Genomic DNA, 137,916 nt, shown 5'->3' with positions numbered 1-137,916 from the left:
CCTCCTTATTTGTGAAGTTTTGAATTAACAGCCCAACGAACTTACTTTCTTGTGTTATCTTAAAAGCGAAGATATTTTCATAAACATGAAGAAGTTTAGTCAGTTCATCCATTCTAACTAGACCCCTATTATCAACATAACTAAGATTCTTCTTAAAAGAATATTGCTTAGAGTTAGAACACCCCTTTCTTGCTTAGAGTTAGAACACCTCTTTCTTAATTATACCAACAGAATTAAGAGACGTTTTATATCATGACTTTGTGAGTAGCCTATTTTTGGCTTGGCTTTTACATGTATGGTTGATTCATGTTATGTACATTATATGATTTGGCTGTTTACTTTAATTGCTTAGTTACTCTTTATTTATATATTTTGTAGCTTCTTTTTATGCGAATGACAACTTATGCAAGACCGAGTACTACTTGACCGACGAGATCTATCCGGAGTATGCTACTTTTGTTAAGATTTTTACCGACCTGACTGATAACAAAAAAAAAGTTCTTTAAGAAAAATAGGTCAGATTGATGTGTAAAATCGAGTAATAAAATTTATCAAACACGAACTACTAGAAAACTGACTACAAGACACTCACAGGCAATGAACCCGTTCGTATGCAGTATAGTAAACCGGTAAATCCGAGATCGTTCACAAGGACTTTGAAAGTAATTGATAAAATAAAGTAATTCAGATTAAAAGGGGGTTTTTTGGCCGAATTGCCACTTTTTAAAAGTCAGTAAAATGGGTTAGTAATCCTTCAGGATTAATCGAAAAGAGAAGTTTGTTGTATTAAACAATAATTAAAAGGTCATCCATCTTGAATTCGCTCAACATGTTCGGATTGGACATAAAATGAAGTTCAAACCTAATTTAGTTGATTAAATAACCGAGACTCAAACAAAGCACCAACCCCATACCCGTCAAGTTAATGATTCATTCGACTCTCTTGCTTAAACTAGTTCCGTTACAAAGACCGGTACCCCAAGACATCTTTTATAACTTAGCTAATTCAACAATGGTTTTGGTTATTAAAATAACAATTACATCTACCGATTGTACCCAACCGTTAACACGTTTATTCCTATTATCATTGAATGATTATCTACCGTACCCGTCATAGATCCAATCATTTGTACCCAAACAATTGAAATAAAATATATGAAATCAATAATTACCATTAGAGACACATATAAATTACAAATCAATTCAAGATAATTTGTAAGGAACAAATACACTAAGATCACGATATAACGTTAAATGAAATCAACTTTGGATTAATAAAAGTATGCAATCCTTACATATTGTTTCAATCCATCAAGACGGATGATAAAGTGATTAGCCACTCATATCAAGATAAATAACACTAACAATTATCAAATAGATAAAATCCATAATAATATTGTATAGTAATATAGTCTTGTAATTAAGCAACTAATAATTATAAAATATAAAATGAAAGAAGTCGAACGAGTTGATGATAGCCGAATGATCTGCGGCAGCTGCTTACGAAAAAACAAAGAAGATAATCTCTTTTGTCTTATGTGGCCTTCTCTTCACCACCCTCCAGAATCTCCTTTCCCCAAAATTAATTCTCCGAATACAATAAAAAATGTGATCCCTCCAAAGGCAATATATATATCTTCCCAAAAACCCAACGTGAGCTGCTTTCTAACTGCCAATAATAACTTGAGATGGGCTTTTCTTTTCTTCTTGACCACGTGAACATCAAAGGCAATTGCCTAATTTCATTTTGATTTTGGCCGAACCCTTCAAGGAATATATGGCTGCTCTTTTATTTCTTTTCGAATGTCCATCACACACAAGGCCCAAAACACAAATGCGCATGTCTCTTTTTGTTGCTCTCGTAAACACCAACATCATGGAATTAATTCCATATCTTCAATCATACAAAATTTAATTGTATATTGTTTGTTCTTTTAACACTTTGCACGTCACTTTTATCTTTTTCTAACTCAAACCTTTGACTAGTGACTTGAGCTCAATCTTTATCCACGCGTCTTGAAAAACATCCGTAAGCACTTCTTTGACCTCAAAACGTCATTTTCTTTGGAATTATGTCATAATACTTGTTAATATCCTGAAACATTAACAAATAACATAAACACACAAAATGTAATTAAAACGACTCATAAACCATGCTAAATTAACTAAATACATTGTGAGAAATGGGTATAATATACGGCACATCACGGATTCGGTGCGAAAGTACATTAAGAGGGCATTTGGTGTTCTTTAAAAGTAGTGGAAAGTTATTAGTTTTTCAACACGATATTAGGACAAAGAGCGGATGTAAGATGTGATCTATGTATGTATCATTCTACATAACATGATCTTGCAGAACTAGGACAAAGCCTTTCTCCAAGACTATGACCCGGAAGACCTTCTTTGGATCCAGAGTATTGGATGCAGGAAACTCTAATGGATCAAGAACTTGAAGGTGGCCAAAAGCAGAGAAACGCACAACATGCTCTTGGCGGATTTGGTGGATCATGTATGGACGACCCGCTCACGATATGAGGATGAAGATGATGTTCCCAACATCAATGACTACGTTAGTGATGACAATTAGCCTTTTAGTTTGTCTTTTAAAACTTAGTGTCTTTATTTTTTGCTTATTTTTAACTAGGATGTTCTAAAACTTAGTGTCTCTTTTTTGGTTGTTTTTAACTAGGAGATTCGCAACCGTGCATTGCGGGGTTTGTAAGAAACCAAGAAGTAACACGTAGTAGAAAACCTGAATGGAATGTGATGTGACAAGATCTGAATAAAGTTACGGGTAAGCTACCAATAGTAACTCGTCATTGAAAAAAACTTTGATATATGAAATAGACAATTATTCCCACTACTACAAAGAAAAAATAATAAAAATTTTCATTATACTAATTAGAAACCGAAAGAGAAAACATGTGTAAAAAACAAAGAAGTTACATATAGTTTTATACTCGAACACGACCAGATATGATAAAATCCGATTAGTGGTAAAAAAAATTAACATTTTTAATATAATTATTTAGAAGCCTGATAGGAAAAAAAATACAAAAACAAAAAACGTAATCCATAATAAAAACCCGAATAGAATGCGATTTGATAAAAAAAAATCCCAATAATAATATGGAGCGTAATAGGTAGGAACAGTAATTAGTAATTACTATTCACAACCTATTGTGTTAATATAGTATATTTTATATATAGTATATAATATATAGTGACTGTTTAATGATACTTAATGAAACTTAATTAGTATTTTGTGCTTTCAAGCTCCTAGTCGCATTATGTGGTCTTGAAGCTTAATCCAAAAAGCATCGAGTTTCACAATTTCAATATAATTGCTGCATAAATAAAAATTGAACGAAGTATAATTGTTATTAATGTATACACTACATACAACTCAAAAGAATAATGTCGAAAATTGCCAAGTTATATCTTATACACACGTAATTCAACTACGTTATTTAGAATGGAGGAGAACGAAAGGGCCTGCCACTAATGTAATGCGAAGAATACGAAGGGTGAGGTTGAGGATAATGGACAGCCCCGGCCTTGAGCATGTGCAAATGGCACAATTATACAGGGCCTCGAAATATCATGGGCACCAAAATTTTACACATATCTTAATTCCTTAATGCATGTATTAGTCCAATTGGGTAGTAAAAGCCCAAACCTTAGTCAAATACTCACAATCCAATACTTTTTAGTCTTTAGAATTGTATATGTACTAACGATCCTATTCTATCTTTCGATATTTTCGACTTTCCCATGCAAATCGCATAGATCCAAACACAAATATAAGTAAAATTAAACTTGGGAAAATGATTTATGATGTTAACATCATCTTTGTTGGATGATGTTGCTCTCACAAACTCACTTACATCAATTTCTACACATGTTAAAAAGCCCTCCATGATTTTAATGGTTTGTGAGAGCAACATCATCCAACCAAAATAATGTTAACATCATCCAAGTTATCCCCATTAAACTTATATTGATTTACTCAATTTGATTATTATTTTTTATTAATTTCTATTCTAACAATTTTATGTTATTTTATTTTGATTTGTCAATTTTAATGCATTTATCAATTAGTTATATCCATTGAAAGACATTATTGTTATAGTTGTCTTGATAAGTTTATAAATATCTACTATCTATATGGATTTTAATTTCTTTTGGTGTTTAGTGGGCACCTCTCATATTGTCGAGCAGGGTACCTAAAATCCATGAGACGGGCCTGATAATGGACGATGTTCTTTATCTTTTCGATTCCTTGGTTGTATAAATCGAAACCAAAAACCAAACCTGAGTATTGTTCCCATGATTACCAAGCATACGCATGTGATGCATATCATCAAACAACATGTCCTCATTTATACTTAGATCCTTCGATGTTTTTGTGTGGGATTGAAATTTTCAATAATATTACTGTTTTGTGAAATTGAGAGCTAGAAAGAACAGAAAGTGGCGAGCATTTGGGTCTTTTTATGCAATTTATGGGTGTTTTTTGTTTCAAAATATAACTAGTGAAACGAATTGAATCGTATGGTGTTGTGTCAACGGTTCGTTTATTTTGTTGTATTTTGAGAAGTTGTATATAATAGTTTTTTTTTTTTTTTGGACCAAAGGGCCATGCTAATCTTCTCTATATGGTTCCTTCATGTATTTTGAGAAGTTGTATATAAAATTGAAGATCGGCATCTTCAAGATCGGCCTTTAAGGTCATACAATTACATACATGCTAAGTCCCTTGTTGAGGATCCCGGTCTTTGCTGATTTGGAGAAGGCCAGTGTTCTCTTTCCAGCCAATATCCTAAGGTCGATTATTAAATTTAAAATACCAAAGCGGTCTAAATATTTCCGGTCTGTACAAACTTTCCCCATTCTCAGTTGACCAGCAAAATCAATGTTATGAAGTACAATTTTAAGTTGGAAAAAGTAAGATTAAAAATACAAATTTGATTTTGTTGGATATAAGATTTAATAATTGCATAATCAGCTCAAAAATGTGGATGAGGTTTAACCACCAAAAAGATATCTAGCTGCTTGTTCTTCATTGACATCAAAAAACTTCAAAGCTTGTGTAACTGCCTTTCTAGTGAACCAATTCAATATAAGCTTGAATGATATGCATATGCGTGACCACATATCTTAGAATTTAAGTTATACAGATTCTTTATCTATCCTTTTTGTTTTTATACTGTCAATTCCCACTAAGAAGTGATATTTACGCCCTGTTTGTTAATTTTCTTATAAAAACTTTACTCAATTTCTTAACTTAGAGGTTTGCAAAGTTGAAGGTGTTTGTTTTCCTTTCGGATCCAGAGGACAAAAACTCTAAAACATATCAAAACCATTCATTGGATTAGTATTATAGTTTAATTAGTCTATTAACATGAAACAACAAAAATACTTATCAAAAAAGTTTGTAATAGACATTAGAGAGAATCTTTTGCCAAATAAATTAGATACTTATGAAAATTTTTTACATCCAAATAAATATCATCACGTACCTCATAAGTGAGCCGGAAGCTATAATTAGGTAAAAGAGAGTCCAAAAAACCCACAAAACCTATAAAAAAGCTAATAACTCATAGAAATGGTTTTTTTGGGCCAAATGCTTACTCAAACCGCCTTTGGCATTTAAAAATGTGTTTTTCGTTTCAACCGTCGTTTCAATGAATCATTTGCTAAATAAATTTTTTTAGCAAAAGTTATGCTCATTTTAGTAATGAAACATTCTTTCAACTTCTATCTTAGCCCTCCAAAATCCAAATTCACAAATATTTGTTCTTCTATATTTGGGCTCATATCAAGAAGCAAGCAAATTGGTTTGTGTCCCTGCCTTTTATTATTCATATACCTAAATTATTTGCATAGCCTAGTGTAATTTTTTTTAGGATAAGTACCCAGAAATGCAGTCAACTAATGTTCAAAAGTTATTGTGTGCACGAACTTTATGTCAGCTTTATTGTATTCAGAAAACTTGTTTAATAGTCCTATATCATGCAAAAGTGACCGGGTCAAAAGTTAGTCGGTCACCACTTTCACGTTGACCCGTTGATTACTTACGTGACATGCACACAATAACTTTTTGGGATTAGTTTATGCACACAATTAAAAAAAAAACAGATTATTTTTTTTCAAACCCGCCGGAAAACTGCAAATACTCACCGAAAAACTTAAAAATCCGATTAGACCTTCGTTTCTTCGAATTAGACCACGAAATTGACACCAAAATACTCAAAAATCAGCCGCGAACAAACCCTCGGCAAAAGTTAAACCAATTGAGACTCGCCGCATAATTCATCAACTCACCGAAAAACTTAAAATCACCATAACTTTGTTGTTTCTTTGAGTTTCGAACAACAATTTTGAGCAGTTTGATGTTGGTTTCAAGTCGAAACTCGAATAAACAACAAAGTTATGGTGATTTTAATTTTTCCGGCGAGTTGGTAAATTTTTCGGCGAGTCTCAATCGGTTTAACTTTTGTTGAGGGTTTGTTCGCGGCTGATTTTTGAGTATTTTGGTGCGAGTTTCGTGGTCTAATTCGAAGAAACGAAGGTTTAATCGGATTAATTTTGAAGTTTTTCGGCGAGTATTTGCAGTTTCCGACGAGTTTGAAAAAAAATAATGTTTTTTTTAATTGTATGCATAAACTAATCCCAAAAAGTTATTGTGTGCATGCCACGTAGGCAGTCAACGGGTCAACGTGAAAGTAACCGGTCCCACATAGCCATAATCCCGTTTTATGTTCACAATAACCAAAACTTCAAGTTTCGTGAACACAATAAAGCTGACCTAGAGTTCGTGCACACAATAACTTTTGAATATTAGTTGACTGCATTTCTGGGCACTTATCCTATTTTTTTTATATATAGGGATGCGTATTGGATTGTGTTGAAATAGACATTATGTTGAAGAAGGGCGACCTTGCTATAATCACCATTTTGTGGAAACTCGCAAACCGTGTAGAATAGATATCCATTCAGTGACGTGAAAAATCCACAACTTTTGTTTACTTTTGGCATCCAGTTACTCATTTCTTAATGACTAGTGAGATTTGGATAATAGTTAGGGTACTTCTTGATTGCATTTAGCAAGATACCCGGCTTGCATAAGGGTGGGAGAGCGCCTTGCCATCTTTCCTCTCTTCTCTCCGGTTTTTCTCCTCCTCCGCCCGCTGCCTAATGATAGGAATGTCTCACCACTCCTCCCTCCCCACCTTTTCTATTTAATTTTACTTTCTACTTATTTTATTTCAAATAATAACTAAAACTTTTTATTTAATAATTTAAGACTAATACAATATTAAACTAAAACAACAAAATAAAACACCAAACTACAATCTTAAACGAAACTACAACACAATACATAAATAAACTAGCGATCGAGGCCCGAGATGAATGTGCGATGAATATGGTCAATGAGATCCATCCGAAGATCTTCGTGAACGCTTGAGTCCTGTATCTCTGGTCGAGCAATCTGATGGTTGTGGTGCGATCGGGGGATCTGGAATATAATCAGGACATAATGCGTGGTCCTCGTCTTTTAAAATCATTGTTGAAGAAAGGGTTCATGATTGTTGTTTGATAAATATATGTGTATATATGAAAATATATATGTTAAATGAACTTTGTTGCCGCTGCTGTGTGAAAATAAAAACATATCAGAATGAAACGATTGAAAGAAAGAAGAAAGGAGAAGAAGGAAAAGAGGAGCACAAATAACCGTTGCATTGTGGGCCCCATTGATTTCTTTTTTTTTTAAAGTTGTTCAAAGGTTGAATAGTTAGGCACCAAGTTGCTCCCCATCATACCGGTACCGAAGAGTCAGAACGGTGTTCAATCCGGTACCGGATGGGTACCGGTTCGGTCCCTAGGACGCCCCGTCCAACTTAATGGGTTGCGGTTTGTGTCATGTCAACTAGCAAACCCTTTTTTGTTCATATCTTAATTTTACATTACCAATAATATATGAATTTGCTCTAATTTGAGAAATATCGTTATATATTACATTAGTTTAATTGTTTAATTAAAAACAGTTTAGTAAGTTTTATGCATAGAAATTGACTTGTCAAATTCGTGGCTTGGGCCACTTTAAACATGTTTGACTCAGTTGAGATGAAGTAACCCAAAATGACCATTTTCAAGTAAACGGGTCATCATCTCCCGAAATCTCGTCCTCTAATGTACTTAAATTGAGGTTGATTGCAAAAGTTCAATCTAGTAATGTATACAAATTAATAGGGGAGTGTATATATGCGTTAGAGAATTAACTTGCATTTTTAACCCTTTGAACTGTTTAAAAGGCAATAAATGATAAACTTGTGAAATGGAAAACTTCTATTATGATTATTCATCTACAAATAAATTGAAGGTAGCGTACAGGTAATGGTTGGTTTGTTTTCCATATCTGAAACAATAAGGAGGGCCTCTTGTTCGAAAGTTTTTTCCATTTTTAGCAAATTGATCCTAAAAGTTTCATTTCAAATACGACATGCAATTACCGATCAGTACTAAATTTATGACTTGTGTGCGTAAAACAGGGAATAGATAGGGAGTAATCTGATAGATAATGTAACTAACTACACATGGTTAACTAAGATAAAAATGTTTTAGAAAGTGAATAAAAATGGCCATTTATTTTTTCATTCCTTTAAAAAAAAAGTAGTACGCATGAGTTTGCAAATAATTTTCTAAGAACGAGTAATTATGCTTCAATTGCTCAATGAGTAATTATGCTTCAATTGCTCAAGTTGAAAACGATAGAAACTTGTAAGACATTTTGTGGTTCTTTCATGTTTTTAATGTCATTAATAAATTTATTGGAGAGCATATGCGGTTTGCGTATTAATTAATTCGAAGACACTCCACATCTCCACATGATATATTTGGATATAGTGTTTTCTCACCATCATACACAACATTTATTTTGTGTATATGGCTTCCAAATGATAGATTTTGTTATAGAGGTAAATACATGTTTGTTACATATTGTCCGCCACATATAGTCAAAATGATGTTTTTTAAAAAGATGATTACCAAAATGACATGTACTAAAAAGTATTTAGTTATTTACCAAAGTGGTAAAAAGAGTTTTAGAAAAATATTTATCAAAATGATATTTTTGATAAATTTAATTTGTATCATTCAACTACAAGCTCAACTACTCAATTATGTTTTTTTTTCTCTTGCTACTTCTTAATTGATTTTCATATATTTTAAATGATATTATGGCTAGGCTAGTATTTATCTCAAAGACTTTTCCACGTTTTGCCAATTTATACCACTTTACAAAACATGATAATGAATTTAGACACTTAAACGTTGAGCTTGGTAATTTAGACTATCTAAACAATCATATATTCACCGTCTTTGAGAGGAGACTCTAGAAGAATCCTGAGCTGATTCAGTTATCGCTTCCAAGAGATTAAACGGAGCTCGATTACAAGGTCCTAGAATAATAAAATTATTTGTGTTGTTGGGGTTCAATCACTTTTGTAATTTGTCTTTCTTATTGGTAAAAATTTCAGATTCAAATAAACGATAGAAAATGTTACATTTGTAACTTTTGGCCCGTTGACATTTGTACAATGTAACACTAGTGATATTTGACCTGTAGACTAATGAAATTTTTATTTATTAAACTTGAATCAAATTATGTTTCACAAATGAATTTTTAAGAACGCTAGTGTAATTTTTGATTTTAGGCATTTACATTATAATCGTGTCTAGATAACTAGCTTGTGGCTTTAGAGGACTAAAATTCTACTTATTTTCTCATCCCCAAAACCGGCCCCACATACCCCCACTTCAAGATTTTTGGTTCCCTCCCTTCCACTCATTCCTTATCTTCTTATCTTATTTCTCTCTCACACACTCCCTTATCTCTTTATTCTTCTTCTTCTCTAGAAATCCAAGAACTTCATCTCCATCTCCATGTTCTTCTTAATTTTCTTCATTAGTTTCGGATTTAATCATCAAGGTGGTCAAAAAATCATTAGTATTTTGTTCAATAATAATAATAATCATAAAATGTTCAAGGTTTTTTTTCATCTAAAGTTCTCATCTCTTTCATTACTTTAAATTTTGGATTTTTTGCTTCAAGGAGATTTTGGTAAGTGTTTTTGCTCTTTAAGTACTTGATTTATGATGTATGTTTGAACTATCAGATCCTTTGATGTTTTGATCAAAATCCTTAAAATCTAGGGTTAAGGTTAAAAGTTTCAAATCAAAAGAGGGGTTTTTACTTTGGCAAGAATATGATTGTCAAATGGGCATGATTTTACTTGTTGGAATCAAAAATGATGTTTAATTGGTGTCTAGCTTAGGCAAATCTTTGAGTTTTGTTGGAGTCAATTGGAAATTAGGGTTTTAAAAAAGGGTTTTCCGATTTTGAAAAAGGGGGTTTTCGATTATAATAGGCTAATATTTTTCTCGAGCCTTTTCCATGTTTTGCCAATTTAGATCACTTAACAAAATGTGAAAATCAATTTAGACACTTAAACTTTGAGGTTGGTAATTTAGTCTATCTAAACAATCATTTATTCACCGTGTTTGAGGGGGGACTCTAGGTGTATCCCGAGCTGATTCAGCTATCGCTTATCGGATATCAAACAAAGCTCAATTACAAGGTCCTAGAATAATAGAATTATTTGTGTTGTTGGGGTTGGATCACTTTTGTAATTTGTCTTTCTTATTGGTAAAAATTTCGAATCCAAATAAACAATCAAAATACTTCATGGTGTTATCGTCGTTGTTTTGACATCTTATGAGACCATTGAGTTTACTAAAGTTATATTCTAGAATACTATAATATGGTTAAGAATTAGCATAGTATCCTATTTTGAATCTATGATCAAAATCAATTTGAATTTAATGAATGAGAAAGAAAGGTGGTTGAGAAGTTTAGTTTTTAGTCTAATGATACAAAATTAACCAAAAACACTATTTTGGTAATTTTTCTAGTTAGACAAAACATGGACCACTTTGACAAATACCTTTTAAAACACATTACATTGATAAATTTTTTTTCTTTCTAAAACCACTATTTTGATTAACTACTAGATGATGTAAACAAAAGTTGTTGAATGTAACGAATAATGAACTTTTCTTTGTCATGTTTGTTGGTTTCATTTATGAAAGGTATTAATGAAAGATTTTTTAGAGCGATTGGTTTCATTAAAGGTGAGTTTATCGAATGGCTGACAATGTGTATTAAATGAAAAAGAGAAGTTACTGAATGAAATGAATGTTATACTTTGTGTTGTTAGACAATGGGCAATAGATCAAAGTTGTTGAGTGTAATGAATGTTAATGTATTATATTTACATTATTCTTTTTAATGGTAGATGTACTCTAACTTATAATTTTTTAAAAATAACTTAAACATATTAATTAGTAAATAGGATATAGACATGCATTATATATTATAAATCCATAACATTTTTTACATGTTATTTTCTTTTGTAAATTATAAAAAACCTTACACAAGAAAAAATGTTTTTACATCACTAAAAGCTCCCTATTAATTTTAATACTATAACTTAAAACTTACATGAATACTATGTCAAATGTATCAAGATGCATATGAGTTTTATTTATTATTAGGTAACGTTTAAATGCATCCATAAAAGTGATGGTATGTAAAATGAAACACTAATTAAGGTTGTTCAATATAAATAAATAATGAAACCTTTTACGATCACCAAATAAATTGTGTCCTATTAGTTGATACTTTGTGCTTGCCCTCGCCGCCCGGCTCCTAGTGAATAGTCACCGCACCCCCCGCCCCACCCCCATAAAAGCCAGGGTCACCGAGAACAATTGTAGTAATAAAGGAAGAAATGCAAACCATAATCGATCTCCTAACCACATCAGGTTTCGGCACCAGGACTACTGTTGGAGGTCCATATGTTAGGTAATGACTAGATTCGTCGCATCTTGTTATTCTCTAATGTATACACTTTTGTTAGGTGTAGGAAGTTATCGACTCACTACCATAATGAGTTGAGAACCTTACATTTTTCTAATGAATACCGAAGACTTCATCACGGTATTTTGGGAATATGTACACTATAACACATCACAATGGTGACTCGGTTATCATTCTAGGAAAAACTCATAACTAAGGTTCCATTCATCTAGTTAAGCACAACTAAGAAGGAGGTGTTCTAACTCTAAGCGATATTCTTTTAAGAAAAATTTTAGTTATGTTGATGATAGGGGTCTAGTTAGAATGGATGAACTGACTAAACTTCTTTATGTTTGTGAAAATATCTTCGCTTTTAAGATAACACAAGAAAGTAAGTTTCTTGGGCTGTTAATTCAAAACTTCACAAATTAGGAGGGATCATTTAGGCTAGATCCTCATGCTCAGTCGTTTGATGATACAAGTTTTTCCGTGGGTAATCTTCTTCATTTTAGGATTGATGTGAATCCACTAGATATCGATGCAAACTGGTTTTTTCTTACAATACGTGGAACCCTTTCATGATCGACTAATGTAGCTTGAGTACAACTTTGACAGGAATGGAAACCAAGGGAATGGATGGATATCCTAGGAGGTTAGGTGAACGGACAACTTAATGCATGGAACCCTTCATCAAGGTGAGTTTATCACTACATTGGAACTCATGGACTATTCACACAGGCTCGTAACCATTCATAAGAGGACCTAAGCTGTTATAAACCAATTTCATTAAAGGAACATGAATGCTTATTGACAATGTCTTCAACAGCATCCGCAACGATTATAAACCGCGCATATCCAATGCAGTGATAAACTTTACCAATAAACCTAGTTGGGTGAAGAATCTTCATAAAATAATCAGAAACAAATTGTTGTTCATCAAATGTCATATGGAAAGGGGGTTATCCCATTCCCCATCCTATAAGATTTCAACCTATTCAACCACTTGGGCTTTCCAACCATCCTCTTGGGATTTTAACCCAAAAGGATGGTTGGAAAGGCCAAGTGGTTGAGCAAGTTGAAATCTTATAAGACATAAAATGTGATAACCCCCTTGCACTAGTCACCCCAGGTCATTTTATTACTTTTAGGGATGGGGTCCCCATCTAAATGACATTTGATGAACAACAACGTGTTTCTTATTATTTTATAAAGATTCGTCACCCAACTAGGTTTATTGGTGGAGTTTATCACTGCATTGGATCTGCATGGTTTATAATCATTGTGGATGTCGTTGAAGACATTGTCAATAAGCATTCATTTTCATTTAATGAGATTGGTTTACACCTCCTCAGTCCTCTTGTAAATGGTTACGAGCCCATGGGAATAGTCGATGAGTTCGAATACAGTGATAAACTCACCTTGATGAAGGGTTCCATGCATTAAGCTGTCCGCCCACCTATCCTTGTGTGGTATCCATCCATTACCTTGGTTTCCGTTCCTTTCAAAGTTGTACTCAAAGTACATTACTCGATCATGAAAGGGTTCTACATATTTCAAGAAAAAACTAGTTTGCATCGATATCTAGTGGATTCACAACAATCCTAAAATGAAGAAGATTACCCATAACAAAACTTGTATCATCAAACTAAGCATGAGGATCTAGCATAAATGATCCCTCCTTATTTGTGAAGTTTTGAATTAATAGCCCAACGCACTTACTTTCTTATGTTATCTTAAAAGCGAAGATATTTTCATAAACATAAATAAGTTTAGTCCGTTCATCCATTCTAACTAGACCCCTATCATCAACATAAATAAATTCTTCTTAAAAGAATATTGCTTAGAGTTAGAACACCTCTTTCTTAATTATACCAATAGAATTAAGAGACATTTTATATCATGACTTTATGAGGAGCTTATTTTTGGCTTGCCTTTTACATGTACGGTTGATTCATGTTATGTACATTATATGATTTGGTTGTTTACTTGAATTGCTTAGTTATTCTTTATTTATATATTTTGTAGCTTCTTTTTATGCGAATGACAAATTATGCAAGACCGAGTACTACTTGACCGACGAGATCTATCCGGAGTATGTTAATTTTGTTAAAATTTTTACCAACCCAACTGATAACAAAAAAAAGGTTCTTTAAGAAAAAACAGGTCGGATTCGGTGCGAAAGTACATTAAGAGGGCATTTGGTGTTCTTTAAAAGTAGTGGAAAGTCATTAGTTTTCCAACACGATATTAGGACAAAGACCGGATGCAAGATGTGATCTATGTCTGTATCATTCTAGATAACATGATCTTGCAGAAATAGGACAAAGCCTTTCACCAAGACTGTGACCCGGAAGACCCTTATTTGGATCCAAAGCTAGTATTGGATGTAGGAAACTCTAATGGAACATCAGATCAAGAACTCGAAGGCGGCCAAAAGCAGAGAAATGCACAACGTGCTCTTAGCGGATTTGGTGGATCATGTATGGACGACCCGCTCACGATATGTGGATGAAGACGATATGCCCAACATCGATGACTACGTTAGTGATGATGATTAGCCTTTTAATTTGTCTTTTAAAACTTAGTGTCTTTATTTTTTGGTTATTTTTAACTAGGAGGTTCTAAAACTTAGTGTCTCTTTTTTGTATATTTTTAACTCGGAGGTTCGCAACCGCGTGTTGTGGGGTTTGCAAGAAACCAAGAAGTAACACATAGTAGAAAACCTCAATGGAATGTGATGTGAAAAGATCCGAATAAAGTTACGGGTGTAAGTTACCAATAGTAACTCGTCATTGAAAAAAACTTTGATATATGAAATAGACAACTATTCACACTACTACAAAGAAAAAAATAATAAAAGTTTTCATTATACTATTTAGAATCCCGAAAGAGAAAACATATGTAAAAAAACAAAGAAGTTACATATAGTTTTATACTCGATCACGACCACATATGGTAAAATCCGATTAGTGGTAAAAAAAAACATTTTTAATATAATTATTTAGAAGCCCGATAGGGAAAAAAAAAATACAAAAAACAAAAAACGTAATCCGAAATAAAAACCCGAATAGAATGCGATTTGATAAAAAAATCCGAATAATAATATGGAGTGCAATTGGGAGGAATAGTAATTAGTAACTACTCTTCACAACCTTTTGTGTTAACATAATATTTTATATATCTATTAACCCTTATAAAGAGTATTAGATTTCTTAAAATTTTGCACTTTTTTTCTTCCCAAAATACCCATATTTAAATATAAAACCCTTATATACCCTCATTTTCCCATTCTTTTTAATCATTACACATTCTCATCGACTTTCTATAACCCTTCGCCGTTGCTCTCTTTCTCCACCGCCACAACGCGCGGGTACTATACTCGTAGTATATAATATATAATGACTGTTTAATGATACTTAATGGAACTTAATTAGTATTTTGTGCTTTCAAGCTCCTAGTCGCATTATGTGGTCTTCAAGTTTAATCCAAAAAGCATCTAGTTTCACAATTTCAATATAATTGCTGCATAAATAAAAATTGAACGAAGTATAATTGTTATTGATATATACACTACATACACTACTACAAATTTTGAGGAATAGAGATCGGTTGAAAGAATAGAGACCGGTGTTTCTCCAAAAGAGTGGTCTATAAACATTTACAACCGGTCTCTATTGGCAGGTAGGAATAGAGATTGGTTGTGAAAAGTATAGAGACCGGATGAGTATAAAACAGGTGGTCTGTAAACCTTAAAAAAAATAGAGACCGGTTGTTCTCTACCCAAACGGTCTCTATTCCTCATATAAAAGGCATGCACCTAACATGCAGCCATACTCGCAACGTCTTTTTTGCCAAAAAAAAATATAGACCGGTTTGTCTGTAATTAACCGGTCTCTATTCATCTATTTTGACTACTTCCTCATAATTCTCAACAGAAGAACGATCGTGCAGCTTTTCATCCTCATAATCCATTCTTTCTTCTTCCTTATTTCTCATAATTCTTCTTTTCTTTTTAAGCTTAAAATCTCTTCAAAAATTCAATATAACTACATTCAATACCAACCATAATTATCACAAACAACAAAATTTATTATACTTCAATATTTATAATAACCTCTAGTGTTATTTTGATGTCAAAGGTATATTATCATATATACTTATAAATCAATCTTATATTCTCTGTGAATATATTATCTTTTATATATATTATTTGTATTGTGTGATATAAAATTGTATTTTTATTTTAATTAGGTGGTTTTTCAAATTTATAGGTTCATTTGAAGATTGTTGCGGTATAAATTTAGTTAGTGGATTCGCAAGAGGTATATTTATACCACAACCTATATAACTTACGAATAATTATTTATTTATGTTAATTAATTTATCATGTCATGCATTCATATAGTATAAGGTCCACACCGTATGCCTTAGGTTTATACCCGTCCGAAGTTAACCTATTAGAGGTTAACTTTGGATTGTCCCCATTTGGGATTGCTTTTTGAATACTTTGTCTCATTTAGGATGTGAATGATGTGTTAACAAATTGTGTGTTTAAGGAAAAATTGGCACCATTTTCCCTTGCTCCTTCGGGTTGGCGTTTTATACGCTTACTTGGGGAGTTAAGGGGAAATGCTGCCAATTTTTCCTAAAACACTCAATTTGTTAACATGTCACTCACATATGAGACAAAGTATTCAAAAAGTGGGTTAGGATGACCACCTACAATAATCCAACCGTACGTTACACGTATCATATCATACATGCATTTTATTAAAACATGTTACTTTATATTTATACAGATGGAGCGTAGACGTAGATGGATGTATGAGATAACAAGGGTTGCTGAAGAGAATCAGAAGAAGAATTGTAGAGAAAAAAAATTTGTTGTCCTTGTAAAAGTTGTCAAAATTTATTATTATTGTCAATATGACTTAACTTATTATTATTGTCAATATGACTTTTTTTTTGTATTAATTTACATTATACATATATTGTCTTTTTCTTACTCAGGGCTTTACATAACAGTATTGATACAGACTTAGAGCGAAATGGATGTGCTTTCTTAAACCCTTTTTTAGTTAATGGTTCAATGTGTCAATGGCAGCCGATGGTGGTTGAAAATTATTTAAGGGAGTTCTTATGTCAACCTAACATAAGAAATTATCTATTGCCGTATCATCAAGGGTATGTACCATCAATGAATGCTCAATTTGTAATACCCATAAACTATATATTTGATTTGTGTTATCTTTGTGTAGACTAACCGGTTAATACTTTCTTACATCATTAGGGGTCACTGGTCGCTTTTTATATTGCGTCCTAATGAATTAACCGGGTACATTCTAGACTCCATACGTAAAGGAAAGACCGAAGACCACTATCGGTTACCAAGCTTTGTAAAAAAGTAAGATTTTATGTTATATTTGTATAGAATTTACAATTGTTTTGTTTGACAAAGTATTAACACAACATTATTTTTATATGATTTTAGGCTTTTTAAAGGTTTTAGTTGGATCTTTCCCAAGGTAAACTTTTATCTTCTACAATTATAATCAACTTATAACAAAACAATTACTACTTAGCATTCTAACAAGAGGTACAATATTAATGGCACACAACCCGGCCTTACGATATGTTTTTGTTTTCATAGGTATAAATAAATCTGTTCTTGTGTTAATCATTAGTCTTAACGAGTCCCCGTTTTATTGTTGTTAGTGGTCATTTAGAAGATAACTTCATTAGCAGGAAATAGCATGGATGATACTATTAATATTAATAAAACGATAGTTTTCGGGTCTTAAATAAATAACAGACTAACGAGATTGAAGTCTGATTGTATAGTCATGTGATATTGAGTACTCATGTCACTGGAAATAAACATAAAGGATAAAAATAAGCCATGTGCAGGAGCTGATATAGAAATTTAACGCATGTTTTCTATTTGTATGCTTGATGTTCATTATATATATGATTGTCACTAAAATTAGGTCCAACAACAACAGTCTAATTGGGAATGCGGATATTACGTGATGAATTGGCTATATGATTTTGTAAAGTATCAACAATATTCGTTCCCGGCTTATGTAAGTAATTTGATATGTATTATATTATTTAATTTGGTTTTTGCAATTTGTTTTCTTTTATACACAAGCAATAATAATGTTGATTTTTTTCTTATATTTGTAGATACATTGGAATGATACAAGACCATACGAGCTCTCACAACTAGATGACATGGTTAAATTTTGGACAAAAGCAATTCCGGTTCCAAAGGACTAAAGTATGGACTTTGCATTAAACTTTGACTTTATTATTAGAAGTTTTATATGACTTTAGGAACTTTAACTTTGTTTAGTTTATGGAGATATTTAATTGTGAATTATATATTCTAGTTAGTAGTTTGATTATATATTCTAGTAGTTTAATTGCCAATTATGTAGATTTTGCATTAGGTACTAGTAGTTTGGATTTGGTATATTTTTTAATGAGTACCAAGTTTGTTTTGGATGTTTTGGTATGATTGTTGAGACTTGAGAATATGTAAAGAGGTTTGTTTATGTTTTGTGTGTTTTGGTATGAATGTTGAAATGTAAGAGCATTGGTATAGCAGGTGCCATGGCAGGTTTGAAATGCATGCAGCAGCAGGTTTTTTTTAATTTATGAAAATTAATAGAGACCGGTTGAGTAAAAAAATAACAGGTCTTGAAAAAATTGAATAGAGACCGGTTAGATATAAACAAACTGGTCTCTATGTGTTTGGCGGGAGGATATTAAACGAGCGGGAACAAAGAATAGAGACCTGTTATTTTGTAAACAACCGGTCTCTATTATAAGAATGGTTGTCAACCGGTCTTTATTCTGAAGACCAGTAGTCATAGAGACCGGTTGTTTAACCGGTCTCTATAGTCATTTTGACCGGTCTCTATCCTCTTTTTTTTGTAGTAGTGATACAACTCAAAAGAATAATGTCGAAAATTGCCAAGTTACATCTTATACACACGTAATTCAACTACGTTATTTAGAGCGGAGGAGGAGAACGAAAGGGCCTGCCACTAATGAAATGCGAAGAATACGAAGGGTGAGGTTGAGGATAATGGACGATGTTCTTTATCTTTTCAATTCCTTGGTTGTATATATGAAACCTGAGTATTGTTCCCACCTTACCAAGCATACGCATATGATGCATATCATCAAACAACATGTCCTCATTTATACTTAGATAGATCCTTCGATGTTTTTGTGTGGGATTAAAATATTCAGTAATATTACTGTTTTGTGAAATTGAGAGCTAGAAAGAGCAGAATAGTGGCGAGCATTTTGGTCTTTTTATGCAATTTATGGGTGTTTTTTGTTTCAAAATATAACTAGTGATTGTTTCTTCACATAGCTAGTGAAACGAATCATATAATGGTGTGTCAACAGTTTGTTTGTTTTGTTGTACTTTGAGAGGTTGTATATAATACGAGTAGTTTTTTTTTAGGGAAAATCTCATATATCATTTTTCTAAACATTAAAATAATATATTTACCCATTCAAACAACTTAATATCTTATTTACCCAATTTAAAGCTTAAAACTTTCAAATTTACCCATTTCATTAATAAAATCATTAAAATTACTAATAACCATAGATTAATTTAATTATCAACAATTATTATACTATTTAAAGGATCAACTTTTTTTTTTCCTTTTTCTCGTGACTCTATAAATTAACCACACTTATTTCATTGTTTTACAGAAATTATACAAAGCAGTTTGTTAAAAATCAGGACCTATGTTCTACTTTATGTAGAATAGACATTTTACGTAGTTGGTATAGAATTTTGGCTAATATATCCACCATGTTTTTTTTATATACTCAGATAATAATAATGAAAAATATAGTTTAGTAGAAGACAACATAAAAACGTTACATGTACTAGATTTAAAATGATTTTAAAGTCTTACAAATCAATAATCCAATAAGAGTTTGAGACCAACGTATTCGGTGATATGCAAAGTTATGTATAACATAATGCAATTTCTTTCATAATCTTTTAGTTTAATGCTGAAAAAGTTAAATAATTATTTTACCTTTCTAATTATTAGGGGTAAAATGAGAATTTAGTTTTTTTAATTTACGAAATGGGTAAATTTGTGAATTTTAAGGTTTGGTTTGGATAAATATGATATTAAGTTGCTTGAGTGGGTAAATATGTTATTTTAAAGTTTAGGAGGGGGATATATGAGATTGTCCCTTTTTTTTATGAACCAAAGGGGCCATGCTAATCTTTTCAGTATGGTTCCAATTTTATCTGATGTGGACCGTATATAATAGTTTTATTCTCCACCATTTATTTTCAAGTTATATTAATTGTTTGTGCCATGTAAACGTAATAATGTATAAACACCGAATGTTGCTGTTCAGGGAAAAAAAATAAAAAACACTAATCTTTATGTATAAAAAATTTATACAGATTTTATTATGGAAAGACTTTCACAAAGTCATGTACAAAAAATTTATGTTTGTAAAGCAGATGACAGAACATTAATGTGTTGATTTGCAACTCTTAACAATATCAGATGCATTCAACCTAACACTACATCAATGAAGATGATGAAGTACAATTTTAAGTTGGAAAAAGTAAGATTAATAATACAAAAATACAAATTTGATTTTGTTGGATATAAGATTTAATAATTGCAAAATCAGCTCAAAAATGTGGATGAGGTTTAACCACCAAAAAGATAACTTTGCTTCAAACTTGGCCCCGTCAAATCGAAACAAGCATTAAACATGAGATTTTATGTTCCACTTGCATTTACCTTGGATTTCATTAGAGAAATCAATTTTGACCCATTTACTTATAACTTATCAATGGTTAGGGTTGGTATCTAATTGCTGGCAACAACAACAACAACAACAATTGCTATAGAAACGGGCCATAAGTCACCCATTGTGTATATTAACTGAGATATTATTGATTTAATATAGTTTCTAAAATCATCATCTTTTATAAACTTACTGTACATATTTATTGCCTGCTGGGAGATGTCAAAGTAGTGCTTATTATAAAGTGTTTATTTGCTTTAGAAGATTTGTAGCTTTCTTTCACTACAAATAACGTTGCATTTGTTCACACTTTTAGTTAGCGTGAACAAATTAAAAATTTTGTCACGTTTTTATGTGTGTAAAATTATATAGAAATAAAAGCGTGTAAAACTAAAAGTCACAATTATTTTGAAACACCTTATTTGTTTACGGTAACTTTTTGAGGGATTGGAAGTGAAGTAGGACAATTAGTTACAATGAACATTTATTGAACGAGACGATGTCAAGCGTATATGCATTTAACCCTTATAAATGATAAACTTGTGAAATGGAAAACTTCTATTATGATGATTCATCTACTAATAAATTGAAGGTAGCGTACAAGGAGGGCCTCTTGTTAGAAAGTTTTCTCCATTTTTAGCCAATTGACCCTAAAAGTTTCATTTCAAATAGGACATGCAATTACCGATCAGTACTAAATTTATGACTTGTGTGCGTAAAACAGGGAATAGATAGGGAGTAATCTGATAGATAATGTAACTACGTACACACGGTTAATTAACATAAAAATGTTTTAGAAACTGAATAAAAATGGCCATTTATTCTTTCATTCCTTTTTTAAAAAAAAGTAGTACGCATGAGTTTGCAAATAATTTTCTAAGAATGAGTAATTATGCTTCAATTGCTCAATTTGAGATACCCTACTCTACTTTTTGTGTGCATTTATAAAGTACAATGGTTAATTTTAGTGTCAATAGTTTTCCTTTGTTATTTTATTTTTTTATATTTGGTAATTAAAATGTTCACAATACTGGTTCCTTGGGCATCTTATGACGAGATCAAAATTATGACTTTGCTTTTCATTTCTATCTACGATCGGCATTAATGATGGATGGAATTGGGCAAACAATTTCTTCTTACGTTCGAAGAGGATGAGTTACTTAAAGTACTTCAATGAAATGATTACCAAAATGACATGTATTAAAAAGTATTTATCAAAGTGGTAAAAAGAATTTTACAAAAATATTTATCAAAATGATATTTTTGATAAATTTAATTTGTATTATTCAACTACAATCTCAGCAACTCAATTATGTTTTTTTTTTTTTTCCTTCTCTTGCTAGTTCTTAATTGATTTTCATATATTTTAAATGATATTATTGCTAGGCTAGTATTTTTCTTGAGACTTTTCCACGTTTTGCCAATTCAGACCACTTTACAAAACGTGATAATCAGTTTAGACATTTAAACGTTGAGGTCGGTAATTTAGACTATCTAAATAATCATATATTCACCGTTTTTGAGAGGAGACTCTATGAGAATCCCGAGCTAATTTAGCTATCGCTTCTAGGAGATTAAAAGAAGCTCAATTACAAGGTCCTTGAATAATAAAATTATTTGTGTTGTTGGGGTTCAATCACTTTTGTAATTTGTCTTTCTTATTGGTAAAAATTTCAGATTTAAATAAACGATAGAAATTGTTACATTTGTGACTTTTGGCCCATTGACTTTTGTACAATGTAACACTAGTGATATTTGACACGTAGACTACTAATGAAATTTTTATTTATTAAACTTGAATAAAATTATGTTTTGCAAATGAATTTTTGAGAACGCTAGTGTAATTTTTGATTTTAGCATTTACATTGTAGTCGTGTCTAAATAACTAGTTTGTGGCTTTAAATGACTAAAATTCTACTTATTTTTATCTCATCCCCAAAACCGGCCCCATATACCCCCACTACAAGATTTTTGGTTCCCTCCATTCCACTCATTCCTTATCTTTTTATATTATTTCTCTCTCACACACTCCCTTATCTCTTTATTCTCTTTCATCTTCTCTAGAAATCCAAAAACTTCATCTCCATGTCCATGTCCATCTTCATCTTAATTTTCTTCATTATTTTCGGATTTAACCATCAAGGTGGTCAAAAAATCATTAGTATTTTGTTCAATAATAATAATAATCATAGAATGTTCAAGGTTTTCTTCCATCTAAAGTTCCCATCTCTTTCATTACTTTAAATTTTGGATTTGTTGCTTCAAGGAGATTTTGGTAAGTGTTATTACTCTTTAAATACTTGATTTATGTTGTTGTATGTTTGAACTATCAGATCCTTTGATGTTTTGGTCAAAATCCTTAAAATCTAGGGTCATGGTTAAAAGTTTCAAATCAAAAGAGAGGTTTTTACTTTGGCAAGAATATGATTGTCAAATAGGCATGATTTTACTTGTTTGGAATAAAAAATGATGTTTATTGGTGTCTAGCTTAGGCAAATCTTTGAGTTGTTTTTTGGAGTCAATTGGAAATTACGGTTTTAAAAATGGGTTTTCCGATTTTGAAAAATGGGGTTTTCGATTATAACAGGCTAATATTTTTCTCGAGCCTTTTCCATGTTCTTAACAAAACGTGAAAATCAATTTAGATACTTAAACTTTGAAGTTGGTGTAGACTATCTAAACAATCATTTATTCACCGTGTTTGAGGGGGGACCCTAGGAGTATCCCGAGCTGATTTAGCTATCGCTTCTAGGAGATCAAACAAAGCTCAATTACAAGGTCCTAGAATAATTAAATTATTTGTGTTGTTGGGCTTCAATCACTTTTGTAATTTGTCTTTCTTATTGGTAAAAATTTCAAATCCAAAGAAACAATCAAAATACTTCATGGTGTTATCGTCGTTGTTTTGACATCTTATGAGACCATTGAGTTTACTAAAGTTATATTCTAGCATACTATAATATGGTTAACAAGTATAATATCCTATTTTAAATCTATGAGAATCATTTTGAATTTAATGAGTGAGAAAGAAAGGTGGTTGAAAAGTTTAGTTTTTAGTCTAATGATACAAAATTAATCAAAAACACTATTTTGGTAATTTTTCTAGTTAGACAAAACATGTACCACTTTGACATATACCTTTTAAAACACATTACATTGGTAAAAAAATTTTCTTTCTAAAACCACTATTTTGAGTAACTACTAGATGATATAAACAAGAGTTGTTGAATGTAATCAATAATGTACTTTTCTTTATCATGTTTATTGGTTTCATTAGTGAAAGGTATTAATGCAAGATTTATTAGGGTTGTTGGTTTCATTAATGGTGAGTTTATGGAATGGCCGACAATGTGTATTAAATGAAAAACATAAGTTACTGAATTGAATGAATGCTATTCTTTGTGTTGTTAGAAATTGGGCATTAGATGAAAGTTGTTGAGTGTAATGAATATTATTAAATGTGACATATATCGACATTATTCTTTTCAATGGTAGATGTACTCTAACTTATAATCTTTTGAAAAAAACTAAAAGATATCAATTAGTAAATAGGATATAGACATGCATTATATATTATAAATCCAAACATTTTTTACATGTAATTTTCTTTTGTAGTTTACATTATAAAAAACCTTACCTTAAACCAGCAAAAACGTTTTTAAATCACTAAAAGCTCCATATTAATTTTAAAACTATAAATTAAAACTTACATGAATACTATGTCACATGTAACAAGATGCATATGAGATTTATTTATTATTAGGTAACTTTTAAATGCATCCATAAAAGTGATGGTATGTAAAATGAAACACTAAGGTTGTTCAACATAAATAAATAATGAAACCTTTTACGATCACCAAATAAATTGTGTCCTATACACACATCTTCTATTTATCAAAATAAAAGACTTATACTCTCATCTCATCATCTTTCGCAACTCGATCTTCATCATCATCTTGTTGCTATTTATCCTCTATTAAAATGATAGATTCTATTGATGGCAAGAAAAAAACGTTTAATCCTCAAGAAACATGAATGAACAAGCTTTATGTGATAGGTATGTTGCTTCCAACCAACCATTTTTTTGTTCTTTTATAAAGGAAATCTTGGAATTTTATTTAGATAACAAACTGGGGGTGCTTGGTTGAAACCAAGTAATGTCAATAGAAATGGCAAAGGAAATATAATAGGTATCCTTTAGTATTATAAAAGTCATTGATAGTGCTTGGTTTAAATTGAATAAAAGCGGTTTTTGGTATCATTAAATTTCATAATATAAATTATAAATACACATCTATAACAAATAAAACCATTGATCTTAGTACATAATGAATATACATCAAGGCCGACCCAATTGTATCAAAGGGTTAAACATGAGCTTTGTGTCTCTAAAAACAAAGGGAAGTAATAATTGTACCATTTGTTTTAATATTTTTACAGGTACAGTACCTCATTTATTACTCACAACTTTTTTATTTTAGATTTTTTTTATTACTCATAAATTATAATAGCAATAGCTTTGTGATCCTTCAATCCTTCATAGTGATACACTAGTAACTTAAGCCGGCAAATTTGATCCCGTTCAAGGCTACTTAAAAGCTTAAGCCGACGCTAGTTATATCGATATTTATTATTATTATTATTATTATTATTATTAAAGTGTACGTGCTATATAGCTATATAAGATGGTAAGCTATAAAATGTAGAATTGAATTGTAACTGCCATAGAGTAAAAAAAGTGGGACAATGGATTTCAATACCCTAAAATTGTAGGTAATGGAGTATGGGCCAGTATCGAGAAATGATTATTTATATTATACCTAATCAACCATGTTTTTTCATGTCTATTCCCATTACCTATGTGTTAATACCTCTAACCAGGCACCCCTTAAAGGATATACCCGTATTGAATTTTACGGAATTAAGGTCACATGATAATAAAGAGTCTAAATATTTATTAACACATCCCCTTTCCTAATGTTGTATTCTCGAGTTGTTTTATGTATAGAAAGTGAAGGGAAACAAAAGAAAAAAAGTAAATAAGACATTTTTGAGATTTTTTTTAAGGATTATGACACCTGAGTGTAACCAACTATGACTCAATGGTTATGTAGTGTAGTGACATTTCAAACGGGCTATCTGATGTATGTACCTTTCATTTTTGTTTTTTTTAATGTATCTTACTGGATAACATCCTATTTGTAACCGTTAATGCCACGTTGGACGTAAAAAAGAATATGGATTAAGGCACTCGAGTGTAACCAACTATCAGCGAATGGTTATGTAATGTAGTAACCTCCGAAAGTGTTAATGATAATAAGAACCTCTCTGTTTTGTTCACTCGATGTGTGCGAAAGTGTTAATGATAATAACAATCATTTTTCCATCTTTCACTTTTTGATGGTGACAAACCATGATCCCAAATTGGATTGTGTTATGATCACCCCATCATCGTTACCCATAAAGATCCGGCCATCCCATCTCCACCACCATCAAGATCCAGCAACGTTGGTTTACAATGGGGTAAAAGGGAGTCATTTTGACAAAGGATGACGACGGTGATTGTCTGGGTGGCGGCTGACATTTGTTTATTTTATTCGTGGCAGTTAGCGGTGGCACGTGTCCAGATGTGGTGACGATGGAGAGATGGTCGCACCTCTTGAATGGAAGAAAAAATAAGGCCGAGACCACCCACTACAACCTCGTCGGAGTCTAGGACCATCCACCATCTATCTCGCCGGAGTTCACAACCCACAACCGTAACCATGACCATACAACAGGTCAATCGTTACATGAAAATAACAAAAATGAGAGATTTTTACATCAGATAGCCAGTTTTAAAGATCACTATATAACATAACCATTCAGTCATAGTTGGTTACACTCTAGTGCTATAATCTCAAAGTAAAATTAACATTGTCACCGACTACCGGTATAGTAGGTTAACGAGTACATTAAACGAACAAAAATGAAAGATACTTACATCATATATCCAATTTAAAAGGTCACTATATTACATAACGATTGAGTCGTAGTTGGTTACACTCCAGTGTCATAATCCTTTTTTTATCATAAAAAAGGAAAAGACTTGACAAAAAAAATACCCTTTTTTTCTTCCAAACTTTTAGGCCAATTTGGCCGGATGCCAAAGGAAAACTCCGTAATCTATACAAAATGACAAATCTGCCCTCACTATATATATTTTTAAATACATATTAGGAAGGACATAATTGCAAATCAAAAGTTAATTTTTTTCTTTTCTTTAGCTTTCCGTTTTACTCAAGAATGTCTTTTGTTCTTATAGTTTTTTTTCTTTTCTTCTCCTAACCATTCCTATCTTTTCTTTGTATTTTATACTTGAGAATGTAGTGTAATAGAGGAGCCGGGATGCTGATCTCATAAAAGCTCATGTGTCAAATGCTTAGCCTTGACACATCATAAAGTGTATACAGTCGCCTATGTCATGTGTGTGTTTTTATAAATAAGATTTTTTATAATTTTTCTTTAAAAAAAAAAACTGTGTCTATATAGTATTGGGCGGGCTCTTGGGGGAGGTTACTGAAAATTTGTCACTCTCTCCAAGAATAATTACACTAAATCAATCTTCTTCGATACTCTTTCATTTCCAATACTTCTTTATCTCCTTCCACATATAAAATTATCCCTTTGATTATATTAATTCCTTATTTACATATTGCGGATGAACTTTCCAACAGATCTAATGGGTTTTAAAGATGATACATGTTTCATTACTAAGAGATTTCGATTCTTCTTTCATCTTATGTTCAAAGTTCTGTAACAAGTATGAATCTTTCAAATTCGTTTCCAATCTTCTTTTTCATCTTGCTTCAAATCTGTTTGTATTTGATATTTTTGCTTCAAATCGAATCATGTATTTATGTATCACTTTCTGCCATTGTTTGATGCTTCTAGGTTTTCGGATTTCAACTTTAGACAACATAAGTCATGCTCTCCATTTAAGAGTCATCGACTATGATGATTTGTTTGAAAACAAAGAAAGTTGAAGGTATAGGACAAAAGCTTTGTTTATGTATTTGATTATCATGGACAAAAGCTTTGTTTCATAGCAACTCGATTTTATTTTAACCTTTTGCTTAGGGTCCTAACTTGATCATACATCAGAAAGAAGCGTGTCTTGATGAGATGGGAGAATCGTGTCAAAAAGATCTTGCAGAAAATGGTAAGCAGCCTTTAGCTCGTCTATCTTATGTTTCAAACTCGGGCAGTTATCATTTTTCGAAACTATAAGTGAAAAACTAACAGTGAGAACTTTTGTGGTAGAACATCTGATATCTTTTATAGGTTTGGCCAAAAAGGTGATCCAAAGTAGGGTTTATGGCATATGAATGTAAGCACCTATGACCAAATGGTTATGTAATGTAGTGACCTATTCAAGTGGCTATGTAATGTATGTACCTATGTTTTCTTGGCTATACTATGTAAGGTTCTTTTTATTTGGGTCAATCAATGTAAGAACCTATGTATTTTTTTTGGCTATACTATGTAAAGTCCGTACATATTTTACATAGTATAGCCAAGAAAACATAAGTGCATACATTACATAGCCACATGAATAGGTCACTACATTACATAACCATTTGGTCATAGGTGCTTACATTCGTATGCCATAAAACAATAAAGAGCTGAACAACATGTAATCTAAACTTCTTTCTTAGTTACAGTATCCTTCACTATGCATTATGGAGATGATTTTACTAGTGACGGCTTGGTTTAATTTAGTGGATAATGATCCGACTTGAGAACATGTTGTTTAGTAGTTGTTTCTAATCGACCCGAAAACTGGGTTTTTATATATAAAAATCACTTTTTCATTCAAACAATTTTTTAGATTGTCTGCGTTTTACTAACGTATTAATCTAATAATCACTTCAAAACGTATTTTCAAACACCTTATTAGTCATTTTCAACGGAGCTTTTTACTATTTAAAAAAGATTTTACTGTGAAAAACTTTTTAACAATAGGTTGAAGAATATCATGTTTTTGAAAGAACTTAGACTCTTTCTCTATTTTTTCTTTCTATTTAATACAATATATAAAATACTTCATTTTAAAATTTACAATATAAGCAATAGCTTTATGACAACCCTTTTTGAAAAACCTATAACCAACAATAGAAACATTCATAGTTCCATAGTATTAGCCATAGTCCCAGAGGTGATGAAGTTTTAGGGAAAGGATATTGTCAATTGATGTTCTCTTTCCTCAGGCAATAAATTATCAACCACCTCAAACTCGTAATTGGTCCATCCATCCCTTCAAAAAACACTCAGCATACCCTAAAATCATCAAACTTTTGTGATGCGTTAGAGTCCAAAAATCACCAAAATCATGACTATGAAAAGCCCTAAAATCATCACCAAATCGTAAAGTTCCTTACTCCCGATTACACCGATTAGATAATACCATAGATCTAACCACATACTACAAGACATATCATACCATGATATTACATATTAAGTCCCTATTAGCACCTATATATGTCCTAGCGGAGGGAGATTCTCTACGGTGAGCGCTCTTTGTGCCTGCTATGGTTGGCATGTGGGAATATGCTACGATTGGCATTCCTTCTTTGATTATGATGGCGACTAGCTATGAGCTGGACAATGTGCACGATGGAGGTTCGCGTATGGTGAATATGTTAGGATTGATATTCCTTTTAGTTTACTCTTTCTATAAACGATTACGATTAATTTTTTATGTTTTTCAAGCTTTCTAATTTTTGATTTAATGCCTAGTCGTTGTGCACCGTCTTTGGCGCACTCTCCTCCCCTTTAGTCAAGCCGACCGGGTCGCCATCAATTACTGTCGGCATTGAAGAAGAAATGCTAGTCTATCGTAGACCCTTACGCTGATGAGCGTCAGGACCACTTCTTCCAAGCTATATATTTGGTTCTAAAAAGAATTTAATTAGACATGAGGACCACTGTTGGAGGGCCATATGTTAGGTACTGACTTGATTTGTCGCATCTTGTTATTCTCTGATGTTTACACTCTTGTTAGGTGTAGGAAGTTATCGACTCACTACCATAATGAGTTGAGAACCTTACATTTTTCTAATGAATACCGCAGACTTCATCAAGGTGATTTTGGGATATGTACACTATAAGACATCACAATTGTGACTGAGTTATCATTCAAGGAAAAACTCGTAACTTAGGTTTGGTTCAACTAGTTAAGAACAATCAAGATGGAGGTGTTCTAACCCTAAACGATATTATTTTAAGAATAATTTTAGTTATGTTAATGACAGGGGTCTAGTTAGAATGGATGAAACGATTAAACATCTCAATGTTTGTGAAAATATCTTTGCTTTTAAGATAAGACAAGAAAGTAAGTTTGTTGGGCTGTCAATTCTAAACTTCACAAACAAAGAGGGATCATTTAGGCTAGATCCTCATGATCAGTTTGATGATACAAGTTTTGTTGTGAGTAATCTTTTTCATTTTGAAATTGCTATGAATCCACACGATCCAAACTGGTTTTTCTTATAATATGTGGAGCCTTTTCATGATCGAGTAATGTACTTTGAGTATAGCTTTAACAAGAAATGAAACCGAGGGGATGGATGGATACTCCACAAGGTTAGGCGGGAGGACAACTTTTGGAGTAGGGAACAAGCTCACCCTCTTGCATTGGCCCTTCCATACCATTTTAATACTTTTAGGGAAAGGAACCCCATATACTTGACAATTGGTGTAGAATTGTTCCTAAATATTTTTATGAAGATTGGTCACCCATTTCAATTTTACTTTACTAAATTTGTATCATTGTATTAGCTCTACCCAATTTATGGCTATTTTGGATGCCATCAACGAAAGTGTTAATGAGAGTGCATTGGCCTTTACTGGAATTGGTTTACACAAGCTTACCCCGTTATTGGATGGTTACAAGTACGTTGGGACGGTCCCTAATCACCTTTACGAACAGAAGAAGAATTGATTCGATAACATAAAGTGTACCAATTTGAAAATTATACTTGTTTTTCTGTAAACTATTGAAACGGAAAGCTAATGGGTACATAATGTATTGCTATGACACACTTAAAGGAAAGTGGACAAGATTCTTAAATGATTTATTCACTAGCACAACTTTCCTAACAAGCCTAGCTCTCTAGGGTTTCCTTTATGTGTGTTATAACATTAAATTATGTATCTACTAGTATTCCGTTTCAATAGTGTTGCGACAAAACAAGCATAAATTTCAACTTGGTACACCTTTATGTTATCCACTCGATTTTTCTTTTGGCGGCAAAGGTGATGAGAGACTGTCCCAACGTGCTTGTAAACATCCAATAACGGGGTAAACTTGTGTAAACCAATTTCAGTAAATGCCAATGCACTACTTGGATGGCATCCAAAATAACCATAAATCGAGCAGAGCCAATACAATGATACACGCCACCACTAAAGTCAAATGGAAATGGGTGGCCAATTTTTAAAAAATATTTAGGAAAAAATTCATCACCAATTGTCAAGTAGGTGGGGTTCTTTTCAAAAGTAATAAAATAGTATGGAAAGGCCAATGCAAAAGGGTTATCTTGTTCCTAATCCAATAAGTAGTCCACCCACCTAACATTGTGTGGTATCCATACAACCTCTCGGTTTCCATTCCTGTCAAAGCTATACTCAAAGTACATTACCCGAGCATGAAAGGGCTCCACATACTGCAAGAAAAACCATCTTGCATCGAGTAGATTCAAACAATCCTAAAATGAAGAAGATTACCCACAACAAAACTTATATCATCAAACTGAGCATGATGATCTAGCCTAAATGATCCATCCTTGTTTGTGAAGTTGAGAATTAACAGCCCAACAAACTTACTTTTGTGTGTTATCTTAAAAGCAAAGATATTTCACAGATATAGAGAAGTTCAATGAGTTCATCCATTCTAACTACACCTCTATCATCAACATAACTAAAATTCTTCTTCAAAGAATATCGCTTAGAGTTAAAACGTCTCCTTCTTGATTGTGCTTAACTAGTTGAATCGAACCTGAGTTTTTCCTGGGATGATAACTGAGTCACCATTGTGATGTGTTATAGTGTACATATTCCCAAAGTCACCTTGATGAAGTCTTCCGTGTTCATTAGAAAAATGTAAGGCTCTCAACTCATTATGGTAGTGAGTCGATAACTTCCTAAACCTAGCGAAAGTGTAAACATAAGTGAATAACAAGATGCAACGAATCAAGTCATTACCTAACATATGGCCCTCCAACAGTGGTCGTGGTGCCCGCTTGCTGTGGTTGAAGAGATCGCTTATGATTTGCATTTCGTGTTCAGTTACCATAATTGTTTCTATGGGGGAGGGTGCGGTTACTGTTCATTGGGAGCCGGACAGCGAGGGCAAATTTTTGTTACGTGTAATTAGGAACTGCGCAAGTTTTTTGAACATTTATATCTAGAGTACAATCATTCTTGTTTATGACTTAGGGTTCTAGAAATCGTTGTTTGAATGCAGGGACCACAGGATTGATATGGGCTATTACTTTAGAATTCAAGAAATCTCAGTTTTTTGTACTGTCATACCATTTTATTAATTTTAGGGAAAGGAACCCGATCTACTCCACAATAGGTGAAGAACTTGTTCCTATATATTTTAAGAAGATTGGTCACCCATTTCCATTTGACTTTACTGTGTGTATCATTGTATATGTTCTGCCCTTTTTATGGTTATTTTGGATGCCATCGATGACAGTGTTAATGAGAGTGCATTGGCCCTTACTAAAATTTGTTTACACAAGCTTACCTCATTATTGAATGGTGACAAGTGATGAGAATTCATTTTGTGATTATTTTCCATATCTTTTGGCCGTGTTTGAATGTCTAAATGAGTTTATATATATAAAATTTTGGTACCTAATTGGATTACATGTTATATGAGGTTCACAATGTGTGGGAGAAAGGTAAACGCATTAACTCAACTTAACATGAAACCGCAAGACTTTTAGACAAAGACTAGCAAATAGAACATGAAGAATTTGAGGCCAATGTGAAGCAAACAACCATGTGTTAGTATTTTGGGCAAAACTTCTTCATCCAGACTTCTTTTATCACGAGTAAGCTGTCCACGGAATCGCGAGACAGAGATCTACAACTTTCATGTTGAAGCTGAAGTTCAACGCCTCAACTTTCCAATAGCTCCGCTGATTCTCTCCAACCAGCGAGAACATACAAGAGCCACACCTAGGTCGAATTTGGAGCATCTTTAAGGTATTTTAAGAAGATCATCAGCCAATCATCTTTGTGATTCAACATCATTCGGTTAATTCTTTCTTTGTCTTTCTAGTTCTTTTAAATAGATTGAACATGAATTATTCTTATGTCTTTTGTGTGGATTTGAACTACTTTAGGAGTAGTTAAATACTTTTGCATCTATTTGGATAATGTGATCATGTCATGATATTTATATTAGAGTGAATCTATTTTGCGAAACATTAATCGGTCTGACTTGGAACCGAGCAAGGATTGAGAACTAATGATTTGATTCAAGTCTACATGTGTTTTATTAAATTGTTTTGATTGATCTGGCGAACGGAAACGGGATTCGGGTGATTGAAACAATTAGCGTCTAGTGAATTTAACAAGGATCTTGACTTACATAAAAGATTAAGTCATAGTGAATCTAACAAGGAACTTGACTTAAATAAAAGATTAAGTCATAGTTACAAAACTCAGGTCTTTTAATACATAACATTGAATCTAGTGAGAATCTGTCTATAGAGTGGTGTGAGTCTAACGACAGCTCTACTAAATAGTTTGGTAAATCTAACAAGAATCCGAACGTGAGAAAAGTTGTTCGACAAACTAAATTGTTTTATAAATGATCATGGCATGTGAACGGATCCAAGTAGATGCAATGTTTTAAGTATTTTAGTCTTTCATTTTTAGGTTTTACATGCTTCCTCGCTAGACCAAGCGGTTGGACACTTGCTAGATTAATAGGTTAATTTGCTTTTAGTTTTATTTAAATCGTGACAAAACCCCAAATCCTAGAATTACACTTAACTACATTTTTAGACATAGTCCTTGCGAATGATCCTAGTCTTACCTATATGCTATATGAGCGATCGGGTCCACTATCCGTGAGTGAGTGTAGTAGAGAAGTTTAGCTTGTAATTTATAAATTTAAAACTTGTTTGAAAATAAATAAAACATTCTTGCTCATCAACAAGCATGTTGGGATAGTCCTGGCCTGATCACCTTTACGGATAGAAGAAGAATCGAGTCGATAACATAAAGGTGTACCAAGATGAAAATTATGTCTTTTTGTTGTAACACTATTGAAACGGAAAGCTAGTGGGTACATAATCTATTGCTACAACACACTTAAAGGAAAGTGGACAAGATTGTTAAATCATTCCTTCACTAGTACAACTTTCGTAACAAGCCTAGCTCTCTAGGTATTTCTTTTAATTGTGATGTAGCAATAGATTATGTACCCATTAGCTTTCCGTTTCAAAAGTGTCATGGCGAAAGCAACATATTTTTCAACATGGTACACCTTTATGTTATCGACTCGATTCTTCTTCCAGCCTTAAAGGTGATCAAGAACTGTCCTAAAATGCTTGTAACCATCCAATAACGGGGTAAGCCTCTGTTAATCAATTCAGTAAAGACCAATGCACTCTCATTAACAATGTTTGATGTTTGTCATTAATTTGAACTGCTCAAGCTTTTCTTGCAATATTATCTATGAGAAAGTGAATGAATGTAAAATATCTAGGTATGTCGCCTAAGGATATTCGCCGTGTTTTATATCTCCTATAGTTTTAAGCTAAAACACTGACCTTGTTAACGAAGGCTTATATATGGAAGTATGCAATTAAATTATACAACATTTTTCAAGTTTTTAAAATTTGAACTTTTTAATACTTGTAAAGACTTTTAAGGTTCTAACTTCATTAAAGTTAGATAACAATGCACGTTATAACCCCATCTTTATTTATTATCAAACTATATATGGTGTTGTTTTAAAGAAATCAATGTGTGTCTCGACATGATTACTATTCACTAGTTTAAGAAACAAGGTTCTTGCAAGTTGCAACCATGTATGTTGATTCAAGATACTCGGTTATTGTAAGTCTGATCAAAGGCAATCCGCAAGCACATTCTAGTTAGTTAGCTAGTCAATTTTAGCAAAAAGATACTCAACCTGCAGTTTCTTGGCCTGTTGAACCTCTTTTACAGTCATCCTACCTTCCTTACTTTAGTAGTACCCGCTCATAAAGTTCTCCATAGCTTGACACTTCCTTCATTTGACACTTTTCGTAAAGCTCACCAGCAACATCATCTTCCAGTATTCTTTTTATTGAGTTCACTAACAGCATATTGTGTCTCGAACCCATGGTTCTTGATTAACCATTGTTCCATTCGATGAACTGCACTAGACCCCTCAACACTGGTCCTGGTGAATGCTACAGACCAACATCTAGGTACATTTAGTGTACACTTTGTCGCCCCACCTATCTGTAATTTTAAATACCATGAATGCAACATTAGTATGTGATTTTATGTCTGTACAGGTATAAAGAGATCCTACAATAGTCGAGGAGAACTTTATGTGTCTCCTAGTCTCCTATTCATATGGTAAGTTTTTGTTCGGTATAAGCTAATGCTACCTCATATTAGAGTCTTTGGAATTGGCTTATGTGGGCAATGGCTTAGTAGTGTTCATTCCATCGAACAAACTAGTAAGTTTGATCTTTATATTCGGGCGGAAGAAATAGGATTTTATCTTAGATTATCTTTGTTATACAGGGATGCCTTGTCACTAGCAGTCTAGCACCTGAAAGTCAGCTATATACATCCATATGGCCAACAAACATGGGCTTATGTTTTTGAGATAGTTAAACTTGGTTTTGCAGTCGTTAACGATAACTTTTGAACCCGTTATGAGAATGTTGTAAACTATTTTATAAAAGCAAGTGAAAATAGGACTGCATAAGTTGGACCTAATTCGTGAATATGAAAATGCTCATAATTTTCTAAACAACTTGCTACAAATCTGTTTCCTAATTTCACAAGGCTATATAATAGTTTGTAAGTATTATGGAGATATAAAATATCTCCTCAAAGATTTGTGTTTGTTTCACAAGGTCCCTCATTAGTATTCCTACAAGATAGGCTTGAAAGATAAAGAAACAAGGAAAATAACCAACAATGATTTGTTTTTATACAATTTTTTCTTCTGTTTTAATATCTTTCTGTTGAGTCATGAATTCGTTGAGAGACTCAGCGAGGCATTTCATCAGCGAGCTCTTAGCGACCTACATTATCTTCGAGTTAAAGGATAAGTTCAATGACTCACCGTTATATTTGTAAGTCAAATATGAGCGGGAAAATGAAGATAAGAAGAATGGTCCCAAGGACACGTGGTGGACGATCAAGATGAAGTCATGTGACCTTGTACAGACTTAGTACTAAGGAGTTTCTCTTTCATGCCGTTTTGGGAAACAAACAAGATGAAGAATGAAGAACTCTGCAGATCTGAATCATCTTCCAATAGATGGTTGACAACCTTCATGTGTCCACATCTATTGGGTTGTCATGTGATTCTTATTTCTGCCTATATAAAGAATCACTTGACCTAGCCGCAACAGTTAGTTAGTATGTGCTGTAGGAATGTGAGCCATTTTAGATGAGCAGACAAGAAATAAGGGTTTTTAAGAAAGAAAAAGTTTTGAAAATAAAGACTTAATTAAAATACTAATCTAGCAAACACCGTTTCAGATCAGTTTCAGTGTATCGAAACACTGCTCTGATACCAACTGAAAGTCCCACGTTTGCACAGATTAAGTTAGGTTACAATTAATGTAAGCTTAATTAAGTAAACACAAACAAATAAAGTAAACACATTTAATCATATGTATATTAATTAAACGGGTCCTGGAAGGAAAGGATGTTATTGCATATCGAGGGTATTGAGCCATACCTTATGACCATACTAAAAACTGGCCCATATGTACCTCTTGCTATTTCAAGAACGTCGGGAGCTACACCTGAAGCTCCTGAGATAGTGGATGAAATAATCAAGCCTGAGGTGCAATGGACAGATGATGAGCGCAGGCTTGTCAATCTGGATGCCAGACTCAGAAACCTTATTATCAATACTCTTCCTGATAACATCATGAAATCTGTCATCAAGCTTGTTTCTGCAAAACAAGTATGGGATAATCTCTGTGTACGTTTTGATGGTACAGAATAGGTGCTTGCCACAAAGAAGATTGACTTAAAACGTGCCTATGAAGGATTCTTCTCTCTTCCTAATGAGAATCTGGATGGAACTTATAATAGATTCAAGTGCCTGCTGAATGACATGACGAATGTGGGCATAGAGCATAATATGCTCGAAATATGTCACAAGTTCATTGACAACTTACCCAGCAAGTGGTTGGGTCTTAGGCAAATTCTTCGTACTACAAAGCAGCTTAAGACTCATGATCTGGAATCTCTCTATGGTGCTCTTCAACTTGAAGAAAGAGCTCTTGCTCAAAGCATTAGAGCAGAGAATGAATCCAAAAGGCATGCTGGTCTCACTGCTTCTTCTTCTTCTTATCCTTCTGATTCTTTATCTCCTAACTCTTTTGCTCTAGTTTCTGCTGATGATAACACCAGCTCTACCACTCCCTCACACATTCAGGACCTTGTCAATGACCTCGATTTCGAGGAGAGACAAGAAATGTTCTCTGATTTCATGCAATTTGCTCTAATTGCTGGTAAGAGATATTCTAAGAAATGGAATAGTCGTAGGTCGACATTTTCTCAAAAACCAGTTGTTGACAAATCGCAGGAAGAATGCTGGAGATGTGGTAGAAAAGGTCACTACCAAAAGGAATGCAAAGTTTTTGTCCCTTCTTTGCAGGCAGCGAAGCCTTCTTCTTCTTCTTCTTCATCAGCTAAGCCATCCAATGAGTACAAGAAGAAATATTATGAACTTCGTGCCAAAATGGCTAAAGTTGAAGGCCCCAAAGCCCTTCCTGCCAAAAGTCTTGTTGCTGAGCAACATGACTGGGCAAAATCTAATGCATCAGAAGATGAGGGTGCTGATTACGTTGATGCCATTTGCTTTATGGCACTCGCTGACAACCAAGCGTTGACAAAAGACCAAATCTGTTCAAGCCAGTGAGTCAACGTCACTCTTAAAAAGGTAAACCTTCTTTCTTCTTCCTCTGATGAAGACAAAAACAGGATCCATGAATCTCTTACATGTGATCTTCATTTTGTTGAATCTATTCGTTCTGACCTTCAGTCCAAACTCAATTCAGTTAGTGCTGAATTGAGTGATAAAACTTACAAGCTCAAGGACTTGAGAAATGTCCATGTTGAGCTTGAATCTCAAAAACTTCTCACCAAAAATCTTCAAATCTCAAATGAAAATTTGAAAAATGAGGTCGCTGACCTCAAAAGAATTGTAGACTCTTGGTGTAAATCTTCCAAGCTAAATAAAAGAATCTTCAACTTGCAAGTCCCTGCTCAAATGAAAGCCATTATTGGGGGAGATTATGAGACCGTTGCTCGCATAACTAATACGTTCAGCGACAATCCATTATCTGAGGAAAGAACTCCTCCAAGTCCTGATGCTTCCCTTGAAGAACTGATGAAATATTATTTCGTCAAAAGTTCGAATGACTTTCATTCTGAGCATGTTATTGATTCTTCCATTGAGAAATCTGAATCTCCTTCTTCCTCATCCTTTAGAACTGTAACTAGCAGGACTCCCAGTTTTGCTAAAACAGTGTTCCCAAATTGTCCCATTATTGATATGATGCCTGATGAAGGCAGAATTCAATACTCTCCATCCCACTCATTTGAAGGAAATATTTCAAGTGATGGTTTCAGGCCTCTTGCTCCCCAAATGTTGACACTCAAATCAAAAGACCCGTTTAAAAGGAGCAAGGTCGCTGTTCCATATGACTACAGCTCCCCTCAGCGAACTAGTTTTACTAGTCAACCTGCTGAGACTTCAGCTTCCCACAAGGTCTCTGAACTTCAGAAGGTCGCTGATCCCTCTGTTTCATTAAAATCCATCCCTTCTTCTTCCTATTCCTCCAACAGTAATGAGGCCAAGCCTGCCATGCATGAAAAGCTTATGAAAAGGCGGTTACAGGCTGCTGACGCTCGTTTTCAGCAACCTAAACCTGTCTACATAAAAAGAGGAACTTTCGTTCCTCAGCAAGGCAGCTCCTCTCAGCAAATGAAACCTTCTCAGCAAAAAGGATAGCGAGTTGGCCAACCTCATTCTAGGTCATCATCTTCAAGCTAATCTAAAGAAGAATCCATTCTTGGCCCCGTTCCTAGAACTCTTCCTCCTCAATATAGGAAGAAGAAAAACCACCCTGAGAAGAAAAACAACCCTGCACCTTCATCCTCCTCATCTGAATCACAGATTAGTGAGTTAACAAAGCGTGTAAATGATCTTTCTTCTCAACTCAAGGGATTCTTCTTGCAAAATCAAAGGCAAACTCCTCCTCAAAGGAAGTGCTATCATTGTGGTGAAAGATGGCATATTGCCTCTGATTGTGAGAACAAAGGATCAAGGGATCCTTCTGAGGTTGTGATTGAATCCAATCCATCTTCAGCTTCTGTTGCTTCATCCTCTTCCTCTTCTCTACCTGCTGTTAATGAGGAAGTTCCCCCCACTGAACCAAGTATTACCTTGGGTGGGAACATTACTCTTAATGGCAGCAATGTCGCTGAATATATTGCTGCTCAACAAATATTTTTTCTTTCGAGACAAGAGGTGATGTCTACCTTCTTTGGAAACATGTTGGTGGAATATGGCAGTAATGATCAAGTCACCAACATGGTTGTACTTGACTCTGGCAATACCATGACATATGCCATGGATCAAGGTTATACCTTAAGAATGCCACGTCGTCTGCTCCCTGCTCATCAGCTTGTTGAACATCAAATTGATGAGAACGCTAACCCTAGAGCCCCTCTTCCCTTCGAAAATCTTCAAGACTCTGCTGATGAAGCTCTCAGCAGGTGTAATCTTGATTCTTCCTAAATCCCTTTTATGTTATCCTGCAGGCTTCGCTAGGAAAGGAAGTGTGGTATTTGGACAGTGGCTGTTCAAAACATATGACTGGATCAAAGGACCTGCTGGATAACTATGTTGAGGCCAGTGTACCCACAGTTGTTTTTGGTGACAACTCTACTGGCCAAACAGAAGGATATGGATCTCTCTCAAATAGGCTAATAAAAATCACAAAGGTTGCTTATGTAAATGGATTAAAACATAATCTTATCAGCATTAGCCAACTGTGTGATGCTGACTACAAAGTCATTCTTGACAAGCATCAAGGCACAGTTATCAATATCAATAAAAAGGTAGTTCTAATTGCTCCAAGAAGAAGAGACATCTACTTGGTAGATTTTACTCCTGTCAAAACTGACAGCGAGATATGTTTCTTTTATAAGGCTGCCTCTCAAATTAATTGGTTATGGCACAAGCGTATGTCGCATGTCAACTTTAAAACCATTAACTCTCTTGCCAAGAAAAATCTTATTCGAGGCCTTCCTCCTCTATCTTATGAGAAGGACAGGCTCTGTGGTGCCTGTGAAAAGGGTAAAAGCCACCGAGCCACTTTCAAGACTAAACAAGCCAACTCAATCAATGGCTACTTTCATCTTCTCTACATGGACCTCCTTGGTCCTGTAAATGTTCAAAGTTTAAGGGGTAGCAGATACACCTTAGTTATTGTGGATGAATATTCACGATACACTTAAACAATTTTCCTTCATTCTAAGAGTGATGCTGCTGAGGAAATTATCAATTTCATTAAAAAGATGGAAAACCTCAACAGCATTCGTGTTAAAGAACTCAAAAGTGATCATGGTATTGAGTTTCGAAACCAAACTCTTGAAAGTTTTTGTGCTGATCTAGGGATTGCACAAAACTTTTCCTCTGTTAGAACCCCTGAGCAAAATGGAGTAGCTGAAAGGAGAAATAGAACTCTCATAGAAGCTGCTAGGACCATGCTCAGTGAATCTTCTCTTTCTTCAAATCTTTGGGCTGAAGCAGTTAGTACTACTTGCCATACTCAAAATAGGTGTCTTATTGTCAAGAGACATGATAAGACTGCTTATGAAGTTCTCAAAGGCAAGAAACCCCAAATTGGGTATTTCCATGTATTTGGTTGCCCAGTCTTCATCCTTAATAATAAGGCTCATTTAGGAAAATTCGATCCCAAAGCTGATGACGGCTACTTTTTGGGATATTCTTCAATTAGCAAAGCTTTCAGAGTGTTTAACACTCGCACTCAAAAGGTTGATGAATCAATTCATGTTACTTTTGACGAAAGCTGTTCAGCTTTGAGTGATCTTCCCAAACAATCATCTGCTGATGATATTCTCAGTGATCTCGCTGATCCATCTGAAGTGTCAGCTACTCAAACAATTGCTGACACTCCCTCTGCTGAACCTTCTCAAATTGAGACTTCCAATATTGACTATATTGTTGCTCATATCTACTCAGTAGATCCAGTTGAGCCACTTCTTAGGTCAATACAAAAGAACTCCATCAGCAATTCTTCTCCTGAAGTAGTTCAAGAAACTGACAGTATCGCTGACGTTGTCTTCCATGATGCCTTAGCGAATCCCGATTTAGGAGACGCCGAGGAAGACAATCCTCAGCAGGAAGAACCTGTCAGTGACTGTCCAGTCAGCGATCTTGAACCAATTCTAACTATTGATCTCTCTAGCTATCCAATAGTTACTGGTGGTCCTATCTCCACCTCATCTACTGCGCCTACCTACTATTCTATTCATACTCCTGCACTCAAATGGACTACTGACCACCCACTTGACCATGTAATTGGTAATCCAACCAATGGTGTTCAAACCAGATAAGCGACAAGTAATACTTGTCTCTATGTCAATTTTCTCTCTCAAGTTGTTCCTTCTAACATTGGAGAAGCAATAGCTGATCCCTCTTGGGTTGAAGCCATGCAAGAGGAACTTACCCAATTTGAAAGAAATCATGTTTGGTTTCTAGTTCCTCCTCCATGTAAGGAACCCATTGGTACTCGATGGGTTTATAGGAACAAAATGGATGAAGCTAGTATTGTTGTCCGCAACAAAGCCAGACTGGTGGCACAAGGATATACTCAAGCTGATGGCTTTGACTATGATGAAACCTTTGCCCCAGTCGCTCGTCTTGAGGCTATTCGCCTCTTTCTCGCTCATGCTGCTCATAAAGGCTTCATTGTCTATCAAATGGATGTCAAGATTGCCTTTCTAAATGGTGCTCTTGATGAAGAGGTCTATGTCAAGCAGCCTCCTGGGTTTGAGGATCCAAAGCATCCTCACAATGTCTACAAGCTCAATAAAGCTCTTTATGGTCTCAAATAGGCTCCCAGAGCTTGGTATGATACCCTCTCTTCTTTTCTTGTAGACCATGGCTTTCATAGAGGAACCATAGATAGCACTCTCTTTATTTTCAAAGAGAAATCTCATGCTTTGTATGTTCAAATATATGTTGATAACATAATCTTTGGTTCCCTTTCTCCTAAGCTGTGTAAGAAATTTAGTACTCTTATGTCAAGTACATTTGAGATGAGTATGATGGGTGAGTTAACCTTCTTCTTAGGTTTACAAATTAAGCAACTTCCCAAAGGAATTTTCATCAATCAAGAAAAATATATTAGGGATATGTTACATAAATTTGATTTTACCCATGTCACTCCCAAACGTACTCCTATGTCTCCTCCCAATAATCTTCATGCTGATCCAGATGGGAAGCATGTGAATCCCACTTACTATAGAGGCATGATTGGGTCGCTCATGTATCTTACAGCGAGTCGACCTGACATTATGTTCTCTACATGTCTCTGTGCTCGCCATCAGGCCTCTCCTCATGAGTCTCACCTCCTCGCTGTAAAGCGAATCTTCAAATATCTTAAAGGAACACCCACCATGGGTCTTTGGTCTCCTAGAGATTCCAACTTTGATCTTGTTGGATTCTCTGATTCTGACTATGTTGGATGCATGCTTGATCGTAAAAGCACCGGTGGTGGTTGCCAATTGCTGGGAGGAAGACTAACCAGTTGGACCAGTAAAAAGCAACATACTGTCTCCATCTCCATAGTTGAGGCAGAATATGTTTCTGCAGCGAGTTGCTGTGCCCAAATGCTTTGGATGAAGCATCAACTCGCTGATTACGATCTGGAATACTCTAAAATTCCAATCATGTGTGATAATACAAGTGCTATTGCTATTACACAGAATCCTGTTCAGCACTCCAAGACCAAGAATATTGATATTCGATATCACTTCATTCGTGATCATGTCATGAAAGGAGATGTTGAAATCTATTTCATTCCAACTGATGATCAACTAGCTGACATCTTTACTAAACCCTTGGATGAAACTAGATTCAAACTGCTTGTAAGCAAGTTAGGAATGCTGAATGGAGAATCAGCGACATGATTATCATGTCTGCTACTCAGCAAGTGAGTGTGTCTTACTCGCTGATCCCTGTTGCTTTGGGAAAAAGCAAAACAAAGGCAATGGATAGCCAAAAGTTTCCATCTAGTCCAATAGCAAACGGTTATTGGTAAAGACTTCTAAAATCCGTTGATCCTTGTTGCTTTAGGAAAAAGCAAAATAAAAGCAATGAAGAGCTAAAAGTCTTCATCTAGTCCATCAACAAACGGCTGTTGGTAAAGACTTATAAAATCCGTTGATGGCTGACAATTTGCCAAAAATTGTTTTATCAGCGACCTTATGTTAGTCATAAGATCGCTGACCTTCATTCTCTAAAAATATGTCTTAGCACCAAAATTAAATCCTTCTCTTAAAAAGAGGTGCTGAAGCATTTTATAAATAAATTATTATCAAACATATCTTTTCGATATTAAATAAAAGATAGGACTACATCTGAAACTAACTATTTCGGATGCAACTATGTTGGTGATGTGGCACTCTTTTGAGCCATATGTTATATAATTCAAAACTAAAATTTACCCACTTGTTTCTCTTGAGTACGTCACCTGTCCACTTGAGGCTGTTACTATGCATCTAACTGTCTGGCTCTGTCTGACGCATACGGCGCACACTCAAGTATTTGTAAATATTTTTTTAAAACGTTACTCACAGAAATATTTTTTTACATACATATATCTTTGACAGTTGTTAAAAACAACTGTACAGTTTGAAAATGAGGAGAGAGAGAAAACCTTTTTGTCTTTTCGTTTGATCAATCGTGATCCAACACCATACCCTATATATACAAACTTATACTCATATTTCCACTTTCACACTTTCTTTCAACTATTTATCTTCTCTCAAATCTCTTAAAATCACTCAAACTGTTCATCTTTTATTAATCATCTCCTTCTTTTGATCTTTTCATCGTTCAATCTCCATACTAAATCTCTTCAATGGCTTCCTCCTCTGAAACTCCATCTGCTTCCGCCGCCACTGAACAAATTCCAAAATCTATCTTAAATTCTTCTTCTTATTCTCCTTCTTCCAATGTTATCAAATCTTCTAAAATCTCTTTTGCTGCATCAGAGATGGTTGTTAAACCTAATAACCATCCCGGCTCGTCTGACGTACCAAAAGGTACAAAAGGATATAAGCCAATGTTGGATTTCATTCATGCATCCCCTGCCAGTCGATGTATTATGGCTGATCCTGAGAAGATCTTTGTTCATCTTCTTAGAGAATTCTGGTGGACGTGAAATTATAATAATGAAACTGTCCATCAGTGGTACAGTTAGGGAAGGGACGAAAACCATCACTATTACTCCGGCGTCCCTTCGCCAAACTTTTGGGTTTCCTCAAGAAACCGATGAAAATAAATTTGTGGAGCCTGCTACTGAAAGTGAATGGAAAGCATGGCTGTCGTCGATTGGGTTCAACTATAACCTAAAGAACCCTCCAGCAACGATCCCCAGCAATCCTCTAAAGCAAAATCTTCCAGGGATCTGGAGAGTTCTTTTTAGAGATGTAATTCAATGTATGGGTGGAAATTCTGGATCTTATAATCAGGCATCCACTACTTCTATGCCAATGATTCATGCTCTTGCAGAAGGGAGGTTTGTTGACTATGGCCTTTTGATCTTCAATGATATGAAGAACAAGATCTCCCTAAACAATAGGTCACATACAGTGCCTTTTGTTAGATTATTTTCGGTGATTTTCAAGGAAGCACTTGGTGATGCTTACTCGTTGCCAGACGCTTCAACTATCCCAATTGCAAGGGTTGGGAACAACATCTATAAGCAACCTACTGAGATCACGGTTGCTCGCCTCACTTCTCATATCAAAGAGGTACTCTTCTCTCTTAACCCTTCTTTATACCCGAAAGACAGCGACTGGGAGGCAGCAATTCTTTCTAATGAAGTGGCTGGTACGGTCGATGTGGATGCAGATGTGCCTTCAAAGGCTGGCTCGCTGGAAAACCCCCCAGCGACCTCCAAAGCCTCTAAAAAGACCAAACTTAAAGCTAAGGCATCATCCCCAACACAAAATATTCAATCTTCACCCTCCGTTGTCGTCCCAAAACGAAAGCGGAGTGAACCAAAGGGCAGACCAAAGGTTAAGATGTCCTCTACCCCCAAGGACACTAGTACCCAAGCCACCCCATCAGCAGCCTCCCAACAGGTTGTTGACGAGTTAAATGGGAACAGCAGGCAGCTACCTCAAGTTTCTGTAGGAGAGGTTGGTGAAGAAATTGGGTCACCCCAACCTACTAGAGGTCAAAGTCCAACTCCACCCCAAATAAATATTCCCTCTTCTTCTCAAATACCTTCTGAGTCATTGACAGCAGCCAGATCACAGGTGATGCTAGAGTCAACAAATTCTGCGGCCGATGATATCTTGGTGGAAAAACACACTGAGGTTGAGGCACCAGGTTCCCTTAACCCTCCATCTACTCCTGTCTTGGAAACTGCTTTTGTAGGGACCGAGACAAATATCTTTGGTAATGTTACAGATGAAGAAGCTGGCAGCGAGTTTGACCCCTTAGATGATGATGCTGAAATCACACTCGCTGCAGCTGAAGAAAGTGAAGAAGATGTTGTTAGTGGGTTTTTGGCTGAAGACTTGGGATATGTGCTTATTTTTTCTCCCAATCATTTTGATGATGTCCCAGAGTCTCTTGGTGATATGCCACCAACTCCCAAGTTCTCCCCAAAGCCCACTGCTGACTTTGAGCTTGATGGTCACTTTGGAAAATTTGAACTTGAATTAGATAATGCTGAGCTTTAAAAAAGAATTATGATGTGCAAAATGGTGAAAATGAAGCCAGCAGTATATGTTGAGGTTGAGGAATTAGATGATGAAATCATCATGGAAGTGCCACCATTACACCATTCTGTTTCTTTGGCCTTCCGTGTTGTAAGTACCCAGTGTCGTTGAAGGACCTAAAAGTACCTTCTCCTCAAGAAGCGACCACTGTCTTTACTGCTATCAACTTGCCTGGTTTGGATTATGTGGAAACCTACCAGTTGCAAGAAATCTTGAGAAGGGTGCAAGTATGCCAAAGTCAAGGGAATAGACATGGCTACTTATATGCATGGTTAGTTGACAAAGTGGCTGAGCTTAATTTGGGAGCATGGGCAAAGTTTGATGAGTTGGTCGCTGGAAATGATGCTTTGCAAGATGAGCTAGATGAACTTAAAGACAACATATTTGGCATCAAGAAGGCTCATCGTGCAAGCGAGCTAACTCATGAGCGCCTTCTTCGTCAAAATCAAACTTTATTGGATGCCAGCATGAAAAGGGTTAGTATTTCAAACACTTCTATCTCAGCATCCCTTGAAAACTTGAAAAATGAATTTATGAAATATAACTTGGCCACTGAGGTGCATGGTCTTGTTTCTTCGCTACATCAACTCTCTCAATCAAACATTCTCTTCACTCCCCATCTAAATCAACTCAATCATATCGTCTCCACTTTCTCCAAACATCAAGATGATTTTCTCACCACTCTCACCAAGGAAATCTCTTCTTCTTCTTCTGCTGCCACTTCTGATGCTAGAACTCTTAAACTTGAAAAAGAAGTTAGTGAGCTTAAAGGTATGATGCATGAGATGTTGGGCCTCCTTAAATCCAAAATGGAAGCTGCTGATACCTCAGCTACTTCCAAGGGGGAGAAAATGGCTGAGGAGGTCCCAATAAATAAAGATCAAGTTCAAGTTGAAAATGCTCCCCTTGTTTCCCAAAATATTGAAGTTAAAGCAAAAGTTGATAAGGTTGATGAACCGGCAGCTAACGTTGAGGTGGAGCAAGAAAATAAAGAAGCTGCTGAGAAGACAGCTGAGGAGGTGCCAGCTGGTCTCATTGAAGTTGTTCCAAAGCTTGCTGAGGTTGTGCCAGCGAGGCCAATCAATGTGTCCTCTTTTAAACCAACTCCTGAGTTTCATGCTGCTCTTGAAAAGAGATTTGCTGACAAAGGTAAAGCAGTCATGGTTTCTCAAAGCAAGCCACCCAAACCTCGTCAGCAAGAAAAATTGATGGCTGGAGCCTTTCCAAAAACAACAACTACCTCTACTGATCTTTCTCCAGAAGAAGTCATTCGTCGACATGAAATGCTAAGTAGAAAGAAAGAAGAAGAGCTTTCAGCCAAGTTCATCAGTGAGCAGATTGTTAATGAGGAATTAAAAGGTGCTGATGAAGAAACAAGGAGTTTGGGTTTGGAGGCGCTCAAAAAGGATGAAGAGTTATTTTTTGCAAAGAAATCAAAGACCTTGGAGGAGAGTCAGACTGCTTATCTTGCTTCAAGAGAAATAAGACAAAGAAAAGAAGAAATTATTAAAGTCACTCTTACTCTCACTCAGCAAGGTATGAATTTAAGCTTGCATAGAAAAGGTATGCCCAAGTTGTACAATCTAAAAAATGTCAAACCTGCTACACTTGGGCTAACTAAATGGATTGAAATCTTCAAGCTCACAAGAGATAAAAAGAGCCCACAATATGATCCTTTACTCAAGATGGCTGGAGAGCAGATTAAAGATATTAGAAGTAAAGAAAGAAAGTACAAGGTAAAAGACTCTTTACTCAGCTCTGCCAGGCATCCTTATCCTCCTCCTCCTCCTCAGCAACCAAGAAATGGCATCAAAAGGACAGTTGCTGGATATGCAGTCTCTCAGCTTCCCTCTATTCCCAGGGCTGTCCCAAAATCTAACATTGAAGAAGAGCCACTTCTTAACCTTAAAATGCCTTCAAGAACTCTTTTTGTCGATGGAGCATATGATGAGAAGCTGGGAGGACTATGCTTTTGCAATGTTCATGGTCACGAACTCTTCTTTCGAACAAATGAAATTGGCATTGCCTCTTCAGCATTACTTATAAAGATTAGAAAGTATTGCATCAGATCCTCCAACAATCAAGAGTTTGTGAAGATGATAGATCAAGAACTGCTGAAGCCAGAAAGGCAAGGAGATGTTGATCTGATCAAGGCTAAGGAAGAATGCATGTGGGAGTAGTTAGCCTATTTGTTTGTAATGCTTATATTGTGTAACAATTTTGTCATATATAAAATCAGCGTTTCCATCTATCTATCTTGTAAATTTCTCCAAGCTTATATGACTCACTCTCAGCTAAGTCTCCTCATTGAATAGGGAGAGATTGTTGAGTCATGGATTCGCTGAGAGACTCAGCGAGGCATTTCATCAGTGAGCTCTCAGCGACCTACATTATCTTCGAGTTAAAGGATAAGTTCAATGACTCACCGTTATATTTGTAAGTCAAATATGAGCGGGAAAATGAAGATAAGAAGAATGGTCCCAAGGACACGTGGTGGACGATCAAGATGAAGTCATGTGACCTTGTACAGACTTAGTACTAAGGAGTTTCTCTTTCATGCCGTTTTGGGAAACAAACAAGATGAAGAAAGAAGAACTCTACAGATCTGAATCATCCTCCAATAGATGGTTGACAACCTTCATGTGTCCACATCTATTGGGTTGTCATGTGATTCTTATTTCTGCCTATATAAAGAATCACTTGACCTAGCCGCAACAGTTAGTTAGTGTGTGCTACTATTACACTTAGTGTGTTTTTCTTGTTCTTGTAAATTGTTAAGTTCTTGTATGTTAAAAACCTAACAATTTTTTTCTTTCTAATTCATTGTAAATCAACCATGTATTCACCGTTTAATATACATATGATTAAACGTGTTTACTTTATTTGTTTGTGTTTACTTAATTAAGCTTACATTAATTGTAACCTAACTTAATCTGTGCAAACGTGGGACTTTCAGTTGGTATCAGAGCAGTGTAATATATTTTAGTCTTCATTGTTTCAAAGAAAAAATCATTTACCACATAAAAAATAAAAGTATTTTTTAAAAACTATTTAACTACAGAGAAAACATTTTGTTAATAAATCTATAAATAGTAGCATCATTTAGTTAGTTTAATCAACTGATTTTTTTTAAATCTTTTAATTTCTTTCAAATTCCGTTATCCTTTAATTTTGATCGTAAATATTTTTGTCTGTATCATATAGTACTTAACAAAATTTATATCAATAAAAAATACATATAAAACCCAATTCGTTCATATATATTGTATCAAGTGTTATATAAAACAAATAAAAAATATTTAAAATTAAAATTGAAAAGAAAAAAAAAAGACTCCTTATAAGTTGTCATGTGTAAGAATATGATAGTTTTGATAGGTAGTTTTTATCTCGTATGTTGTTTCAACTTTGCTTTTCCCTATCCTCTTAATAGATGTTGTATTCATGAGATACCATTTTTGGGTATAAGCTGGTGATATCAGTTGTTGGTTGAAAAGATGAATATGTTATTAAGTTAAATATTTTAGTCTTCATTTATTTCAAAGAAAAAATCATTCACCACATAAGAAACAAAAGTATTTTTCAAAAAATATTTAACTACAGAGAAATCATTTTGTTATTCAATCTCTAATTTATGAAAGATTTACAAGTAATAAAATATATTCACATAACATATCTAAATTAAAACAAATATTCTAACTCACCCATTTAAAATAATATATATCTCACCTACCACATCAAAAATAAAATAAATCACTCACTCATCCAAAGTTAATAAATATCCCCACCCACCACATCAAAAATAAAATAGATATTCTCACCTAACTCTTTCTTCTCATACTTTCTTTCTAGTTTCCATCAACAACCAAAATCATTGTTTGTCTCTTATTCTTATTTTTTTTTCATTTGTTTATTTTTATCTACCAATGTATAAAAACAGGATTGTATATTCTTTTAATCGACACTTGACGCAATCCTTGCACGACATGTGTCACTTTAATCTTTAGGTGTAATTAAAAAATTTATAATTACCTATATGTAATCAAATACTAATATTTCTTTAGATTTAATACAAAAAGAATTTTGATCGGCACTTGGCGCATTTCTTGCACGACATGTGTCACTTTCGTGTAACTAAAAAATTTTTATAATTCATAATTACCTAATTGTAATCATATACTAATCTTTAGATTTAATACATATATCTCATTTTATATTAAGTTTCCATATATATGATTTATAAATAAAATTTTACAATGTTAACATTCAAAACGGAATGCCAACTATCTTAAAAGGTAATATATATGTTCAAAACGGAATACTAACTATCTTAAAAGGTAATATATATGTTCAAAACGGAATACTAACTATCTTAAAAGGTAATATATATGTTAAGTTTTAAATATCTAGTTAAACAATTATATTTACAATTCATGGAGTTTGTTATAATATGCGAAAGCTTTTGTATCCAAACTTAGGTTTCTAACCGCTACATATTCTCTATTAATTATCATCAAATATTATATAATCCGTACATCGTACGTGTATTAAGACTAGTTTTCTTATATTCTCTTTTCTATATGTGTAAACTCCAAAAAAAATCCGTCAATCTTATTTAAAGTACAATCTTGATTACTTATTTTACGGAATCTATAATATAACTAAAAGAGGGAATTGGGGGTACACTTGGCACCCTAATTCCCCTTTTTGAGCCTAATCCTCTCTTCTTATTAATTCATTATTTTAATATAATTAAAAACCAATTATAACTTGAATACAAACGGAGTTCAATATTATTATGTTTATCTAACTTACCTTTAATATAAGACTATAATAGTAAATAAATATCATATATTATTTTAACGTATAAAAAGTTTGATACGCTGTATCTAATTGAAAGTATATATCTACAAAATTATTATTTTAATATCATAACATCTAATAAAAATTTTAATACACTATATTAAATGGTATATGTCTTTTACTATAAATCATATAAACATTGCTTTTTAGTTCGATTATTTTTTTACAAATTTTTTATTTAACTAAAGTTGAAAATAAAAGAGGTAAACTGGAATCAATATTTATATGGAGTTATTTTTTATATGTTTATTCTTTGATTTTCGTATTGATTAAGTTGTGATATTGGTTATATTGATGGTTGCTCGAATCATACTGTTACTGTATAAATTTTTAATTTTTAAATCGACTAAGTTGTGCATCTCTTTTTTTATCAAGCAATTCTTTTCTATATTTATTAATATATTTTGAGACTACCCGTCCATTGGACGGGTTTGAACACTAGTATGAGTATATATATGGAACAATGCTCAATGTATTTTTTTTTAAAATCTTCTTCTATGTATTTTTATGTTTTTTTATAAATTTTATTTTTTAAGATTTACTATATGTTGTTATTTAATGGATGTGGGTCTTATTTCTAATGGGAAATGATCCTTATACAACAACTTTTAGTCATACATAACACTGTATGTATTACACAATTGTTAAGTACAACAATACAACATATAATGCATATATTTATTGTGTATGATAAAAATAAGTTGTGTAGGAATTACTCTTCATTTCTAATGCCTAAATTTGTTAATATATTTGAGCGGGTCTAGCGGGTCTTGGAAGTCATGAGCGATCACTCATCCCTACAATAGACACATTACACAGCCGGCTACACCTAGTTAGTCATGGATACTCGGTGCCTCAATCAATTAATTAAGGTGAATTATTAATTAAACACATAATTAATTATTCTTTTCAATTTTCCCATCAATGAGGAGGATAAAACAATAAACCTCATTCTTATTCTTCTTATTCGCTTTATTATTATTATTATTATTATTGTTATTATTATTATTATGTCAAGAAATATAATACATACAAGAGATTGAGAGTGGCATATTGTTTGCTTATGTTCCAGTATAGTTTTGCAATTTTAAAACACTTGTTTCATTGCTTTCACTTACATTGAGTATTTGTTACCCTCTTTTTTTTACCCCCTCGGAATTATGGAAACTATGTGGTAACTGTGGCACTATTGCAGATGTTTACATTTCTGCAAGACTTTCGCGGGTGGGGAAACGTTTAGGCTTCATTCGATTTATAGGGGTAGATAATTTACAACAGTTGATTGTAAATCTTCGATCTGTTTGGATGGTAATTTCCATTTGTATGCTGACTATGCTCGCGATAATCGGAACCCGAAACCAGTAACGGGTTCTAAAGTGGGTGAATCCAGGAGCTTTAAAGGGGTCACTCATCATTCAAAACCACTTGTATCTGATAAGAAATCATTTGCTGACCTTTTTAAACCTAGTGATATTAATAGGGCGCCTTGCAATGTAGGGAGTAAGAAGCAGGTTGTCATCCCTATTGAGGATTGTTTGAATACTAAAGATTCCAATATTGTCATTGCTAAAGTTGCGGATGCTACCTGTATCCCAAATCTTAGAGAAATGTGTATCAAAGAGGGTTTTCAGGATGTGTTGATTGGTTACATTGGTGGACGGTGGGTTGGTATTTTATTTCCTTGTGCTGAAGTAGCGCACCAATTTGATAATTGTGGGGTTCTCAAAAAATGTTTTTCATGCACTCAATTACTATCACAGTCCTTCATTCCTGATGAACGATGTGTGTGGTTAGATATTTCCGGTCTCCCGGTTATTGCTTCAACTTTGGCAGCTCTTAAACTTATAGGAGAATTGTGGGGTAAATTTTTGTTTGATGGGAGAGATAAGGATGAGCCTCTAGCTGTTGGAAAGATCTGCGTATTAACTTCCTGTAAGTCGGCTATTAATGAATCTATTATTGCAGAGGTGGATGGTGTTAAAGTTGAGGTTCATGTTAGAGAATCTGCTACTTGGGCTCCTTCGCTTTATGAAAATGAATTGGCTTCTAACCGAGGTTCCTTGGATGATGAAAATGTTTCTGTGGAAGATGTGGATAGTAATGATCATTCTGATGAACATGATTCGGTTCTCAAAAATGATGATATTGATCAATCACTTGAACCAGAAGAAGAAAGTTTAAATGCTCATGATCCCGTTGATAAAAATGATGAGTTGGGAGGGGGAAATAAACAAACTTACGGTACAGAGAAAGCTACAAATTTTGAGCAGAGTGATGCATTGAACTCTGTCGGGTCCGGTCCAAGTAAACCCCCTGGATTTGATTAATATTTGAAGCATTTTTGTCGAATTCTTTGAAGATTGGCGAACAGGTATCGGGTACTCATAGTGTCTCTCCTTCAAATGCAAATTCTAAATACCATGGTGGTTCTCTATTCATTGACTTTTCTAAGTTCATTCAGATGGGCAAACTAATGGGTTTGGACATGGATAAAACTTCATGTGACTTTGAGAAGTTTGTGAACAGGATGAGTGAATTAATGGTAGATAAATGAATATTATGTCTATTAATATGTGCGGGAGCGGATGTACCAAGAAACGTAGTAATGTTTGTAAGTTATTAATTTCTCATAAGGTCTCTTTTCTCGGGGTGCAAGAAACCAGAATGGAAATCTTGTCTTTGGCGCGAATTAAAAGTATTTGGGGTAACTTCCAATTTGACTTTGCTGCTCTTTCAGCTATTGGTAGATCTGGCGGTATACTTTCGATTTGGGACCCGACATCTTTTGTCAAGAGTAATGTGGTGATGTTACAGCATGCATTGATTGTAGAAGGAACATGGACGACGGTTAATTTAAGATGTTTTATGGTAAATGTTTATGCTCCACAAAATGAAGGCGATAAATCTTCTCTTTGGAGGTCTATTATAGATTTCATGAATAATAATCTTGGTTCGTATATCGTGTTTAGTGACTTTAATTCTGTTAGATGACCGGAAGAAAGGATGGGTTTGTCTTTTAAAAGAGTAAATATGGTAAATTTCAATGATTTCATTAATGAGGCTTCTCTAATTGATCTACCCATGGGTGGATTTCAGTTTACTCGTGTTGATGCTAGGTTGCGTAATGCTAGTAAAATTGACAGATTCTTGCTATCATCTGATGTTTGCAGATTGGTGCCTTCTCTTACAGTAAAGGCCTTAGCAAAGTCAGTTGCTGATCACAGGCCTATCCTACTTTCTCAGGCTTGTGCTAATTTCGGTCCCATTCCTTTTAAGCTCTTTAATTCGTGGTTCTCCTGTCCAGATTTTGACGATGTTGTACAGGAAGGTTGGAAGCATGTGATTCATAATAAATCTTCTATATCTTGCTTTCGTTTAAAGTTGAAGCATTTAAAGGGTCTTATTAAAAGCTGGTCAAACAACAGACCTATGCAAGAAGAGGAACTGAAAAAACACAAAATAGATTTACAAGAGATTGATATGAAATTTGAAGAAGATGCAGGTCAATTGACCTGGGTCAGAAGCGAGCTGAGGTATGGCATCGAATTTGTGAATGTGAAAAGCATATTGCAGCTGATTTGGCACAAAAGGCAAAAGTAAAATGGAGCATTGAAGGGGATGAGAACTCGAATTTCTTTCATCGGGTGGTCAAAAACCGAAGAAGACAAAATAATATATTGGGTGTTAAGGTGGATGGGGTGTGGTTGGATGATCCTTTCAATATAAAGGGAGCTTTTTTTGATTATTTTTCCACCAAGTTCAAGAAGGGTCATGAACTTCCTATTAAATTTCGTAGTAACCGATTTCGTAAGTTGCAACAAGTTGATCATGATAAACTAAAAGAAATGCCTTCAGAAAAAGAAATTAAGAATGCGGTGTGGGCATGTGGATCTGATAAGGCTCCAGGTCCATATGGTTTTTCAATTGAATTCATTAAAAGGTATTGGGATCTCTTAAAATCTGATATTGTCTCGTTTGTGACCGAATTTTTTGTTACGGCCAAATTTCCAAATGGGTGTAATTCATTCTTTATTACTCTCATTCCAAAAATTCACAGCCCGATCTTGTTATCAGATTTTCGCCCTATAACTTTGATTGGAGTCCAATATAAGATTGTGGCGAAATTGTTGGCTTTGAGACTTTCGTCTGTGATTGACTCTGTTATTAGTCCCGAGCAAACTGCATATATTAAAGGTCGTCATATATTGGATGGTCATCTTATTATCAATGAAGTTATTGAGTGGGCCCTTCACAAGCATAAGTCACTAATGTTATTTAAAATTGATTTCGAAAAGGCGTATGATACGGTGTCGTGGGATTATCTGCTCACCATTATGTCTTTTCTTGGTTTCGGGGATAAACTGTGTAGTTGGGTCAAGGGTTGCTTGTTGTCTTCTAAAGCATCTGTTCTGAAATGGCAGCCCCACTGATGAGTTTGTTTTTGAGCGGGGTCTCAGGCAGGGAGACCCCATGGCGCCATTTTTGTTTATTATGGTTATAGAAGGCCTTCATGTTTTCCTAGAAGACACAATGACAGCTGGATTGTTTCCTGGGGTATGGATAAATGGTACCCTTTTATCTCATCTTTTTTATGCTGACGACGCTATCATTTTAGGTGACTGGTCGATGTGTAATCTATATAACATTCTTGCTATTCTGAACTGCTTCTTCATTGCTTCTGGGTTGGCCATTAATATTCATAAGTCTCAAGTCTTTGGTATTGGTGTCTTCAAGAGAAGTTAAAGACTATGCTGCAAGTTTTGGTTGTAAATCAGGGGAGATCCCTTTTACTCACCTTGGTATGCCGGTAGGTTTAAATATGTGTCGGGTTTCTAGCTTGAATACACTTATAGATCGATTCAAAAAACGTCTAGCCACTTGGAAAAGAAACCTTTTGTCTCTTGGTGGTCGAGGAACTTTCATTACCTCTGTGTTGGGAGCTCTTGGTATGTTTTATTTCTCATTTTTTTATGCTCCTAAAAAAGTTATTGCCAATCTAGAATCTATCCGGTCTAAATTTTTCTGGGGTAGTGAAGATCAAAAGCGAAAAATCTCATGGGTTAAATGGAATGTTGTACTTAATTCTAAAGATAATGGTGGACTAGGTTTTGGCAGTCTCACGGCTTTGAATAGTGCACTCCTTTATAAATGGAAATGGAGATTCTTATGTCATGATAACTCTCTATGGAAAAAGGTGATTAAATCCATTCATGGAGATGATTTTAACAACTCTTGTGTGGGGTTTAAAAGAGGCATATGGAATGGGATTAGGAAAGCCACAACTGATGTTCACGCTTCGGGTAATATTCCTACAAATATTATCAGAAAGCAAGTTGGTCGTGGTAATGATACCCGTTATTGGTATGACATTTGGATCGGTTCTGTACCTCTAAAGGATCTATTTCCTCGTATTTTTGGTCTGACAATTGATAAACAAGCTAATATATTGGAGATGCGTTATGAGAATCATTGGAAATGGTAGTGGAGACGCCCAATCAGGGGCGGCAAGGAAATGAGCCAGTTTTCTTAGATTTTGGATCTCATCGGTAACTGTTCTTTCTCTAATGTCATTGACACATGGGTATGGAATAGTAATGATAACCTTACGTTCACTGTGAAAGAGTTAAGATGTCTAATTGATTCGGCTTCCTTGCCTACTATCAATCATTCAACCAGGTGGATAATATTTGTTCCAAGGAAGGTAAACATTTTTGTTTGGCGTTTATTGATCGATAGACTTCCTACCCGATTCAATCTATCTTCTCGCGGTCTAGAAATCAATGTCATTTTATGTCCAGTTTGTAATGCTCGGCCAAAAACCACTGCTCATATATTTTCAGAATGCTCCCTGGCTTCTCGGATTATCTCTTGTATAGCAGTATGGTTAGACTTAGATTGTATTGCCCCGGTACGCCCAGACCTCTTGATTGACTTGGTGGTACATATGGCACATAAGGAATACGTTGATTTTTAAGTCGTCGGATAGTTTACAAGGCGACATTTTTGAATATATCCAGCTTTATTCTTTTGATTGGTATAACCACAGAAATCATAGATTATGTATTAAACGGGAGCAATGGCTTTCTAACCCTCTCTTGATGTTGTAATTTGTTGGTTGCTCGTCTTGAGCTCCATTTAGTTTTGTTAATGAAAGTTTTGCATTTCCAAAAAAAAAACTTTTCTAAAATAAATACATAGTTAATGGTTTTGAAACAAAAACAAAGAAATTTTAGTTTTGACAGATTTGTAAAATATGATTTTTTTTCAGCAGTCAATCGAACAATTGAATAACGAATTGTCGTAAACATAACGAATTGGCGTAAACATACAAAGGTAAAAAGGATCATTTTTTAATTTGTATATTATAAATTTTTATAAAATAAAAAGTGGGTTGACCCGCACCTGACCCGCTTTGACCCGCACCCGCTTGACCCGCATTCCTAGAATGACCCGCTTTGACCCGCACCCGTTTTAACCCGTTACCCATACCCGCCTGCCCCGCCCATTTTGTCAGGTTTAGTTGAAACAACCGATATTTTATTTGGGGTAAGCTTTTCAAATGGAATGCAATCCATACGTTCGGTAGGTTTTATCCATTAAGCAAGTCAGCTTTAAAAAATATATATAAAAAGATACTACTTGCAGCAGCAAGTCCGTTCATCCCCTATATATATAAATATTAAAACAATAGTTATCCTAGCATTTTAAAGTCTTCTACAATTTAAAGCTATTTTTAAAAATTGCCACATAGGTCTTTATCCTATGTGGCATCTCTATATTTTTTTACAATATACAAATCTACAAAATTATATTATCTAAATCTACAAAATTATATTATCTAAAACTATTAAATTAAAAAAAATAAAAACTACATATAAACAAAATCTTACAAAAATAAAAGTAAAAAATCACATTCTATATCATAATAGAAACCGTATGAATTTAAAATCTATTTTTAAAATTAGAAAATATTTGGTTTTCAAATTATTTATTTCCTAATTTTACTATCTAATATAACCAATATTATATATCACATTGTAATATAGTTTTTTATCTTTTTCGTGGTGGTGATTTTACGTTTTATAAAAACTATTATCAATTACTAGGTGAATTCAACATAATTTGAATCATAGGTTTGTTCTTTGTAATCTAATTATAATTTGAATTTGGTTTCTAACTATATCTAATTAAAGCTTTTCAGCTTTTATGAATTTTATTATTTGATGAAGTAAGTTTTATGAAACTGTTTTCTTTGAAAGAGTGTGATGAAATTCTAATAAGTCACATATCACTTTGCAAAAAATAAAAGATCGTTATGATTTTACATTATATTTACATTTTAACTTTATTTTATGTTCATTAGTATTGCATGAAGTATAATATGTGATAGTTAATATGAATATTTGATAACGTATGTTTTTATATAAATGCAAAGATTTTCATAAATAATAAGAGTTATATTTTGAATTTATCTATTTCAATAAATGTAAAAATTTTCATTTAATGATAATATAGATTTATATGTACATGGCTAAATAATGTATAGTTGTTAAAAGTTATTATAAATATTCATATAACTAAAACAACATTTTTAAATAATCGCATATCGTGCGTGTAAAAGATCTAGTATATATATATAATATAATATAATATAATATATATGGAAAAACAAATATGTTGCTAGCCTCAATGGGTAGGCAGATTGGATTGCCTTCTCACAGAACCTATACATTAATACACACCATCGATAGAGAGTAACGAATGACCAATCTCGTGCAAATGATTGGGAAAAGTTTGTACAAAAACCAATACGTAGATTGATTTCTCTGGAGGTGATGAAGTTATAGCGAAAGGCTATTGCTGATTGATGTTCTTTTTCCCCGGGCAATAAGTTATCAAAGCACCTCAACCTCGCGATTGGCCCATTCATCTCTCCATCCATCCTTTCCAAAATCGTACTCAAGATACCTTGATCTATCATCTATCACCTCCTATCATCAATAGGGTTGACAACGAGCCTAAAATGAAGCACATCTACGTCATCAAAACTGTTAATAGTGAACGGATGATGACACTAGCCTAAAAGACACAAGTTTTGACGTAAAGTTCAAGACCAATAACCCAAACACAACCATTTGCTTCTGTATTGTTAACTTGAGAACGAGGGTATTTTGACAAACACCTATCAGTAACATCATTTCATCATATTTAACAAGGCCGTTTTCAAGAACAAATCTATACTCACTTTGAAAATAAAAACGCCTAAACCGAAGAAGATTGCCAACTTGATCATTGTGTTGGACCAATCGAATCCATCCTAACTTATCAGATGCTCAACTTTTGTGATGCGTTAGAGTCCAAAAACCGCCAACGACTACGAAAGGCCATAAAATCGTTACCAAGTCTTAAATTTCCTTATTCCCGATAATACCAATGAGATAATACCCTAGATCTAACCACCGTGTACATGTCGTATCTTACATGATGTTAAGTATTAAGTCCTTATTAGCACTTAATATTTGTCCAGATGGAAGAAGATTCTCTACGGAGAGCGCTCTTGATGCCTACGAGTGGGGAATCTATCACGATTGGTATTTCTTCTTCGATTACAATGGCGGCGATGAGCTGGACAGTGTGCTGGATGGCGGTTGGCGTGTGTGGGATCTGTTAGAATTGGCATTCCTTTTAATTTGCTCTTTCACAAACGATTACGATTAGGGTTTCATCTTTTTCAAGCTTTCAAATTTTCGATTTAATGGCTCACCTCCCTGTCTTCTTCCGCCTCCCCCGTCGTGCCCTCCTCACTGTTAGTCTGTCCAATCGGCTCACCACCAATCGATGTTGGCATCGAAGAAGAAATGTTAGTCATCACAAACCCATACGCTGACCAGCATCAAGACCGTGTCTTCTGAGCTATATATTAGGTTCTAACAGGGATTTGTTTCGTGACATCTTAGCTAGATGTGACATATGCATGACTATTGGATTTAAGGCAATATTCCGTTGGCACTGAACTGAATTTGAAGGTTCACGATTTTCAAATGAATTCAGGGTAGCTGTTAGTCCAGATTGTGGTGATTTATATTACTTACCATCCAGTGGCGGATCCAGGAATTTGGAGTAAGTAAGTAACTGCTCAGTGCCGCCTTCTGCGGGTTTTGAGCCCAATACCTCGACGGTGTATGGGGGAGGTTAAGATGTAGGTAGACCTTACCTCTACCTAAGTAGAGAAGTTGCTTCCAGTTTCTACCTAAATGGTAAAAAAAGCCCTCCAACTTTTGCATGGGATGAGGATCGAACCCATGACCTCTGTCTCCAGAGGTAAGGGTGTTTACCAGTGATCCAAGAATTTGGAGTACTGGGGGCAAAAGAAGTTTTCCCTAAAAAGCTTAGAACAAGAAAACAAATTATAAAAAACTTAGGGCAGTTTAACTTGTTAACAAAGAAACATAAAGACAAAAAAGTTGTTCCGTCTAAAAAAAGTAATAAAACTTGTTGCAACGCTCTTGATACTTGATTTAATTAATGAGCTGCAAGTTTTTCTTTCATTGGCTGGGGTCATATTTCTTTTTGGGTTGGGTTCAATTCACACAATGCACCAATTTAATATAAATGGGCTAGCTTTGGACTGGGGTCTGCCCCCGCCCTCTCCTATACTGCTCTCCTATACTGTTGCATCCGCCACTGGTACCACCATTTTAGAGCCATTGACAATTTGGGATGATTATAGATTGCTCACAATCTAGATGTTAGTCTTCTTCGCTTCAAGCGATTTTGTTTTGAAAGTAGTATAAGTATATGTTTCTTCTTGTAAGGAACCTAGTTAGAAAGGATGAAACAATGTATATCCCATCAGTGCTTGTCAAGGTATGATCATCATTTTCAAGTTACACGAGAAAATCATAGGGTTGCTTTAATTATTGTAGTTAAATTTGACATCATCTCATAGATCTTTAAGGCTATAATGTGAACATCATGTGTTCACCGCCAATAGTTTGATGACCTAAATGCTCCTCATTTTAAGGATTGTCGTCTAGATGATAATAGATTTTCATTACATTACGTTGAGCACGGAGCTGATTGTTTAAGGTACTTTGAATATCGATTTGGAAGGAATGGATGGAGATTTGATTCATGGACTACTCGTGAGATCGAGGCGGTTGATCATTTATTGCACGAGGAAAGGGAAAATCCTTTGGCAATAGCCTTTCCTATGTACTTCATTGCCTTCAACGATGAGAATCCGATTAGAGTTGGAGTTGTTGGACAATATATTCGCAGTCATCTAGATGCCAAATCTCCTCGATAAGTGGAAATAAATTGTCCAACAGTTCCCACTCTAATCGGATTCGATCTCTTCCCATAAGGTCATGAAGTACATAAGAAGTGCTATTGTCAAGGAATGATCCTTTTTTCCCGGGCAATAAATGATGAAACGCCTCGACTCACGAGTGGTCAAAGCATCAAATCTTTCTCTATTCCTTCCAAAACGGTACTTAAAGTACTTTAAAACATCATTTATGTGCTCAACATACTATAACTAAAATATGTTATCATCAAGACAGCAATCCTTCAAATAAGCATACAGGCCATCAAAACTATTGGCGGTGAACGGCGGATGTTCACATTCTAGCCTAAAAGATCTAAGATATGATGTCAAATTCAACAACATTAACGCAACACTACGATTTTCTACGGTTATCTTGAAAGGGATGACACCTTGACAAGCACCGATGGGATACATCCTGTGATGCCTTCTAACTAGGTTCCTTTCAAGAAGAAAACTATACTTTTACTTACTTTCAAATCAAAATCGCTTAAAGCGAAGAAGACTGTCGTCTAGATTGTGCTAAGACATTCGTATCCATCCCAACTTGTAAATTGCTCTACTATGGTGGTGTGTGATTGTCCATAAACTACCGATAGCAAGAGGAACAACCACCTTGGAGTCATTACGAAATTGTGAACTTTCAAATTCAGTTTTGTACCAACGGGATATTGCCTTAAATCTAACAAGTGTGCATATGTCACATCTCGCTCAGATGTGAATAATTAAATCCTTGTTAGAACCTAGAATAAGCGGTCCTTGATGCTGGTATGCTGGTATGGGTTTGTAATGACTCGCATTTCTTCTTTGTTGTCGATGGCGATTGGCGACAAGTCGGTATACCAGACTAACAAAGAGGAGGGCGCGACGGGGGCGACGGAAGAACATATAGCGGCGAGCCATTAAATCAAAATTTAAAAGCTTGTGAAACGTTAAACCCTAATTGTTTATGAAAGAGTAAATTAAAGGGAATACCAATCCTACGATTCCCCACATGTCAACCGCCATCCGACACACTCTGACTCATCACCAACCGCCATCGTAATCGAAGAAGGAATGTCAATCGTAACATATGCCCCACACGCGTTAATCACAGATTATCTTCCTCCACCAAGACATATACTAGGGCACTAATAGGTAACACAGTGGACAGATCTAGGATAGTATCTCATTGGTACAATCGAGAATAAGAAAGTTTACGGTTCGTTCCTAAATGTGATTTTGGTGAGTCAAGCTAGGATCAGAAGTTGAGTCTAAATAGGCTAGTCGAATCAGCTTGCATACAACAAGAAAGAAAAGGAGGGAAGTAAGAACATATAACATGATCTGGTTGGGGAAGAAGCATGACAAACAAGATTATAGATTTGATGTATATTGTACATATTTGCCTGTAGGCTTCTATTTCATTGACCAAATTACACCAAACAATAGATACATTAACACTCTCGAAACATTTTACTGTGCCAAAGCACTTGTGCTATAAACTAGAAGAGCACCCCCTCCTAGAATTCCAGCCAAAGTAACAGCCCATATCAACAACCCTGTGGTCCCTGCATTCATACAACAATTTCTTTAAATCCTAAATTCATAAACTAGAATGATTGTTGATTAAATATGACAGTTTAAAAAACTTGTGCAGATTACATGTGACAAAATAGATGGTTGGCTGGATTGGGTAACAGGTGTGGATGTGAATGGTTACAAAATTAGTGGAGTAGCCATTCTAAATTGTCCGATTGGGGAATAAAGTTCAAAAATTTATTGAGTAAAGGGATTTGTCCTGGTTAACCTTTATCTTTTTGTACAATAAGTAAACTATAGTTAGCATTCTTATTATTTCAATACTTTTTTCTGAACAATCTGATTTAGGTGGTTCCATGCACAAAATACACACTTTTGACACACTTCACCGGTTGACCCATTCCTCTAAATCTATTTATAAACCTTTAAGCGTCTGATGTATTTGAGATGAAACATATCCCATACCAACCCTCGAATAAGTAAATGTGTTGAAAATGTCATGTCCGCTTGTATGTGTTTGTGAGTTGCATCGCATGTCATGCTAAATTGCTACAAAAGATGAATAACGAAACACAATTAATAGACAAGAATGGGTTTCTTACCACCAGCATAGCGATCACCGCTTGGAGCCCATTCTTCCTCATTATAGATGGGACTGTATACATTGCATTGTTAAATATTAGTGCATTTGCTCTCCTTTCTAGTGATTTATGAGGAACTAGGATATGCTTTTTAAACAAATTACATGATATTGAACAATTAACGTTACTCTTTTATGGAAGAATTTTATATAATGCCATCCGTAAACCCCAAAATATCATATAAACTTTTGAAGAAGACAAGTGAAGTTAACATGCTTCACTAAATGCAAAAATTGTTGCCTGACGTGATTTCCTTAATGCAAGTCTAAGATAACAAATATTGCCATACGTTTTAACTCTATATTTTTTTGACACAAATGTTATTTTTCTTTGAGTTTATTAATCTAATGGAAAACATCAATTAGGAAGCTAAAAGAAAAATTATACCTGTAACCATCAACATTAGCACCATACTTGTCAACAAATTGGTAGACACCTTTCCCCTGTGTCATTTTTTACCAAACAAGTGAATCACAGTTATTCAATAAACCTAAGTGTTGCAATAATCAATATTAAATACGATATTAATAATTTACATAAACACACGGCATGTAATTAGAAGGTCTATGATCTAAGAGCGGGAAAAAAAATTAAATAGATTAATGAAAAACAAAAGTTTATTTGCAAGGGAAAATATAAAATGCTTTTAACATCATCCATGCTAATCTCACAAACACCTCCCCCTGAATTTCCCACATAATAAATAAATAATCATCCCCCTGGATGTGAGGGCAACAACAGCCACCTAAATGTTGTTAACAACATATTAGCTAACCCCTATTTGTAATTGTTTGTAAACATATCGATGGCTGTAGCTTTTTGATTGTGTTGTTTTTTGGTCGGTATCTATGAAAGCTTTGTTTGTTTAAAAAAGTTTACACAAAGGAAGAAGTGAAGAACATACCCTTGGCTTCCTTCCTGAGGCGTCTTTACCATCTCTTAGTGCCATACCACCTCCAATTCCTATGAGAAAATCATTTTTCTTCTTACATTAGTATTATAGTGTGTTTGTAATTTTGTACTTTAGGTAGGAGTGTTGAATAAAATGAAATTGCCCATTTGATTACATATAATGGGTCTCTTGGATAGATAACCAAGTTAGTATTTTGGATTTCATATGGGTTTTCTATTTATATGCAAGAACCAAATAGTCCAAAAACACTCAGAATTCTAATCTATATTTAACTTATTGTTCAATCATTTATTTGATTCATTAACTAACAATTGACACATAATACGTACTAGGAAGTAATTAAGTAAATCAACACATGCATTTACGAGTAATTAAGTAAATAGTCCAAAATCAACACATGCATTTGTGTATGTAAATGTGTGTGTGTGTGTTCAGTGGTGCCATTATGTAAAGGCCCTTCACTGTATGTATATTACGAGTAATATTTTTTAAGGTCATTCCTTTTTAATTTTTACCTTCAATATTTTTACGAGTAGTTGTTTGAATTTTTAATATTGAATTATTTAATACTTATAAAGAGATCATCATGTTAGTAAAAATACATTTAAAATCTCATATATCTTGCACCAAGAATTAATTAACACTAAAAGTAGTTAATATCATAATTGAAAGAAAGATTACTACGAAAAGTTAAAAGTGAACGATTTTTTTTTTTTTTTTTTTTTTGAGACGGAGAATACTAACCATATATAAAGTTTTTAACTACAATTTAATAACAAAAAATGAATATAAAAAGCAAAAGAAAGCAAACCAAAAGGTTTGTCAGTTTTGATCTTCTTGACACCACTAGCTTGAATCTTGAAGGAGGTTTTGGCAAGTGAAGGCAAGCCTTTTGCTGGTGTCTGAATGTTGAATGAAGCAGGCTTTAGTGTTACTGAGGACATGATTGTGGCTGCCATTATCTTTTTCTTTTTTTTTCTTTTTTTTTTTCTAATTGTTATACTGCTAAACAATAAACTTCCTGATATAAGTGATTGAATTTAACAACTATGATAAACCAATATACTTGGTAGATATGCATTTGGACACGTGTCATTCTTTTGTGGTCTGATTATGGATAACATTATCACCTCCCACTCTATTTTCATATACTTGGAAAAATAATGTGATTTAATTGGTACCTCACATAATGTATGGACACGTGGAATAACAAGATTGGTCACAGTTTTTTTTTTAACAGCAGTGGTGATTGAACTCAGCGGCATACCTCTTAATCGTCCGGTAGAGATCGACCACGTCATCAGAGTCAATCCGAGGGCATGACTGGCAGTGGAAGTCCCACGACCGTTCTGGAGGAAACTAGCTAAATGCTAGCTAGAGAAAAACCTCCATGCCCACCAAATTGGCAAGGATTTTTCAATATGCCTTTCAAAAGTTTTAAATCCGTGATCAACATTTAGCTGAAAGACATAAAGGATATTAAATATCCAGTTGAACTAAATAATACTTTTGCGTAAAACATTTATAAGCAAAAACAATTATCAATTTCGGAAAAAACAAAATATGAAAAAATTAAGATGTAAATAATTATATCTTTGCTTAAAGGTCGAATAATTGTTTTCAGAAAAAATCTCATATAAAAAACTACTATGAGAAAACGGCATACAAGTGTGAATGGGTGATTAAGTGTGTATTGTGTAGAAAATGAATATAGTCATATTTACACCTATATGGTGGAAGGCATAGGTTAAAGCCTAATTGTCCAAAACCCAAGCAGACACAATAGGCATCGCGATGGGAAGGGCTTTGCTTGCGAAATCGAAGGGCGTAATGAATCTTGAAGTGCCTTTTTTGCATCTCCCATACTAAACCGTAAACAAACGAAACATAAAAAATAAAAATACAAAAGAAATAACAAGGACATTGATCCCACCTACATTCTCATTTGTCTAATACATTTTAAAACATGGTTCACCTACTCACAGTTATTTAAATGAGTGGATGTGTATGGAAGATTATTTGTTACATGAAATAACATTTAAATATTCTTTTTGAGATAGGTAGTACATGCACTTAACATAATATCAAATTACAAGTGAATAAAATAAACCCCGGTGAATAATTGCCTATGGAACTGATTTGTGATCGAACTTCGATTAGAATGGTTGTTTGGAATTTGGATTATCACGTCGGGCTGTGTTCAAATATTCAAATTTATAATGAGATAATTATAAAAAAATAATAATAATAAAAATAAATAAATACTTGTTTCGCAGTAAAATGCCATGTTCTTAGAAGTTACACTATTATTTAATCATCAAAACATTAGAATTAGAAGTTATGCTATTACTCTTGTTCCATTGAAAACTTGAAAAGATCCTAATACATTGTCAAAAATAATAATGGTGATAATAATCTAAGAACAATGTTCATGTTAATTGGGAAAATATGAATCTTTGATTTCCATATACATGATTTAATCGGATTTTGAGGTTGTTTTCAAGTTATGCAATTTGCACCCATAAGATGTGGAAATGTGAAATATCTTTTCAAGTTTCATTTATGGTATATTTTTTTTTTTTAAATAAGTATAGTTTAAGTGGTGTTGTTTTTTCATATACGAAATTCCAATTACAAAAGCTCCCAATAACTTTCAAAAAACTCATTTCTCCAAACCGAAATTCATGTTGCTTACATCAGGTTTTAACCTAGTACCGAGCCCAATTATTAATGGGTTATGGGTGGTAAAATCCCCCCTTAATATGTTGTCCTATACTCTTATGTACCAAATGCGTATAGTGAGCTATGCTTCAAAGGACAAGTTTCATTTGTCCAGTGAGCGATGCTTCAAAAGACAAGTTTCTATCTTAGTACACTTCACACTTTTGGAAGTAAGAATAAAAGTAAGGATTTTGATGGTAGGATAAGTTCAAATTTTATTATGACGTTTTTGTTTTTAGAAATTTTTGGTCATTTTCTTAAATGATGGTATTGATATATGATCGGGTGATATCACTCATGACACGATGATATTTGTCAATCATTTTAGTAAGGATTTCAAGAGACCAAAATCAACTATTATTATCGAAAAGTAATAAAGGTTGATGTGTTTTGCCGTTCGAAAAAAAAAAAGTTTGATGTGGATAATGTTTAATTTGCATTTAAAACGAAAGTGAGATTAAAGCTAATCAAAATATATATTATAGATTTTTTTTCCCTCCATTTGTTGTCCTATTCAACCTTGATAATATATGATAATATTTTTTCTCATAATCAATGAGCTACCGGTTAATAGTATGAAATAAATCACTAAAGTTTAGTATGAAACTAGATTACACATCACTTTTAAAACTATATTTAAAACTATGTATATGATTAGGATTTTTAAAAAGGGTTTATAGCTAATGAATGGGTTAGTAAATGATCTTGATCATACTATCTCTAATCTGAAAAAGGTAATCAATTTGATGTGTTAGAATTTCAAGTCATATTTTATCGAACGATTTGAACATTTAATATTGAAAATCATGATTTTCAAACACATGTTTATCTATTCTCTAGTTTAATTACACTATTAGTGAACTTTCAAAACTAAACCAATGTCGCCCCTTCTTCGATGCCGGTGAATCGTATGATTAGATTATATAAAGACTATTATTGTGATTAGCTTTAATATAAAAGAGTTCATCTAGGGAGGACAATAATAGTAAAATATTTGTTGTTCACATTCATGTTGACTAGACAAACATATTTGACATTTGACAATTTGACTTGTATCCCAAGTGGGAGTATTTTTTTGGTGTAGTGAGTCCCTTGTCGTATACGTGTGTCCGCGTCACGATGCCAACGCCGCATGTTTCAACCGAATTGAATCAATTATTTCATGGTTTATAGTTACTAGTTGATATATATATTCTTGAACCACACTTAACCCCCCACCACCAAGTAGCCTAGTGTAATGATCATATTTTCTCATGATTCATGGGTCTTATAATATATTCGGAGCTCATTCAGTTATTCTACTTTCTCATTAATGTCATTAATTAATCTAAATTTTCAAAATGACACTAGTGTTTCCTCTTTACAAAATCAAATAGAAATAATAAAGATTACTAAAGTTGTACTAAAACACCCAACTTCAAGCAACAATGGATTCTACGTCAAATTAGATACAATCCAAATGAGATGAAATGGGTAATGTTTGGGTCTAACGGTATGTGTAATGATTGATTAATTTATTATAAATAGATTATATCAGTATACTAGACTGTTGTAACTATATGTTCGTATGTAAAATTTGTATGATCGTTTGTATCTATTGTTTTTCTAAAAAACAAAATCCAAATAAGTAATCAGCGTACAATGATGAGTAAGAGCCATTTTTTTTTAATTAAGTGGCTGAATACACTCAGCATATTAAGTAAAATATAGGTAATTAATGTTTATTTTTGTTTATTAAGTAAAAAAAAAACATAAAATTTAAGTAAATAATTTTGTTCATAATTATTAAGTTTATTAAGTTAAAATAAACGAGGCCTAAATCACATTCTATCCTCTAGATTGGGGATTCGATCCTTGCCAAAATCCCCTATGGTTAAAATGTTTGGTTGTTGAGAGCCTCAATAATTATTCTTTTAAAATGTCTATGTGAACATAAGGAGACTTACTTTTGACAACCAACTAGTCACGCAAACCAGATCTTCACCATGTTAATTGACTTAGAATCAAGAATTACTCGCCATTTTTTAAAAAAAAAACTCGTAGTAATTAGCTTAAATCTAGAATTCAAAACACACGTTGACTTTAATCAAACCAAAAAAGTTAATCCTCTATGTTGTGTTCATACAACGTAGCCCATACGAACAGAAGACTTCTTATTCATTTGCTGATTCCTGGAAGCATACAAGAATTCAACATACAACGCATTCCTTAACTGACTTTAACTCACTCCCAAATTAATATACTACCACCTATATAGATATACATATATACATACAATACAATATTCATTGCCCACAACTCACTTTCTCATCATCATTATCATCACACACACCGCTATCTATCTCCAAATCCAATCACTGATACTAATACCATTGTTTTTAAGGTAATTCCCAATTATTGGTTTTCTTCATCTTTGTCAACGATACCAGGGGCAGGGGAGGTGGGGTGTATATTAGATATATATATATACAATGATTATTACTAATTGGATGAGATGTAGACAGTGTTACCACTACCTGATGTAGAATCTTATGTAAATCTTATTTTTTTGATTAAAATTGTTAAAGTTTTGTGCTTTTTTGATCTAATTTCAAAATGGTTTTGTGGGTTTGTTCTTTTTTTGCATTCCAATCATGGGTTTTTGTGTAAATTGGATAATAATGATTAGGGGTAATTTTTCTTGAAAAAAAGATGTTTTTTTTTACTATTGACTCAAATTCCTTTTTGGGATCTCTTTTTTAAATGTTAAGTTAATTGAATTAATGTTAAGAAAGTCCCACCTCTTAATATCCTGCTTCCTTAAGTAAAATGTATTCAACTTATGTGCTTTTGTGGTTTTTTTGGTTATATGTGTAGATGATACTTTCTTTGTTGACTTTTTATATCTTTAAAAAGATGATTTTTTTTTAAAGAAACATGTTACTAATGTTTTCTATATAACAGATTTTAGATCGTGAAGCATAAACCAACAGTTCTTTAAGCAAAAAATTGGTGATTGGTGACTTAAAAAGATTATGGGCTGTTTTTCGTTCTTTTTTCGAAGGGGAGCTGACCCGCCACACGGGTTTCCTGAATTTGAAGATGGTATGAACCCTGCAAATAGTTATTGATATATAAGTTGTGTAGTTTACTAATGTGCATTTATAATTTGCTAATCTTTGTTAATTCATTTAATTGTAAACAGAGTTATCGGACGTGCAGAACCTTAAACTTTACACATACAGGGAACTAAAAATCGCTACTGAAGACTTTAGTCCAGCTAATAAGATAGGGGAGGGTGGATTTGGTCCAGTTTATAGGGTGAGTATGCATATATATGTTTAAAATGTATTTGTTTGATCTTTATGTATCTATGAATTGTTCTTAATGTGTTACATTAATGTCATTTTTAGGGAAGACTAAAACATGGGAAAGATGCTGCTATAAAGGTTCTTGCAGCTGAATCAAAACAAGGAGCAAGAGAGTTCTTGACAGAAATCAAAGTGATTTCTGATATCGAGCACGAAAATTTAGCGAAGCTCTGTGGATGTTGTGTTGAAGGGGATCACAGAATTTTGGTATATGATTATATCGAAAATAACAGCTTGGCTCAAACTCTTCTCGGTAATTACACAATTTCATTATCTTATGTATCCTCAAATTGACTAATTGTGGTGTTTTGCATGTTCATTTTCAAAGTTTGCTAATTAGAATTGAAATTTTTTTCTTTAAAGGTGGAGGTCATAGTTCTATCCAATTTAGTTGGAGAACAAGAACTAAGATTTGCATTGGAATTGCACGCGGGCTCGCTTATCTTCATGAGGAAGTACGCCCACATATAGTTCATCGGGATATTAAAGCAAGCAATATTCTTCTTGATAAAGATTTAACACCCAAAATTTCTGATTTTGGTCTAGCAAAATTAATGCCAGCAAATACGACGCATGTTAGCACACGTGTGGCTGGAACAATGTAAGGCTGCTTCTTCGTGTTTTCTTTGTGTGTTTAGAAGTTCACTCTTTGTCATGAAAGTTTACTAATTTCTGTTGGTTTCTTATTAACAGTGGTTATTTGGCACCAGAGTATGCAATTCGAGGCCAGTTGACACGTAGAGCTGATGTTTATAGCTTTGGTGTACTTCTCATAGAAATTGTTAGTGGAAGATGCAACACAAACTCCTTATTGCCTATGGATGAACAATATATTCTCGAGAGGGTAAGTTATTATTACATTTGCTTAGTCTATGTGATCGGCAACAACCTTAATTTCCTTTAGATAGTTTAAATCTTGAATGCTTAAGCAATTTGTTTGACCTCAAAAGTCAAAATTCGTCTTCTTTCGGACTAAAAGATTTGACATAGAAATGCCATTCGGGTAGTATGGTTTTATGTGAGGAAAGCAGTAACCTTTTTTAAACAAGTTTTACATCTTGAATGTAGTAAGCATTAGATTTGAGCCGAAAAGCCAAAATGTGCTATTCTTGAAGTAATATTAGATGCCCTTCAGGACTTCAGTCTAACCTAGTTCATGTTTGCTTGTAACAGACATGGGATCTTTATGAACGAAACGAGCTCGTGGAGCTTGTAGACACAGCAATGTATGGTGATTTTGATGCAGAAGAGGCTTGTAAATACTTAAAAATTGGTCTCTTATGCACCCAAGACAATCCAAAGCTTCGACCTGTGATGTCAACTGTTGTCAAGATGCTGTCAGGTGAGAAAGAACTCGACGAGGCCCAAATCACAAAACCGGGTCTCATTTCTGATTTCATGGACCTCAAGGTTAGAAGCAACCCCAATAAAAGTGCCTGCACGAACACTGATCCAAAAAAGAACACATTTACTACAACATCATCGGGTTCTGACAATGCAGAACATTCGTTATTATCGTCCAACGCTACATCGCAATCGACCATGACCTTTACATTTACAGATGCATGGGATCGGACTAGTTGATAGTAGTTTGCTCATTGGGGTCAAACGTTTTTCTTTTTCTTTCTTTCTTTTATCCCGGAAACTTGATATTTGTAGAGGTATATATGTTATGTAAATGTGTAAATTTTTGGTTGTATGCAATTTTGGGAGATGGGGTGTCTTGTAAAGGTTATTAATTTGTTAATTTTTTTAAAAATAAATTGAAAGTTAGTGGGAATGTTTAGATTTAGTTTACACTGAAATGTAATGTGTTTGATTTAGCGACAATTAGATGACAAAAATAGTTAATAGGATTGGTGACCAATTGATAATATTTTTTACTTTGGCAGGATCCGTTTTAATATTTTTATTTTTTCTTTCTTCTATCCCGGAAACTAGATATTTGTAGAGGTATATATAGTTTTAAATGTGTAATTTTATTTTTGTATGCTATTCTGGGAGATGGGGTGTCTTGTAAAGGTTATTTGTTTATCATGTTTAAATAAATAGAAATCTAGTGGGAATGTTTAGATTTATTTTACACTGAAATGTAATGTGTTTGATTTAGGGTATGTTTGGCACAAAAGCTTGGAACTGGGGCTGTAGTTAAGGGTTTGAGGTTGGGGCTAGGGGTTGGGGCTTTTTTTTCAACTCTCTTCCTACGAGCTTTTATTTAAAAGATCTTTTGGGGCTTTTAGGAGTTTTTCGAAACTGAGACTTTTGATTTCTTATGTTTTACCAAACAAAAGCTATAATTTTCAAACAAGCTTATTTTTAAAAGCTAAGAGCTTTTAAGCCCTTAAAAGCCTTTAAAAATCCCTTGTCATTAGTGACAATTAGATGACAAAAATAGTTTCAATGGCGTTAACCGTTGACCCATTGATTATATTTTTGATTTTGGAGGATTCGTTGAGATTCTTATTTTTAGGATTATTTTAGGTTTTCATATCTATAAGGGTGAATTATTTTAGGAATATAATAAATCGTCATTCTTCTGCTTGTTTCATTTAAGATCTGACATGTAAGTCATAAATAAATAGAAAAAGTTAAGAAGTTTTTTTTTTTTAACGGTTAACAAATTTTCTAGCCTAAAACTACATCCAGATTGATAAAATGATGAAAACAATCGCAAGCTGGTCCAATCTAACTATATGAAGCCCAGCCTTAGTTACACTAATAAGTAAAATCTAGCTAAATGTTTCCCACCATTTAGATCATTGACACGAAAGTTAAAGCTTTAAAATAATAATTCTTGTTTCTTTTATATTATTCTTCATATGAAACAAGTTATATTAATAACATATCACAAAATAAAATTAAAATCAATTAATTATTATTACTCCAATCTTTTATGAAATTTGAACAATAATCTTTTAGTTGGTGGATCAACTTAAATATGATTAGCCTTTGTTATTAGGGTGTATTATTTTATATTTCTAGTGGGGCTCCTTTTTCATAACCAAGAGCATACTTTAATGTAAATAATCTTGAGTATATTCTAATTGAAGATTATAGTGTCTTGATAGGATTTTAGGAAAAGGAAATGCTGTTTGGGGCAAGTGGGATTTATTTATGTAATGATATAAAGTTTAATACGGTCCTTTGTTTTGTTTGATAGGTATTGTTATTTTTTTCTTTGTATTTGTGTGTTAGTATGAAATGAGGGAATAAGTTAATTACGTGTTTATTCACGTGACAAGTTGTGTATTATTGACTAGAATATAATTCACAAAAAATAATATAATATTAGATAATATAATACTAGTATTATCTAACCTAATCTGGTATAGGGTGGTTATCAATCTGTTAAACCAACCAAACGTATCACTTTGTTGTACGTTTAGTTATAATACTTTTTATTATAAAAATGTGAAATTTAATTTATTGCTATTGTATATGTATATACTTTACTACTGTGTATTTATGAAGATTATAAGCGGAAGCAATAAAGAAATTATGAAGAGAGAATTTGGGGAATTTTTAGTTTCATTATTTCTTGATAATTATTGAAAAATGATACAAAAATGCGGTTTAAATATTCAAAACAAAGATAATCGCCTAAAACAGAAATATTTACACTTTACTATCTTTTAATTACAACTTGTACAATGTCAGTCTAAAACTAGTCTAAACTATATACACTTCATAGTATTTACATCAACTATCATGTAAACCTAAATACTTAAACCACTTCGAGTGTTGAAACTCGACGAATCACCAATTAGTGAAAAATATACATTTAAGCATTGACTCTTGTAATATGAGCTAACCTATCGACCTTTTAAGTTGTGAGTTTTAAGAGCCGTTTGGCTTTAGAATTTATGAGAATCCGATGAATGAAATTTGAATTTTCTTGTTGTCATGTTTGTTAACATCAAAAATTGTAAATTTCATTTCACTAGATTCTCATAAATTTAGGAACCAAACGGCCTAAAATTGTAAATTGTATTCCATCGGATTTATACAAATTTTGAGAACTAAATGATCTAGCTAGTCTCATTATACCTATTTGATAAATATGCATGTGAGGATTATGGAACGTTTTGGGTACCAAGACGGTACATGAGACCAGATGATTCCTAACTATTTACCATATAATTGTAGAATTACTGTGAATTGTTTAGTTGTTTTTCAGAAAAAGAAAAGAATAATAATAAGAGAGATACGAAATTAGATACACACTGAAAATATATGCCGATTTTGATTCATTATGAGTCACTCAACCCGACATTTTTGTACATTATCTAGAAAGAGACTTGTATTAGTCTTCTATATTATTTTGGTATTAATTATGCGTTTACGGTATACACTTTTCTTCTACGGGGTAATATTAACTCGATCCTGATGTATGTTACCTGTTTGTCAATCATTATAAAGTTATTATAGGACAGCTTTTGCCTTTTACGCTAAATATTTTTCATTTTTTTTGTTAAACGGATATTTTAGGTGATCTATCTACCAATAAATTAATTGTATTTTCTATTTTATTATAACTATATCGTAAGTTATATGTTGACGTGTTGATATTTGTCATATAAAAACATGATTCATCGATATGAGTCTACTACATGATATCAAATTAATATCAATTAATGTAAGATCAGCCCAACTGTTAGAAAATGACTGTGTTCAATCCCTAAAAATATGCTTAATTACATGAACTAATATAAGAAAATAGAGTAGATATGCCGTTCAAAATGAAATATAATTTAGTTTTATATGTTTGAAATAGCATACAATTAGCATGTGACGAAATCATCATAATAAAGTATGTTTAGGAAAAGTAATCAACGATAGTGCTGTTATTATAGTAAAAATAATAATCTGTGACCTTTGACCCGAATTCATGTATGGTGAGCTACTCAAGGAAGGAAAGTTATTTTATTACATAAAATCATGTTTTCTTCAAAACCGTAATATTTGATTTTTCGTATTAGCTAGCTAGTTTATAGTCCCGTCTAATGAGAAGTTATTTTAATACATAACCATGTTCTATTGTTAGTCGCTCTTTCTTTCGGATTTCCAATAGGAATAAGAACTCTCATTTATGTTAGGACGAGTGGATTTAAGAATCTACTATTAAGTGTAATCATTTCTTGATTTCTTTTCAATCGATCTTTATTTGTAATTATTTCATGGTATACTAATAATATATTGCTGATAGAGTGGTAGAAAAAAAGTATTGTCGTGTTTGTTATTTGTAATTGATCACTATATTTTAAGTTATGAGAACGGTATTGTTCTCACTTAAATAACATACTAGTTAATACTAGCTAAAAATGGGAAGGGACATCTTGATCCTTGAATGAAAATTAAGGGTCAAGTTTTTCTCAACTTGACTCAAGTTAATGAAAAATTTGAGAAATAACTTGAAAGAATCATTTACCGTTAAAAATATATAATGATGATGATTACACCCAAATCAAAAAAAAGTTACTAATATAGTAGTTAAAAATACGTAGTGATGATGATTACACCCAGATTAAAAAGAAGTTTTTAAATAGTCCCGCTAATTAATAGTAATGGTACATCATATTTTATTTTTCACCTTTTAAATCCATTACGTGGGCCTCCAAGTTGGGAAATTATTTTGGTCAAAAATTATCTAAGATAATCAAACCTTGAAGACTTAAATCAATTATGTAACCAAACTTTCGTTCGTGAGGTTAAGACTTTGTAAAATAATGAGTTTCAAAGATCTGTATTGAATAAAAGACTTGTAAAAGATTTATGTCGACTAAACAAGAAATTAAAGGACAATTATAATCGTAAATAGAGGATTAAATTATAACAAAAGAATGCAAAGAACAAGAGATAATGCAAACTATAGTAAAGATCTAATAATCAACAAGATATAAGTAAAGATTAAGGAACAAGAACACCGAGATTTGTTATCGAGAAAAAGCCCTTAATCCTTTTGGATCGCCGACATATAAAACCCAAAAGGAAGCAATCGTCCCTGCCTTTGTTCTCTTACTAATTATTGTTAAAATGATCACAATGGTGGAACTAAGCTGATTGATGAAGGCTAGGTGTGAGAATAAAGATGCGAGTGTAGAGAATTGAGTGTGAATACAAGTGAGCAGAGATGTTGCGAGAGAGATTAGGTTAGATTGTATATCCTAGCTATATCGATCAACCTTGTTCGTTTATATAGAGCTAGCATCTAACTAACTATCCGAAGTTGTAGGGATCTTCCGGGTCTTCATTATTGAGACGTTGGAGAGTATCTTGACTAGTCATATGAACGTTGAAGTCTTTTTCCTTCATATGCTGAATTCAACTAGAATTTCGATTATATAACAAGACCAAGTCTTCTTTGCGTGTTGATGAATAATTCTGTGTGTGAAATCCTTCTTGTACCGTTCGAGATATTCTCCATATCCAAATATTGATTATTCAGGAATCTGCAAATATAACTCGTGTGGAAATAATAATAATAATAAGTATTTTGTAACGTTAGCAATATATCAATAAATTATGAAGATATCTATCAATGTCAAGATCTTAACATGTAAAGACAGAGACGGAGCCAGAAAATTTTGTGCGAGGGGGCAAATTTAAAAGTTGTTTGTCATACTTATAACAGTCGTATCCGAAAATGAAGAAAAAAAAAATGGGCCTTAGCTCGAAAATAGAAAATAGACCCTCAAAAGAATTTGTTATCTACACCAGGTCTAACACTCATATTTAAAACTACTAGTTTATTTTTAATAAATAATGATCATACATATCGAACAAGGTCTTATTCAATGAAAACGTTTTCAATCATATAATGCAAGAAACCCAAAAAAACATACTTCTTTGGATATAATCAGCTTGTGTGTGTGTGTGTATATATATATATTCTCTACATTATGATAATTATATTAATTGTTTGTGATAAATATATATAATAATTTGAAAGAAAATACATTTTCTATAAACAGTTCCACTGTAATGTACTACACATCTACATACCCAAACAACGAAAGTTTTTTCTTAAACTATACTTCATCCTTTCTATTAAAAATCAAAACAACTCGAGTTTTTTTAATCTGTTAAAGAAAAAATTTATCTTAAAATTAATGCTTGATGACCAATGACATCGAAATAATAAGTTTATGACAATTTGACAATGAAGATAACATTTATATTTATTTTCTACTTTTTTTCTCACTTTTACAAAAAAAAAAATTCAAATATACCATTTAAATTTTGAAAAATTACATTATACTAAAACTGGAATGAGGGCAGCTGATCCCGCTGCCCCCAAGCTACAGCCGTCCCTGTTTAAAGATCTTATATATTCAAGATATTGATACTTGAAATTTCACCCATAACAGAAATAACTTGAAGGAATTGTCTCCCGTTATAAATATATAGTGATGATGATTACACCCAGATCAAAAAAAAAAGTTTCTAAATAGTAGTTAAAATATATAGTGATGATGATTACATCCGGATCAAAATAAGTTTCTAAATAGTCCCATTAATTAATAGTAAGGTACATAATATTTTATTTTTCACCTTATAAATCGGATGTGAGTTTTTCCCAAGGTCTCGAGTTTGAGTCATGTGTTTCTCATCTCAAGGCATTTTCCATGAGAAAGGGGTTGGAGATCCAGTAAATCGCTGGTAAAAATTGCTTTCAACATGTCTGAATCGAAACTAACTTTATAAAAAAAAAAATAGATTACATATTTTACCCCATTAATGACAGAAATTTACTAAGCTAAAGCAATTTTTCAATACGGTAGGTTTTGCTCTTTCTTTACTTTAGTTTAATACAATTTCATTTCTAAATATCACTAACACAAATTCTAAACATTATCTAAAAATCACTAACACAAATTCTAAACATTATGTGACCAAGATTGGTAAGAAAAAGTTATATACCAAGACCACACATGCATTATATTATACTAGCGTGATACCCGTGCAATGCGGTGATAGTCGTGACGGCAACGGTATGGTGGTGGGAGCAACTGTTGGTGGTGGAGGCGGCGTCAAGTGGTGTGGATAATTGATGTAAAATTAATTGATTTAAAAGGTTAATGAAGATATTTTAATAGCTAAAGGACTAGTAGTGTAATTTAATCATTAATGTTATTTTAAATAATTTCCTCAGGTAACATTTATAGAAAGAGTTGTTTGTTTTTATTAGATAGCATAAAGGTGTAGATTATGTGTATAAAAGAATTAGGATTAAAAAATAAGATTATTTTGAATATAAAAAAATGTTGAATTTCCTTAAAAATAGAAGAATTCAATATATTTTATAAGAGTTTATAAATTATAGATATAGATTTATAGATGATACTTTAATCAATGATACGAGTATGGTATTTCTTTTTTATATCGTGACGATTCGCCATACACTTAATACCATCTCCGATACATTCATAGGACATCAGTCCATCAGTCCTTGGATGCCTTAATTTACCGGCCCTATAATTGAAGATTAGTCGTCATTATAAGGCTTTCAGTAAGGGAAATGATATTCCTACAACACTTTTTAGCAATCTACAACAATACCCGCATCATGCAGTTGTATCTTGTGCATAAAAATTTGTATGTTTATTGTAGATGGTTAAATTCTGATGTAGAAATATCACTTCCCTTTCAGTAAGATGCCCTTGCAAAAGGGTGTCAGTTTCCCTTGGTCTATGTAATAGAGTAGAGTAAAGTAAAAAAAAATATGTTTATTATGTGTAGTGTGTAGTTGATTAAGTGGAAATTATGGAGTGTAAGAATATTAGTAGGGTTGTATATAAAATGAAATTTTTTAAGGAATCGTAAAAATATGATGTAAAAGATGATGTGATAGCTATATACAGATCTAACATTAGAGATAGTTTGTTTGTTTTTTTTCCTATCTTTTGAAGGCTAAATATTACACCAATTATACTCTACTTCTAAACTACCCCAAATGTTGATGTCAAGATTTAAATTTTGATTTTCTCCCTAAAAGATACAAAACTCTACCAAATAGGCCAGTCTCCTATGGGCAACATTGGAGATAGTTCTGGACACATTTCCTTGTAAAAACAACAGAAGGAAAGAAAAAGTAAAAAGCGCTATGGTCCTAATTTAATAAAGGCATTACAAACATCTTTTCTCTTTTAGTTTTACCCTACACTATCCATAATCACATCATGTACTAACCACAGTCATTTTTCAATAAATCTAATGTACTTAAACTTAAAATACTCCATTTTCACTTCTTTATTTTCCCAAGATCCGACCACTGTAACCAACATTTATCTTTCTGAGCCAAAAAACGAACATTTGACCATTATTCTCATCATTAATTCTGTCAAAAGAATGTGACAAAAAGCAGTTAAGCGACTACTACATTTGTCTTTTAGAAAACGTACATGTGAAGCAAATTAGTGTCCTTATTATTGTATTATAAGTTTTATGCATTTTTGCTCTATGTATAATGTAATAACAAGAATGCCCATGTGGTTAAGATCTCAATCTTGCAATATTATGTGTTCAAACCACATTTTGTGATCAAGATCAGAGGGTGACCAGATGGAGGATATCGTGGTTTTGAGTCAAAGATGGACACAGCTGATACTAGAGACCTTTTTGTGCTCTTTTGCTTGTGATTTCAAGGTACTAGTTAATAGGCATTGGCCTAATGTTTGTTTTGGGTTTGCAAGATTGTGTGAGTCGTTATGTTTGTTGATTGTGCGGTGGAAGGATTGTTTCGTTCGTGGATGTGAATCGTTTTTTGACTTGGGTATAGCTGCATTGTTTGTTATCTTATGGAGCTTTTTACTTGGTTTGACATCAATGTGGTGCTTGTTGTATCTTTTTATTATTATGGTAAGTTTATGAATGTTTTCCCACTAGAATGCTAACAATTGTTGTTACCAATATATATCATAAATCTCCTAAATTGTCCTTGTTTCTTTCTTTCTTACAGGGAGCTGCTATATGTGCTGTCCGATATTTGGGTTACACTTCTGGTCTATTGATAGTAGTGATCTTTACCATTTTCATCCTCCGGATATTTGCTAACTATTGGATCATTGGTCCTTTGTTAATCGTTGGAGGTACGCTGTGTTTTTGGCTTAAATTTTATGGGGTTAAAAATGTGGTGCGATTGTCACCCATAGATTTGACAAGTTTGGTAACTGGCCAAAACATGCAACTTTTTTAACAGGTTGAAATGGGTCTCGCTGGGTTGACACTGACCAATTTTTCCCCAAAGATATTGCCTTCTCCTGAATAATTAGCATGCCAAATGTGATTGTGAAACCGATAGTATTCCAATAATTTTGTTGATGTCTAATAAACTTAGAGGATCGAATATTCAAAAATATATATATATATATATAAAATTTTGAAACTTTATGAATTATTCTTTGAGTAACTTACAATCCATATGACCCGGTTTTCCTTTTAAGCAAGGTTTTTGTGATTTTGCCAGTGTGGAATCACTAATGACTAAATGTGACATGTTTTTATGTTTATCAGGTTTCTTGTTTTCGCTAAACCGCACAAGTTTGGTGGTTTTAGTGGCAATGTTATATTCCCTTTACTATGTAAAACAAGAAGCTGGGTGGTTTGGAATGTTGGTATCGATTAACCTTGCTTTCATCTCCTGTGACGCATTTATCTACACATTTAAATGGTGTGACGATATGAGTGAAAAGACATATTTTCAAGAACAAAACGTACCAGATTCTTCATTTGTTGAAGATGACATCCCAGCAGAGAGCAATTTCTGTGTACCTGCCGAGGAAGCTGAGCAGGTAGGCTCGAGTAAATCTTCAAGCAAAGCAGCTCCCAAATCAACTTTTTGTTACAAGCAGAAGAAAGTTTCAGTAATTTCCATTCCTGTGGTCAAATCTAGTGGAAATGCAATTAACGAGATCAAAAGAATTATTCGTTGCGCTGATCACTATGACGTACTACATTTTTCACGATACAAGAACATTGATGCTACCTTGTTGAAGAAGGAATATAAGAAAAAGGTTGGCTGTTTTATAAAGATGGCGTATTCTGAATGTGTCACTTTGGGTTTTTTACTTTCATAAGGAGGCTCGAATAGAACAAATCGGAAAACGTAGGTGATGATGAAACGGGTCAAATAAGTTGAAAATCACCCGAAGTCAATTTTTGATGCATACAACCTCCTGATGTGTTGTTAATACAAAAATTCAGTGTTACCGGATTTGTTATTTATATATAGCAAAAGGGACAGATAAGTGTGAGGGTAAAACCCAACCCAGTCTGTTTTGACCCTACTTAACAGTGGCCCGTTTCAACCTGAACCTGTTCTTTGATCGTTACCCAACCCGCCCATCTTGCCACATCCTACTAGTTTTTTTTTATTCCCATAGCAATATTATTATTTTCATAGATCACGTGCAGGTATCCAAACTCGACGGGTGCAAGATTCAATGAGTTTTACCTATACTTTTGGGTTGATTGACTCACAATATGATTACTTCTTGTCAGGCCATGTTAGTGCACCCTGATAAAAACATGGGAAGCCCGTTGGCAAGTGAATCCTTCAAGAAAGTTCAATGTGCATACGAGGCAAGTATATCTTTCTAATTCACTGCAGAGTGTGCTAGATTATATTTCTACAATGAATATTTGAACTGAAAATGACACAATCTTTCAGGTTCTTTCTGACTCTTCGAAAAAGAGACACTACGATGAGCAGTTGAGAAATGAAGAATCAAAGAGCTTGTCATGCAAGTTTGCTAGTACCGATTCCTATTCTGGAGAATCAAGACACATACAGTGCATGAAATGTGGAAATTTACATATATGGATATGCACAAATAGGACAAAGTGGAAGGCGAGATGGTGCCAGGTCGGTATTCGTTTGAGAAAAAGATAAAAGATCTGATTTCCTCAACCTTCTGATCAATTATACCCATTGTATGAACTGACAAGACTTGTAATGGTTTCAGGATTGCTGTCAATATCATCAAGCTAGGGATGGAGATGGATGGGTGGAATACAAAGGTTCAATTGGCTCAGATCTGCATCAAAAGGTTTAACTGTTTAAACGATTTTCCAGACATTGAAACTTAACATTTCAAGATTGATGCATCATATTGATGTGGAACTTAACATGCATTTCAATTCAGGTGGAAATCCCCCGGGCCTTTGTTTGTTCAAAGCAAGATCTTCGACGTGTCAGAATGGGCCATTTGTCAGGTGCGGGCGTTTTGAATATATGTAGAGGTAGTAAAATGGGCAATTAATTTGATCGGGTAATGGGTCAGTTGTATGGGTAGAAACACGCCAGATCACATCAGGTTGACCCAAAACACTTACCCAAAAATTTTGAAGGTTTTATTAATATTAGTGGGTTAAATAGAATTACTAAATTAGTAATGATATATGATTTAGTAATTAAAAATACAATAAAATGATTAGAAGGTTACATCCATTGCCATTACAAAGGCAAAATTTCATATAAGATATTATTCCTTAAAAAGAAGTAAAAAACAAGGTTATATCCATTAAAACTCTAAAAGTACATTAATTATGAATTCCAAGTTTCTAACTCATTTGACCTGTGCTTCCATCTGCTATTCTGCAACGATTTTATTTGACTTCTCTAATATGATCTATTAAACATATAAACATATCTGACTAAACGATCTTTAAGTATGTTGGTCCAAATTGCCACCATATATCTATGTTACTAATACTATAATGCAATTATGTAACAGTTAAGAATTTGTGACCCTAAAGATTTTAATGTCAGCAGGGAATGGCTTGTAGGCCAAATACCCATCACCCGAGTTTCCATGTTAACATGGTTGGATTGGGGAAACCCCAGAGATGCAGTTCAAGCACATATCCATGGGATTCAGATGAAAAAATGACAGATGAAGAAGAAGAATTTGACCTATGGCTTCAACAAGCAGTAGCGTCGGGTTTATTTTGTGAAATCTCCAAGCATCGAAAGAGTTGGACCCGCTTCAAGTTGTCCCCCAAAAAAGTGAAGAAACATTGGACCCGTATGTCTCGATGGTCACACTAGGAACGATGGGTATATATTAGCTGAACACACCCCATGTATAGGATTTGCTGGTCCCACTTTACTAGTTTATCTAGCTAACCAATGTGCCAAAGAGATCATATTGCCAATGCAATTGTATGATCCTCAAATGGTAGATAAAGAACCAGGAGACCCAGAAATTTTGTAGTGAACTATTATGGCCTATATAAGTGATAATCAAGGAAAACTGAATATCTATGTATATGCATAATATCAAAGTACTGAGAAACAATCTAATTTGAATGATGTGCATATCTTTTAAGATAAGAGTATTAACTGTCACATGTTAAACCTAAAATTTAACAACTCATGACCTGATCCCGGTTACAAAACGTTTGATGCCAGCAAAATCTGGTATAATCTTCAGATTGTTGAAGCTGCCCTTGTGAACTGTTTCTAGATGTTCTACAAGAAAAGTGCATTGATCTTCACCATTTGTCTGCAGCAAAAAAAAAAAAAACAAACAATTAAGATGGTACAAAATGGTGGTAAATGCCAGGATTTTTGGTTCAGGTTTTTCTGGACAAGTGAGAAGATTGCTTAACGGGTCATGGGTGGTGTGAGAAGATCTCTTAATCGATAACAACTGTTTGACCAGAAAGCTGAAACAGTATATGTCGAACATTTTAAATTCACAATAAAAAAATAGACAGTTATAATAAAAAAAAAGTTAACAATTCTCAATGTTATTCTACATGGGACTTGATAATTCTAGTCTCTGAATAAACAATTTACAAGGCCTTATGCACTAAAAATATAGTTCGGGATACTTTCGAGCTGGTTTACCAGCTTGACCTGTTTCCTTTTAACCTTTTTTTCAATTTCACCCTTTTGACCCGTAAGATATAAAACAGAGACCAAGTCAATCCATTCATATATATTGCGAGACTTAGGCACGGCATTAAACCTCAAATGCGAAAAATCCACCAGGTTTTAGCATCAATGCAGCACCATTGCAAAGATGCAGAAGATCAGACATGCCATCTTCCCCACCATCTAATGCCAGTATCGGTTCATGTCTACCAACTTCAGGTTGGAGCCCACTTATGTGTCCACTGGGTATGTATGGTGGATTGCTTACAAGGCCTGCAACTTGTCCTTCAAACTCACTCAAAGGTTCAAACCATGATCCTTGCCTCACTGATATTTTATCCTGACATCAAAACATGTTTTGTAATGTTATATTGATTTGACTAAATGTACAAGCAATTTATCTTCACTATATCGCAAATCAGACACTTGCACAACAGGATGTCCAAACCATATTTGAAATCTTACAAACAGGATTCTGCCATCAACAAGCAATGTCATCTATATCCATAAAGAACAAAAATCAAGAATACAAGGTATTTTATGATGGATAAAAGAATTTGAAAGACCAACAAATTGGTGGTCAAGTACAGTTGGTGAATGACTGTATATTAGAAAACAGAAATTAAGTGTAGTAAGCTTTAGCCAATGACCTTGAATCCATGTGGTTGAGGTAAGGCACCCACTGACTTCAATAATGGGTAGGTCATGGGTAACAAAAAATGGGGGTTTTCCATGTTGAGTCAGGACACCTATGGTGATCCAACTTAGCAGTTCAAAAAATAAAAAAGCATAGCAAACTTTTTGTTGGTTTTTTAAATCATTGCAGTAGTACATAGAGTTAGTGCTTCATTTGTCTCAAGATTATAATTATAACATATTCGCTTTTGGCTAGTCTTAGGCCTTCTAATAAATCTTTGTATTCTTTTTTCTTTATAGACTCTTAATTGTGGTTTAAAACTACATGGACAAAAATTATAAAAAAAAAAGTCACGTTTTAGTCTATAAACCCTCGCGAAACTATATAAACTAAAGCAATCATATAATCCAGATGAATACAATGTGGCATACGTGAACCACTACCCCCCACAAATCGAGAAACAATAAACCTACTTTTTACTGTATATTATACAACAGCAACAAAAAAAAAAAAAACTCATAATTTACCATATTAAAATTTCAAAGGTCACATTACCTACCTATCAAACCTTTCTGCATTATATGATATATTTGCTAACATAATGACATGACAACTTATATGGACATCGCGTGGAAACTTAAATACATGGCACATCATCAAAAGTGATACAAACAATGGCAATATTAGGAAGTTGTTGGATACACGAAACAGAAACCATCTAAGGTAGACAGACACAACACAACAAAACTTGGACAAATGTTGAATACATTCAAAAACACAATTATACAGCCTTATTATGTACAACTAAAAAAGAAAATTCATTAATTAATAACATAGCATTACCTGCAAATTATACCTTTCGACGTTATACGAAGCAACTTGAACAGCAAATGGACTCAAATCAGTAGCAACAACTTTCCCAAACTCCCCTAAAATTCTTGCAATCCCAATACTAATTGCACCACTACCAGTCCCTAAATCAACCCACAAACCATTTTTCAAATCCTCATTTCCTTTAATCAAATCATCAACAAAATCGACAATTAATTCGGTTTCAGGCCTTGGAATCAAAACCCCTTCTTCAACACACAAAACCAAATCTCTCCAATACTCACACCCAACTATATACTGAAAAGGCCTTCTTTTTTCAATCCTCTGTTTCCATAACATATAAAGATCACCCAATTCAGCTCTCATTTCCAAAACGGCGTCGTTTTGACATCCAAGATTTTGTAAGGAAGTTGGGTCTTGTAAAGCATCTTGGATTAGCCATTTAAGTTCTGTGTGTAGATTTTCTTTGTTTGTGAAAGATGGGCTGACTGATGTGTTTAGGGTTTTAGCCCATTCTTGGAATTTTGAGAGGTTGGATGATGTTGTGGTGAAAATTGGTGGTCTGAGATGTAATGGGGTTTTAGGTTTAGGGTTTATGGAAGTGGGTTTGTAAGAAAGTGATGAACTTGATTTGATTTTGGTTGTTTTTGAAAAGTGATTATAGAGTTTTGTTGTTAGAGATGATGAGGCTCTGGCCAAGGTAGTGAGTTTCATTTGTCCAATTTTTGTGTTTCACAGTCACACATGCTATACTAGCGCCAAGTTTTGGTGATGTTATCGGGGATTTTATTTTAATTAACACTACCGCTCTGCCCACATAATACAACGGTGATGGTGTGAAGGTAGAAAACGACTGTTGATGATAACGGCGGCGGCAAATGACGTTAGATAATTAATGTAAAAGATTAGTATGAATATTTTAAAAGAAGATAATTAATGTAAAAGATTAGTATGAATATTTTAAAAGAAAGTGGTTGATAGTGTTATATTATATAAATTAATTAACGTGTAAAAATAATAATTAATTTAAGAAAAATGTTTATTTTTTATAGTAAATGTTTTTCTAAAACCCAACCAAACAATCAAGGAACTAAACTTGGTTTTTGGTTTTCAAAACCAAACATTTTGGTCCAATTTTTTGTCCTAGCCGTTTATACTAACATCTAGACTCTGATTGATATAAATTGTTTTAGCATTTGTGATTTGGCTATTTGAGTGGTTTGAGGTCATTGTAATTTCGGGGCAAAATAAATCAAGAACCCATTTCGTAAAAAAAGTTTAGTTAAATTTTATGAATTATTTTTCCTAACAAAATAATGAAATATTATGAGTTTTGCGTCCTCTTGAATTGCACTTCCTCATTTGATTAATTGATTATAAGCTTTTCACTTCGTCTTGGAGGTATTTGTTTGCATTTTGCTCTGTTCATATGAATTTTATATAAGAAAGTTATCAACTATTTTGGTCGATAGATGGTTGCGGGTTTAAATTTGTATGTTGGTCCATAACGCTAAGGCAAACTGATGCATGGAATCGAGCCTTGATGGGGGCTTCTTGTTGTTGTCAAGACAGATAGGATTAAGGGTCCCTATAAATTGATGATTTTTTTTAAAACGGCGTGTTAGTTGGTTAGTGGTTCAAACCTTAATAGTGACATCCAAACGGGTTATATGCTAGAATTTGAAACCTAAAGACACCCTTAAAGATCAAGGGTGCGACAACATAACCCACAGGCATTTAAAGAGGAAAAATGCTCAAAATCATGAAGAATTAAGATTTAATTTCTTGTTTCCAAGCCAACATCCCTTCCCATAATCAACAAAGAGGGATATCTCAATTGTAAAAAGGAAAAGTTCGAAGCCAGCATGAATAGCGTCGACTTTTTTTTTTCTTCTCTTCTTTCTGTTTGACTATTCAATCCAAACAACCCCTTTTTGGCATTTGCTATAGTGGATTCCATTCTTAATTGGTGGGTGCTTTTACTTTTTTTAAATTAATAAGATATTTTTTGTATCTAAACATTATTGGTGATGGCCTTCTAGTTGGCTATGTTTTCGTATGATCGGTTTTTACTTTTTAAACAAAAGGATTCTTTTATTTTACTTTGTTGTATGAAATTTAGTTTCATCTTTTAAGCAACTAAGGTGATTTTGCCGCTGCTTATTCAGTGAACACGTGTGATCATGATAATTTCAAAATATCTATAAAACCTTATATTTTTAATACTATTTTTATATATTTATTTAGTTTAAAGGTAATTGGCAACCCAGACTGATATATTCTAATTTTGTACTATCATTTTTATGTTTGTAAGTATTATAAAAACTATACGGCGACCTCAGATTGAAAATCCTGACTCCACCACTATGCTAATTTAAAAAGAGTGTTGCGTGTATTTTTGAAAAAAAAACACGTTTTATAAGTTTTTTCAAAAATCAGTTTTTATCGAAACATTATATTTTATTATTTGCGTCTTGTAAAGCAAATATCAGATAACATATTCAAATGCAATTCCAAAAATCCCTAAATAAATTGTTTTAGCCGACCAAATTTCAGTTATAAGTCTATATATTTGTTCCAATGTTATTTGGTAGTCGATAACGACATTTTTATATAAAATGAGGGGGCGGTAACAAATTCATTTTACAAGTACCCACCATAATCATACTTCAACTTATAATGTAGCTAGCTATTCCTTTTTCTTTTCTTCGCAAAATTCATTTTAGCCACAATTCACTAAATTTTGACGCTAAAAAAAGCCACATTTCACGAACTAGTTGATCACTCGGCTAAATCCCACTTTTACACCATATCTTAAAACCTTCTCAAAATCACCATATATAAAATCCCACTTTTACACCTTAAAAAACACATAAACCAAAACTTTTTTTCAATTATATAAGATAGAGATGGGGATTAAAACTTACTTAGAAAGATAGTTAATCACTCGGATAAGATGAAATTTACATAAAAATTGCTTGAATTATCTTAAGCTTTCCTTGTTTTATCCTTCACTACCATTCTCACACACACACATACAAACACACACTTCTTTTAATCTCTAGATTGTTGTGTTGGCCGTGGGTAGTAGTCTAGTCAAGTACAGTTTTAGTGTAAACGATGGAATTAAAACATGTATATACTTCTAGGCCGTTGTACGTAACTATATCTATTTTTCTTAAAATAGCCCAAAAGTTCATTTCACTAACTTTAACACGTAATTTTATTTTGCATTCATGTATATTTTAAACCACTACTCAATATAACTTTTTTACATATTTAATCGATTGTTTCAACTTTTATTTTCTTGATTAAATGATGATGTTGTAGGAAAACATAACTTAGTATAACCCTTATTAGCATATATATTTTCGACGTATTATACATGTGACTAGATGTCAAGTATTGGTGCAAGGACGATGGATGGCACCTCAACTTAACGTTGAATCACCCTAAATTTCACACCAAATGTTTTTGGGAAAATGCTACTATAACTCAATAACTTGATAAAGATTGATGTTCGACTTATATTGTAAAACATAGAAATATATATGATATATCCAAAGCGTATTTAGGCTGTGTTTGGTTTATAAGAATCAGGATGAAGATATATGTTTCAATCACAATAAGGGTATTTAGTTTACAGTCGTTTTCAAAAAAATGGGTATCAAATTGAAAGAAATAGACATTCCAAGTGGATACCAATTAAATTCAAAAAAAAAAAAAAAATGTCTATTCCAACTCCATCGAATGAATTGGGTTCCACAAAGTTAGCTTGGTTCGCATTAAATTGAACGCATAGGTATAAACTAAAAGCTACTCTCGACGACAATAACGGTAATGGTGGTTACAATGATTAGTATAACTAATGTTAAAGTAAATGATATAAAAATATATATAAGTATTTTAGAATATAATAAATATATATAGTAAATATGTAAGAAAAAATAATATGAAAATTTTCCAACATTTTAAAATTCAAATTTATGGCAATAAAATAATTAAAAAAGTAAGTATATATAGATATAGATAAAAAAATATAAAATTAGTATAGAAGTTGTGGACAAATGAGATAAAAAAAAAAGGAATTTTCTAAACATTAAGGTAATGGTTAGTCTTGTTTACTTATGGATGGTTTCCATCATTTAATAACTAAAAACTTAACATTATTTTTAGTATTAAACTTTCCTAATTAAAATCATTGATTTTTAGGATAGCCAAGGACTCAAGGCATGTGATTGATCAAATTATTTCCGTATTGTCAAATATCACACGCATCTTGATTCTTTAACTAGCATATATCTTCATTTTTGCCAAGAAACACATAAATATTTTCATTTTGCATTTCTAATGATGAACATGCATCGAGAGAAAATTCATCATCTACAGTTATTGTTAACATTCTTTTTGATTATTTAGTTCTTTACAATGAAATTTGATGACTCCTAAGAATTCACTTTGAAGTATTAAATGAATTTTAGTCTCAAAAGGTTTTAGTTTGGTTATTTCTTTTGAATCAGTCATACATACTAAATTTACAAACTTGTTCATCATGGAGCATGATTTGAACAAATTATATTTTCAGTTGAGTTTACGTTTCAAAGTTTTTATGCTTATACGAATTAGCACTATGTAAATGTTAGTTTGCAACTTTTAATATATTAATATGTCTTTTAATTTTAGTTTTATTAGTAAATAAATGCTAGAGTTAATGTTTGATTATTGAAAATAGGGTTTGCTAAATACAGTCCTTGTTTAAGGTGCATAAATTGTTTGTACATTTATCAAGAAAATTAGGGGGCGGACTTTTAATATGAAATGTACAAGTTTTTTTATGCACGTTAAATACAGTCCTTAGAGCTGTATTTAGTATTTTTCATTGAAAATTTCAGGTAATGAATCAAATAATATGTAAACTAATGAATGAAATAATGTCAAAGTTAATGCTGGAGAATACTAACCATATATAGAAGACTAAACCTAGGCGGGCAATGTTTAGAAAATCCCTAAAAAAAACATAAAAAATATTATTTGCATTGAATTGAAAGGAAATAAAAAAAATCTTTGACATAACTCATATAGGGTGGACTTAATTGGATTCTATCCACCTACTCAAAACACAACTTTTGTTTATTATATTACTATTTTCTATAAATAATAGTATTAAATAATAAGTAATAATAATTACATACACACGCACACCCTCTTTTCTGGTTGTTCATCTGTATTCATTAGTACAAAGATTATATATATATATATATATATATAAAGTTGTCTATTTTTGTATTCTTAGCTGTAGATCCATCATCAATCGATACATATTTCTTGTTCATGTAATAAAAAAAACTATAAAGTTTTAATCTTTTTGACATTTTATAACATGGGTTCCTGTTATTCCACCGCCAGCAGCCGGAAAGGCAGAAAAGACGGCGGTAGTGGCGGCAGCGGTGGCCGGAGTAAACGTTATGCGTCGGAGGAAAGGTTGCTCCACCAGATTCCTGGTAGACTATTTGGTAATGGGTCAAGTAGTATTGCAAGTTTGTATACACAACAAGGAAAAAAAGGAACTAATCAAGATGCTATGATTGTTTGGGAGGTACCCTTTTTCTTATTCATCATCATACATACATATTATATATATATATATATACATATTGATATAGATATAGATTGTATGGAGGGTTTTAAGTTAAAAAGGGTTGGCTTGTTCTGCTTGAAATTACTTAGTGTTAGAGAAAAAGTTATGCTGGTTAGGGTGTGTTTGGATTTAAGGTTTTGAGCTCAATCTGTTATTAGTTTTTTAAATTATGGATGTAATAAGTTATAGTTGATATATAGGAATGTTGCATAAAAAATGGTTATTTTACTTTAATAATTGTCTCTCTTTTTCTGGTAAAAGATGTCTTTTGGTTCATTTTACTTATCAGTTCATCAAATAGTCAAAAGTTGCAAAAAAGAAAAAGTAAGAATATCAGCAGAAACACATACAACCACTATAGATATGGTGCATTTATGTTGAGTTTGACTATTTGATTATTGGGTATTATCTGGTCATTCTCATAATGCACTAGCAAACACTTGTTAGACATTCTTTTGTATGTTTAGATTTTTAGGAGTTTTGGACTAGAATATCACACGTCAGTAGTTTCAAGTAACCTTTCCTGTTGCTGGAACACTCTAATCGTGTAAAGACGATGCATTTTAGATTGATAGTTATGCGATTTTCGTTAACTTCGAACTTATAGATCTTTTAGATAATTAGATCTTTTAACGTTGTTTCATTGTTGTACGCTGATGTAAACACTTTATTGTATCTTTATATACTTTGAATTTGAACTGAACTTTTTTTTTTAATCAGAAATTCAATGCAAAGAATGAGGCAGTATTTTGTGGGGTATTTGACGGGCATGGTCCTTATGGACATATGGTTGCAAGGAAAGTAAGGGATTCTCTTCCTGTTCTATTATCTACCCATTGGACGGGTAATTCTGATTCTGAGAATGGCAATGCTAATGGAAGTGCACATGAGGATGAAGAAGATAAGTGGTGTGAATCATTGGATGTTGGTGAGAAAGAACGAGTTCCGGAGAAGTATTTTTCACTCAAAAAGTCGATACTAAGAGCTTTCAGGTTAATGGATATGGAATTAAAGATGCATCCATCTATTGACTGTTTCTGCAGTGGATCAACTGCAGTTGCTTTGATCAAGCAGGTACCTTTTGTAAATTTTTTTAATTCACGTCAAGTGTGTCAAGTGTTTCGTGTGATTGTTAATTGCAACTTGTTTGTTTAGTTAGTTTAACTAAATTGATTATGGTTGCTGAGTACAAAAGTAAGGATGAATGAAAACTTACCACTGGTGATCATTAGTTGATCTAAGTTGCATGTTCCCTCAATGATACATAACGTAAATGCGTTGAATGAATTCTATGAAAACAATAAAAAACACACATTAGAAAGAAAATTGACATGTTCCAAGTTACCTTCTAGGTTTACAAAAAGGCCATTTATATAGGGTATTGCTATTTTTAGCAGGTTTTACCAATAAACTGAACTTCCACAACTATGATTAGAATTAATTTCTTTACTAAAAAAACGGATAATAGAGGGACATATCTGTTTCCAAGTATTTTATATAAAATGTAAATAAAACAAAAGAAATAAATCTTGAAAGGTGGGGTTAAATGCTGATGACTGAATTCGATGACGCTCCAAATGGTGGAGTTTCGCCTTGACAGTTGGGTGAAATTAGCTTACTCCTTTTGCTTAGGTGTGTGGCCTGTCAATATTTTTTAGTGGGTTTGGTACTTGGGTCTATTAACTCCCCTTGTATCAAAAGTTACACTTGTTCCCAAGCTCCATCCTTCTCTGCTATCCTCCATGAATATGTCAGGTAACTCCTGAATTTATTAACAACTCAATTGTTTTAGGCTCAAGATCTTATTATCGGAAATCTTGGAGACTCGAGAGCAGTGCTGGCAACAAGAGATGACAATAATAATTTAGTCGCTGTCCAACTGACCGTTGATTTAAAACCCAATCTTCCAAGTAACTATCTTTCTCTTTATGATTACATGTAGAAATGTTCTAAAGTTTCTTGGAAATTAAAATTACAGATTACAAGTTTCAATTTTGTTCAGGAGAAGCAGCTAGGATTCAGCAGTTCAAAGGACGGGTTTTTGCATTGCAAGACGAGCCAGAGGTGGCACGTGTGTGGTTACCAAATAGCGATTCACCTGGCCTGGCTATGGCTAGAGCTTTTGGTGACTTCTGTTTAAAGGACTTTGGTTTAATCTCTGTCCCGGATGTTTATTACCATCATATCAATGATAAAGACAAGTTTGTCGTTCTTGCAACTGACGGGGTACTGTTTCCCACTATTATTTTTCTAAGATGTGGCAACATAAATGGGTTGGGTAGCAAGTCGAACAGATAATTTTTGATGAGGGTCTAAACAGGTTCCATTGACCCTCATTATTTTATTGCCAGACCTGTTGAGTTTTATTTATTATTCGTTACATATGACTGTAAAAACGATATATTCAAAATACCAATGTATTTTTATGTAATAATCATGCCATTATGTTGTAACAATTTTAAATGTACAACTGGGTGAACGGAGATGTTTAACTTATTTGACCATTAGAGGTAATATATAACCCCAATTGATCAAAATTGCCACCTTTAGTTGTTTCAAATGAAGATCTTGGCGGGCTAAATTCTAATAGAGTTTATTATTCTGCAACAGGTATGGGATGTCCTTTCAAATAAAGAAGCTGTGGATGTTGTAGCTGCAGCTCCTAGTCGATCAACCGCATCCCGGGCTCTTGTTGATTGTGCTACACGGGCTTGGCGTCTCAAATACCCAACATCCAAAAACGACGACTGCGCTGCAGTATGCTTATTTCTTGATCAAACACCCGTATCCACTTCACCTAAAATAGAATCAAAAGAACCTGATACTAGTATTGCTCCATCAGATGAAACAATATCTATGCCTACCTTTGAGCATTCAGGCACCGTTCGAGATTCAAGCGAGATTGTACCATGTGATGAACCGGCCGTAGGTAAAGTACCTGACAAGGGTGTCGGGGCATCTACAAGGAGTCTGGCTGAGTGCATATCGACGGCTGAAGAAGAAGAATGGTCAGCACTTGAAGGTGTGACTCGGGTCAATAGTTTGTTAAGCATTCCAAGGTTTCTGTCCGGTGACAAAAAATCAAACAGTTCAAGAAAATCTAAGATCTGATTTTTAATGAAAACCGAATCTTTTTCAATGTGATATATTCGATGTGAAGTATCAGGAACTTTGGGCACAGCTTTGATAATTTTTGGTCATACAGTTGGTAGGGATGAGAATTGCTTTTGCAGTAGTGCAGTATCATGATTCATGCGACACAAACATTTTTTTCTGTTTGGTTTTGTTTTTTTGTGTCTGCATTTGCAATTCTGATTTTGTGTATAAATGCTTTCAATATATTGTTATATTGTTAGAGATAATTAATTTTTTGGACTATTTAGAAAAACATGGTTGGTTTTAATTGGCATTAGTCTGTTTATGCGTAAGATAAAAAGATTGGACTTCTCATATCCCGCCTATGATCGGATTAATTTCGTTGCAAAGGAAAGGTGGCAATTGAAGGACCCACCATTTCGCGTGTAGAAGATGATAGTTCAAATTCCGGCTAACGGGATCATAGCTTGAATTAGACAATAGATCGTCCCAGCGGGCTTGCTCCGACTCAGATGCCCCTGAGATGTAATGATTGGAGTTCCCCTTTACCCCGTTAGTAGTTTTTCACTACTACTACGATGGAATTGAGTATCGTTGTTATTGGTATACTAATCATCTCAACTTTGTATTTTGTGTATTTATTGGTTTGTTTGTGAGATATTAATTAATAATAACTTGAATTAAAAGTATAATAATCTGTCTAAACAAAACCAAACATAATTAAAAAAAAATAATTATCTATACTATACTATAAAGCAAATTCTTTTTTTTTAAATTTTAAATGTCAACATTTACTTTCCTAAAATGTCCTTCTATCTATTCTATATTTACCTAAAATAACTATCATACCTTTTTTCTCTCCTTAAATCTCAACCAATCATTTTTTTCTTTCCTTCATAAATCATTTATTCCCCCAATTCATTCAAAATCTTTTATCTCAAAAACCGTACATCGATAAATTATAAAAGTTATATGGGTGTTTTTAAAATTTCATGCTCTTTCATTAGAGATGTCATTCAATATATACTTTTGACGAATTTTTAAATCCGGGAGCGGAACCCGTACGATTAAGGCATTTGGCTATCACACTCTATGATCTATCATCCCCACTATCTCACCGTCACAACGCGCAGATATGACCTCTTAGAGAATAGAGTATAGACTTTGCTACTTGTCCATTGCCCATTGGTATTAAATTTGGGCCACTCATTATTGGTTATAGACTTATAGTTATGGGCTTCATACAATATTCAGCCCATATTTCCAAAGTCAATCTCCAAATTTATTTCTTTTATCAAAGGAATTAAAGAAAGAAAAAAAAAATCAAGATCCCAATTAGCTAGATTAAAAAAGTGTTAATTAACCTAACCAAACAAACCCATCACTTCAAGTGGATTCACTTGTTACCTTTGGAGCTTGTTAAGTTCTTGTTTGAATTATTTGAAAAGAAAAGGCTATACTTTGTTGTAAGAGGTAATCTTGTGTTCGCAATCATTTCAATTTCTACGTATTTCATTAAATTTAGGGTGCTTATATTGGTCCTTATGTTCATCCTAAATTTTGCGTTTCATTTTTTAAGTTTAAAGTTTAAGAAACTTACACAAAGGTACATACTGTATCTATTTTTAAACACTTTTGTGTTACCAATGATCCTTCAAGCAAATAGACGTTGAGCATAGAGTAAAATACAAAACACTTTCTATTGAAATATGAGTTCGGTATCACATAAAATTTGGCACAATAATTTTCAGAGTCATATTATATAGCACAATTAGTGGAGTTCAAATAACTTATCAGTTACCAAAATGTAACAATTTGCTAGTAACCCAATAACGACCCGCGACTCTTAGCTACGTCCCTTATATATATTGATGTGCGTTTAGAAAACTTTCGGACCCTAAGACATGTAATACAATACTTACTAAGTTTACAGCAAATGATATTCCGAATTCTGACAGTAAAATCGTCTAAACCAAGAAATGTCTACTACGTTGCCGTAGGAACTTATTTTACAAGTCTAAAAAGGAGTTAATCGTGAAATAATGTTTATGTGAAATGTTCATTTGAAAATTAATTTTTCTGTGAAAACTAAAATACTGTCAAAACACACTGTGATCTGAATTTAACACAATGTGTTTTAATAAAACACAATGTGTTTTTATTGTGTAATCTAAAATACGTTGTGTTAAGTTTTAAATCATGGTGTGTTTTTTATAGCGTTGTAAATTAAAAAATTGTTCAAACACACTGTGATATGAACTTAACACAATGTGTTTTCGAAAAACATATTAAAAACACATTGTGTTAAATTTAGAACACAATGTGTTTTGACAGTTTTCTAGTTTTCACAAAAAATTTAGTTTTCAAAAAACCCTAATGTTTATATTGGCACAAATTACGACACTTTGATAACAATAATATGATATTTTATAATCGTATATCGTATACCAAATATAACATATTATCACAATAATCATATAAATACCGGTACTTCGATAACAATAACATAATAATAATATAATTTTGCCATTAAAGTGAAAAACAATATTTTATATTGGCTTACCGTACATTGGAAAAAAAAACGAGTATAACCCGCACAATGGGCGGCGGCGGTGGGAATGACTGTCTAATGGTGTTGGTGGTGGTGACGGTGTCAAGTGGTGTAGGTCGATATAATTGTGATAGTGGAAATTTTACAAGATAAAGGCTTAAAGTGTTAATTATTAAAATAAAGGTTTAGAGTGTAAATTTAAGGGCAAATTTGGTATTTTGTAAAAACTCTTTTTCCAACAGATATTCGTTAAGAATAATTTAGTAATTATATATGTAACTATTTCTAAAAATGGGGCTGTGATAGTTTTTATAAAGGATTATAATATAATATAATTGTATGTCGTACACCAATATAACATATTATCACAATAATTATCTATCAATGAACTAAAACAGGGTTGATATGTTCTTAAAACGATACATGGCGTAATTTTTTTTTTATCAACACGTGTTTTTTTAATTTTATTTATTTTATTAAATTAACTTTTTTAATTGTATATAAATTTAATTTTCTTATTAGACTTGTAATTAAGTTCTAATTTTTGACTTATCAATACAAAAGACATTATAACCTTAATTGATTGATTTGTTTTCTCATAATAAATTGTGTCTTTTTCTTTCCCAATTCTTCAAATCGTATTACTTATATTACTTATAATAAGTTATTAACATGAAGACTTCAAAATTTTGAGTTTACGATCCGAAATCACAAAACTATTTGTTGTCAATCACTATGCTTACAAGTTCTAATTTTGATGTGATTCTAGAAATTTAAGGTAAATCAAAACTCTAACTAAACATATGTTATATTTATCATTACTGTTTATCATAATTGAGTTTCGATTATCGGTTTAATTAAACCACAGTTTTTTCATACTAAAGAATCGTGTATGAGACATATTTGAATTTCTTTATGATACAATCTATATATCTATCGTAAATAATATAAATACCGGTACTTCGATAACAATAACATAATAATAATTTAATTTTGCCATTAAAGAGAAAAACAACATTATATTGGCTTACTGTACATTGGAAAAAAAAAAAAATGCTATCTTCGATCCCTATTTAAAATGCCACTTCGAATTTTTGATTTTTTTTTCCCCTAAAAATTCAAAGTTAAAAGTGGCCATTAATTAACTCTAAACACGTATATATGCTTGTGGATATTCACTCTCTCACCCTATGATTTTACCCCCATTAGATTAATTAATATTGAGGTTGAAATTAATTAGTTGGGATTGGGATGAATAAGTCTTGTGACAACGAAATATTTTGTAACTCTCAGCTTTGGTCAATCATATATCCTGGCCTCGCAAAAATCCCAGAGACTAGTAATGAGGCTTGATCTAAGGTGAGGATTCCATCATTGAAATGAATGTCAATTATGCGAAATTTAGATTTGAGTAGAGGATTCAGGATATATATTGTTATAATATAAATTTGATTTTAGACTTTAGTTGAAACTTAATTGGGCTTATATTAACTTTTTCGATTTGGGCTAGCATAAATTGGGCTTGTTTAGAAACATTTTCTAAACGGAAGCTGTACGGAGTGATAGTGTGATACTTTCACTTTAGTTTATCTGTTAATTTGGTAGCCTAGGTTTAAGTCTGTTTTGATTTTGTAGTTTATGCTACAATATAATGCATTTTGTAAATTTTAAAAAACGAAGATCTAAAGTAAAAATATATAATTAAGTTGCTAATGTGTAAATAAGGTGTCTATGTTAGATGAGCGAATTTGCATCGTCTAGACTCCATCTTTTTAGTTGAACGATTTCTTTTATCTTTTTTACTAACACTACCTTATATTACTCTTTTAGGACATGTTCCAAATTACCCTGTTCATCAATAAGTTACACTATCACTACTTTTGTATTTATTATTTAATATATATATCAAGATTACTTACTTTAAAAGCAAAACATACACCATTTGACGTCGTCGCCACCATCAACAGTCCGCCGCAACTACTGCAGTCGTTGTCATCACCATCGGTTGATGCAATCATCACATCGCACCACTGTATCGCGCGAATAGTATTCCTATACAATGTTAAATATGCCTATGTTGATAGATTAATCTTTGTACTTACATCCAAAGAAGCAAAATTAAACTTCTATTAAATATGCTAACTCCATGTTTGCATCGAGCTCTTCATCTTTATGTTTATCTTTACTTTTTTATAAAGTTTTTTAAATTTTCTTTTATGGTATGTGTTAAGAAATTATGCAAATTTTTTTCTCCAAAAAACGCTTTTACCATATTTATGATTCCTACAATGCCTCTCCACAAACTACAACAGTAAATTATCATATCTACCCTTATAACAAATTGTCACTCTTAAAACAAAATTTTGTCGCAACGTGTGGGTATTATGTTCGTCTTGTTAATTTTAATTAACCCAAATTTTCTATATTCAAGGCCGGTGATGAAGTTGGGCAAAGCGGGCGACAGGCCGAGGTCTAGTTTTTTAAGGGGTCCAATTTTTTAATTTTTATATTTATACACATATATTAAAATTTATATATATTTATATATATAGTTAGCTAAACCCATTATAAATTTTAACAATCACATCAAAAAATTAAACTATACAAATTAATCTACATAAAAAAAGTTTACTGGATTAGAAAAAAAATGTTATCAACCAATTTGTTATGATGAATGCTAGGAAAATTAAACGGATTCGCGGGTGGCTATTACAGTTTATTATTTTAGTAGTATAATTTTGTATTGTTTTTTAATTTTTTTAAACTTTTCTAAATTTTATCGATATAACATTATTTTATTGTCGTTTTTTCACAATTTGTTGCGCATAGAACGTGAGCCTTTTTTTTACGTTCGGCCTAGATACAAAAATCTTCAGAGACGGCCCTATTTATAATTCTCCTTAATTTAACCATAATTGGTGTTCAATTTAAAACTAGTGGATTGTCATAATTTGGTTGTGGTGACCAACATATCTAATTAGCCTTTTAGAAAAGAAACGAGTAATTAATATAATTCAAATTTAATTAATATCTTGGTTATGTCTACATCGATCTGATTGTTCTATATATATATATACGAGTAATATTCTTGATGGAATCTGGTCAGTCATGCTTCAATAATCCCATCGAATTAACCCAAAGAATCTGTTGGATTTGCATTGATATGATGTTTGAACATCAATTGTTTATAGGATTTACTACTTTATAGATTTTTTTATAAGATTAAAATGATGTGTTTGTCCAATAAGGAAGCATGCAAAATACGTAGTGCTTTTTTTATAAAAAAAAAAAAGCTCTACTAGCTTGACACTTTGACAGATAGGCCTAGCTCACAAATGACATAAAATTAAGTAGTTTAAGTTTATATGCAAGACCAAAGAATTGTATCCTGGTTTTTGCCCACATTAACAATCAATTAGTAACTAGCTACTTACCTAGCTAGCCCCTTAGCTATATATATAGTTAGTGCAGATAATATATGTGGGTCTTTATATCTGGCCTTAAGGGGACTTTTCTATAACTGGTTTGGACCCTTTTTCCAGTGAACTCATGGTTTAAACCTGACCAAAAAAGTCTGCTTTCTATTGGAATCTAGGGTTCAACTTCATTAAAGATCCAACTAAAGAGAACCAGGAAGTGACATATATAGACTAATAATGTGCATAGCATCTCATATATACACTAAAAAAGTTTGTTTAGTTGTTCTTCCTTATAAATGTGGACAAATTGTAACATTCAATAAGTATAAACAAACTTATAAGTTTCACATAAATGTGACGAAAATGCGTAATAACAATTGTGTACAAATATTATACTTAGTCCAAATTGTGTACAAATCTTCATACGTGAAAAGTTTCATGTGTAAGTTGTGATAATCAATTATTACCTTTAGAAGTGTATATAAATATAATATTATATTGTCTATAATTATTGAATTGATTCTTTAAAGTTAAAATTAACTTTATACGTAAAGTTAAGAATTTTAATCATTGGATTAAAATTAATTGTCAATATTAATAAATCATATTTAAATTTTAATTTAAGGGTTAATTTTACCTATAAAGTTACTTTAAATTTAAAAGATCTTATCCATAATTATTAATATGTCCACTTTTTCATCATTGTAATGGATGATGTATAAGTGATATAACAAACATTTTTTTATTTACTCTTTTTTTCTCTTTCATTTTAAGTGTTAATATTTGATGAGCATGAACATGAGCATAAAGTTTAAGGAAAATTATGTTTTTTTTAGCATAAAAATAGGTGTGTGTATATTATGACGGGTCGGCATCACAACCGGAACTCTCATTCTGTTAAATAATCAATCCCGTTATGTCATATCATTTTTATCTTTTTTCAACCCCGATGTTAGATGCTCTAACCTTCACTTTGCAAAGCAAAACAAACTATTATAGTATTATTCGACCCTCATCCAAGGTGATCCTCATACCCCACTACCATATGGTGGCTGATGCCAACCCCCTAATACATAAACTGATAAAAGTGTCATTGTAAATTAAAAACCCAATTTGTTTGCAAAAAGACATTTCAAGCGAGACATCTAAAAATGAAAATGTAGACACTTAGAAATGAGATATGAAGAGATCAAATATTTAATGGTTATATTTAATTATAGTTATATCAACATACAATTATAAGTAATACGAGTAATATATTAACATATATAATAATAAAAAAACATTATCCCCATGAATTAATGATCATGACATATTGCATGTAATGTGATTCCACCAAAAATCTTTTCAGTTGTAGCATATAAAACTCTAGATCTAATTTTCATGATTACACGGATTGTCAAGAGTACAAAGTATCCATGGCTGATTACAAGGGTCCTTTTGTCTTTTAGGGGTATATTTGTAGTTGTAGAGCTCATAGAGCCTATTGACAAGCAATGTGAAAGACACTTTGAGTTGTCACTTTGTCTCAATTGGTTACTCGTGGAAACCGAACAAACTCATCATCAATAATTGCACTTATATGAACATCACCTTTTCATGCAATTAGCTATTGAAATATACCAGCTTCTTGCAGGCTATATATATATCACCAAGGTTATGATTGTCTTTGTGTCATAACCTACTCAATTTCAAGAACATAATTTGTAAAAACATATATATGGGTGAGGAGTGTACATATATATCACAATGTCAAAATTTGGCATGGTGTTATACAACAATATATTAAGCGTCCGAATTATTAATTATGTCAATCCACGCCTAAAAAAATTGTCAATCTATGCCAAAGTGTGTAAATGTGCCACAAGTCACCATGTGATTTATGATTAATCAAACCCTTGACAAAATAGGTAGATTTCATGCAATATTGTTCACATACCGATTTGTGTTTACCTCGACATCACCATGCCGAAATTGAAGCCCCGTGTTGATATTAAAGACCCATGCCGCTTATAGTTCGGTACCAAATGCAAGGGAGTGGCAGTGCCGTGTGCCAATTTTGGCGCCGAGCTCTCACACCGTCCACATCTCCCACCCTAGGTAGTATAGAAAACACACGCTAATATATACTAGTAATATTATTGACAACATATTTTCCATGTATATGATCGATCAAGGTTATGACTTGTGCAAATATTCTAGCAGTCAACAAGTACAAATACCATACTAGATGATAAAACGAAATAAAACTATATTATCTAGGATCCTCCTAGATCTTTAATTCATTACGGATACTATAAAATGGTTCAAAAAACTCATTGAAAAAACTCGTGTCAGTTACAGCTAATAATCCCACCCATGTCATTGATTTTCATTATGTAATGTTTTTTAAGTAGTAAAACTCTACCACGCCAAATGTAATAAAAACATTAGGATTACTAATCAAAGATTCTTTGCTCAAGTCCTCTTGCACATAGTTGTGTCAACATAATTGTCCAATTTCAATATAATAGTTGATCAATGCTTTACCAATCAAAATATTTTCAAATTAAAGTATATATGATATCCAACTAGTTGTTAGTAACTTTTTAAAAAACTGCGTGTCAATTCTATAACTAACACATTATGAATTGAAAGGGGTACTTTGATAAACAACTTTTCATGACTTGGATTTTGATATGGCATAAGAATGAAATTTTTAGAGTCTAGAAAATCTTTCCAATGTTGTCCTATTATTATTTCTCCTTTCATGAATGACTCATAAGATGGAATACACATCAACTTTGCCACCTTTTAGGTTAAATCCATTTTGCCTGCATCAAAGACTTTAACCAAATCCCCAAAAAGTATAGATAATGAATAAAAATATAAATAGTTCATTGATGCATAACATTCAATAGAAAATAAGAGTGAATATCATTCCAATTTTTATACATTTTAAATATTAATAATGTAGTCCTAGCTATATCTGTCCAAATATCTACTTAAATAGTGCTATTTGTGCCTATATTTTATGTTTGTATAACTGGTATCAAGTAGATACAATTACATTATATCATACATATCTAAGTAGACCACATAGACTTTTAAGTATCTTATTTATTGTGTAGAGAAAATGCTAGACACAAGTTATAGGGTGAAAAAACATTTCTCTAGCTATATATGTTATTATGTTTTCTTGGCAAATCAATCAAATAATAAATGTATAAAATAAGGAAGAATATAGAAAAAATTGAAATGAAACATATGGGCGTTTGCGTGCGGGATCCAACATTTGCAAGCAACCATCCAATCAATTGTCACCACTCTCTACAATCTACATATCACTCCAACACTATCTACACGCTATCATAATAATTTTACATTTATATTGTTTTCCCTTTTTTTTTTTTTTTTTTTTTTTTAATATATAGAGATCTTAGAAGTGTTCGATTAAAAATCTATTAATCACAGTGATTTTAGACCGTTTGCCAATGTACATTGAATTTATGCGAGGATAGGTTTATAGTATCGGGTTTAAATGTTTATAAATAGAGAGGTTTTGATCATTTGAAAACTAAAATTTACGTGAAAACTAGAAAAACTGTCAAAACACACAGTGATCTAAATTTAACATAACGTGTTTTTAATATGTTTTTCGAAAACACATTGTCCTAAGTTCATATCACAGTGTGTTTGAATAATTTTCCGACTTATAACGCTATCAAAAACACACCGTGATTTAAAACTTAACACAACGTATTTTAAGTTACACAATAAAAATACATTGTGTTTTATAAAAACATATTGTGTTAAATTTAGATCACAGTGTGTTTTGGTCAGTTTTCTAGTTTTCACAAAAAAATTTAGTTTTCAAATGAATATTTCACGATAACACTGAGCAAAAAGAGAAAAAAAAGGGGGGGGGGGGTCAACAATGAAAAGCTAGTTGTGTATCGTCAAAAATTAATGATGTACGGATCGTTTACCCTCTATGAATTGATGGAGAAGTATGGAGAAACTGAGAAATTTGATGTTACAACCTAATGTTCACATGCTTAAAAGTTTTGTTTTAACAACAAATTTAGGCTCAACGGAATTTCTTTTCATAAATGCAACTTCAATTATAGAGAGAAAAAACTCATATTTTAAGAAAATATTATCTTTATCCTTACATTTTGCTAATACCAAGATTTGTCAAGGCCTTCCTACTACCAATCCATCCATGTATGAAACTTTTTTATATTTGTTAACAGTGTCTTGCTACAAACATTGTGTGTATATTAGAATAAAAAATAAGATAATTTGTCGTTCTTAAAAGACGTATATGATTAAAAAAAAGATTTTAAAAAATTTTAAAATCATAACTCTACTCTTTAATTTGTCATATTATTCATCAATCTTAATTATCCTCACTTTAATTTGTCACTGCAGCCCCATTGTAGCGTTACATCTTTTATCATTAAACTTGTGGTGAGACTATCTATCACTGGAATGTAATACTTTTTGTGAGTAATTAAACTAAGTAATTTTTCTAAAAAATAAAATAAAATAAAAATTATTCATCAATCATCCTCCACAATCCACACTTTAGTTTGTCACCCCAGCCCGATTGACTTAGGGATGAAGCTCGACCCCGGATTAATATGGCAATGTCGAACATAGCAAATGCCGCAAGATATATGTAGCTTTTATATAAGTCTTCATATAGGGTTGTATATAAGGACAATCAAATAAGAACAACCTTAAAATAAATACACGGTGAGAACACTTAAAAACTACATTTTTATGCATCTATTTTAGATGCATATTCATCAAAATGATGCATCAAAAAAAAATATGATTTTTTTGAGTTTGACGGATCCATGTTTTGTTAAACACTAAAAAATCATGTTTTTAGTTTTGTGCTTCCATTTTGGAAGAATATTCATCAAAATGATGCATCCAACAAAAAAGGTGTTTTTTTTTTATTTTGACGGATCCATGTGTTGTTAAACACTTAAATAATATGTTAGTTTTATGGACTTTGAATGCATCAAAATGATGTTTTTAAGTGTTCTCATCGTTCTTATCTTAAAAGTGTTCTTACCAGAGTACGTGATATATATGAGGGGTTTTTCACCTAAGTTGTATGTGAGGGATTTTTTCACCTAAGTTGGGTGCATATACTCACTTTTCCCATATATATCTCCTTTACTAGTGCTCGGGCCCGTTCAATGGACGGATAGTTTCAAAATATATTAATAAAAGCTAAAAATTGGAATTCAAGTATATAAAATAGATACCGAATAAAATTAAAATACCTAACGATTCAAAATATATTATATCTAGTTTACCTTTTTTTTTCCCAACGTTAGTTAAATAAAAAAATTGTAGTTTGTTAGATCTAAACTTAAGACAAACACAAACAACTATTTTAGACTATAATTATAAAAACAAAAGAAGAAAACATATGAAAATTAACTCCATATAAATGTTGAATCTAGTTAATCCTCTTTTTTCCCAACTTTAGTTAAATAAAAAATTTGTAGTTTGTTATATCTAAAATTAAAACAAACACAAACAACAACTTTAGACTATAATTACAAAAACTAAAGAAAAATATAGGTTTATTTTCAATCACCCGTGTTATGATAATTAGGTAATAATTAAGATTGTTTTCATATTTTTTGACTCACAATTGTAATTTTAAAAAATTATACTATAAATACTGTTTTGTAAGTTTTTTAAAAAATCACCTCAAGTTGATGGCTAAAAATAAATATAAATTAAATATTCAGGGTTAAAAAGTGTAAATTATTGATGAAAAACAAAAAAGTGTAAATTAATGAGACTTTTTCAACAAATTAATATAAATACTAATATAATGATATATTTGGATAATGATTATTAAGATTTTTAATTTATACTTAATGATATAAGCGATAATTAATTTGATGAAATTGAGCAATTTGATTGGTTAATAAGTTATTATTTCTACTGACTTATATTATATATTAAGATTAAGATAAGAAGATTAAGATTATGATAAAATTATAGATAGATAGATATATGTGTGATCATATTTATCAACATATATACATATTATATTCTAAAAAATTGATATATATTACCATCCAATTTTGCTAGATAGGGCTGATTTATTACGGATTTCTTCATACTGTTACAAATTTATAATACCTATACATATAATCATATATATATATATATATACACTTTATTAAATTATATATACATATAATTAGATTTGAATACAATTAAAAAAAACTAAGTAACTAATGCCAAGAAGAAACTGAGAAAAGAGGTTGATTCTGCCACCCTAAGTTGAAAGATTCATTAAAAACCTCAAGGCTATAACCTTGTGATGGATAATGAATTCTCAACAGCAGCTTTGCCTGAGCCACCGCGAATGCGCTTAGCGGAATCATCCTAAATCCACCACTTCTCATCATCGCCTCCCATGATCGGAATCTTTCGTGTCTTTCACTTCTCATCTCTCCTTCCGCAGCCACTATATCTGCGATTTCTCTCCCAAACCATATTTGTTCCACCTGTTAGAAAAAGATGAAATGATCAATGGATTTAAAATTTAGTAAATAATAAAGCTAGTGCACTAGTTTTTCATTTAACCCAAACCACCTTATTTTATTAACTTAAACTTGAAGAATCCTAGCTAAAGTTCTTACCCTTTTCTTTAGAATGGAAAATAATTGAAGGGTTATTATAGCTAAAAACCTTTTTTTTTATATACATGTTTAACAGTAAATTTAGGGCTCAACGACATTAATTACTTCTTCATCTACCCAACTTTAATTCCTGAAAAAACACGATCATTCTATGGCAAACACCAATCGATCTCTAATTAACCCGATGATTTTGATAAGCAATATCAATTATAGTATATCATATGTATCAAGACGTAATAAGCAGATAAACAGTACATTTTAATTAGTATTTCACTAGTAAAACCTGACATTTTTTTCTCTAAGACATTGATCGAAATATACTTGTAATTACTAGTACTAATTAACATATATATAGTTAAAATATAAATACTCCAATTCACACAAAAAGTGCAGTTTAAAAGCTATTAGCCAGTAATATTGTATAATTTTAGGTTCACTTGTAATACTATCTACTTCTATACATATATACCTCCGTTCGCTCTCTACTATTTGGTGGTAGGGTTGCTTCCATTGAGTCGAAAACCGCGGTGTAATACTTCAATGCCTCACCAAATCTTGACATAAACAATGGCTGGTTATGATTAGCTTCTCTTTCAGCCAAAGTAACCACTTTAGGGTTCATGGTTCTAATTTTTCTAAGTAAAAAACACAAGTTTTCTCGGTTTCTCAACAACCTATGTAGGTACAAAACAAAGTTTACTACTAGTATTTCATTAGGACGAAATACAATCGATGATAAATGACAAATGAGGTCATTAATGTTATCTTGATTTGAAAATAAAAGAGGATGAAACCGAAAATTAAGGCCTAACGAATTCGCGAAATTGGAAAGACGATCCCCCGTTTTTCTAAGGGTGTCTAAGTTAGTCCCAATGGATGTAATTCGAAGTGTGAGTTTAGGGTTAATGGTTACAATTGCTTGCATTAAAGATGGCCATTGAAGACCATGCATTATATTAAAATCAAGAATGTGAATACATTGAGAAGAATAATTATAATGCTGATGATTATCTGATTGTTGCGTTTGTGATTGATCGATGGCTTCTAATATAGCTTGGTTCGCGGTAAGGTGACAAAAGCGAATAAAAGGTGTTATTTGATTAAGTGACAAATAAGATGATTGTAAGTTGAAATGATGAATGTCGATATTGGAATAACAACGGTTTGATGAATAAATCGCGTTATCGAGACGAAGGGTTAGGGCGAGAGTGAAGTAGTGAAGGAGTCGATCAGTCGAGTCGTGAGAAGAAGGAGAAGTGTGGGACGAGAGGAAGGCAAGAAGGTGTTGAGCCGCTGAGAAATCGGACCGAGAAATGAGTTGTGCACAACATATTATAAGTTGGCGCATGTGGACTTGGTGGTGGTGTAGTTGGTCAGGTATATTTTGTGTTGGTGGTGCTAATTGTAAGTTATTGTTGTGTGTTTCTTGATGATGATGACGAGGAGGAGAATATTGAAAAGATGAACCCAACGACATTTTTATTGTATGATTTTTTTTGGTTATATATTCTCGGTAGAAAAAGCATATAATGAAGCAAAATGTTTGTATGATATTTGCAGCCGACAAAGATTGATGAAGGGAGAAAGGCATAAATTACACCATGGAAGTTTGGAGCTACAATGTGTGTGTTTTCTACCTTTTATTTATAGCTACATGATATGATGTGATCCATGTCTTTTATTTTCTTTCAAAAATTTTTAATGGATAATTTGAATTATTGACGGACCATTTAAGTATTACTGTCCCGTTAATACTATCGCTCGATTATATTCCATCACCAAAAGGAAAAACGCAGCATATAAAATCTCATTTTTAATTCTATGTAAGACTTAAACTTATGACATCGATCCTTATTATTAAAGTTAATAGTTGTCTCATCTCAAACACTTGAACAATGACAAATAATGTAATAACATGATTACGTGAGTCTTATAATCTGTTCTAATTAAGTCTTACTTATTTCAATTATATATTAGGAAAAGTTAAATTATCTTAAAATGATTAATCTGATTATTTTATTTATGCAGGAAAATAAAGTTAAACTTTCCAATTACTTTGTGAAAATTTGAAGGGTGAAACTTTCAATTAAAGGTTGTTGAGTGCATTTTGTAATAGGTGACAAAAATAGACAAAATCAGATGGATTGTTGATTCATAGACTTTTGATATTTTTATGAAACTCTACGAATATGTGGGTCTTGTTTATTCACTTGGCAATTTTTATCTACGAATATCTACCAATTTCTTTGCAAGTTTGTTAGTGGTTTGAAAATGGAGTTGCAAGTATAATTCTTATGCTTATCACCCGCAAGTATAATTCTTATGCTTATCACCTTCTCCTCTCTGGAATAACCCACTAGCGTGCCCCATTCCAGACTGTAAATTTTATGAATGCTAACCATGTATATAGTCTGTATTCATGCTTAAGTGGGTATTATTCTATGACCATTTGGTTCTTTGCTCTTGTGCCTACTGCAGAGTTATTATTCTAACACTAGGATGGATAATATTCCTCTCATGCTACATTCCTGTGCATATGCTACTAAAAGGCCATGATAAATTGAGGAAAAGGTTAGAGGTATGGCTGTATTTCTGGCATCTTTTCAGATCTTTGCTAATAGCTAATTCACACCCAAATTTGCACATATTATTAATGTTAGTGATACATAGTTCTATAGATTTGATGTTGTGATTTAAATTTTGCCAAATACATACCTGCATTGCTTTGCTTAACCATGGCTAATCACATATACGTTTATATGGGTCACAGAGAGCTCTGGTTGAGTTGATTTGCAGTTTCTTTGTGGCATCATGGACAGGGGTTGTCAAGTATCATGGTCCACGACCATGTGCAAGGCCAAAACAGGTATAACCTTTGAGATTTTCTTTTTAAACTTTTAGCTTTAATGCATCAGTCCTATATAAATTTAAATTTATCTAATTTCAGTTTTCATATTGGACAGTTTATAGTTAACTATCTTATTGGATAAACAGGTATTTGTGGCCAATCATACATCAATGATTGATTTCATTGTTTTAGAACAGATGACTGCATTTGCAGTCATTATGCAGAAACACCCTGGCTGGGTTGGTACGTGCACATATTTAATTCATAATTTGTGTATCTCAATATATTGACCTATATGTTTCTGTTTATTCTAATGAACTTTGGGAACTTTCTGTGAAATGCTAAATTTGAGACATGAAAGAATGACCTGTGGAAAAAATAAAGTATGAAGAATGTCATTTAATGTTGCTTTTCATGCAGGACTTCTGCAAAGCACTATTTTGGAAAGTGTGGGATGTATATGGTTCAATCGTTCTGAAACAAAGGATCGTGAAATAGTAGCTAGAAAGTATGTGAAGTGTATTCAGTCCAAGCTTTGTTCTTTTTTTGTTTGTCAGGTTTGTACAAAGTCGTGATATATCCTTGCATTTCAGGTTAAGGGAACATGTTGAAGGATCCGACAACAATCCTCTTCTTATATTCCCTGAAGGAACTTGTGTAAATAATAACTACACTGTTATGTTTAAAAAGGTACATTTCTCGACCCATATTGAATTAGCTGTACTTGCTAGTGAGTATGGCTCAGTTTTGGGCCAAAAACAAAATCCGAACTGAAAATTTTAGTTATCCAATAATCCTAAATTGAAACTGATTGGTTTTTGGTTTGTTGGTTTTGTTCAGTTTCAGTTATATTTGTTTTTCATATGTTAACATCAAGGATAGATTGCAAAACTTTGCAGAAAGTCAAATAGCGTTATGAACCTGTTCTTTTTTTTTTTTTTTTTTTTTTTTCACGATTAGTTAAAAGCCCAAAAGATATATGAAAACCCATTAAATTAACTAAATGAAAACCCATTATACTTAAAACTTCAAGCCCATCTAAAACTATAATAAATTTGTAGTCTAATAAAGAAGTTCAAAAGGTCAAATTCCAATAATTTAGATCATGATTCGCATGCAACATATATTAAGTAAAGCATATTGAAGGTAATTGGAGCGGATAGCGGGTCGGTTTTTATCCACCTAACCGAACCGAACCGATCCCATCAGTTAATCAAAAATTAACAAACTGATCCATTGGTTTTATAGTGGGTCAGTTCTGATAGATCAGTTTTTGGTGTATTCGGTTCGTTTTTTTGCTCACCCCTATATAATATTATGTTTACATGGTGAGATAGTTGATTGGTTACATCAGAATGTTGTTTCCATCTATCGGAAGAAGGATCCTTTACGGTAAAGGTGGCATGACTCATTTGTGTTTATATGGGTAGATCTGGGTCATAGTTTTGTCTTACGAAACTGATAAACCTAGATTTGCAAAACTGAAAACAAGTCAAACAGGCCAGAAGTCTTCCAAAGTATATTTAGATTGTATAAATCTCAAAATTGTTTTTAAAGATAAAACTTTGTAATAAGATACTTTATTTGATAAAAAAAAAGGAACAAAAAGATGTTTGTGGGATGCCTAAACCAATCAAACCCATAGTAAAAAAACTTGTGCTGACCCAAAATTTTTTTGATTTAACCCACTAACTTTTATATAAAACAGGATCTGAATTGCCCTGCTCAGGTATATATGTCGTAGTTGCCCCCTTTAGTTCTTGTAATAATTATGTGCATGTAACACGGTGGCAGGTCCAAAGATTACTGATCCATCAGTGTTAAAGAAACAAACAAAGGAACTGATCAAGAATTGGCCCTCTGAATTTCAAAACTTAGTTGATGTCACCCCAGAAGACACAATCATCCGGACCCCACTAGTTGATCGATGGCTGTGGCCAGGTCTGACCCCACCAGCTTCATCTGGTGGAGCTGTAGTGGTTGGTGACGCATGGCATCCAATGACTCCTAATCTTGGTCAAGGGGCTTGTTGTGCTCTAGAAGATGCTGTTGTTTTAGTGCAAAAGCTTGTGCCTGCACTCAATGCTGGACCAGTGGCCATTGAGGATGCCCTTAGGTCTTACCAAAACGAGAGATGGCCACGAATCTTTCCAATCACTGTACGGGCTAATGTAGTTGGAGCCGTCCTGCAGTTGGAGAACCCGGTGGTTTGTGTGATCAGGGACAATGTGCTTGTTCCCAAATTGATCAGGCTTTGACCAATGTTGGAACATACAAACTTTGAGTGCGATCCCCTGTTGCAAACTAAGGTTTAAACTTTCAAGGGTGTCATCAGGAACATACAAAATTTATGGGTTTTTTTCCCCTAGATTTGGCCCTATAAAATACTGTAGTCAAAGTAATTTAATACTAAATTTTGTGGCTTCATGGCAATCCTTACAAATCCTTAAGTTCTTAAAGACCCGAATCGGAACCCATGTTGCCATTTTAGTTAAATGATAAGCAATCACCAAATGCTCGCAATGCCATAACAGAAGCTTTTCTTTTTGTTGATCAACCACATCATGTAATACAAATTCAAGAACAGGGACATTCCCTGCTAGATTCATTTACTTCTCCAATTCGTTCAACTATTTATGCATTGGTTGCAATTCAGGCTAAACTCTATCAGATAATCTAAACTCGTATATGGAATTCTTTATTTCAATCTAACTATGCCCTGGAAATTTAATCACGTTATTATCTTTCATTAATCTTTAACTTTATGAAATGTTCAATTTCCTTGTGACTGCATAAACAATAGTAAGTTGAACATGAAGGGTCACAATCCAACAAATTTCAAAAAGCATATTCAGCTAGCAAGTTCTTCAAGAACTTTTGGGGCTTTCATATATACACCGTCCACAACTATACATGCGCCTTCATGAACCACGGATCTCACTATTTTCGACGTATTATGTCATCCAAAATTCCAAACAACTTAGACAACTGTTTTGTTAAAGGGTGTAATACATGCACTTACTAATTTTGATTATTGCAATAAATTGTGTAGCAAAAGTATTTAATACAAATACACACATGTTCAACTGTTAATTACATACCTAAGAAAAAAGTTTCATGAAAGAATTCCTAAAAAGGACGTTTGGAATTGCGATTGCAAGGTAATGCAAAAAGCTAATCCCAGCCCGGCTCTTCAGAATTGCATTTTCTTAAAAAACCTTAGATTATCGTTTTGTCATGGTTCCACGAACACTATTTTCTAGATTATTTGAATCTAGCAAACGTCATACTTCAGTTATCTACGCAAAACGCAACCCCGAATACCAGTTTAATAATTGGTTGATCACTTGATCCGAAGCTGGTACACCTCAAAACTGAATCTCATTCGGGTTTGAGGCTTTTGGATACCCATTGTACTCCAACTTCACATTCAATGTTGCACAAATAGCCCGAAACTTCAACCTTAATGACCCCATCATATCCGTTACAGACTCGTTTTCTGGCTCCAGAATCGGATACTTGGTCACCAACTCGTCCATCTCTTTGATGTTCTTTTGCACCCTTGCCGAGAAACATGTTGGTTCAACTCGGAGCACAGACTTCCACACGTCAATGCAGCCTCTGTAAAACCCTAATTCTTCACCAGTTATGAATCCTGTTTTCAGTCCAACTTCACGTCCATCGTCTTTTCCAGAAGCAAAACCAGTATCATAGCCTTCTTTAAACCCTTCATTCAAGTGGATATCTTCCAAGTTTATTGATGCACCAAATATGTCGTCAGAAAGATCCATGCTGCTGAGTATGAACAGGAAAAAGAAAAGATTACTTGATAAGCGAGAACAAATGAGCACTAATCTCACTTCGTCAACACTAAGGTGACAAACTGGGCGAGGGTAAATGGGTTGGGTAACGGACCAATACAAGAAATCCTGAAGTGTGGGTTAAACAGGTTAGGCTAACATCCTGAAGTGAGCTTTTTACGAATAAATAATCTGATAAATATGATTACTACACCATGAATAATACCATCCAACATTTTTAGTAAGATTTACTGATACTTGTATAAAACTCGGATAACTTTCAACCCAACGGGCCACACTCATTGTTAGTTAATCGTCTAGCTTAGCGTTCGAGTATACGGCCCTCTAAAGATAAAGCACAACCCAAATTGCCACACACTCACACACATATATATGTAAGTTGGCAGAGCAGATTGCCACCTAACTATAAGCATAACTATATTTTTTTTCTGGGAAGTACAAACAAGTAAGCAGTCTAGCCAACAAAGCTAACCAGCAGCAGCAGCAGATAACCAAGTTTCAGTAGTATTTCAGGTTCACATTTATTTATGTATAATAGCTAAATTACAATTTCGAAACAATTACAAACCATCATTAATTAGTGTATTGGATTAATGGCAAGATTTGTCAGATGTTTACTGGAAAAACAAATACAACAAAAGTAACAGAGTAATATGATGAACTCTTAATGAACAAATCATAAACTAATACGAAATAATATATACACACACACACACATATATATATGAATCATATGTCCGCGCAATGCGGCGACAACTCTAAAACTTGTTCATCAATATCATTCACAGTGAGTCAATAACATAAAAGAGCATATGGAAACCAACCAATCCATCAATGTCTTCTTGCTAAATTCCACACCATTGAATCAACATTTAAGTTCTGATACATTTGCTCAAGATAAATCAAGACTTCAAAAACTTCAGCTAAGCACATGTGCCAAGTCATTATGGAATCTCAAAAAACTTTTAAACAGTTTCATGGTAATTAAGAAATGACAAAGTGCAAGATGTACTGTTTTAAGCAAGATCATGCAAACCCTATATCTTCTAAACATGATTTCTACACTACCAAAGTAAAGACACACCAAATGCATAAAAAGAAGAGGAATACATGAATTACATCCAAGCTGAACTTGAACTGAACAGAAATATATATGTCTAATGAAATAAGAGGTGTCACATTAGGTAGCTAGTTGTTGTCAATTATGTTGTTGAAACTGATGATTTCTGACATTACCCAGCTTGTGGGCAAAACTGAGTGAAAGATGAACACATCTATAGAAACAAAAAAATATAAGATTTGTAGTTCCAACCGTTAATAATATGATCTCCCAAACCTATAAGCAAACAACTCCACTCACACCTCCTATTATGTAACCAAGTTAGCATACAATGAGCTAAATTCTAAATCCAAAAATTGCCTAAAACACATAAAAATCTAAAGTTACAAAACCACCCATGAACCAAATAACCATCCTTGATGTTCAAATGGTCACATTTTGGTGTATAGACAAATGAACTAAATAAGACCTAAAGCAAGTAGAAAAAAGAAGACTAAATGTTTAACATGAAACTACAGACAAACATTATGAAACTCAGTTCTGCCCTATATACCCTATATATATATATATGGGGGAAGGGAATATGAGGCTGTTAGGCACCCAAGTTGGGTGAAAAACCCCTCACATACCTTTTTTTAAAAGGTAAAAATCATGGGGGACCATGTATTTATTTAAAATATTAGTATGTGAGGGGTTTTTCACCCAAGTTAGGTGCATAACAGCCTCATACTCACTTTTCCCTATATATATGAGAAAAATGAATATGGGGCTGTTATGCACTCAACTTGGGTGAAAAACACCTGACATACCAATATTTTAATATTTTGAATAAATGTTGGGGCCCCATGATTTTTATGGTTTAAAAAAAAGTATGTGAGGGGTGGTTTCTTATAATAGCCTCATGTTCACTCGGGTATTAAAAGTGTTATCAAATTATAAGTAGACGGCGGTTATTTATTTTGGATAAAAAGAATAAGAAACTTCCAGGCTCGAATCTGTCAAGAATGAGGTCACAAAAACATTGTCACTGCAATAAAATGGAATTAAAGATTGTTACCAAGCCAAGAAAAGATTATGGTTTCAAGAATGTAGTTTCATAATGTTTGTCTGTAGTTTCATGTTAAACATTTAGTCTTCTTTTTTTCTACTTGCTTTTGGTCTTATTTAGTTCATTTGTCTATACACCAAAATGTGACTATTTGAACATCAAGGATGGTTATTTGGTTCATGGGTGGTTTTGTAAGTTTAGATTTTTATGTGTTTTAGGCAATTTTTGGATTTAGAATTTAGCTCATTGTATGCTAACTTGGTTACATAATAGGAGGTGTGAGTGGAGTTGTTTGCTTATAGGTTTGGGAGATCATATTATTAACGGTTGGAACTACAAATCTTATATTTTTTTGTTTCTATAGATGTGTTCATCTTTCACTCAGTTTTGCCCACAAGCTGGGTAATGTCAGAAATCATCAGTTTCAACAACATAATTGACAACAACTAGCTACCTAATGTGACACCTCTTATTTCATTAGACATATATATATTTCTGTTCAGTTCAAGTTCAGCTTGGATGTAATTCATGTATTCCTCTTTTTTTTATGCATTTGGTGTGTCTTTACTTTGGTAGTGTAGAAATCATGTTTAGAAGATATAGGGTTTGCATGATCTTGCTTAAAACAGTACATCTTGCACTTTGTCATTTCTTAATTACCATGAAACTGTTTAAAAGTTTTTTGAGATTCCATAATGACTTGGCACATGTGCTTAGCTGAATTTTTTGAAGTCTTGATTTATCTTAACAATATTATTGACCCATATATTCTCATTAACAATATTATTGACCCATGGGTATTAACACTACAAACAATATGCCATTTAGTGGCATACACTTTTAATGGCATATCATTTATGTGTCACTAAATCATATGTTTTTGTGGCATTTCATATGTGCCACTAATAAATCAAATGTTATAGTGGCACTTATATAGCTTTTGCCATTAATAGTCAAATGTTTTAGTGGCAATTTTTTGATTTTATGCCACTAATATATATACTCATTTGTGGTACATGGTATTTTTACCATTATATACTTTTTACTTAATTTATTTTATAAAACTTCTCCACTAAAAGCTTTTGATCAAAAAAATTAGCGGGTCACACCAAAAAATTTCGACAGAAAAAAATGAGCGGGTCACATTCCCTCCATTACAGAATTCCCAATTCACTCCCACTTCAAAATCCCTAAAATTTTCAATCCCCAAATCAACTCCCACCTAAAATCCCAAAATCACTTTGAAATCTTCCAAAATACTCCCAAACTCTTCAAACCCCCAAATCACTTCTACTTTTCTAGGGATTTTTTTTTTATTTTTAATTGTTCACTCCGATTACTCATAAATCTCAGGTAGTTGTTTACGATCTACCTTTACATGTTAATTTTCATATCTAGTTGATTTACTTTATCATGACTATGGATGTATTAATTATGATATATTTATATTATCTTTTATTACTTTATATATTTATATGTTCTACTTGTAGCTTTCCGATTTGAGATCTTGACATGCAATTAATGAAAAAAATTACTACTAAATGTATATATATAGTTATAGTGTTTGGCCGTACAGAGTATTAAACAAATGGGAGGGGTTGGTCCTTCACTTACTTTGTAAGTGTTAGGTTACAAATTTGATAAGATTTATTTATGCAAATGGAAATTATATGCCTGTTGTTTGTGTATATGTATTGTTATGTTGTGAGTAGTAGTTTTTACAAAAATGTTTGCTGCCATGTTTAATTCCAATGAGAAATTGAAGATAAATGACGGCTTCTCAAGAATAAAAATATATGGAATGCTAGGATTTTATATTTTGTTTGACTCTTTCATTTCTCATGAAACAGAAAAGTAAAAAAATTTTTATCTTATATGCAACTTGATGTAGTATATGCATCTTTAGATTTAGATTCATCCATGTACCATTAATAAAAATTTGAACTACTTGTGTAAAGTGCTAAATGACTAATGAGTTTGGTATGAATATTTGATACGGTTTTAGACAGGGTTAGAAGTTGCAAAATATTTTTAAGCTTTTATATATGTTGGTTGACCCTTTTATGTGTTTGATATATATTTCTCATAAAATATATAATATAAGTTTGGTATGAAAATGCATATTATTATCATTATTTCTCATAAATCAATTTGACAGTTGCAAAATTGTATTGCCTATTTTTTGTTAATACCAGGATGGGTGGTAAGAGCAAAAGACTATGTATCATCACCACTGAAACTGATGATGAAGACGACCCTGCTCAAAGTCAAAAGCAACAACACATGGAAGAAGACAGTAACGGTGACAGCCTAAATCTCCAAGAAGAAGGTCAATCTTCTGATCTACAATCTCTCGAGCCTGAGTTGCCTACTAATGAAGAAAATTCTGATGAAGGTATGTGGTCGTAACACTTGAGGCGTTGCTTATTAGTCAAACGTTTTAGTTATAGTAGTTAGTTTTTCTCCTTATAGTTGCTTATTGGTTGAAATTCTATGCTAGACTTCGGTTGGGATATTTAAGAATACATTATTATCAGGTCCTGAAAAGAAGGTCAGGGGTCCTACTCAAAAAGCTGAAATTTGGGAGATGGGCAAGTCTAAAAAAATAGGCGTAACATTTAACGAGTTTGGGAAACCAGTAGGGGATGAAGGTAATGAGCTCATGCAATATCTTGGAACCCTTGTGAGGATGTCTTAACATGTAGAAATTGACTATCCCGACTGGAGAAAGGTTCCAATGAGAAAAAAGGAGGATATGCATCTGATGGTTAAGGTACTAGCTTGTTAAAAAGTCTAAGATTTTTGTTTCTTGATAAATTCATATATGCTAACATATTTAGGCTACATATGTAGGCAAAATTTGTTTTTTATCCTGCTGAAACACCTGCTATTAAGAAATGGATTATCTATAGCATGGGGAAAAAGTGGAGGACTTGGAAGGGTTCATTGAAAGCAACTGCCTATGGCTCGAGCCTCACCATTGATGAAATTGTGAAAAATGAAACTGAAAAAGATGGCAGGGTGAATTCTGAACAATTTAAAACTCTGGTAACTCGTTGGTTCACTCCAGAATTTCAGGTAACAAGTGTTTGTAACTTTGGCGACTTTTCATTGTAATATTTCACTTTTATAAAATTGATGTCTAGAGTTTCTTTACTTTATCACTTGTTATTTAACAGTACAGAGGACATGTGAAGAAAGAAGAGAGAGTCATAAAAAGTTGAAAGAGCCTCATGTAACTGGGACAAAATCATTTGCCCGTCTTGCTCATGAAGAGGTATTATTATATCTACTTTGACATTTATTGTTTTATGCTTATAGCAGTTTAAGTGTCGGAAGTAAAGTACACATTATATTGTTACAGGAGATAAAGAATAATGGTGTACGCCTAACAAGGGGAGAGCTATACATAAAAAGCCATACTCGTAAAAATGGAAGAATTGTGAATGATAAGGCTGCCCAAGTTGCGGTAGTGTACTTCAGAAACACTTATAACTTTATTTTGGAACAGAACACTTGTTACTAATTTATATGCTCGTTGAGCTCACTAACTCAGTATTTGTTATGCAGGATTCATTGAAAGCTCTTGAAAAAGAGTCGACAAATATAATAACTGATAGGTATGATTTTGAAAATGATGTCTACTCTAAAGTCAAAGGACCAGAGAAAAGGGGATACATTCGGTTAATAGGTCGAATGCCAACAGTTAAGGAGAGTGGTGCTTCGTCATCTACACAGCCACAATCTGTGGAAAGTCTCAAGAGTGATTTGGCTACAACACAAAGTGAGTTGGCAACTACAAAACTTGCCGTGAGCACTTAATTGAATCTATTTCATGAACATATCCCAAATGCAAACTTGTCCGGGAGTCCTTAACAATCTGAATATGCAGGTACATTACGTACTATAAATTTTTTATTTTTTAAAGTTATTAGCCCATTATTAGTTCCTAAGTTTTTTAAACATTGTGTTAGATTTCTGATACGTCTTCAACTTTTCCGAATATCCCCTTAGCCAACCAAAGGTCACCTGGAACTAGTGGTAAATACCTGCTTTGTTTAACAATCATAAGTGTAGTAACACTTTACTTGTGAGCTTTCAATTATTTTCAATTTGTGTTGTCTTCATTTGTTTCAACAGGAGGAGGAAGTAGCTAGTGTTCTTTTTTATGACTTGACAAAAGGTTCATCTTGCATCAGACCCGGGGGAAGATGCTCAGTTGTGCATAACTTGTCGTTTCTTAAACGAGTAGTTTGTTAGGTACTCTTAGAGTCTTTTGTTAGATGTTTTAGATGTACACTTTTGAAACTTTAGTTCCATGTACCTTTGTAACTCGACTAACGGAATGAACCTTAGGGTTTATCATGTATTGTTAAACATTTGAAGAAGTTTGAATGTTTCGTAGCTTGTTTGTTGATTGTGTTCACATGACAAAAATTGTTTTACGATGACACGAAGTATGTGTCACTAAAAGCTTCTTAATAGCTTGTATTTAGCAAACAATTAGTGGCACAAATTATTTGCCACAAAAGCATTTTTTGTTATTGTGGCTCAAAAAAAAGTGCCACTATAGGTATAAAAACTTGCAGTGGTAGATATAAAAAGTGCCACTAAAGGGCTTTAGTGGTAGCACTTGTAGTGACACTTTTTTTGTATGCCGTTGTAGCCTAGAGTCGCTTTTAGTGGCACTTTTGTTACTTTTTGTGGCACTTATTGTATGCCACTGAATGTCAATTTATTTGTAGTGTAACCAAATTAGAAAAACAAGTAATATCATAGCTAGTGTAGCATGTTAAAGAAAAACACAGATAAAAAACTGCAATTTTGAAAGCTAAAAAATGTATACTTACTTAGGAACCGCAGTAGGAGATCCCCAGTTACCACGACCGGCACCATCACGCTTAAGATCATTACTGCATTAACAAAAAAGCAGCTTAGAAGAAGTGGCCAACTAGAAAAAACTTTCATTTTTCAGGCATAACGTTTTAATCTCAAAAGGTTAACACATCGAATAGCTTTCTTACCCACGACCAGTCATACTGCAGCGTTCAAAAACCCTTCTAGGGCGTTCACCATCCATATCCCCATTTGCGTAGCCACCACGATAAGCGCCACGGGAAGAACTGAATCCACGTCTCTCAGAGAACTTATCAACCTCTCCGTCAGCTGTAGGCATGTAACCTCCATTGAAGCCATTCATATCAAATACACCTTAATCCTTCATATCGAATCCTGTCTTTCTATTACAAGATCCTATAACTAGTAAAGTACGATTAAAAAATGTGTTTATCCTCGCTTTATATAAAAAAAAAAAACAAAAAGCAGCTCAATATACGTAGATTGGCTATCAATTCTAAGTGATATATTATTATTATTATTATCATTAACAAAAACAACATAGCAATATTTTCAATTATAAGGATCTCAACTACAGCTAACCATGTCACAAACTTATTTATTTTTAGTTCATTTTATACATATACAATATATATATATATATACACATATATATAAAGAAAGGGAAATAGAGAGAGAGGAATATACCAGCCGGAGCTTTCTTAGGAGCAGGCTTAGCAGTCAAACCACCGGCAGTCGGAGCTTTCTTAGCCGGAGCAGCAACCGGAAGCCATTTTTCAAGTGAACATCAAAATATTTTACTTATGAGCTGAGTGACGTCATCGTTATCATCATCAACCAAAAGATCAAATGGGTTTCTTGAGGCCATTTTTCAATAGCACAAAAAATGGGTTTTTCAATATATGACTTAAGAATGATAATCTCAAAGAACTAAAATCAAAACCCCATTAATAGGTGATATACAAGAAATATATAGAGACAGTGTTTGTGTGTGTGTGAGAGAGAGAAAATAACAGTAAACCCTAGCCGAAGCGGCAGAGAGAGAGAGAGAGATGAGAAAATGAGGGTGTGAAAAGCTGATTTTAAAACCGGTTTTTTGTTTTCGTGTAATGTGGGTTGGGTTGGGTTTTGTTTACATTTTGGGCTACTACCAGTGCTATTGGGCTAAATAGTAGTACCTTTTTATATTGTTCATCACTCTTTTTTATACATGTGTATCAAAGTTATATGAATGAATTGTTTTACATTTTATGAAACCATCGTCAAAATGGTCAAATGGTGGTTTCCATTAAGTAATATCATGTTCGAACATGTCTAAGTAGATATCTTGGAAGTTACCGAGAGAGTTTGGAAACGAATATCCATATTAGATCAAATATATTTAAATCAAATATTTGTTCACTTTATATAATTTTAAACAAAGAAAATCTTATTCATATACCCATTTTAACTTTTTAAGTAGAAGAAGAAAACTTGCATCACATTAAAACGCTTCCACTATGGAGTCATGTTTCTTTTTTGCATCATCAAGTTTCTAAAAATGGATATACATGTCTGGCCTGGTGCACGCGCGTTGTGGCTAGAAGGTGTAGACAATATAAAACATGGGCGATATGAGATGATGACCATAATTGCGATAGCTCGGTCAAAATCTCCAATCTCTGGCTGTGAAACCTATCGGTTTAAAAACAATAAGCTTAACACAACTATGCTAGAATGATCAGAAATTTATAATAAAAAGAATATGAAAGAGTTACAAATTTGACCATTACCCATGAGGTATCATGTCCATATTTTCAATTGTATTGCCTTCCTGAAATTTCGTGATAGGTGCCTTCAAAAGCTCTGTCAAGCTAATCCATTGCCCCAGTTTATAGTTTATGTGAAAATCGAACAATAACTTCAACAATGCCTACTAAAGTAACTAAAAATCAACAATTATATCAAACCAGAAATAAGCCTTTATCGATGCTTATGTTTATACAAAGTAACTTAAAATATTGTGAGTCATCAATCCCGACACTTACTAATCTTGTTTTCCCCCTTCATCATTAACAAAGAAACAATTATTATATATAACCCATAAGAATCCGGCAACGTTTGGGAAATTCAAGCAAACAACAGAAAGAGAAAACAAAAATAAACAAATGTCGTAAACCATTTGTGAGATTCCGGCGGTGGTGGTTAGGAAATCCATTATTGATTTGAGATCAGATTTGTGAGCTCCATCATCGATTTGTGAGATTACGGCGGCGGTGGTTGGTGATTCAAGCGGCAGTGTCAGGGGATGAACAATACCTAACACAAATGCCACTACATTATTCAAATATAGAAAATGAATTAATTGTGAGAAGTTAAAAAATAGGTGAACAGAGGAGACGACGACGGGTGAGGCTTTGAGAAGTTGATCGATTTATGGTGGCTTAATGGTGGTGGTAGTGATGGGGGAAGTTGGCGGTGGTGTTAGCAGAGAAGAGAGAAACGAGGGAGGGGTATAAAGTTGGTTTAGGGTTAGCGTTGGGAGAAACGAGGGAGGGGTATGGAGTTGGTTTAGGGTTAGCGTTTGGTTTTTTGTTAGTTGAAAAACGTTTGAGGGTATTTTGGTTTAAAGATAGAGTGGCGTATAAGGGGTATTATGGGAATATTGAAAAATATGTTTAATTTCTAAAAATAAAAAGTCAATATTCTTTATAGAGGAGTATAGATATAGATAGATAGATAGATAGATAGATAGATAGATAGATAGATAGATAGATAGATATAAAAGTATAGATATAGATAACATAACTTATTGTATATATGATATATGATAATGTGGTCAGGATTGATAATTATCTTTTTGTTTCATTTTGTAAACTGTAAGTCAAAATGTCAAATATCACATTAGAAAATGTTGTCGGTAGCGCTAAAGGTAGTTGATAATTGAGATGATAACAGTTGTAATTTTTGTAAGCATGGAAATGGTAAGGTAAAAGAATAGTATTCTAAACTTAATGTACTTAAAATATAGACTTTATAATATAAGTAAAATATTTTATAATTTAGTGTTGATACAATACTATCAAACATTGCCTTCAAACATGTGAATACGTTTTCATTTAATTGATATCTAACTACTACAATCCGATGCTACGTTGCAATCTAGCGAGGTGGCATTCAAATACCAAATTTTTAAAGAAGAGATTGGAAGATATGTAAGAAGAGATTGGAAGATATGTCGCACATTCACACATTATGCTTTCAATTGCTTTAGATATCAACACGACTTTTTGCTCCACCTTTTTTGTATATAATTATAAAATTGTACAAATTATATAACATGACGTACGGGTTATTATAACAACACAATTGATTGATTGATTTTCCATAAACTTTTTATAAGTTTAATAAAACTTGGGTGGTAGTTTTGAGATAAATTTCAAAATTGTGGATAAGTTTTTTATGATGATTTGGATTTACATTACATAAATTTTTGAAAAAGCAGACGGAAAAAAAACGTAGGCATACTTATAATTTACTGATTTGAAAGTTTCTACATATGTGACGATAAACATTAATATAAGTGAAATGAAAATATAAAAGTTTTTTTTATGTTGTAACTTGTAAACATATAATAAATAAATAATAAATATAAATATCTATCCTATCACTCTATCCGCGTCTATCCTATAACGTGTATAGTAACTACTAGCTTTGTACCCGCGCGATGCGGTGGAGCATAGGAAAAAAACGTTGGTTAATTAGCGGTACATGCGTAATTACCGGATCACCGTACCTATGGCTATGTGTGTTTTAGACGGCGCATACGACAGCAGTTTTGGGGGGCGGTGGCTACGTGTGTTTTAGAGAGAGGCGGTTCCGATGGGATGTATGTGTGTGTTTTGTTATGGGGATGTATGGGTGTGTTTTTTGTATAATATGTGAGCAGCTTCAGGGGAAAGGAGGGAGACAAATCGGGTGTAAGGTTTTCTTAAGGACATTTTTGATATTTCAGAATTAAAGTGTTTAGTGGTAGTGTAAATTAAAAGGGTAAAATAGGGAATTTAAAGGTAGAGTGTTTAATTTGGAGAGAGGTAGTTTGTTTATATATGAAGTATAGATATTGGATTTATAACTTGTCAATCGTGAGTGTCATGAATCAAGCTACAACCCACCTTTCAAGGTAACCTGATTTAAAATATTTCAACATTAATAATTTAATTTTGGCATGTCTATGCATGTGATAAAAATCTAATATGAGTCGAAAAATTCAGGGATTGTCTAATGGGCAGTCCGTGTGTGAGCAAGAGTACATGTCACGTGCATATTAGGGGTGGGGAGTGGTCACCTTTCTTCCCCAACACCAACCAATAAAAGCCTTTCAACTCAATTTTCCTTAATCTTCTCCTATTTTCCTCAAATCACTGACGCTACTTTCTCCATCTTCCCCTAATTTCCACCTCATCATTTTTTTTCATTTATTTTTAATACCATTTCATTTTTTTTTCATTTAATTTTAATATTCATTAAAAACTAAAACAAACATTAAAATACTTAAAATTAAAAACAAACATTTCCTACAAATTTAAAATAAAGCCGAAATAAAAAAAGGAAAAAAAAAATAGATCGTAAAAAAAAAAAGTCACATCTCCATCCGTACTTTTGAGCGATTTCACATTTCTCGCTAATGAGTTCCCGTTGATACGGATCGGTGACGTGAGCATGAGAGTCGGTAAAAAACTGCAAATCCCTTTGTCGAGACTTTGACTTCGAGGCGTCGATTTGTGTAACCCAAAATTCTTTCACCAATTGATCCTTCTCGCGTTTAAGCACCAAATACTCACGCTTTTCGTGCGTGTAGGCGCTAATATCATCGGCTGCAACATCATGAGAGGAAGAAGATGTGGTTTCATTTTTTCTTGACTTGAAGGAAGAAACAATGGGAGGGGATGGGTCTTCGTTCATGTCGGGAAGGATGTTCTCATTGCTAGCCGAATCATACTCCGTCGACTTCCTTTTTGAAGAAGAACTAGCCTCCATATTCGTGATTCCCGTGGCCGTCAAAATCTCGGCGAAACATTCTTGATCTTTCCATTTATTACGAGTATTCACGACCTTCCATTCTCCCATATGACCAAAATCTTTTTTGGTTCGTTTCTTATACAATCTCATCGCCTCATTTTGGACATCCAAATCGTTGCACCCACTACCCTTGGCACGTTTCTACAAAGTATATAAAAAAGTATACAATATATAAGTATTACGTAAATATATATATATATAAAGTATTACGTAAGTATATATATATAAAGTATATAATATATATGTAATATATAAGTATTAAAAAGTATTCAGAAGTATATAATAAGTATTTATCACTTGGATGTTAATGTCGTTGAAGAGACCCATAATCGCATTCATCGTTCTCCACTTTGGCAAAATACCATGGACGGTTCGTGTAGTGCCGCCATGGCGTGAAGTTTCGAGCATCCATTGGCGGAGGTGGAGGCATATTGAACGCATAATTTGGAGAAGCGGGTTGTGGGATGTAAGAAGAAGAATAATAAGAAGATTGAGGAAATTGTTGAATAATATTGTGAGATTGAGAGTATTATTGATTTGGAAGAGGTTGAGAATATTGTTGATTTATGGAAGGTTGAGAATATTGTTGATTAAGAGAAGGTTGAGAAAAGTGTTGATTTGGAAGGGGTTGATTTGGGAGGGGTTGAGGGAAATTAAACAAACGATTTCGATTATTCTTGAATAAAGAGCTTTTTTTATTTTTGTTTGGATCCATTTTTTATGAATTTTGTGAAGAAATAAGAAGAAGAAGAAAAAGAATGATAAAATTGGCGTCTGTTTGTGTTGAAAATGTTGTGTATTTATAGTGAAAAAGGTGAAATGGTTATAAATTAATTATAAATTTTTTTTTAGCCGTTAGTGGGCCCCACTACTAACATCTCCACCAATCACACTCATTCTCTCTCTTCCCTTCTTTTTCTCTCCTTTCTTCCCCCCATCGGGGTTCTTCCCTGAATTTCTTTGCCTCTCACTTGCAGGGAATGGCCGGCGGCAGTGTGTCCGCGCGATGCCGCTAGCAGGGAGGCCACACCGCGCGACCACTCCCTCCCCTCTTATAGTCCAAAAACTTAGCTTATTTCCGTGAAAAATTACGAGCAACTTGCAACTTCGATGAACATGGTTTTGGTTGGCCAGAATTTTTTGTGAAATCTTGTCTAAAATACATTAGAGAATTTTTAATTTTTTACTTTTAACTTTTTAAGTGAACCTTTATATAAATAGTACGTCACACCACTAAAATTTGTTGACTTATCAAACGATTTGTAATTAATTTATAATTGATATGTAATTTCTTAATTGAAATTATAATATATATTAAAAACAAAGTATCAAAAATCGTGTAAAGAATAGTATATTCATATTTTTTTTTTATTTTCACCATATAAGTTTTAATATTTACATTTTTAGCACTAAATTATAATACTTTTTAGTAAACTTTTTGTTCTATTTATTTTCACCACAAACCTTTCAATCTTTACACTTTTAGCACTAAACTATAATATTTTTTAGTAATAATATACTTTTTATTCTTTTTACTTTCACCACAAAAGTTTCCATCTTTACACTTTTAGCACTAAGCTATAATACTTTTTAGTAAACTTTTTAGCGTGTAAAGAATAGTATATTTTTTATTTTTTTATTTTCACCACATAAGTTTCAATCTTTACATTTTTAGCACTAAACTATAATACGTTTTAAAAAACTTTTTATTCTATTTATTTTCACCACAAAACTTTCAATCTTTACACTTTTAGCACTAAACTATAATATTTTTTAGTAATAGTATACTTTTTATTCTTTTTACTTTCACACAGAAGTTTCAATCTTTACACTGTTAGCACTAAACTATAATATTTTTTAGAAACTTTTTATTCTTTTTATTTTCAACACAAAACTTTTAATTTTTACACTTTTAGCATTAAATTATAATATTTTTTAGTAAACTTTGTATTATTTTTATTTTCACCACAATATTTTAACTCTTCACACTTTTAGCACTAAACTTTCATAGTTTTTAATTTTCTTTTATTTTAAGGTACGGGAAAACGTGTATAGAATAGTATTATTTTATTTTATATTTTCACCACAATAGTTTCACTATTTACACGTTTTAAACAAAACTTTTATAATTCTTAGTAAACTTTTTAACTTTTTTATTTTCACCACAATATCTTAATTTCTTACACTTTTAACACTAAATTTTTCTACTTTTTGATAATCGTTTATTTTAACTACAACATTTTAACCTCTTACACTTTAGCAACAAACTTTTTAACACATATATTAAAAAGAAATGTACGGAAAAACTTGTAAAGAATAATAAACTTCCTATTCATTTTACTTTCACCACAACATTTTAACCCCTTATACTTTTAGCACTAAATTTATATACTTTTTGATTTTCTTTTATTTTCACCACAACATTTAAGTCTCTTACACTTTTAGCACTGAACTTTTATGCGAACGACTTTCACTTTCACACAAAACTTTTACAGTTCATTTTTTAACTGTCAAATGTCAGTTTTTAATAATTTGAATAATACATGTTTTCTTCAAAAAGTTTATAGCACATTATCTCTTGAATAATATTTTTTAATAAATTGTTAACAAATGTAATGTCTCTCGGAGCAACGCCTAGGTGACATATCTCGTTATGATTAAAAAAGGTTAGAAAATGATACATTTGTATCTCTACTCTCTACATTATTTAACACAAAATAATATGAAATTAAGATTTAAAAAAATTAGAGAATAATGATACAATAGATGAACATATATTGAAATAATAAAGATGTTACTTTAAATGGTTAAAATCTAAATTCTGGTCATGTCTCCACTATCTCTGTTTTGGCGTCTGCTTCTTTTGTCGTGGTGGTACGTTGTCGAATTATTTAGAAGCATCACTAGGTAGGCCACAAGCTTTAGTGATTTACTTTCTGTGATTTTGTCTTGATCAGCACCACCACTGTTCAAATCTGCTTATTGCCGATTAGTTTGTGTTTATTGTAATTTATTGAGTAGCATTTTTCTTAACGCAAGTATATATCATACATCATACATATACGGATATATATTTACAATGGGAAAGCATAAGAACGGTATCTGTTCTTATCTTTCAAACTCCAATCTCACATTCATAGAAGAGATGATTATTTATCTAATTATGTGGAGCAGAAGGAAACGCTAAATGTAAAAAAAGGAGTACCATACTCCTGGATGATTAATTATCCCATTTATAATTTGTCTATTAAGAATTTAATTAGGAAGCACAAACTCATCTTATCATAGGTCGATAGATAGATTAACTCGTACATCGCTAAAACCAAGACTATAAGTTGATGTTTTCTTTTTATAGGTATGTTATTAATAAAAAGAAATAAAACCTATTGGCAAAAAAAAACCCTTACCCGTTTAATGAAGCTGGTAAATAAAAGTCATAAAACTAGGCTGAAGAAAATATACGAGGACCATCTATTTTTGGTGTTTTGTGTGTGTGACTGTGTGGTGAAGTGGGTTCTTTAATTTTGACCCACAAAAATAACCCAAACCCAAGTCTGCTTTTAAAATGTTTTTTATATTTATTATTATTATTATTTCCTGCCTCACAGAAAAAGAAAGAAAAAAAAAAACCAGAAAAGATGAGCAATAAGAACAAGCTAAGCACATCAAGCTCAGAGCTGGACCTGGATCGCCCTAACATTGAAGATTACTTTCCTTCTGATTCTTTCCAACAACTTTCTCCTCCTCACAAAAAACTCCTTTTGTAATATATCTATATCCCTCTCTCTCCCTCCCTCTCTCTCTCTCTATATATATGTAATGTGTATGTGTGATTTTTTTTTTTGGTAGGCGTGATTTGCTTGATATATCACCGACCTTAACAGAAGCTGCTGGAGCCATTGTTGATGTAATTATTCTTATTTCTTTTTATCTCTTTTAATTTGTTATAAATCTCGCCTATTATTATTATTATTATTATTATTATAATTATGTAAATTTAAAATTTATTGTGGTTATAGGAGATTGAAAATATAGCTTAGAAATTGGAATAATGTTCTAGTAACTAGATAGATTATTATAGTCAAACGCAGACCCGAGCGTCATAAGTTTTTAATTTCTCGAGTATATTCTGTTTTTGTGTAAGTTGGCTACCAAATTTGATTGCATTTGTACTAGAAATGATATTCATCAGGGGTGATATGCTTATTTTATATTATATTATACTGTACTTGATATTTATATATAACGATGAAAGAGTTAACGGAAAATGCATGACAAAGTTAGATAGTAAAAATTTGAAATGGAATTAAAAGAACGTTCATTAGAAAATATGCACAAAAGTTACTCACGCCATGACCAAGTGGAACTGGGGTTAACATGTGGATGTGCATTTGATATCCTATCGTTGTTTATCTATGCGATATTATAAGATGTTTAGGCATGTAATATCTTTTCATGCTGATTTTACCATCCTTTCACTATGGATGTGAAATATCTTCCTTATAATTGGCACGATAATTGTCGTTTATTTTGAAATATCTTCTCGCCTAGACCCCATCTGGGGTTATTTTGAAATGTCTTTACCGTAATTCCTTCATGCATGAGCAGGACTCATTCACGCGATGTTTCAAGTCAAACCCTCCAGAGCCTTGGAACTGGAACATATATCTGTTCCCATTGTGGTGTTTGGGGGTGGTAGTTAGATATGGGGTTCTGTTCCCAACGAGGTAAGCATTTCTGCTATCCGACTGTATATTACTTTGGTTGATGTAACCTTATGCTCAACGAGAAACTGGGAGAAAAACTGGTATATTATTGGCAGAAGAAGCTCTCTGATGCTAGTTTAGTTGTTTAGTTTCTCTAAACAATGATTAACATTTTGAACAATTGTGATTGATATTTCATATGTATAATTATATAATGATTCATGCAAACATAAATACATAATCATTCTTGGGCATGTAGTTCTTATAAATGGGTTGGGATAAGTTGAGATCAACACAAACATTCATTTTGTCCCACAGAACAAATAATGGAGCCTACAAAGGGACCCAATTTTCTTTTAGAATAAGAGACTCACTCTTCAAGTTGTGAGATAACTTGATGGTCACCAACAAACTTCTTTTTGAGTATTGCAAGTTTGTTAGTGGTTTGAAAATGGAGTTGCAAGTATAATTCTTATGCTTATCACCCGCAAGTATAATTCTTATGCTTATCACCTTCTCCTCTCTGGAATAACCCACTAGCGTGCCCCATTCCAGACTGTAAATTTTATGAATGCTAACCATGTATATAGTCTGTATTCATGCTTAAGTGGGCATTATTTTATGACCATTTGGTTCTTTGCTCTTGTGCCTACTGCAGAGTTATTATTCTAACACTAGGATGGATAATATTCCTCTCATGCTACATTCCTGTGCATATGCTACTAAAAGGCCATGATAAATTGAGGAAAAGGTTAGAGGTATGGCTGTATTTCTGGCATCTTTTCAGATCTTTGCTAATAGCTAATTCACACCCAAATTTGCACATATTATTAATGTTAGTGATACATAGTTCTATAGATTTGATGTTGTGATTTAAATTTTGCCAAATACATACCTGCATTGCTTTGCTTAACCATGGCTAATCACATATACGTTTATATGGGTCACAGAGAGCTCTGGTTGAGTTGATTTGCAGTTTCTTTGTGGCATCATGGACAGGGGTTGTCAAGTATCATGGTCCACGACCATGTGCAAGGCCAAAACAGGTATAACCTTTGAGATTTTCTTTTTAAACTTTTAGCTTTAATGCATCAGTCCTATATAAATTTAAATTTATCTAATTTCAGTTTCATATTGGACAGTTTATAGTTAACTATCTTATTGGATAAACAGGTATTTGTGGCCAATCATACATCAATGATTGATTTCATTGTTTTAGAACAGATGACTGCATTTGCAGTCATTATGCAGAAACACCCTGGCTGGGTTGGTACGTGCACATATTTAATTTGTGTATCTCAATATATTGACCTATATGTTTCTGTTTATTCTAATGAACTTTGGGAACTTTATGTGAAATGCTAAATTTGAGACATGAAAGAATGACCTGTGGAAAAAATAAAGTATGAAGAATGTTATTTAATGTTGCTTTTCATGCAGGACTTCTGCAAAGCACTATTTTGGAAAGTGTGGGATGTATATGGTTCAATCGTTCTGAAGCAAAGGATCGTGAAATAGTAGCTAGAAAGTATGTGAAGTGTATTCAGTCCAAGCTTTGTTCTTTTTTTGTTTGTCAGGTTTGTACAAAGTCGTGATATATCCTTGCATTTCAGGTTAAGGGAACATGTTGAAGGAGCCGACAACAATCCTCTTCTTATATTCCCTGAAGGAACTTGTGTAAATAATAACTACACTGTTATGTTTAAAAAGGTACATTTCTTGACCCATATTGAATTAGCTGTACTTGCTAGTGAGTATGGCTCAGTTTTGGGCCAAAAACAAAATCCGAACTGAAAATTTTAGCTATCCAATAATCCTAAATTGAAACTGATTGGTTTTTGGTTTGTTGGTTTTGTTCAGTTTCAGTTATATTTGTTTTTCATATGTTAACATCAAGGATAGATTGCAAAACTTTGCAGAAAGTCAAATAGCGTTATGAACCTGTTTTTTTTTTTTTTTTTTCTTTTTTTTTCTTTTTTTTTTTTTTCACGATTAGTTAAAAGCCCAAAAGATATATGAAAACCCATTAAATTAACTAAATGAAAACCCATTATACTTAAAACTTCAAGTCCATCCAAAACTATAATAAATTTGTAGTCTAATAAAGAAGTTCAAAAGGTCAAATTCCAATAATTTAGATCATGATTCGCATGCAACATATATTAAGTAAAGCATATTGAAGGTAATTGGAGCGGATAGCGGGTCGGTTTTTATCCACCTAACCAAACCGAACCGATCCAATCAGTTAATCAAAAATTAACAAACTGATCCATTGGTTTTATAGTGGGTCAGTTCTGATAGATCAGTTTTTGGTGTATTCGGTTCGTTTTTTTGCTCACCCTTATATAATATTATGTTTACATGGTGAGATAGTTGATTGGTTACATCAGAATGTTGTTTCCATCTATCGGAAGAAGGATCCTTTACGGTAAAGGTGGCATGACTCATTTGTGTTTATATGGGTAGATCTGGGTCATAGTTTTGTCTTACGAAACTGATAAACCTAGATTTGCAAAACTGAAAACAAGTCAAACAGGCCAGAAGTCTTCCAAAGTATATTTAGATTGTATAAATCTCAAAATTGTGTTTAAAGATAAAACTTTGTAATAAGATACTTTATTTGATAAAAAAAAAGGAACAAAAAGATGTTTGTGGGATGCCTAAACCAATCAAACCCATAGTAAAAAAACTTGTGCTGACCCAAAATTTTTTTGATTTAACCCACTGGGGCTGCCTTTTTTCTTCTTCTTTTTTTTTTTTTTTGTCACACTTTAAAACTATTGTTAAGAACAGCTTTCTTGGCAACAAATCATGCATTTGGTGATTTGAAGTTTTGAACTATAGTTTTGCTCCCTACGATTTGTTATCGGTTTACAAATTTGGGTAAAACTTGGTTTGGTGGAAATACATATGCCATTGTTTTGTTGAAGGTCATAACTCTGGTTCGAAATAATAACATATTTCACCATCTTCATAGTTGTATTGATATGTTGGTAATCTGTATCTAGGGTGCATTTGAACTTGGGGCCACTGTCTGCCCAATTGCGATCAAGTACAACAAGATTTTTGTTGATGCCTTCTGGAATAGCAAAAAGTATGAGATTTTTGTCCAAATCTATGTTGATTTCATTTTCATTTATTCAATTGACGTGTGTCAAAATGAGTAATTTCGTTTTGCAGACAATCCTTTACAACCCACCTATTGCAATTGATGACATCATGGGCCGTGGTTTGTGATGTTTGGTACCTTGAGCCTCAAAATATGAAGCCCGGAGAAACAGCTATTGAGTTCGCAGAAAGGTTTGACGGCTTCTGCTTAGCTTAAAATATGCAGAGTAATTGCTTTTAATGCCCCAGTGTCTAAAGTTGTCTTTTCTTAAATTTGCTCTGTTGCAGGGTCAGGCACATCATCTCTGTTCGTGCAGGTCTTAAGATGGTCCCTTGGGATGGGTACTTGAAATACTCTCGCCCTAGCCCAAAACATAGGGAACGCAAGTAAGCTAACTTTTATTATTTTCCTAAGTCCAACTTTTGTCAAAATACTATTATAGATAACCAACCTTTTTTAGCTTACACAGATCCTTGAGAATTAAAAAAGATTTTATAGGTAGCAAACTTCTAATAACTTTGATTCAAGGTAATCTGATTCAGTTTCCCTGGAAACATAATGATGTGGCAGCTAATGTCTCAATAACCTTGAACTTGTTTTTCTTTTATCTTTTGTGGTACCAACTCTGCTGGCATGAAAACTGAATACAAATTCACTTGACAAATCAATTTCGATATAAACTTTTGAAACTTTTTTGGTTTTTCACTTTTTCCCGATTTGAAACTAACTTGTTTACTCGGAACAGATATTTGATAAAGTTGGTTCCATTTTATGCATTGTCTCTATGTACTAATAACGGCAACATTAATTTATATGTATTGGGACTCTGTCTTTCAATGTCTTGCAGGCAGCAACGTTTTGCAGAGTCAGTGCTCCGTCGGTTGGAAGAAAAATAGAGGTTAAAAGGGTAGAGTTTACATCTCAATTATTCCATTCTTTTAACTTTCTTTACATCTACATTAGTCTCTGTAGGTGATCAAATTGCTAAATAAATACGTACGTGGCATTTATTTGTTGGATAATAGTTATTTATACACATTCTGTGATGTTTGCCTATCTATATTATCTTTTCTTGTTCTTATAGTTATTACAAGTATTTTGTTACGTTTTTTGGCAAAACAAATACATTTGATATTTTAAAAATACTTTAACAAAATTATTGCAGAAGAGGTACAAATCACTCAAAAAGTATTTTCTTATTAAGCAAATATTTCTCTTAAACATTTCCATTTTATTGTTTGCTTCTGTTTTGCACTCTATCTGTAACTTTGAGTAAGAGAATAAGGTTTGTTTGGAAGTTTCAACTTTAGAGGTGGGTAAGGTTATGTTGATCCATTTTTCTGGTGATGGTGTACACTCATCATGGTTTGCAAAGTTAGGTGTAAATATATAGATTATATAAAAATATGCCAGTTGGTAATCCGTCAATTTTTCCTCTTCTAATGTTTTGTTCTATTTTCTTTGTTCCTTCAGATTTTAGGATTGTGATGCATTTCTGCAAAGATCAATGTCAAGTATAGCATGAACAAACAAGAATGCTGGTATTATGCCAACTCCATGTCAGGATGTGTTTTGTTGTGAGTGGGCTTGATGATCCTACTGGTCATGGATAATATATATCTGTGCGTTCTCCTTCGACTTCTGTATTTATTAGCTTATGCTTCATACTGGCTTTAATTTAATTTAATTTTTATTTTCTTTTAGCAAGAAAGATTAGTTTGCAATGCTGTATTTACCGATCTGGTAGAGAAGTAAAACCGTAAAATAGCACTTGTGTTCTTCTTATGTAGGACAACAACAGAATTCTTACTTTAATGCAATTTGTCAATGTAATTTTTGTATCATTATTGAGCTCATATTAAGCAGTGTAGCAATATTTTTGTCAAATTTTTTTGATGTAGATTAATTTTTAATGGAAACATATTATAACAGCTTCTAATGCACAATTCTGCGAGGACTACACACACATGAGCGATGGTGATAATCTCATTATCTGTACCTTCCCTCGTGTGGCAATGATCAAAAGACGATTATCTTGTTGCCAAAATTTATTTCAGTGAATCTAACCAGGGTTTACCTTTTACCCAAAATTTTATCTCAATCCAAATTCTTCTACACTTGCGAACGAACACATGACTTGATCCCTTTATGAGTTGCATCTCTAAAATTGCAATGCTAAGAATTAACATACAAACCCAATTAGTGTTCGTTTGCAATTGTAGTTCTTTTTAGTTAGAAGAGGGACTGGGCGTTGAGGCGGTGAGATGGTGGGGTGATAAGTCAAGTCATAAGTATGATAGCCAAATGTCTTAGCCGTACGGGTTCCGCCCTTGGATTTAAAAGTTCGTCGAAAGTATATCGAATGACATCTCTAATGAAAGAGCATGGAATTTTATAAACATCCATACAATTTTTATAATTTATTGATATACGATTTTTGAGATAAAAGATTTTGAATGAATTAAAGGAATAAAATGATTTATAGATGAGAGAAAAAAATAAGTGGTTGACATTTTAGGAGAGAAAAAGTGATTGAGATTTAAGGTTATTATAGGTATATTAGATAGAGATGTTTAAATTAGTGAATAAAGAATCGGGGTATTTTGGGTTGTTCAAATAAATAGCCTAAATAACCAAAAACCATCTTCAATATACGAAAATACCCAACTTTCTTCCAATACACCAAAAATACCCATAAAAACGCAAGACTGCAGGGAGGAGATGCGGAGCGCAAGAACTCCTTGCGGATCGCAAGCGATGCTTGCGGATCGCAAGCGATGCTTGCGATCCGCAAGCAATTCTTGCAATCTGTAAGCAATGCTTGTGATTTTGACTTTTTTTTATTTATGGATAAGATTTTTTTGTGAGATTTTTTTGAATTTTTTAATTATGGATTACTCAAAAAAAGTCAAAATAGCAAGCAGTGCTTGCGGATCGCAAGCCTTGCTTGAGAATCGCAAGGAGTCTTTGCGATCCGCAAGGAGTTCTTGCGATCCACATCTCCTCCTTGCGGTCCTGTGATTTTATGGGTATTTTTAGTGAATTTGAAAAAAAAAGGTATTTTCGTATATTGAAGATTGTTTTTTGTTAGTTGGCTATTTTCTAAATAAAAAAAAAAAAACAAAATGCTTTATAACATAGTATTAGATAAATGAAAATTGACATTTATTACTATTTAAAAAAGTCAATAAAAGTTGTGTAAGGCTAGCACAAGCTGGTACAACTTTTATAAAACGTCACCACTCATTATTTTTTCATATGCCGTCTGCTTCTAACCAAATATTATACCAAAAAAGCCACCATCGTTTTATAAAAAAACCAACTATATATGCCACTGCTTCCCACCACAACCATGCAAACGTTTCATCAGAAAACACTTCATGGTGCGACCCTTGATCTGTCTCTTTTTACAAATTCCCGCTACAACGTACTGCTATTGTCACTAACCGCCACTAACCCATCACCCTCTTCAATTACGTCTCCAACGCCTTATGTATCCAGCCACATAGTCCCTTCTTGAAAATTGCAACCCTCCCGACCGCGAAGATCCATCTCCGGTAACCTGTCCAAAGATTTTACTTTCTTTGACCTGGTCTAAAACGTTCCGAATATCGGTCTGATTTTGGACTGGCCGGTTCAATGTCCGCTATCCAACCAGGGTCTAATGAGCCGAAATTCTTGAAAATCCCAGTCTATAATATTTTATCAATTGGATCCAATTTTGTAGCGGTATCAAATTGAGACTGGACAAATTATAAAATTTGGGTATTAATTTATCTATATATGTTCCTATTTTTATTATTACTATAATACTATGTTCCTTTTTTTTTTTTTTATTAATTACTATAATACTCTTATAGAAACTTTTATATCTAATTGTTATTATATTTTACCCAAACTAATACTATTTATATTGCTATTTTGTTATTCAATATATAATTTAAGTTTCATGTTATGAATATAATAATTATATGTGACTATATTAAATCAAACTTATTGGAATATTTTGTAGTCTAATTAAAGTTCAATAATTCACGTGTAGATACAAGAATAGCTGCTTTGCTTCTGTCGGGAGGTACCATATGTGGGATAGAGTAAAACATGCATTTCTTTTTTTCGAACATTCAGTCGGTATGCGACATCAGGAAAACCTCACTGTATAATGGTGAAGCCTCGCACGTACCCTAGACAACGAGATGTTGACCATGGGCCGTTACAAGTATTCGGAGGAAAAAACCCTAAGACTTGTCATCCATAAGGATCAAACTCAAGACCTTGGGTAAAACCTGAGATGCCTCTTACCAGTTGGACTAGT

The 137,916-nt window shown here is 33.1% G+C and overlaps 9 protein-coding genes, 1 long non-coding RNA gene and 1 pseudogene across 14 annotated transcripts; 7 read left to right on the top strand and 4 right to left on the bottom strand.

Annotated features, from left to right (window-relative positions):
• Window positions 1-42,487: 42,487 nt before the first annotated feature.
• Window positions 42,488-44,472, top strand: LOC122590768 (secreted RxLR effector protein 161-like). Its single transcript, XM_043762940.1, has 2 exons — window positions 42,488-43,067; window positions 44,303-44,472. The coding sequence occupies exons 1-2, from the start codon at window positions 42,488-42,490 to the stop codon at window positions 44,470-44,472; spliced, it is 750 nt and encodes a 249-aa protein (XP_043618875.1).
• Window positions 44,473-62,559: 18,087 nt separating this feature from the next.
• LOC122593427 (photosystem II 10 kDa polypeptide, chloroplastic) lies at window positions 62,560-65,321 on the bottom strand. The gene is made up of 5 exons (XM_043765837.1): window positions 65,116-65,321; window positions 64,296-64,354; window positions 63,779-63,834; window positions 63,353-63,405; window positions 62,560-62,779 (listed from the first exon to the last, which is right to left on the bottom strand). The coding sequence occupies exons 1-5, from the start codon at window positions 65,261-65,263 to the stop codon at window positions 62,685-62,687; spliced, it is 411 nt and encodes a 136-aa protein (XP_043621772.1). The 5' UTR covers window positions 65,264-65,321; the 3' UTR covers window positions 62,560-62,684.
• A 3,950-nt stretch (window positions 65,322-69,271) lies between these two features.
• LOC122593312 (cold-responsive protein kinase 1) lies at window positions 69,272-72,172 on the top strand. The gene is made up of 7 exons (XM_043765705.1): window positions 69,272-69,408; window positions 69,969-70,109; window positions 70,210-70,325; window positions 70,418-70,628; window positions 70,739-70,976; window positions 71,069-71,219; window positions 71,549-72,172. The coding sequence occupies exons 2-7, from the start codon at window positions 70,040-70,042 to the stop codon at window positions 71,957-71,959; spliced, it is 1,197 nt and encodes a 398-aa protein (XP_043621640.1). The 5' UTR covers window positions 69,272-69,408; window positions 69,969-70,039; the 3' UTR covers window positions 71,960-72,172.
• Window positions 72,173-79,936: 7,764 nt separating this feature from the next.
• Window positions 79,937-83,687, top strand: LOC122590758 (annotated as a pseudogene).
• On the bottom strand, window positions 83,616-86,468 carry LOC122594652 (release factor glutamine methyltransferase). The gene is made up of 3 exons (XM_043767082.1): window positions 85,735-86,468; window positions 84,349-84,594; window positions 83,616-83,880 (listed from the first exon to the last, which is right to left on the bottom strand). Exons 1-3 carry the CDS (start codon window positions 86,434-86,436, stop codon window positions 83,749-83,751), a joined length of 1,080 nt encoding a protein of 359 aa, XP_043623017.1. The 5' UTR covers window positions 86,437-86,468; the 3' UTR covers window positions 83,616-83,748.
• Window positions 86,469-90,975: 4,507 nt separating this feature from the next.
• LOC122593705 (probable protein phosphatase 2C 66) lies at window positions 90,976-94,763 on the top strand. The gene is made up of 5 exons (XM_043766152.1): window positions 90,976-91,318; window positions 92,081-92,434; window positions 93,153-93,270; window positions 93,363-93,586; window positions 93,971-94,763. Exons 1-5 carry the CDS (start codon window positions 91,103-91,105, stop codon window positions 94,469-94,471), a joined length of 1,413 nt encoding a protein of 470 aa, XP_043622087.1. The 5' UTR covers window positions 90,976-91,102; the 3' UTR covers window positions 94,472-94,763.
• Window positions 94,764-106,632: 11,869 nt separating this feature from the next.
• Window positions 106,633-108,568, bottom strand: LOC122590757 (scarecrow-like protein 18). The gene is made up of 2 exons (XM_043762932.1): window positions 107,561-108,568; window positions 106,633-106,956 (listed from the first exon to the last, which is right to left on the bottom strand). Exons 1-2 carry the CDS (start codon window positions 108,566-108,568, stop codon window positions 106,681-106,683), a joined length of 1,284 nt encoding a protein of 427 aa, XP_043618867.1. The 3' UTR covers window positions 106,633-106,680.
• Window positions 108,569-109,327: 759 nt separating this feature from the next.
• On the top strand, window positions 109,328-112,382 carry LOC122592714 (glycerol-3-phosphate acyltransferase 9-like). 2 transcript variants are annotated; one of them, XM_043765006.1, is made up of 7 exons: window positions 109,328-109,469; window positions 109,570-109,669; window positions 109,862-109,957; window positions 110,086-110,182; window positions 110,360-110,447; window positions 110,533-110,629; window positions 111,734-112,382. In XM_043765006.1, exons 2-7 carry the CDS (start codon window positions 109,628-109,630, stop codon window positions 111,761-111,763), a joined length of 450 nt encoding a protein of 149 aa, XP_043620941.1. In that variant the 5' UTR covers window positions 109,328-109,469; window positions 109,570-109,627; the 3' UTR covers window positions 111,764-112,382. The 2 variants fall into 2 exon arrangements, with proteins under 2 accessions (XP_043620941.1, XP_043620940.1); XM_043765005.1 differs by having other exon boundaries at window positions 109,328-109,669.
• Window positions 112,383-112,896: 514 nt separating this feature from the next.
• On the bottom strand, window positions 112,897-121,785 carry LOC122594079 (protein LTO1 homolog). Of its 4 annotated transcripts, none has more exons than XM_043766553.1 (4): window positions 121,413-121,785; window positions 120,893-121,127; window positions 120,719-120,781; window positions 112,897-113,734 (listed from the first exon to the last, which is right to left on the bottom strand). In XM_043766553.1, exons 2-4 carry the CDS (start codon window positions 121,066-121,068, stop codon window positions 113,308-113,310), a joined length of 666 nt encoding a protein of 221 aa, XP_043622488.1. In that variant the 5' UTR covers window positions 121,069-121,127; window positions 121,413-121,785; the 3' UTR covers window positions 112,897-113,307. The 4 variants fall into 4 exon arrangements, with proteins under 4 accessions (XP_043622488.1, XP_043622487.1, XP_043622491.1 ...); XM_043766552.1 differs by having other exon boundaries at window positions 120,893-121,121; XM_043766556.1 differs by having other exon boundaries at window positions 112,897-113,731; window positions 120,893-121,121.
• On the top strand, window positions 119,495-120,046 carry LOC122594080. The gene is made up of 3 exons (XR_006322924.1): window positions 119,495-119,760; window positions 119,843-119,909; window positions 120,009-120,046. It is a non-coding gene; the product is annotated as an uncharacterized LOC122594080 (long non-coding RNA).
• A 7,609-nt stretch (window positions 121,786-129,394) lies between the features above and the next one.
• Window positions 129,395-135,445, top strand: LOC122593823 (glycerol-3-phosphate acyltransferase 9-like). The gene is made up of 13 exons (XM_043766275.1): window positions 129,395-129,549; window positions 129,636-129,693; window positions 130,395-130,513; window positions 131,151-131,250; window positions 131,443-131,538; window positions 131,666-131,762; window positions 131,933-132,020; window positions 132,106-132,202; window positions 133,501-133,586; window positions 133,673-133,792; window positions 133,889-133,987; window positions 134,449-134,508; window positions 135,075-135,445. Exons 1-12 carry the CDS (start codon window positions 129,425-129,427, stop codon window positions 134,495-134,497), a joined length of 1,134 nt encoding a protein of 377 aa, XP_043622210.1. The 5' UTR covers window positions 129,395-129,424; the 3' UTR covers window positions 134,498-134,508; window positions 135,075-135,445.
• The last annotated feature ends 2,471 nt before the right edge of the window (window positions 135,446-137,916 follow it).

The sequence above is a fragment of the Erigeron canadensis genome, chromosome 3, assembly GCF_010389155.1.
Source record: "Erigeron canadensis isolate Cc75 chromosome 3, C_canadensis_v1, whole genome shotgun sequence".
NCBI classification, from domain to species: Eukaryota; Viridiplantae; Streptophyta; class Magnoliopsida; order Asterales; family Asteraceae; genus Erigeron; species Erigeron canadensis.
Note: the sequence above shows the minus strand (reverse complement) of the source record. Positions and strands in the feature narration are given on the sequence as shown.

What these genes read in the sequence shown, in the direction of transcription:
- LOC122594652 (XM_043767082.1), bottom strand. Translation starts at nt 86,436, where the DNA reads ATGAAACTCACTACCTTGGCCAGAGCCTCATCATCTCTAACAACAAAA. An exon ending in TCGAAAGGTATAATTTGCAG is followed by an intron (nt 84,595 to 85,734) that starts GTAATGCTATGT and finishes TTTTGATGTCAG; the next exon opens with GATAAAATATCAGTGAGGCA. An exon ending in GTGGATTTTTCGCATTTGAG is followed by an intron (nt 83,881 to 84,348) that starts GTTTAATGCCGT and finishes TTTTTGCTGCAG; the next exon opens with ACAAATGGTGAAGATCAATG.
- LOC122593823 (XM_043766275.1), top strand. Translation starts at nt 129,425, where the DNA reads ATGAGCAATAAGAACAAGCTAAGCACATCAAGCTCAGAGCTGGACCTG. An exon ending in GAAACACCCTGGCTGGGTTG is followed by an intron (nt 131,763 to 131,932) that starts GTACGTGCACAT and finishes CTTTTCATGCAG; the next exon opens with GACTTCTGCAAAGCACTATT. An exon ending in GCCTTCTGGAATAGCAAAAA is followed by an intron (nt 133,587 to 133,672) that starts GTATGAGATTTT and finishes TTCGTTTTGCAG; the next exon opens with ACAATCCTTTACAACCCACC.
- LOC122593427 (XM_043765837.1), bottom strand. Translation starts at nt 65,263, where the DNA reads ATGGCAGCCACAATCATGTCCTCAGTAACACTAAAGCCTGCTTCATTC. An exon ending in CAAAACTGACAAACCTTTTG is followed by an intron (nt 64,355 to 65,115) that starts GTTTGCTTTCTT and finishes ATTTTCTCATAG; the next exon opens with GAATTGGAGGTGGTATGGCA. An exon ending in GCTAATGTTGATGGTTACAG is followed by an intron (nt 63,406 to 63,778) that starts GTATAATTTTTC and finishes CAATGTATACAG; the next exon opens with TCCCATCTATAATGAGGAAG.
- LOC122593312 (XM_043765705.1), top strand. Translation starts at nt 70,040, where the DNA reads ATGGGCTGTTTTTCGTTCTTTTTTCGAAGGGGAGCTGACCCGCCACAC. An exon ending in GATTTGGTCCAGTTTATAGG is followed by an intron (nt 70,326 to 70,417) that starts GTGAGTATGCAT and finishes TGTCATTTTTAG; the next exon opens with GGAAGACTAAAACATGGGAA. An exon ending in CTTGGCTCAAACTCTTCTCG is followed by an intron (nt 70,629 to 70,738) that starts GTAATTACACAA and finishes TTTTCTTTAAAG; the next exon opens with GTGGAGGTCATAGTTCTATC.
- LOC122590768 (XM_043762940.1), top strand. Translation starts at nt 42,488, where the DNA reads ATGTCTCCTCCCAATAATCTTCATGCTGATCCAGATGGGAAGCATGTG. An exon ending in TATTCGATATCACTTCATTC is followed by an intron (nt 43,068 to 44,302) that starts GTGATCATGTCA and finishes TTGCTGCATCAG; the next exon opens with AGATGGTTGTTAAACCTAAT.
- LOC122593705 (XM_043766152.1), top strand. Translation starts at nt 91,103, where the DNA reads ATGGGTTCCTGTTATTCCACCGCCAGCAGCCGGAAAGGCAGAAAAGAC. An exon ending in ATGCTATGATTGTTTGGGAG is followed by an intron (nt 91,319 to 92,080) that starts GTACCCTTTTTC and finishes TTTTTTAATCAG; the next exon opens with AAATTCAATGCAAAGAATGA. An exon ending in TTTAAAACCCAATCTTCCAA is followed by an intron (nt 93,271 to 93,362) that starts GTAACTATCTTT and finishes AATTTTGTTCAG; the next exon opens with GAGAAGCAGCTAGGATTCAG.
- LOC122592714 (XM_043765005.1), top strand. Translation starts at nt 109,511, where the DNA reads ATGCTTAAGTGGGTATTATTCTATGACCATTTGGTTCTTTGCTCTTGT. An exon ending in AATTGAGGAAAAGGTTAGAG is followed by an intron (nt 109,670 to 109,861) that starts GTATGGCTGTAT and finishes TATGGGTCACAG; the next exon opens with AGAGCTCTGGTTGAGTTGAT. An exon ending in GAAACACCCTGGCTGGGTTG is followed by an intron (nt 110,183 to 110,359) that starts GTACGTGCACAT and finishes CTTTTCATGCAG; the next exon opens with GACTTCTGCAAAGCACTATT.
- LOC122594079 (XM_043766553.1), bottom strand. Translation starts at nt 121,068, where the DNA reads ATGAATGGCTTCAATGGAGGTTACATGCCTACAGCTGACGGAGAGGTT. An exon ending in TGCAGTATGACTGGTCGTGG is followed by an intron (nt 120,782 to 120,892) that starts GTAAGAAAGCTA and finishes TTGTTAATGCAG; the next exon opens with TAATGATCTTAAGCGTGATG. An exon ending in TCTCCTACTGCGGTTCCTAA is followed by an intron (nt 113,735 to 120,718) that starts GTAAGTATACAT and finishes GTTCATACTCAG; the next exon opens with CAGCATGGATCTTTCTGACG.
- LOC122590757 (XM_043762932.1), bottom strand. Translation starts at nt 108,568, where the DNA reads ATGTCGTTGGGTTCATCTTTTCAATATTCTCCTCCTCGTCATCATCAT. An exon ending in ATAGTAGAGAGCGAACGGAG is followed by an intron (nt 106,957 to 107,560) that starts GTATATATGTAT and finishes TTTTTCTAACAG; the next exon opens with GTGGAACAAATATGGTTTGG.